General features: G+C 37.7%; 1 protein-coding gene and 1 long non-coding RNA gene across 3 annotated transcripts; both read left to right on the top strand.

Annotated features, from left to right (window-relative positions):
* The first annotated feature begins 10,717 nt into the window (after window positions 1-10,717).
* Window positions 10,718-111,802, top strand: ST8SIA4 (ST8 alpha-N-acetyl-neuraminide alpha-2,8-sialyltransferase 4). Of its 2 annotated transcripts, none has more exons than XM_002713936.5 (5): window positions 10,718-11,275; window positions 19,028-19,159; window positions 28,282-28,539; window positions 57,837-58,130; window positions 107,483-111,802. In XM_002713936.5, exons 1-5 carry the CDS (start codon window positions 11,163-11,165, stop codon window positions 107,763-107,765), a joined length of 1,080 nt encoding a protein of 359 aa, XP_002713982.3. In that variant the 5' UTR covers window positions 10,718-11,162; the 3' UTR covers window positions 107,766-111,802. The 2 variants fall into 2 exon arrangements, with proteins under 2 accessions (XP_002713982.3, XP_069912986.1); XM_070056885.1 differs by lacking the exon at window positions 107,483-111,802 and adding an exon at window positions 72,899-73,072 and having other exon boundaries at window positions 10,842-11,275.
* Window positions 111,803-113,106: 1,304 nt separating this feature from the next.
* Window positions 113,107-121,962, top strand: LOC138845227 (uncharacterized). The gene is made up of 2 exons (XR_011382120.1): window positions 113,107-118,337; window positions 119,468-121,962. It is a non-coding gene; the product is annotated as an uncharacterized lncRNA (long non-coding RNA).
* The last annotated feature ends 8,125 nt before the right edge of the window (window positions 121,963-130,087 follow it).

Here is a 130,087-nt window from a genome sequence, read left to right as displayed (position 1 = left end):
GCCAGGCCAAAGCCAGAAGCCAGCAGCTTCTTCTGGATCTCCCACATTAATGGCAGGAGCTCAAGCACTTTGGTCATCCTCCGCTGCTTTTTCCTAAGCCATTATCAGGGAGCTGGATCAGAAGTGGAACATAGGGGGGTCCATATGGGGTGCCGGAGTCTCATGGGCTGCTTTACCAGTAGGCCACAATGCCAGTCCCCAACAGCATTATTCTCAAGGCCTCATTATTTGTTTTTTTCCAATGATTTTTCAGTAAAATGTTCTTGACCTTAATTCTTTCCTTACATCTTTTAGCAGGTATACATCACTCCAACTACCGTGCTTTATATGCTGAGTATTAGTCTCCTAATAATTTATCTACTGTATCTCATGTCTGGAGGGGGTAGGTGGGTGGGGGATCGGTGCCATCTTCCAAAGGTCGGTATTTTTGTCCTTGGAAAGGACATCGTGCTGTCTCATTTACTGACATGCGTCACTCATGGCCCTAAGAGAGGTGCTGTATTCCTGTTCGGCTCATCTGGGGCTTTACCGCATTACAAGAATGTGCAGATCATAACATTCAGAATCATCTGAGAAGAAATAAAATTCGGAGGCATCAGGAGCCTGTTGCTAAATAAGAATCTCTCCTTAAGTCCAGACTGGAGTGAAAGAAAAAGGGGACAGAGTAACAGAGGCTGACAGGCAACACTGACTTCAGTCATGAATATGAAATCTCTGTATATTATTTTAAGACATTGTAATGGGGATTGTTATTAATAAAGCCAACTAATAAAAAAGATATGCTAGATTAAGAAATAATTAAAATGAAAACACTTCAACAACAAATTTGAATTGCAAATTTGAATCCATTTTAGATGATGTGTCAAGAGAGAAAATATACTGTTTAAAATAACAATGAAAAGAATAATCTTATTCAAAATACACATTAATAAAAATTAAGAAAATAATGCACCATAATCCAGACTGACTAAAAATGTGATTTCTTCACCTTTGGCATGCAATAATGTACAACTTAAGCAACTAGTCTTCTCATCAGTACTGATCACTCCTGAACATTTAAAGAGACATACCTCTTTTTGCAGAAAGCCCTAAGTCATGTCCAGTTACAGGGAAGTTGTCCATTTGGGTTGCTCATTATGTATCCAAAATATCTCTCCAGCGCCACTGAAGATAATGCTATCGATGGTATCTCCATCTTCTGGCTCCCATGCGGTCATCTGCAGATCACCCATTCACTCTCAGTAACCCGAGCGTGTGCAGCTCATGTCATCCAACTCTACTCCCATCCCCACTCTTAGTGACTTCACCTTGTCACGTGATAAGCCTTCCAAAACCATCATCTCTCCACTTCTTTACTTCCTCGCCTCTACCAACATCTGGAGAACCTCAATGTAATTCTTTGTTCCCTGAGAAACATTCTTACACCATCAGAAATCTATTTTCCTCAGAAATCCAGGTGGAAAGCATCCCATTCTTTTTATCCTAATTTCTTGTAGTTTCATCCTACTAAGCTGTAGACTTTATCTTTACGCATCAATTCCTTTCTGTTTTCACTCTCCTTTTTTGCTATCTTGGATTTGGTAGTTTATCTTTATTCTTGTGAGTATTTAAACACTTTAAACTTCTTTTCTTTACCTTTGCTGTACTTGTCTGGCCAAGTCGCAACACCGGTTGAATTCAAATGTGTATGTGTGTGCAACCATATATATATATATATATATATGATTATAAACATAATATAATATCACATGTATATATATATGTTATATATATATAAAATCTTTACCTAAAATCTGCATAAATGACTTCAATTAGAAATAGCAATATACTCATTCTGAGAGTCCTCTCTTAAATTCATGAACTCAAGTTTCTAATAGGTAAGCAACATTGCCTAAAAGTAGCACTTTGCATACTTCATAAATATATATTTTTTCTAGGATTTAACTATTTCAGAAATTTGTTGTCATCAAATCCCTTCTTATATGGTTCTTTTTTTTTAATTTATTATACTCCTTGTAGTGCTTTCCATTGTAATCTTTATTTTCTGACATTTCTGTCCATTTTCAACTTCGTCATCTTTGTACCTACGATTCTCTCAAAAATATAATGCTCAGGCCCAGTTCTATCCACAGTTGGCTCCTTCTTATTTCCTGGATCTCAGCTCAAACATTATCTCCTCAGAAGTCCTTGTCTGATAAACCTATCAAAGAGCTCTTACTGCTCTCTGTGGCTGTAGCCTGTTGATTCCTTCACGGCACCAGTCAGACATAATCACCTCCAGTTTGTCCTGTTTTCCCACTCCTCTACTTCTAGAAGTTAAATTCCTCAAATGCAAGACAATTGCTTCATTTGAATTCTGCTGAGTCCTCAGTGCCTGGTGTAAAGTCTGGGAAAGAGCATGCTCACAAAACATTTTTTTTACTAAGAAATGAATGCATATTGTATTTTAATTACTTCCTGTAAATTGAGCTGGTGACAGTACATGGTTTCCAAAATCTCCTTTTGGATTCCAATTCCCTTTTTAATCCCTCAATGACAGGTTGTGAATTGTATCATGGTATTAGGTAGCTAGTAGAATCAGGGGTCATTGGGAGTGTCTATTTGAGCCTCTTCTGCCATTTGTTAGGAAAGAATTGCAGTTACAGGGCTAGTTTTGATGCTTTCAACAGGTGACTGCATCTTTGAGTATATTTCAGTTGCTCAAACACCACTACTCACCTCAATAGAAATATCATGTACGCATAATACAGAGGATACACATCTGAAACCATTATAGCTCAAAAAAAAGTCAAAAATTTTATGAGTTGTATGTTAGTATCCACAGGAATTTCACACATAAAAAATGTTAATAATAATCCTCAAAACTTGGTGTAAATTTATATCTCGGTCAAAATATTTTAGTTGCATAAATCTACTCTATTTTCTTCTTCATCTTTCATGTAAGATATGTAGCTAAAAAGTAAATTTCACATTTAGGTCATACAAGTGTATGATATTTTCAAATATGTTTTTAATTTTTTTATGAGTATAAGCTTACAACTGCAATTCATTTAGACTACCACAATTTGCATAAAACGATATTTGTGAGTACAATGTGTTTTGCCACAATCCTTTGGTAGCCATAGATACTGACTAAATTTTCAGGTGGAATTTAGAGAACTATGATTGGGATAATATGAGGACATATCACTTGTTTATAGTTTGCTGGGTAAGAACAGCACAGATGTGAATTAGATCCATTATTTATTTCTCTCTTATTGCCAAAGGATCCTTCTAATAGAAATCAATTGATTCATTCTCCCAGAGCAACTTCCTCCTGCTGATGATTCTGGAATCTCAAACTTTTAGCCCAAAAAAGACTAAAATAGTTGTTTTCTCAACTAATTGCTTTATAAAAAAGCTATTAAAGTTTCAATTAAATAACAAAGCAAAGCATTATGTATATACCTCCTAATAAAATTATTTACCTTAGAGATTGCAAACTCAAATCTGTGCTTGGGCCAAATAAATTAAAACAATGAGGAAAAGTTCCAAAATAAGCAAAACTTTTATGGAAATCAGATGATACAGCTGCTACTCAATTTCAACTAATTGTTACTGTCACAGTAGATAACTCTGACATTAACACATCCTAAGATATTTTGTAAAAGAAAGTTGAAGTACTGCTAAGGAATTGTGTGTTTGTTTAATTTCAATACACTGTTAGATAAAATATTCTGCAAATCATACCCATCATTAGTTTGTCAGCTGATTATGATGTCAGCATCATTTGTAAGTGTCTAAATAATAAACTTTAAAAGAGCATTTAAAATTTTATCTGATTCACAAAATTAAATTTACATGGAACTGCTCCATGTAGTGATGTGCGCACTGAAGCAATATTTTGCATAGTTAGCATGCACTGTGAGAACTACAGAAGCAGTTACATAAATGTACAAGACTTAAAAGAGACAGATTTATACACATAATGTTTAGCTTTCAGTAGTTTATACTATTGTTTCCTTTTTTGCTTTTATTATGATGGATTGAAAAGAGTATAAAGGCAAGGTGGATTACATAAAGAAGAAAGAAAGGAAGTTGTTAGGTTGGGCAATATGAGAGAAAGAAAATCCTAAGGGAAAGTGGACTAATCCAGACACAAGGAAGAATTCTAGAAAGCATTGTGAGATCAAAACGCTAAATAAGAAATTTCCTAGAAACGGAGACACAGAAAATTGTCCAGTGGATGGCCACTATGTAAGAGGTGAGCAGTGTGGAAGGATATCTAGCCTGATGGTTATTCTCCACCTTCCAGAGAGTTCTCCCTATGTACTTTATCTGAGAAACATAGCCAAACAGCACACAGAGACCATCTTGCTGTGCAATAAAGAAGGACATCTGGGACTTCCCAAAACATGCGTGGGATAGTGTATCTGTTTACTTTAAACATTTCAGAAGTCTGTAAAGTAGGAAATAAAACAGGAAAAACTAGGAATATGGAACTAAAAGAGACAGGGGTTATACACAATTAAAATGTGGACTGTGAACAACTGTAGTGCCTATTACAAATTAGGGTATATTTGACCAAAAGTAGTTAAAATAGGTTTCTCAAAGGATATCCTATGGAGTGTAACTAACTGAAGGATATTTGACTAATGGTGCTTAAGGACTGTCTCTTGATAGTGTTTGAGTATGCTTGGGTTTTTGTAGATATTCGAGTAAATGCAAATAGTAATGTTGTGATGCAGGTCAAGCAATAAAGAACAACTGAAAATGGCAATGCTGGGATTTTCATATTCTTCTAGTAATTATAATAGATTTGTAATTATACAGTGTAGTATTGTTGAAAGAACAGATAAACAGACCAATGAAATAGAATAGATAGCCGAGAGAGAGACCCACACAAATATATTCAATTGATCTCTGACAAAGGAGCAAAGGCAGTATTATGGAGAAAAGATTGTCTTTTCAAAAGATGGTACTGTAATAACTGGATAGCATATGAAAATATATATTAATGTACATAGGCTGGCGCCGTGGCTCAATAGGCTAATCCTACGCCTGAGGCGCCAGCACACCAGGTTGTAGTCCCGGTCAGGCGCTGGGTTCTGTCCCAGTTGCCCCTCTTCCAGGCCAGCTCTCTGCTGTGGCCTGGGAGTGCAGTGGAGGATGGCTCAAGTCCTTGGACCCTGCACCCGCATGGGAGACCAAGAGAAGCACCTGGCCTCTGGCTTCGGATCAGCGCGGTGCTCTGGCCGCAGCAGCCATTGGAGGGTGAACCAACGACAAAGGAAGACCTTTCTCTCTGTCTCTCTCTCTCACTGTCCATTCTGCCTGTCAAAAAAAAAAAAAAAAGAAAATATATATTAATTAATGTACATTAATCTAAACATAGACTTTATTCCTTTTTTTAAAAATTAACTCAAAATAAAACATAGGTCTAAGTATAAAACACAAAACAATAAAATATCTGGAAGATAACATATAAAAAATGTAGATGACCTTGGGATTGGATTTTTGAGAGATGTTTATTTGAAAAGCAGAGAGAGAAAGAGGGAGAGGGAGAGGGAGAGGGAGAGGGAGAGGGAGAGGGAGAGGGAGAGGGAGAGAATCTTCTATCCATTAGTTCACTCCCCAGATAGCTGCAATGGCTGGGGCTGGGCCAGGCAGAAGCCATGAGCAAGGAACTTCTTTCAGGTCTCACACGTGGGTGCATGGGCCCAAGGACCTGGGCCATCTTCTGCTGCCCTCCCAGGCACATTAGTAGGGAGCTGGATCGGATTGAATTTTAAACACAACACCAAAGGGACAACCAAGTGTCAGCACTGTGGCACAACTGATTGAGGTGCTGCCTGGAATGCTGGCATCCCATCTTGGAGTGCTGGTTAGAGTCCCTGCTGCACTACTTCTGATCTACTCCTAGTTGCCCAGGAAAGCAGCAGAAGCTGGCCCAAGCAAGTACTTGGGAGGATGCCACTCATATGGGAGACTCAAATGGATGACCGGCTCCCCACTATGGCCATTTAGGGAGTAAATCATTAGATGGAAGATATCTCTTCCTCTCTCTCTGTCAATCTCCCTCTCTCTCAAATAAAATAAAATAATACATATTGTTTAAAAAGTCACAGGCAATGAAATGAATATTTGCTAGGAACTTCATTAAAATTAAAAGTTCTGTGACAGAAACTATCAAGAGAATGAGAAAATGTCCATAGAATAGAAGAGAATATTTTAAAAGCCATATACCACATAGGACTGTTATCCAAACTATACCAAGAACTCTCAATACTCCAGAGTAAGAAAATGAATTATTGACTTAAAAATCTGAGCAAGACACCTGGACAGTTACTTCATCAAAGAAAATAAGCAGGTGAAAGATGCTCAATATCCTATGTCATTAAGGAACTGCAAATTAAAACAACAGTGAGATGCTACTACACACATACTAGAATGACTGAGGTCGCAAATACTGTCACCAACAAATTCTAGAAAGGATATGGAGCGGCCGGCGCCATGGCTCACTTGGCTAATCCTCCGCCTGAGGCATCGGCACCCCAGGTTCTAGTCCCAGTTGGGGCGCCAGGTAGTAGTGCCGGTTGCTCCTCCTCCAGTCCAGCTCTTTGCTGTGGCCCGGGAGGCAGAGGAGGTTGGTCCAAGTGCTTGGGTCCCTGCACCCGCATGGGGGACCGGGAGGAAGTACCCGGCTCCTGGCTTCGGATCAGCGCAGCGCCAGCTGTGGCAGCCATTAGGGGAGTGAACCAATGGAAGGAAGACCTTTCTCTCTGTCTCTCTCTCGTTGTCCATAACTCTCTCTCTCCGTTTCTCTCTTTCACTGCCTAACTCTGCCTGGCAAAAAATAAAAAATTAAAAAAAAGAAAGGATATGGAGCAAATAAAACTTTTCATTCATTGCTGGTGGGAATGCAAAATGCACACCATTTAAAAAAAACAGTTTGGAGGTTTCCTATAAAGCTGAACATACTCTTAACATGAAATTCACAAATCTGGTTTCTTGCTATGTATCCAAAAACTGTTGAAAGTTTTAAGTCCACTCCAAATCCTGTACAAAGATGTCTATAGCAGCCTTATCTATAATTACCTAAAATTGGAATCAATGAAGCTATCCCTTCAGTTAGTCAAATGATAGATGAACTATCATATGTTCACACAATGGGGTATTATTCAATGATAAAAAGAAATGAACTTCAGATCATGAAAAAACAAAGAATCTTTTCTAAGCCATAAAATAATCATAAAACATAATACCAAGTCAAAGAAGTCAACATGAAAAGCTTGTATACTGTATTATTCAATTACATAGCATTTTGGAAAAGGTAAACTATGGAGATGGTAAAAAGAACTGGAGAAGGGGCTGTGGGAAATAGCCATGAATAGATGGGATACAGAGAATTTGGGGGGCAGTGGAATTACTTTGTGTGACACTATAATTGTGGATACATGACATTATTCATTTGTCAAAACCAGCAGAATGTATAGCACCAAGATGGAGCCATAACATAAAACCATGAACTGTAATAATTAAATGTCAATATAGGTTCATTGATTGTATAAAAAATAACTGTATCACTTGGATGAGTTGAAAGTGAGAGAGGCTATGGGTGTGCAAAGAAGACAAGGTATATGCAAATTTTATTTTATGCTCACTTTTGCTGCGAATCTAAAACTACTATAAAAATAATCCATTAAAAACATCATGGCTTGTTTAAATCTCCACTATGAGACTGCAAGATTCTATACATTTCTTGCCAAATGAATTTGAGGGGACAGCCTACAATTAAAGCCCAAATTTATATTATGTTAAATGATAAAACAGCATTTTAAAACCAGCTGCCATTACTTGCATTATTTATTCATAGAGTAATATGTAATTGCAGAGTTGTGCTGAATAAAGACAAATCACTTTCGTTTATGGAAGAGCTTGCAATCTAAAGATAGAGTGGAAATTTAGGAACAACTTTATTTGCTCAAGATCATCAAAATCAGCATTGCAGTGGAATGAGGTGATTCAAAAGATACGTTTTGTGAAAAAGACTTCTTACCCAATAGTTAGAGCTCTTACTATTAATTACATATTGAAGAGAACTGCCTGTCTTCCCTTTGACCTACGTGTTGTTTTTCATGCGAATTTTAACTGGCCAATTCTGATGGATGCATTTTTCATAAATCTAAAAATACCAAAGAAAGTACATTATAAATTACACTCCAAACATTATTTTAATATGGGCTGTGAATTCCCTTGGTTCTCATTAAACCATCATCAATCATTCAGAATTGTTCACCTTAATACAAAAGTTAGCCATACTCAAGTAATTCAACAGAAACAGCAGCACGACACAATTGGATAATTCATGCTTTCTCTTTTAGAGAATTTAAATTTGGTTTGTGTATTTCCATTAACAGTTCCTGAAGTGATTTTCTTGTGCTGTTGGGTTTGTTTTGGTCAGCTTGGCCCAGGTCAGTAGCTTCCCCTAATGTAATGGAAATAGCAATATGTGACCTAAACCAACTTTCCTCTTGAAGTTTTCTCGTGATTTCCCTTTAGAGAAGCCAGTTCCAAATTGTGGAGAGATTCAATGACCTGATCACACTGAACACTTACAGACCAACACTTTCCCTCCCACGTCCTGTTCTACCGGCACCAAACAGCTGCATGGCTCCCCAGGGCTGTCTTATTCTTCTCTGAGGTCGCCCATACTCTTTCTTTAGCTTGCCTTGTTCTATGCTCCCTGTGTCTGGCTTACTCGCCTTGACTTGGAAAACCCCAGCCTTAGTGAACCCCCTACCAGAGCGCTCACCTTTTCAGCTCTAAACACCCCTTTTGCTTCTGTCCTGGAGCCTATCCAGACTCCTGGTATATATTTAAAATGAATCTTCTAGTTCACGCTGCCATATTGCAGATTCTGTATTAGAAACGTTGTCCTCTGAGTGACTGAGCATCACGTCTGGTTAGAAGCTATTCTCTATTCATTTCTGTGTTCCCATTCTCGCCCATGTTGCCTGGCCCATACTAGTTGCTCAAACAAAATTGAACGGATTTAATTTACTGAGGCATATTGTTCCATCAGTGTCAGAGTGATATCTTAACATTCAAAGTGTATTTGTTTACTGCTTAGAAACCCAACTCTAAAGGATTTAGCGTCGTAACCACACATCAGCCCTCTTCCCCTTTCCAGTTCCCTTTTAACTTAAATAAGAAGCTTCTTCATCCTTTTGCAGTTTCTGCTGGTGGAGAAGTCAGCGTAATAGAAATGCACTAATGCAAGCGGGATTTGACTAGACATCAATAAACTCGAAAGGCTCCCAGCGGGCCACTTGCAGTGTCAATATAGGCTCATAATTACTTGCTCCTTGGAGCATTTTAGACTCAACCCCTGGGTTCGCTCTGCTGCGAAGAAAAAGCTGCAAAGCTCAGAGGGTCTTAACTTCTTAAATCCTAGGCAAAGAAGAGCAAGCAACCGGAGAGGACCTCGGATTCTATTAGGCAAAGGCGTGGGCTGTTGTTGTCATTTTAAATCGTCATTGAAAACTCAGCCCTGCTGACGGAGGACCGGTGGCGGCCTCGCCATCCGTGGAGGCGGGCCAAGAGTGAACCATCACTGGTCGAGCCTCCTTTCAACCGGAAAGAACGAGGAACCCAGTCCGAGAGAGACTCTACAGGGTCCAGGAGCCCGTGACTGGCGCATACCGATGGGGAAAATCCTGGCTTAAAGGCGTCGCGTCACACTAGGGGCCCTCCAGCCACGCAGCAAGGGGCAGAACCCGGGGGGTGCACCGTCAGAGCCTCCAGGGTCTCTCCTGGCTGGCCAAAGTGGGGGTGCGGTCGCATTCAAAGACTCTGAAAGTGCCCCCGGGCCACACAGCACAAAGTAAGGGAGAGGGCTGGGGAGAAGCGGGGGTGAAAAGCACATGGATGGGACATTCCAAGAGAGACATTCCTGCCCTCTCTCCCTCCTCCTGGCGCTGTGTTGGGTTCCGGGGGTATTCGAGCTTAAAAGAGAAACCCACCACTGACTTCTATCAGAACCCTGCTTCTCCGCAGTGAAGTTTAACCGCGAGTGGAGTTCCCTTGACTTCTGCGTGAGGAGTTTCCAAATGACAAGTAGAGGAATTCAAACACCCGCCAAGTTCCCAATGGCACCTCTGTCTTCCCTGGTTTGTCGCGGGCTGTGGGGCCCGGCTGTCAGCCACCAAGCACTCCGAGGGAGCGTTGGTCTCATCCGCCTCGGGTGGTCCTGTACTTTCCGGACCGAGGCGAGCACGGAATCACGCGCTCACTCTGTCGCCTGGTGGCTCCCTGCCCCCTTGCGCTCCACCTGAGGGGTGGGCGTGGGTTGCGGGGGGACATTTACACTCCCACGTGTTCTGCACAATCTCTCTATAGAAGCCACCCCCTGGCAACCTCCCAGGCGGACTCTCCCAGGGCTCCGTCCCAGGCATTCCTCCCGCGGGACTGGTTTCTAATCGGTCCCCAGTTGAGCCGCCCTCTCCGCGCTAATGCTCGCAGTCTAGCCCAGCGTTCCCCGGATCCAGAGCGCCAAGGCTTTGCCGTCCCAGGAGAGCGCGTGTGCCTTTGTGCGTGTGTCTGTGTGCGTGTCCGGGGCAGGGAGCTGTGTGTGTGTGCGCGCGGGTGTGTGCGTCCGTGTGTCCGGCTGTGCGCGGGTGCGCGCGCGCGCAGGGCTCCGAGCTTCCTCTCCCGGCACAGCGCACCCAGCGCCCGCGACGCTACTCTCCTAGCAGCCGCCAGCAACGCGAGGCAACAGCAGCCTCCGCCCCCTCTGCCCCGTGATTGGTCGGTTCTGCTCATCATTTCCCTGCTAGCAAGAGGGAAGGGCCAGTGACGCCCCCAGCCCAGCTGCAGAAGCGGCCGCCACCTCCGATGCACAAGGTGTCTCTTCTGAAAAGCAACCTGAGCCCCAGGGAGGCGGCGTAGAGACCCGGGCAGGGCTGGCGCGCTCAGCGCGGGAGGGCGCCGCGCAGCGCTCCAGGACCGGGGCTGCTCGGCCTCCGAGGACCCGAGCGACCTGATCCCGGGATCCCGCTCCACGCTCCTCTCGCCTTTTACGGATCTCCCCCCGCACCCCACGACTCTCCCGCAAAACGGAGCCTGAATATCAGGAGAATCTGCGGGAGCTGGTGCACCCAGGACTTTCCCGGACACCCAAAATGCGCTCCATTAGGAAGAGGTGGACGATCTGCACGATAAGTCTGCTCTTGATCTTTTATAAGACAAAAGAAATAGCAAGAACTGAGGAGCACCAGGAGACGCAACTCGTTGGGTAAATGCAAAGCTTCATTTTAGGATATGACCAAAAAGAAAAAAAAAAAGTCAAGCGGGGAGTGAAATGGGGTGTAGACCGTAGAGCGATGGCTGGGGTCGCGTGAGTGTTCCTTTGAGCTTGCGTGTGCTTGGTGCCCTGCGTTAAATAACAAAAGGCTGCTGCCTAGGGGCTGTGCGTTCCCGGCGCGTGTTCAACTTGCCCTGTGCGGGGCGATGACACTTGTGCCTGCGCGGGGCCCGCTCGCACGCGAAGGAGAAGTCGTTGCAGAAGTGTCAACAAAGACCGTGCGCCCTTGTCCTTGTAATCGGTGCTGTGTTCTCTGCACGGGCACCCGATCGCTCTGGGTTAGGTAGGAGACAAGGGCGGGTTTCCTAAAAGGCTCAAGTTAAAGCCCAGATGCAGGAAACGGGTCCTTTCTGTTTCTTTACTTTAAAAATATTAATCATAACAACAATAAGCCTGGGTGTAGGTCTGCTTCTTGTCATCTGGTTTAGAAACTCCAGTAGCAGCCAGCATACTTCCTTGTTTGTTCTTGCATAGCTAAAACGCACGGTCCCAGTGTGAGAAAGAAACTGGGTCCTGTGGCTTCGCATGGACTGGTGTATTTCTGCGATTTCTTCAGTTGGTCGAGATGAGTTTAGAATCTTCCCCCGCCCCACTGGGTTCTCTAAATATCGCACTTCCTTCCTTCCTCCCCCCGGCCTCCGCGCCTGCCTTTGAAGTGCACTCAGGAGGTGGTGCCTTTGGCGTGGCTCTGGCACAGCTTGGAAGCCTTTTCTGAGGATGGGTACCAGGATGTCAACTCTGGACAAACTCGCCTCTCGGAAGCCCTCCCGGGTCCGGGGAATGCCCGCCCGGGGCTCCTGTGTCTCTGACATGTATGAAAACAGGAGAGGAGCCACTGCCATTGTGTGTGTCGGGGCGAGTGGGTGTGCATGCGCGCGCGAGGGCGCGCGCGCGGCGCGGGACCCCCACACACGCGAACTCCTCAACTTGGCGCACCCGGTTTCTCGTCCTGCTGCTCCTGCCTCCGTCGTAAGCCTGGAAGGGAGCCCGACGTGGGTCGGTCCATCCAGGAGGGACTGCCCTTCAGTGGAAACCTAGGACTGCTGTAGTAGTCAGACAGAGAATGAGAACACGCGAATATGGAACGGGCTGAATGCTCGTTAGGCATCAGCTCTGCCTGGTGTATTCGGGGGTGGGGGGACCCCAACTCTAGGAGGAGGTTTATGCAGGAGTAGGAGCTGTGAAGACCCAGTCCGGCCCAGTTGTCAGAAGAGCGTGGTTTGGGCGTGGATGTGAGCGTCCGCGGTGGACCTGGGCTTGCCAGGCAGACAAAGGGGTCTTGGGGAAGGTACTGAACGCGCGCGTGGGAGCTCCGGTGAGAGGCGGAGGCTGGGGCGTGAGGGTCGAGGCTCTTTGTTCCCTTCCGAGCTGCTGGGTTCCGAGGATGAAGACAAAGCAGCCGAGCTTCCCCAAGACTCTGAGGGTTCGGGCCCGGGGCTCGGGACCCTGGACAGCAGGAGTGGGCGGGACGAGTGGGGAGGTGGGGGGCGCCGGTGCTGCCGCGGGGTCCCCTTCCGAGGCTCCCTGACGCGTCCTCCGCCTGGGAAAGGTCAGAGCCGGGACAGGCTGTGTTTCATGGTCAGTTCTCCATGACCCTTCCTGGAGACCGCGGGCGGGTGGGCGCGGCCCTGGGCGCCGAGGAAGAGGAGGGGCGGGCAGGGGCGCGCCGCTGCGGGGCCAGCCCCCTCGAGGCCGTCGCCAGCACCCTTTTCTAGCTGAGCTGCGAGGTCTTCCGAGAAGGCGTGGGGCAGGAGCATGAGTTCACCGAACAGGAAGAGAGGTGCGCACCGGGCCTGTCCTCGCCTCCAGGAGAGCCAGGGCCAGGCTGGGAGAATGAGGGAGGGGACAGGGAAAGCCTTCGTAGCAGGAATCAGGCCCCCGCTTCTTTTTTTTTAAAAATCACTTTCCCTGCTCAACGGGCAAGCCAGCTGCTCCTGCTTAATTAAAGCCCGTAATTGGCAGTCTTGCGGGGGCGAGGCGGCGAGCTGGCCGCGGGCGTTGCTCTGGGACCTGAGCCCCAGAGCGTCCCAGGCGCCGCGGGCGCCACTGGGCTCCCGCCGAGGTGGCGCTGCCGCGAGCGAGCCGTGCACACCCGGCGAGTGGCCTTGAGCGCTCTTTGCGTTTCCCCAGGATGAAACGTTCGTCTCGTGACCTCAGCCCACTATTTAATCGAGTCATCCCACTATTTAATCATCCCCTGGACTCCCCCACTCCCCCCAGCCGCGTGACGAGGCTAGGTCGGAGATGAATTTAAGCTGACTGGAGGCTTGGCTTTGGGGCCCAGGCCAACACGGTGTTTAAAAGTGAGGTTAACAGAGGCAGCCTCTGGCCTTTGGGGGGCACTGCGTGCCTTGCGGGTGGGCAGCAGTTCGAATGAAGATCTTTCCTAGGCTAATCTACCATGCCCCCAGATTCATATTTAACTTTCCTGCTAGTTATTGCAGTATAGACAGTGGGTTCCTTTATCAATTCGACCCATGCCCTCCCTTGTCTGGAGGTCCCTGCTAGAGTTAGTGTAGCTTTACGCTTCTTGGGGGTGGTCCTGAGCACTCTTCCCATCCACGTGGACAGTGCGCAAAGCCGGAGCCCCCGCAGGAAATTTCCCAGGGGGTATCGCGTTCCTGTTAGTCCAGAGGAATATTAACAGCACGTTTTGTTTTACAACAAGGAGTTGCTCCAGGATCAGTGAAAAAATAATTATTGAGTACCTAAAGTAGATATTCCTTCCACAAAAACTATTAATTGCCTATGATGATGACTTAATGGATAGTTATTTCAAAGGGTATTCAGATAATTAAGTGATCCATTCTTGCCTTTTTATTTTTTTAATGGATCTCACACTTGGCTTATGATTTATCTGGGTCTGTATGCTTTTTGAGGCTTAACTGGAAATGTGTTTTAAGGTTTCCATAGACAAAAATGAGTATGAATTATGCTCATTTAATGTAATGGAAGTTAAATAAAGTATAACATATATTTTAATGACATGCAAATATTTGCTTTATTATCTCTTAAAATTTGCTACATATTTTTTTCCTGGTTATCCACAAATTAGATTTCAACTTACTTTTCTTACCATCTAGAGATATCCTTTTTAATTTGACTTTATGTTGTCTTTTTAAATAATCCACAGTACAGATTCTCCACATAGGATAAAAGTGGCAGTGAAAATGAACATTCATACTTAGTGTATGACTGTTGCCAACAAAGTTAGGTCTGACTTATTCTATGGTAAAACACACCCCTGTAGATCAAGAATTCCAGAATTTGGCATTTAGGTCACATGTTACATTTGCAGTTCTTCCAGAAGTTCTGAGCAGTGAGTTAAGGTTGAATTTTAGTTATTTGTCACTTAGGTAGTGAAAAGATATGAAAGTCTCCTACTTTTGTTCAGGTTTAGATTGACAGTAGCTTCTTTCTTTCAAATAATTTGAATTCTTGTATAAAGGAGGAAGGTTGGGGCTGTCACTGTGGTTTGGTAGGCAAAGCACCTGCCTGAGCACTGTCATCCCATATGGGTGCTGATTCGTGTCATGGCTTCTCGTTTTCTGATCCAGCTCTCTGCTATGGCCTGGGAGAGCAGTAGAAGATGGCCCAGGTGGTTGGGCCCCTGCACCGGCATAGGAGACCCAAAAGAAGCTCCTGGGTCCTGGCCTTGGATCGGCCCAGATCCGGCCATTGTGGCTACTTGGGGAGTGAACCAGCAGATGGAAGACCTTTCTCTCTGTCTCTCCCTCTCTGTCTGTAACTCTACCCCTCAAATAAATAAATAAAACATCTTAAAAATGGGGGGGGGGGTAAGGTTAACATAGTCAAATTGAAACACATTTGTTTGAAAAGCAAGACCAAGGAGTTTCAGAGAAGTTCAATGTAGGACTGCGGATCAACCTTCAGGAAGTGAAATTACTAGATTCGCTATTACTACAGAGCAACTAGTATAAATTGTACCACAGCCTGGAAACTCCCATATCAAGGAGAAAAATATTTGTGGATACTAGGAGTATAATTAATATTTATTTTCTACCTCTGGTATCACATAGATGATCCACTCAGTGGATTTTTCTTACTTCCGTGTAATGAGGAATGCTTTGTAGTATATTGCTTTATGTTGAATGGTTTATTTGATAAGCTTTGTTATTTTCCCTTTAAAAACACTTAGTGAATTTCCTTGTAGCCAGCCCTGTGCAAGAAGTGTTTTTGTTGCAGCTGTTCAGAAGTCACAAGCTATCTGCAATGAGAAATCAGCAGGGGGTGGGAATATCCTTCATGCCTCGCATTCATTGGGAAGGAAAAGTATTTCTAAGTCAGAATGCCACCAAGGCCACATACAAAAAAATCTCTGGGGACTCATTGAACTCTATACAAGTAAATTTGTTCCACAGCCTCACATTACGTTAAGCCTAGCCTTTTCCCACATGAATTCATGAATTCCATTGACTATTAGAATAGTAGTATGATGAGAAGTAGGTACTTCCATTTCAAGTTCTCTTCAATGATAAAAGTCTGAAATTTGGCCCATCATTAGTTCAGTGCAACCAATTCAAAAAACAGAGTATCATGGTCATTTTTTATATATATATATATAAACTAATTTAGAGGCTAGCATTGTGACTAAGTGGGTTAAGCTGTGGGCCAAAGTGCAGGCATCTCATATGGGCACTGCTTTGAGTTCTGGCTGTTCCATTTTGATCCAGCTCCCTGCGAAGGCGCCTGGGAAAGCAGTGGAAGAAGGCTTATGTCCTTGGGCCCCTGCACATGTGTGGGACACCCACATGAAGTTCCAGGCTCTTATCTTCAGCCTGGCCCTGTTCAGGCCTTTGCAGAAATTTATGAAGTGAACCAGTAAATGAAAGTGCTCTCTCTCTCTCTCTTACTCTGCCTATCAAAATAAATAAATAAATAAATAAATAAATAAATAAATCCTACAAAAACTAATCAATTTTAAAGGACTTTTTAAAACTTCTTGGGAATTGTCAAAGGATTCCCTGCAACTGCGTGCATCATAGCAGTCACTCTGGAAGTAAAAATGTATGCACATGTCAATAAAGGGAGCTTCCACAGATTTTTTTTTTTTTTTTTTTTTTTTTGACAGGCAGAGTGGATAGTGAGAGAGAGAGACAGAGAGAAAGGTCTTCCTTTTTGCCATTGGTTCACCCTCCAATGGCTGCCACGGCTGGCGCTCTGTGGCCTGCGCACTGCGCTGATCCGATGGCAGGAGCCAGGTGCTTTTCCTGGTCTCCCATGGGGTGCAGGGCCCAAGCACTTGGGCCATCCTCCACTGCACTCCTGGGCCACAGCAGAGAGCTGGCCTGGAAGAGGGGCAACTGGGACAGAATCCGGTGCCCGACCGGGACTAGAACCAGGTGTGCCGGTGTCGCTAGGTGGAGGATTAGCCTATTGAGCTGCGGCGCCGGCCCCACAGATCTTAAAATATGCAGGCCATTGTATACTTTTACTTCTCCTCTGGAAGTTTACTGGTGGCAGAAATAGTTTGTAATCACAGCAATCTGAGGTTAGAAAGCAGTGATATCGACAAAGCAACTCCTAGTAGAGTGAAGGTTACAAAGATCCCTACATCCTTCCACAGATATAGGGATAGTCTGTGCCTGTACTCTTGAGGGCATATCTGCCATATATAACTACATGTAAATGAAAGTGTGGATAAATGCAGAAGTTAACCTTCAAGTTTTCAGTTCCACGTAGTTATTATCGTCAGATGTATAGTATCAGAATTGACCTCTGGACCACTGAGAGATCAAAAGGAATAGCCTGTGTTTCCTTGCATCCTCAATGATCTTTATGAAATGATTATTATTAGCCATGCATAAGTATTCAAATGTATAATTTTTATCAGTAGAACAGTTCAAAATATTAATTTTATGAAGTTCTAAATTTCACAGGGAGCAGTTACATGTGATCCTTTGAGCTGCTTCAAATTTAAACTGCATATTTAAGAGACTGCAAACTGAAATACCAAACTATAAACCTCCAATTGCAGAATTTATTCAACAGCTGTTACACAAACCATGTTTCCATTGATAGTAGGAGAGGATTGCCCACATAATAAACACAGATTTAGACTTCTCAGTGGAGCACATAGTCATGTTACTTTTTAACTATGCTTTTAAGAGTTTATAATTTAAAACATAAGATGTAAAGAATGAGAAGGATGTTCTGAGAGGGCTATGGCTTTTGTTGGTGTGTCCTAAGTGGCTTTTCTATTCTCCCTATCTGGGTTTATATTTATAAAATGCAAAGACAACTGTCTATTGAATCAGTTATTGGTTCAGCTATAAACTGTTTCAGCAATCAATGTCCTAATGGCATAAATGATATCACAAGTATATCTCACCATCATTGTTATCACTTGCTACACTGCTACCTGTCGCTCCCCCTCTTCGTGGAGGAGCAACACAGGACCCTGCGCTGTTCTTTCGTCTGCTCGGCCCTCCCCGGGTTTGCTGCTGGTTCTTCCCGGGTTGGCTACTATCCCTTCCACCTCCGTGGAAGGGCAGTTCCCCCTGGCCGCATTCCCCACTTCCGCAGGGGAGCGGCACACCGCCGGCCGGCTCTCTGGGGGGCTGCACGGGTTCCCTTAGATGTTCCCCATAGATGTTCCCGGTGCATGCCGTTTCTCTCCTCCTTTATAGTCCTTCTCTGCCAATCCCAACTCGGCTGCCCACACGCCGAGTACGCTGCTCTCCAATCAGGAGCAAGTCCTACAGTTAATTGGTTGAACTGGAGGCAGCTGTGCGGAAGCTGTTTACTTCTCTCCCAGCGCCATATTGTGGGAGAGCAGATGCATAGAATAAGTCTTAATTCGAGTAACTTAGTCTAGTCCGGATTGCTCCCCACAGCTACCGCCATTCCTCCTGGTACACAGTTGATTAGAGTTGGGTAGTTGATCATTTCTTATGCAGAGGAGAATACTAGTACTAATGCCTACTGAATGAATATTCTCCCTGCTACAATCTCTTTTCTCCCCACCAACAACTGTCAGGAAATTGTCTCATTGTTGAGATGTTTTGAGACCAACATTGTTTTTAAAATTAGCACTTGAATAGTGCTTTGCAGATTACTTTCCGGTGCAGACTCCTACTTCATCCTCAAGAATTCACTGGGTGGTAGTTAATGTGAATTCAGTTTTCAAGGTAGAGTAAGGCCATTGTGGACTTGAAGGAGAATATTCTTTGAGAAAAGCTAGGAAGCCATAGAATTATCAACACACATAGATCACCTGAAACCCCAAAGTGATATTACTCCAAACAAAAGCTCTTTCTTTTGTGTATGTGTATTCCTTCTAAAAATTACATTAATCTTGGGAGTCAGTTATAGAGACGCAGGATAATTGACCAGACATTCTGACCCACTTGTCTAAAGAGTTAGTGGGAGCTAATGGGGAACAGTTATTTAATTAGAAGTTCTATTTTCCTTTATGTATTACAGAGGTTATTTCTTTATATGAAAATAGCTTGATAAAAAGGAGTAGTAGAGATGTCTGCCTGATAAAGTCATACTTACTTAATCCTTGTAACACTTTTCATCATGCTTATATCTTTCCTTCTAACATGGAGAAAATTTGTCTATAATTTTCACTAGTAATCTAAATCAAATTATGTATTCTGCTACATAGAAAAAAACTCTTCTTACTTTCACAAAGCTGACATTTTTGTTTTGTTTCAGAGATGGAGAATTGTGTTTGAGCCGATCACTTGTCAATAGTTCTGATAAAATCATTCGAAAGTCTGGTTCGTCCATCTTCCAACACTCTGTAGAAGGTTGGAAAATCAATTCCTCTTTGGTTGTGGAGATAAGGTGAGTTTCTTTAATAAGTCATAATAAACTTTGCCTCATGTACCCAGATAAGTTGAGCTTGGCAACTTGATTTATAGTTTAAATAGGAATACTTTATTGAAGGAGTGAACCAGCTCTATTTAATATTGTTCACTGAGGAACGTGAAAGCTTAAAAACTGAATGTTTGAATGTACTGTCTTCAAATTAATGGAAGGCAGTATCCATTAAAGTACTAATATTTAATACATTTTATTCAATTACCCAGGATAGATATGTATTTTGTAGTTTATATTTTTTTCTATATTGCCTTCATTTGACTTCTCAAATAGATGAAAACAGAAGCTGTTCAACACTTATTTTGCTGACAGTTATAAATAATTTTGACTACACCTTTGAATGAGCTTATATAAAATATAGTGGTAAAAATAAGAAAATAAGTTTTTTATAAAATACTACATTATTTTTATAAGACTAGATACCTTAACTGAAGCAAATTCGCTTGAAATCAAATTCAATAGCTACATATATCCATGATGTCACTTTCTTCTATTATAGTCCTGATCTTAATAAGAAAAATAGGGTCATGATTCCCTAATTATAGATGAAACAAGCAAATTATTTTTCTCTATGGTGTCATTGCATTACTGTGTTGACGGCTATGCTTAAGTCAGAATGTTTTAGTAGATCAGAACTCTAAAAGTTCTAAATCAGAACTCAAGTATTTGCAAAATTCTAACTATTTCATGACTGAGTATCATTAACACATGGATTTTGTAACAGTAACTTAGTGATAAAGAGATTTTTAGGAGCTGATCAATTTGCCTGTGCATTCACTTCTTGAGTCACACCTACACATGATGCAAGTTATAAGCAACTTGAAGGAAGAGTGTAACCCTCATCTTTAGAATATGTGTAACAGATCATAATACACATTGCAGCAAAGACACTCACTGCGTATCAAAATTTACTTGAAAAAAATCTGGAAATTAGAGAGAGATGAATGTTAAAGAAATGCAAGGATGGTTAGACTACAAAGGATTGGAAGCAACTGGAGAGGGAAACAGGAATAAAACCACGGGGTATGTTTGGTAAATTTTAGATTAGGATGAGTTTTGTGTATGAGGGGCCTTGCAAAATTCATGGAAAGTGTGCATTATGAAAATACTGTGCATGGATTTTAAAACATCGTAACATCAATATAAATTTATCTTTTAATTCTACTTTCCACAAACTTTTTGCAACCCTCCGTATTCACTGGCCTAGTACAAGAATGAGTAGATGTGGAGAGTGTGATGACAGAGTTTGCAAATCGGTACTTTCTGGATGGAATACGACCTGCAAGCAAGATTTATTTAATCTGGATAGCTTTTTAAAATGTCAACATTGAAAATCAGGAGATTCATTATAAAGACACAGATTTTCAGAAACTCTTGAGAAATGGACATATTTGGCAACTCTGGACCTGTATTCTTCCTGAGAGCTGGGTGGTTGAAGCTGGAACTGCCCTGATCTCTGCAGTTTGATGTGTCCACACCTGCAGCTTCTCTTTCATGAGCAACCTCCCTAGTGAATTCCTCTCAGAATCACCCCCACATCCCCACATTTGAATTTAGGAATGCTGTGAGAGATGAGATAATCATGGGAAAGCAGTATGGGATGTGGGATGATCAGCATTATAAACATAGATATAGTTTAGTTTAGAACACAGTAAGGAATCCTATTGTTTTGGAGATGTATTTGAAAGAGAGAAATACAGGTAATTAAAATGGAAAGATCTTATCTCTGTGTAGGTCTGCAAAGAAAACTTTCAGATTAGGCGATTTGACAAGAAGGAAGCCATTAGCTTAGGCTATACAGATTAGATAATGGAAAGTAATGGAAGAAAGTAAAGTAAAATAAATTATAGTGGTTTAAATAATGTATCTAGCCATGATAAAATGTCATATAAATGAATATCTAATAAATAAATTAAGTAATTGACACTCATTTAATTATTTTATCTGGCCAAGCCTTACCAATGTCTGCATAAAAATATGAATACTATAGATGTGTATGAGGCTGCAGATACACCATTTGCCATTACTAAGATTTTAAGAATGTTAAACATAAATTTATTATTGCAATATTACAAATTAATGAGGTTTACATTCATATTTTAGAGAATGATCTGTTTTCAATTATATAACAACTGATCATACAAGTGAAATATTAGTATCATATATTTCTATATAGTTTTCCTTAACAGATAAAGATGTAAATAATAAAGAGTAAGCAAATATTGAATCATACATACAAAGTTGTCATTTCCCTGGAAGGCAAGCATAATTTATAAAACCATAACTGTAGAATATACAAATGGTTCATAAAAAATTATAATTGCCTATAGCAGCAATGACTAATGAGTGTTAATCAGTTTGACATTTTTCACTAAATAATTTAAAATAAGACAATGATTGTTGGCTAGCTTTTGCAAATATGTTTTAATGTTGTACTAGAAACTAATTATGTGGTATTTTGTATTATTACTTTTCCTTGCTTCTTTCTCACCTTTATAGCATTTAAGAAGGCTGTCACTCTGAGTCTGTGAGTGGGGATGTGTATATTTTACATATGTTCTACTTTGAAAAAATTGATTAAGACATTATAACTAATCAGTTTTGATTGTATATGATGGAAGCTTATAAATCTTTCTCATTTTAAAATTTACTTTTGACTTTTAATGCTTATGTTATATTTCTAATAAAATTTCATTTATTTACATTAAAATGTGTAATAGTCACTGAAGATTTTTTTACTTAGATTTATATACAAAATTTTCTCTTATTCCCTATGCTGCTTTCATAAGCACATCAAGAGGTGTTTCATATATATTCAACAAATAACTGTTTATCTGGGAGATTATATAAAAGAGATGATTTCATTGAAACTTGAAGGTTCATGCATTCTACAGATCACTTCATAACTGAAGTGATTAGTTTGACTGAAAGACTTAATTTTATTGGTAGTAGTTTGTTCTTTGTTACTGTATGGTAAGAAATAAAACATTTAATAAACTAGGGTGTGAATAAATCTGAGAACATTGTACAAAGAGATTATTTGGTCAAAATACTTTTTTGCATATTTAGGTCATTTTTTTTCTTTTTCTTTTACCTTATTCTTTATGTGTTGGATAGAAACCTAAAGAAGAAAAAATGCTAAATGTGGATTTATAGAAGTATGTTTGCTTAGCTGCTCCTCGGGAAAGCTTAATCACATCATAATTAATCAGAAAAAATATTTTCAACTCTTAGTATGATGCTGTATCAACATTCAGAAATATTTAAGACTTGCTGTGCAACAAAACATAATTGGAGATCTGTAAATGCTTACTAGTCAAAAAGAATTTGCTATCACATCCAGAGATTTAATTTAGGCAAAGGTCCACAACAATTATTACACCATCTTCTACTTTGATCAATAAGTGACCAATAGGACCAATATTGAGTCACAAAAAAATGACAGTAGCAGTCAAGATTCAAACCCATTTTGTCTTGCTGTGAAATCAGTCTTAATGTGAAACAGCTTTCTTGGAAATTTATATTTTAATCCTAAATGCCATGCCATTAAAATGCATCTTTATGGAGTATGTGAGATGTTTATTGCTCTAAAATAACAAAATTCATCTGATACTACCAAATTCTGAGTAATATACTAAGGGCAGTCTGAGGTGTACATCAAGCTAAAAACACCTCTCTGTAAGTATTTTGGGATGATTTTGTTTTTCTGTTCAGTTGTGATTGTTCAGGATTTTGTCTTTGATGCTAGAACAGCTTTCCTGTAATATCTGGGATCCTAAGTTCAGGAGTCCTAAACTAGACAAAGGTTGGGTTCTTTTAGAGTTTTGAGGCCAGCCGCATTGTAGAAACAATCTTTTGAAGTAAAGAATTGTGTATTCTCCCTGCTTTTTGTAGACACAGGAAACACTAAGAAGTTATTTGTGTGTGTGTGTGTGTGTGTGTGTGTGTGAACTGTGTTGGTACAAACTGAATTAATTCAGTGATTATTTTTGGGGATGGAGGGGTCTGGAGTCATTGTCTATGCTTTGCAAAATCTTATTTCTGATATGTTTCCCAACCAAATTTTCATCTCCACCTGTGATGCGTCCCAACTACAAGATTTGTCACAGCCGGCGCCACGGCTCACTAGGCTAATCCTCTGCCTATGGCACCGGCACGCCGGGTTCTAGTTCTGGTCAGCGCGCCGGATTCCATCCCGGTTGCTCCTCTTCCAGGCCAGCTCTCTGCTGTGGCCCGGGAAGGCAGTGGAGGATGGCCCAAGTGCTTGGGCCCTGCACCAGCATGGGAGACCAGGATAAGTACCTGGCTCCTGCCATCAGATCAGCGCGGTGCGCCCACGGCGGCCACTGGAGAGTGAACCAATGGCAAAGGAAGACCTTTCTCTCTGTCTCTCTCTCTCACTGTCCACTCTGCCTGTCAAAAAATTAAAAAAAAAAATTTTAGTTTCTACAGCACATGTACTATTGTTGACAGGAAACCTACAGCAAAGAGTGGCATCTGGTGATAGGTCAGCTATATTTAACATGTCACAAGTGAAAACACTACTTAGTAAATTAAATCTCCAGAACACAGCAGCTGCTATTTCAGGTGATGGGTGATGTTGAAAGGGAAGTTCTAGTTGAAAATTCAGTTGAAAAGTTTCCATATAGAATCTATTCCTGTCAGTTTAACAGTCGAAACCAACCTTTCAGTTTAAGATGGTGTTGCCTAACAAAACAAGAGTTTTATGACTAAGATTTTTAGTTTCACTGAAAGCGAAACATTTTCAGATTCTTCCAGCTATCTTCACCGTTAAGACAGTTGGTGAATTTATGTGTTTACTTATGTAACAGTTTCAAAAGTTGCATTATTGTCACAATATGACAGTTAAAGACTTATGAGGAATATTTTTCGTTGTTGTTCATTTAAGTCACACAGAAAGCACAAGCCCTGATTTGAATATCTAGTAATAACTTGAGTACATGTTAGGAACACTCATACTGTGACAAACCGCCATTGAACATGAGCTTTGACACTTCATGCTTTTTTTTATAGAGCTCAAATGTTCAATTGGATTTTCTAAAATCTTTTTTGATTTCTGAAATAATTTTGTTTAACCTATTAAAATTAAATTTGTATCAATTACTTTCTAAGCAAAGGCAGATCTATTCTCTTCATGGACTTACTGTGTTGTTAAGCGAAAAGGTTTTTAATGCTTCCAATGACATTTTGCTAATTATATTTAAGTACTAGTTTTCTGTTTCCTTTCTTTAACCCCATATTTATAGTCTGAATGACGACAAGGCTTAGCAAATCCTTAGAACTTTTTATAGTTGATTACATCTATATTATTAAAAATGTCTTCAGCTAGTTAAGGAGAGAAAAATATAAATGTACTGTTTCTAAAAGTATTAAGCACTCAAGTTGCAGTGTTATTCAATCATGGTAATTATTTCCAGTCTTTCTTACATCTTACACCAAGAATCTTATCACAGATAACTTTCCATGCAAAGATTTAAACTAAAAGTTTGGATCAATATGAGAAAAAGAACAAACATATTGGAGTCATTCAAGATTTCCTGTTTTTCCTCATTTTTTTAATCGAGGTATTTTTGATTTATTGGAAAGGTAGCAAGACAGAGAGAGAGAGAGAAAATCCTTTATCCACCGGTTCACTTTCCAAAACCTGTTGGGCTGAAGCCAAAAACCTAAAACTTATTGATCGTTCCCTTTGGATGACAGAGATCCAAGAGTCTCTGCAACACAGGCACTGCATTATGGGATGTGTCCCAAGCGACATCTTACCCAGTGCACCAAATGCCTGGTACCCCTTCTCAATGTTAAATAGAAAATTTTACACTAACAATTGCTCAGGGTTTTGTCTTAGAAACCATTTACCTTTTTATATGTAGATTAGTTTACATGTGGTATTTTTTTCTTGTTTTAAAATGCACTTCTACTACTTTGAAATTTCCTTTAAAAATAAGCTACTGCTGAGCCTAGAAGACGCATTATGACTTTTTATTCTCAATTATTTATCTTGTAAAACACTATTTTTTTCCAAGAGTTAGACAAAATATCTTTCAAAACAGCTCAAATCTTGAATTCCCTTTTTATTCCCCTATAAATGAGTGAAATAAAATTTTTCAATGTTATTCTGGAATTTGAAAGACATACATTAAAACGTTTTTTGCTGCTAAATTTTTCTAATGCAACAAAAGCATTTCTATGGAAAAGGCCCTCTTGCTGTTGATTGACAAACATATGAAGTCTTAACTACTTTGCCTTCCTGAAAGGTGTTCTTCCTTTCGAATTTCCAGGCTACAGCGTTGTTTTTCAAAGTTGAGCTGTTAATCTACTCATTGGAAGTTGCAAACATGCTACTACTTGTGAGTGTACGTCTTCAAACACATCTATAGCAACCTGTTTAAATTAGGTTCAAAGGAAAAGGATAATACCATCTAGTCTGATGATTTAACCACATCCGCCAAGTCTTTGTTTAAGAAGCCAGCTTTGTCCTTTTTCACAGGAAATGAAAATTTTTTGTTGAACTACAGGTCTCAGGTATTACTTGAGCTTCCTCCGAGAAATAAATAATAATTAATGAATTTGCACAAATATTTCTGTGCATTCTCTCTTTTGGTGTTAGTTGTTAACCTTTCTGAAGAATCACTATCTGCTTGACGTAATGAAAAGCCTTCTTAACTTCTGCTATTTATAAACCCTTTATTTGCTGAGTTTATTTTATATAATCTGTACTTTGTCAAGATAAACTCTTACTGCGTTTGATGGTATTTGTACCAATTTTTTTTTAATTTCCTTTGTAGTGTTTTTTTCTTAAATGATAATAATTTATCATTTTTAACCACCGCCTTGACAAAAATATACAACAAAGCTTGACAAACTGTATTTGTACCAATATAATACACAGAAGCATATTTTTCTTTTCTTATTTTTTCTTTTTTAATTTTAGCTCCCATATATAAGGGAGAAGATGTGGTATTTGTTTTTCTATACAAATTCCACTCTTTATTAACCTGCTATTCAGAATACACTAAAAGAAATTCAGTAAATATATCATTTTTCAGTGAACTGACAAGTGTTGCTTTGTGGATAAAATCTGCCCAAAGTTTTCAATCACTTGGTTTTCTAATTAGATCACACATTATGCTGGAGCCAATTAAAGCAAGCTCAAATAAAACAAACAAAAGGAAAGACGTGAGTTACTTTCCATCTCTCCTTCATATTTCTGTATGATAAGTGGGTTGTTAAGTCTGGTCGAGTTATGAGAGGAGAACATGGTTTGTCTTAGGTAATAAAATTTTGCAATTGTGATGTAGCTTCAATGAAAATAGCACTAGAGGAAAAATGCATCTGTCCTATCTCAAATGTTAGGATAACGAATTGTTTTAACCAGTTTGAAAATACAGGCTTACGATGAGAGCACATAAGGAAATAGTAACCGACTTCTCACTCAGGTGTAGAGCTTTCTCATGTTACTTCTCCCTGGTATACGTTTGGTAGCCCAAGGATTAAAAAAAAAAATGATTCCAGATTTTAGAAGGCTAGATTCATAATTTCTTTGGCACCTAAAATTCTGTCAAATACATACTTGGCTGCAGGGCTATTTCCTTGTAGTTAGTTTGAAGTATAAAAATAACCTCAGTTAAAGATTTCTTCTGAACAGAATTCTTAGGTCTTCTGACTTCCCTCTAATACACTTTGGCCTATCCTTCCCTCTTTACATTCAATGCCTTCTACCTTTATGTCATTTGTATCCATACCCTTATGTGGAAAATCACTATCCCTCGTGGTTTTGGACTGGCTCCGATTTATGGTTGCAACTCTTGCTAATTGGGTAGAGAAGCATTTGTGAGGTCCCAGTTGGTAGACTCTCCCCTACAGTTTTGATTGCACGTCACCCTTTCATCTCAGTTTGCAGCTTGGCTATTTCATGCTTGATTTCTCCTCTTTTAGTGCCTTGATAAAAGGAAAAACAAACATAGCCAGCATAGACTTCTTAAGCAATTCTCCAAGAGCAATAGATTTCTTAGATGTAAGTCACAATGTCCAAATTATCATAGACAACAGCTTTATCGAGTGTATTGCTATATCACACTAAGGGTCACCAGCTTCCTGGTTAGCTTTGTCTGTTTTCTTACCTTCCATCATCTAACTACTCTAAGTCTAAGTCTGTTTATATAACATCTCGCATCTATTATTAATTTATATGTTGGATGTGGGACAGGCTAAGCTTACAGAAAAGGAGAACTTACAATACTATGGCCAAACAATTGGTTGTTATTTTTTCTCTCATATAGTTGTATATATGATACACTCATATCCCATTAGATTAAACTTAGTCTTATGACCAAAGCCAACTTTGCTTGAGTTTGAAAACTTGGAAATATTCTAGTTGAGCATCTGTGTGACCAGGTAGAAGTTAGAAGTTTCAAATACTGAAACAAAGAAGGGAACAAAGTACACTGAGAAGAAAAAAAAAAATATCTGCCATACACAATTCAAGATCTATTTATGCAAATTTTCCTCTGATACACATATCTCACACCCTGGATGCTTGAGCTTGGAAGACTGTTCATATGCATTTAATGGTATAACTTTAGTTCTTTTCTTAAAAAATTCATATAACTTGTGTAAATATCTATCTATGGGACAGTTATACTCTTCCAATAGAGATAACTATGGTATAATTCAAAACAATTCCAATCATTCATCTTCCTCGTTGATGAGACAACATTTAGCAAAATAACTATAGACCATTGATTGAAGGTAGTAGAATAGATACTGATGTAGATTCAGGTCATTGAAACTGTATTTGACAAACCAATTTTTCTATAGTATAGTTTGATAAACTAGTTTTTTTCACTCCATAAACAGGTGTATGTACTATATTTATTTTCCAAGTCATTGAGAAATTCTGCAAATGACTTTTAAATCTATTCTATTTCCTGTGGTGTCTGTTTAACTGACATTTTAAGATTGTGAGTTCACCAATTGTTATTTTATCATGTGACATTGTAAATGAAATCACCAATTCCTGAATATGCTGCCATTAATATAAAACTTTGCTTGTATTTCAAATATAGGAAGAACATTCTTCGTTTCTTAGATGCAGAGCGAGATGTCTCGGTGGTCAAGAGCAGTTTTAAGCCTGGTGATGTCATACACTATGTGCTCGACAGACGCCGGACACTAAATATTTCTCATGATCTGCATAGCCTCCTGCCTGAAGTTTCACCAATGAAAAATCGCAGGTTTAAGACCTGTGCAGTTGTTGGAAATTCTGGCATTCTACTAGATAGTGAGTGTGGAAAAGAGATTGACAGTCACAATTTTGTAATAAGGTGAGTGTTCGTCTGTTCTCAGAGGTTGTAAGTTCTTCACGTATGTTTTACATAGGAATAGAAAACTGGCCAAAGTGCTTTAATTTAGTATTACAATTAGGTGTTATTGAGATCTCAAACAAACATTTATCTATGATATCCTTTTTTTTGTAGTGTCCAAATTTACATTTACTCTGAAATAAAAAATTAAAATTATTGTGTCATTGAAATGAAAGTAACTTTGTTATAGGAAAAACTCACACCAGATTTGTCCAGAGAGCAAATGACAATTGTACAAGATTTAATGCACAGGAAAAATATTTTTCTGAATATTTTATCATCACACTTATTGGTTTTGAGTGACTTCGTTGGTTATAAACATTATAAGTATTACTATGCAGTAATATAATAGATGTAAGTTAATTTTACTTTCTTATTGGTAATAGTAGATTCTTAAAATAAGTTTATATTTGAGATCCTGGAACAGATTGCCTTCATGATGCTTTCAATGTGGTATTTTTGTATGTTAGTATATGTTAATGATTGAGTTTTCCCTCATAAGAAAGTAGACCTTTTTGTTTTTAATTGTCTACCTCTCTTATTCTGAGACTAGAGACATTTGAGGAATGATGTGTTTGGCTAATACATCAGCTGAGAAAAACTCAACAGTACAAATGGGTCATTGATCACATGATAGACATTAGCAGTTTTAAATTCACAATTCTTATATCTGTGCAGTTTTTTGGCTTGCCTTAGTTCCTTAGAAAACTGCTGAATGGATGAACCATGTATATTGAAATATGAAATGGTATGTTTAAGGAGAAAAATATGTTAAGTTGACATTTTGACAAATACCAGAACTCCTTTGAAAATATAGTCTGTGAACATGTTTGAGAAAAAAATCTTTTTGAAATAAAGCCTTGGAAATAAAGATAATTCTCGATGTCATAGTGGTCCAGTGAGTCAGACACCACTTGTGACTTCAGCACCCCAAATTTGGTGCTGATTCAAGTCCCTGCTGCTCCAAGTCTGAAGCAGATTTCAGCTGATGCACCTTGAAAGTCGAAGGAAGATGGCCCAAGTACTTAGACCCTTGCCACCTAGGACCCAAACACAGTATCTGGCTCCTGGCTTCAGCGTTGCTACTTCCTGCTGTAGTGGCCATTTGAAGAGTGAATCAGTGGACAGAAAATCTCTCTCTCTCTCATGACACTGTGCCTTTCAAATAAATAGATCTTACAAAAAGATAACTATTTTATGTGTTAATCATAGATAGGCAACTGCTTTATTCATAATAAAATAATAGCCATGAAAAAAATTCCACTCTTGGGGCCAGCGCCATGGCTCACTTGGTTAATCCTCGGCCTTGTGGTGCCGGCATCCCATATGGGCGCCGGATTCTGTCCCGGTTGCTCCTTTTCCAGTCCAGCTCTCTGCTGTGGCCCGGGAGGGCAGTGGAGGGTGGCCCAGGTGCTTGGGGCCCTGCACCCGCATGGGAGACCAGGAGGAAGCACCTGACTCCTGGCTTTGAATCGGTGCAGCTCTGGCCGTGGCAGCCATTTGGGGAGTGAACCAACGGAAGGAAGACCTTTCTCTCTGTCTCTCTTACTGTCTATAACTCTACCCGTCAAATAAATAAATAAAATCTTTAAAAAAAATCCCATTCTTATAAGGTGGAAACAATACATGATAGCTAATATAACTGCAGATATTTTACCTTGCTATCTTTCCTTTTCTCTGTTGGGTGTGCAAAAATTGATCTGAAACCAGCAGATTCTTTAAAAACATGAACTCTTAGAGAAAAACACTATCAATCACATAGATCTTTTCAGAAAATTATATACAAAGAAAAAATATTTGGTGAAGGAATAGAATTGGAAGGGGAAGAAATGAGCTTCAGACATTGTGTGAAGGTTGACTGTCAAGAAAATATAGGGATTCTAGAATTTCTGAAATGACTATAAAACAAAAAAGAAATTGTTGCAATATAAAAAAATGGAATTTTTACATTTTTCTTTATTTAATTTATTTGAGAGCAGAGAAAGAGAGAGAAAGAGTCTTTCATTCTCTGCTTTACTCCCGTCTGCAACAGGCCAAAGCCATGGGCCAGAACTCCATCAGGACATTCTATATGGATAGAAGGACCCAAGCACAAGAGCTATCACAGACTGCATCCCAGGGTGCATGCACATTCCTAGTAATATGGAATCTAGAGCAAAGCTGGGACTTGAACTCAGGTACTCAGATATGCAATGCAGATATCCCATATGTCATCTTAATTGCTCTGCCAACACTCACTCACGAAAATGATTTTTCTGTGTGATTAATACTAGAGGAAAGCAAGATCCAAACATGACCAACTTCTTGTTCCTGTACTGCTTAGATAGGCATTGAAGCCCAGGTAAGCAGATAGATATGTCCCAGCCTCCAACTCTGAAACGAAGGCTACCTTTACATGTCGGTAGTGAGAGCGGCCTTATGGCAGAAGTGCCCCAGCTTGACGTCCGTTCATTGACACTACTCTCTGCTTCAGCTTTATAGCTCCAATTTCTGTTGATTTCTCCCCATTATTTCAGTTCGCAAATTGCTGCCTTATCTCACGTGACATTTTGTCTCCACAAAGTGGATTCTATATTCTTTCTAAGTCTTAATGAGTAAAGGCCATCCAAGCTTTATATGGCAGCCTTGAAAATCATGGCACACATGAAAATCATCTTCATTTTCATTTGTCCTGCCTGCAATTCCTGGAAACTATTTACCCTGTACTATAACTCATGCCCCTGAATCTGGCTTTGGGCAGTCTCTAATCCACCTTGAAGTCTTACTGTTCATGTTTCTTATTCTAAAATTAAAGACTATTTTCTCATTCACTGGCCAAGCAGGAGCAATAGGCCACCCAGTAGCATCACCCTTAAAGTTATGCTATGGACTGTTTTGCATTTAGAACACTACTAAGCTATTTTCTTGCTCCTACAGCAAAATGCAAAGGATCTAGGGACTTTCTTTCCCTTCTTTCATTGCCTTAGGCAGCTAATGGAATGCTTCCTTTCTAGACTTAAAACCCTGTAGTCTACCTTATATAAATTAAACTCACTCCAATCTTGAAATATTCTTTGATCATTGCTATAGTAACCCTATTCCTACTGGATCTTTACCTTACTGCCAGGTGTCAAGTGGATTTGAATGTCTATTGGTGGTTCCTGGGCCACTGTTGTCTACCAACTCAGGTCAGGTATTCCAGCAATTGGAGCAATGTGGCTGCTCCAATTCGTAAGTGAGAGCCTCACTGAGTCTACAATTATATTTCAGCTTCACATTTTGTATGTACAGGGAGATCTTAACCTTCTTTCAGACATCATGAATGTATACTTCATGAGTGTGTGTGTGTGTATATATATATATATATATATAGAGAGAGAGAGAGAGAGAGAGAATCTTCCATCTGCTGGTTCACTCCTCAAATGATCACAAAGGCCAGAGCTGGGCCAATCTGATGCCAAGAACCAGGAGCTTCTTCTAGGTCTCCCATGTGAGTGCACAGGACCAAGTACTTGGGCCATCATCCACTGCTTTCCCAGGCATATTAGCAGGAAGCTGGATTGGAAGTGGAGCAGGAAGGACTTGAACTGTCGCCCATATGGAATGCCAGAGTTGCAGGTGATGGCTATACTCACCACACCACAATTCCGGCTTCGAAGTTTATTTTTTTTTAAGAACTAAGTATTGGCCGATCCTAAAAGTTTACACATTGTATATGGACTTACCAAGAAGTATAAAAAAGCACAAACAGCCTAATGAAGACTTGAAAGTTATCATAATAATAATTTTTATTTTCTTTTGTACTGCTTTCCAAAATTGGAATTTGGAATGTTTTAAAATAAAATATGTGCTAGAGAGATATAAACCAGGATTTTCTGATTTTTTAAAGAAAAGAATCCAATTTTTCCAAAAAAACTTAGAGAGTACACTTTTCTTAAAATACATTTTTAATCTATTTTGAAAGTCAGAGTTACAGAAAGAGAGGGAGAGACACAAGGAGAAAGTGAGAGAGTGAGATCTGCCATCTGCTGGTTCAACAGCCAGATGGCTGCAATGGCCAAGGCTGGGCCAGACAGAAGCCGGGAGCTAGGAACTTCATCTGGGTCTCCCACATTGGTGTCAGGGGCTCACACACTTGGGCCATCCTCCACTGCTTTTCTAGGCCAATTTTAGGGAGCTGGATCTGAAGTGGAGTAGCCAGGACACAAACAGGTGCCCATAGGGGATATCAGATTTGCAGGTGCAGGCTTTACCTGCTGTATCACAACGTTGGCTCCAAAGAGCATCCACTATTTAAAAACAATCTGTACAGAACACAACCATGTTTGCTGTTTAATAGCTGGTTAGGGAATCCATTCTTTGAGTTTCACTTCACTGCTTTTAATATGGATTTGTAAGATTATCACTTAATGAAATCTGCAACATTCAATGTAAGTCATCATTGGAAGCTTTTCTAAATACATATGAACTGAAAAATCTAATCTCTTAATGTCAGTAGCAAAGAAGAAGATATAGTCCCTTGGTTACTATTCGATAGTTGATGGTTGTGATAAAGTTCAATTAGCACTTAGGAGCCATCATTCCAAATGGAAAAAATGAGTAAAAGTTATTCATGTGCATAAAAACTTTGCCACTTCCAAATAAAGACTATTATTTCTTGCCAAGGGGTATGTAGCTCCATTTCCTTCATTTTAATTAAGACACTCCTAAGAGCATAACATCCTTCAAACTAGTGAGCCAAAAAATTCACGGCTGTGTCTGGTGATATTAATGATGAACCAAATTTTCCCAGTGCCCAAACTCATTGTGAGTTATATCATTTTGAAAGGTTCATTAATAGACATGTAGATCTCTGAAATCAAGGAATTATGTCATTTATAATGAGGAGGGAGGAATAAAATAGAAACCAATGTCATCCATTTTTCCTTGAAGACAAAAGTAAGTTGATTTCACCTCAAAAATATTGAGTTGTTACTGTTGATAAGTGGGATGTTTTAAGAATGAAGCATGTGAGACAGGGATAAAATCCTGAGCTAGCAATAATTTGAATAATAGGAAATAGTTCTCCAAAGTCCCCCAAGTGTTCAATCTGCTTAAAAGTTTTTTTGTATTAACTTTCCCCATGGTGTTATATTTGTTTTATATTTTGAAGGACATATTGTGTTACCGCTTAACAATTTTATGCTAGTAAAAATTATTTTAAAAAATCAAAATTCTCATCTGATTTAGGAACATCAATGATTGTGGACATGAGGTCTTCAGTGGCATGGTCTTGGATCAGACACCCATCATTCTTCACAACTCTTGTCCTTCTCATTGATCATCATTTATGTGTCAAATACATTTTCCTTCCAAGAATGTATAGACTTTTGTTACTACACATGTGTTTCCTCCACCATGGGAAGTTCAGAAAGATACATGCCTTAAAATTCAGTCAGAAAGATTACTATCCATATCAAACTACTTAAAATTATTATATAACTTTGGTCGTATTTTTTGAATAGTTCAAATTTCTCATCTTCCTGGAGATGTAATGTGTATGTATCTACATGGCTGTGGATATGATTGATTGGTTGGTTTTGCCTACAACCAGTGTTTCCAGTTCATTGATTTGTGTTGAGGGAGAGATCAGTTATGCCTGATCTACTTGACGTGGTTACTAGTTAGTGCACTGACTCTTCAAGCACTGCACACCCAGGTCTTCTGTTAAGCTGACCTCTAACTTTATGAAGCAAAAAATTAGTTTGAAATAAAATCTTTGTTCAGCTTTAATGCTCCACCTTGACCTTTATTTTTATCTGAGAAAGCTTTGAAGAAATAAAATGTTCTTTTTTTAAAAGATGTACCAAAATTCATCCTTAAATGAGAATAGGAATCTCTTCCTCCAAACAGTTGTCCTGTTGGGGAAAGACTCAATGGCATATAAATAGCATTACTTTCCCTATAGCGTAGTTTTAGAAAATGTTATTTTTCATGTATCACATAAAATATTTTAAGATAAGGCTGGGAAACATTTTCATGCATACTTTTGCACATCCAAACACACACATTGTCATGCATTTCCTTCCCTATAGATGATACTCTGCTGTCTCCACGGCTGTTTGCTTCATTAATTAGTCTATTACTCTACACACTAGTCTCATTGATATATTGTACAAAAGGGGGCCCGAACTAATATCATTACATGATGTTTAAAGTTAAACAAGATAAATGCAATAAAACATATGAAAGTATTACTTTGGGTCTCCAGTGTCTAAATATTGAACTGATTTCCAAAATGTAGACTTCATATATATATATATATATATATATACACACCTAAATACAGTGGCAGAAAAGTAAACAAAAGACAGAATTATTTCTTATTAGAAATGTCTAAAACTATTATTTAAATAGTGTTACAGCACTGTGATCGACATTTACTATAGGTGCCCCCAGAACACCCAGTACATGGTTCCTCAATTAGTAGTTACTGTTTCTGAAAACAATGCTTGGCTCAGGTAGAAAAGCAAGGACAGCCAGTCATGACTCAAGTTGAAAAGATCTCACTTCTTGGATTGCAAATCTTTCTGGTAAGGAAGGTTCATAAAGGATGAAAATGTTTTTGTGATGTCATATGGCACGCCAAGGGAGCACAATTTTGATTAATTTAAATACCATCACCCACCTGCTTAAGAAGAAAATCGAATGAAGAGATATGGGAAGTCTTATTTCAATATGATTTCTTAGGTCTGTTTCTTCAACAATTGATAGGAATTTTCGATAATCAGTATGGGCTACCTAGAAACTGCCCAAAACCAATTTTCCTCTGTGAGTCTCCTCATCTGTGAGGGGAGGCACAGGGTATAATCTGTACAAAGGAATTTGGTTGCATGGATCATTTCATTGTCAGTATTCTCTTTTCTCTCCTGAGTATAACCTCTCCTTTTCTTCAAATGACGTCTGTGTCTCTAGTTCTGTTACTTAGAGGCAGGTGTAATTTTAATCCTATGTTTATTAAGAAATAAAAAAAAAACCTCCAAATAATTAGTTAACTACTATACACTTTTTATATCATCATCAATGATGTGTACATACAGAAAGCAGGAAAAGAATATGCTATTTTAAAATTTTAAAGTATTAAAAATATAATTTTATACCAATACTTACAGCATCAGTATATTTAGGGGAATCCAGAAATGACTGCATAAAATTTGCCTGCTACACAAGTTTCATATTAACTAAGATTCTACCTACTGAAGCACATTAGTTTCATGTTAGGCTTGTATTTATTTAAAAAGAAAATAAAAAGATAAACACAATTTTATCAAATATGCAAGTAATTTCTTACATTATTATAATCATAGAATAACCTTTATGAATTCCAACCCTTGGCCAGTCATAAGCAGTGTCTACTTACCACAAGCATTGTCTCCATTCTCCTTCTTAAAGGAGAACTGCCCTGTATGGGTCAGGGATAACCCTTGAACAAAGAACTTTTGAAAACACTTGGCGGATTTAAAATATTTGTCTACGGATAGCTCTATCATTTTAAATAATGCAGAAGGATTTATAAAATGTTTGCAAAAGAAAATAAGCTGTGCTTTCCAGAGCTGAGTGAAGCTCAGAATTGTACTTGAAGTCTTTGAGATATGCCAGGATAACTGTAGATTGCTTTCTCATCTTTAGATGTCACACACAATACCTTTGAAGACGATACCATTGATAATTTTAAAATATTAGTTTAGAAACACAAACTAACAACTTCATGTACATCAACAAGAACACAGAAACTATTTTTATAACTTATAAAATCAGACCACTAAGAGATTCATTTGCCTTAACAATATGCCACTGAGTCTAAAAGATGGAAATTTCCACTATGGCTGTGTTGTGAAGTAGTTAGAATTTTAGATTTTCTATACAATTTATGGTACATAAATTGTATGGTACATCTACATAGCACAATTTCTAACAAAATTTAACCCTTTTTACTGCCATATAAAGAATACAAATAATAACATCATGATAACATAAATAAATGAATAAAAACTAGTAGTATTGAAGAAATTGTCAGAGTGAGTTATTTTCTTGATTTTATATTGAATGCTACAAATATGCAATGATACTTCAAAAAGTTCATGGAAAATTGAATTAAAGATAAGTTTATATACTGCAACACATTTGTGAAATCCATGCAGTGTTTTTTTGTATGACACAATTTGATTACTTCCTCTCTGCTGAACAAATACCCATTTATAAGAGATAATTAGAGATAGATTAACTGATGGATTGGTAGAAAAATATATGAAAGAGAAAAAAGCAAAAAAGAAAAGAAAGGAAGAGAGGAAGGAAGGAAGGAAAGAAGGGAGAGAGCAAAGAAAGGAAGGGAGGGAGGGAGGAAGGGACAGAGGAAGGCAAAGAACAGAGATTATCAAGGCTGTGCCATACAGGAAAGCCATCACTCAGTATTGAGTCCCTGAGTCTAATCAGAGTTCATTATAAGTGACACTGGGTGAAATTTTTAGCCTTCTTTTGGCTTTCTAACTCTAGACTGAGATAATTGTATGCCCTCTTTCCTTCTACCTACACTGTTAGAATTTATCAAATCACAGAGACTGGAGTGATAGAATCACCCTTACAAAATCCTTTACAGTTTATTCCACTGTGTCTGTTTGCTTATCTAATTATGTGCTGTGAAGTTTTACCAACTTAGAGTTTAAAAGACAACTTATATCATTTATAGATCACCATAAATAGAGGAAGACATGTTTTGCAAGCTACCTTCATGCTATCTAATGAATTCTTAGGTTAGCGTCTAAGTTTGTGTAGTTATTATAAAGGTTTACATTTATATTAGAGTATAATTATTTAGCAGTGAAAATAGTTTTGAATATTTCAAAACAATCTTTAAAGTGCTTTTAAATTTTTCTGCAGTTATTTTTCAAGTTATTTGGATAATTTCTAATGCCTGTATCGTCTATATTCACAACTTTCACAAGTTTAACAATAATAGTTTTCAGATGGAAGCAAAAATAGTCATATACTTTTTAATATTGTTGCTGAGAGATAACAAGACAACAAATCCTCATTCTCTATCATCTGTTCTCTTCTTCCTTACATTGTGGGGAAAAGTAATGATGAAGTCCTCCCTTCTCTGGGCTTCTACAGTACTGTAGGAAAAGTAGCATTTCACTGATAGTTTTCCACAATAGGGAAATATTGTCTGGCCCAGAAAAAAGCAAGTCTGGTTCTTCATTGTATTATGTTTGACATTATGTCTTGAACTCTAAGGAAGGAGTAATTAATACCTATAATTGTTAGCTAATATTCTTGGGCCATCAAATGCCGCTCATTACCTTGCTTAACCAGCCTAGAAACAGGGAGTCTGTTGTGAGTGGTTCAGGAGTTCTTAACTAAATGCTACAAAATAATTTGTCAGTTCTGGATAATTAGGTGGATGTTATAATTTAATTGCTTTTATTTACTCCTTTCTTTCTGCTTCTCTTTTTTTTCCTTCTTTCTTTGTATCTTTCCTCTAGTCCAAAGTCCTTTTTTTCTCTTTACTGCTTTTTTCATTTATTAGCCAACATCTTCAGACCATGCACCTCTTACTTTTCTTCTTTACTACTACCCTCCAATTTCCTCATATAAAATATAAGACGTATATATATATATATATATATGATATACATATCTTATATATACATCTTATAATTTATATATATATATCTAATATAAAATATATCATTACAACACTAAATATGACCCTGGATTGTCATAGTTCATATCTGGAAGACGTTAGAAATCTAGAATCCCAAGAATGGACACTTGGCATAGCAAGTAAGACACCACTTGGGATGCCAGCCTCCATATGGGTGTGCATGGGTTCGAGTCCTCGCTGAAGTCCTGATTCTAGCTTCCTGGTAATGCATACTGTGGTTCAAGTGATTGGGACCCTGCCACCCATGGGGGAGATCCAGATTGAATTCCCATCTCCTACATTCATCCTGGCCCTGTCCTGGCTGCTTCAGACATTTTTGGAGTAAACAAGCAGATGGGAGAGTTTGGGAGTCTCTCTCTGTCTCTCTGTCTCTGTCTCTCTCTCTCTCTTTCTCCTTTCTTTTCAAATATACAACTACGTAAAATTAACAAGCAATACCTTGCATCAGGTCTACTGAATTAGACTGTGAATTTGAGCACAGTACCCCTGTGATTTTTTTTAAAGATTTATTCATTTATCTGAATTTCAGAGTTAGAGAGGGACACGCATGCAAACACACACACAAACACACACACATAGAATGAGAGAGAGAGAAAGAAAGAGAGAGTTCTTCCATTTGCTGCTTCACTCCCCACTCCCCAGATGGCCACAATGGCCAGGGCTGGGCCAGTCTGAAGCCAGGATCCAGGAGCTTCATCCGTGTCTCCCATGTGCGTTGCAGGGCCCGAACACTTGGGCCGTCTTCTGTTGTTTCTCCCGGGCCATTATCAGGGAGCTGGATCTTAAGTGGAGCAGCGGGGAAGCAAACCGTTGCCCACATGTGATGCCAGAGATGCAGGCAGTGGCTTTACCTGCTGCTCCACAACCCTGGCGTTCACTGTGATTCTTTTGTGCAAAAATTGTGGAGGTGTTCCTGCCTAGACAATGTGTTCAGGCAAGCGGGAGCTCTCCAACAATATGAATTATTTAGCTTGTGTCTTTAGATGGTTACATTGAGGTGTATAGCATTTATTTATTGACTAAGCTACTTAGATAATTAATGTAGAATTTTTAAAAAAAAACTGGTTCACATTCACATACTTATTATTTTAGAATTAATCAATATTGAATTCCAAAATTAATAAACCAAAGGGGTCACATATAAAGAAAATTATTTAAACTCTTAGAAGATACCACAGAAGTGTGAGGAGTAGAATGATGAAATATCCTGGAGACTGGAAATTAAAAAATGTGAGTTTCTAACAATTAGTAGTGTTATCTTACCCACTAAGGTTGATGATACCTATCCTTCCCAGAGTATTTTTCTAACTTAACAGATGGTAATTTATAATCAATAGATATATAATCAATAAAATCGTATCTGTAAAGTTAAATTTACAATGACTGATACTGGAGTACATCTTGCTCACATTAATTGCTCTAGGTAAACATTATGTTTAGCACAGTATTTCCTAAGATCCATGGGTAAAAGGGACTAAAGATGCAAATTCTCATTGTCTAGTGTAAATAAAAAGACAAACTTTTCCCAAGTTTATCAAATATGTATAATATGAACACAGATTAACTGTATCTGACACTATATTAGTCAATGTGATATGCAAACATATAAAAACACTGTTCAAACACAAGTATCTCCGAAGTCTGAGCTGTTGAAATTAGATATAAATGTAGTGAAGATACATATGTCCTTGGCAAACCAAAGTAATATGATAAAGATATATTACTTTATGATGACGATTCTTCCTAAGAGAAGGGATGATATATTTCAAAAAAGAAAAAGATGGAAGAATTGACTTCCCTTGACCGGTACAATTTGTTTTTTATAACTCAACAATTTGGGGTCTCCATTTGCAGATAATTTATGACAAACTTTACATCAGATCATACTTTTTTTTTAAAAGATTTTTTTTTCATTTACTTGAGAGGCAGAGTTACAGACAGAGAGACAAAGAGAAGGAGGGGTCCTGCATCCCCTGATTTCACTCCCAAATGTTCTCAATAGCTGGAGCTGGACTGATCTGAAGCCAAGGGACAGGAATTTCATTTTGGTCTCCCACATGGGTACAGGGGCTCAAGCACCTAGGCCATCTTCCACTGCTTTCCTAGGCCATCAGCAGGTAGCTGGATTGGAAGTGGAGCAGCTGGGACTTGAACTGGTGCCCACATGGGATGCTGCCACTGCAGGCAGATGCTGAACCAGCAGGCCACAGTAAAAGATACACTGGACTTAGATGGTGAAGGGCCATGATGTAGGACGGTGTATGTTATGCTGTATTTGTCCAAATGGGGCCTTTAGACATGGCTGATGTGCTGGTTTATTTGTTTATTCTTCTATGGATTTTGTGGTAGTTCTTGTTATAAACAAAAGAGGAAAACACTAAGAGATATAAAAACATGAGCCTATTTGCAAATGGAAGACTATGAGAATGACTAAATACAAGATACAAAAGAGCAGAAGCTCTCAATAAGGAAGATAATTATACAGGCAACAGTGATGACATTCGAGCCATAGAAGAGAGTGGAATTATATGATTCATCTTTTTTTATTTTCTTTTTCCTTTATTTATTTATTTTGAAAGATTTTTTCATTTATTTGAAAGTAAATTACAGAGAAAGAGGGAGAGACAAAGAAAGAGAGAGATCTTCCATCTGCTGGTTCACTCCCCAGGTGGCTACAATGACCAGGGTTGAGCCAGGCCAAAGTCAGGAGCCAGGAGCCTCATCCAGGTCTCCTAAGTGGACAGTAGAGGCTCCAACATATCAGCCATCATCTGCTGCTCTTCCCAGGCCATCTGCAAGGAGCTGGACTGGCAGTGGAGCAGCTGGGATGTGTACCAGCACCTGTATCCAATGCCAGAGTCAGAGGTGGAGGCCTAACCCACTTTACCACAAGGCCGGCCCCAATATGAATCATCTTAATGAAAAATACTATAGAGATCATTGTGCCCTGACATGAAATGAGCTTTATAATGCACATGGCCAATCAAGTTTCTCCACAGGTTTTCAAAATGTGGCATTGGTTATTGGTTTATAGTATTTATTATTTTTCAACGATCGAATCTTCTATAAATGGAAATAAGTCCAAAGAATGAACTCTGAGTGGAATAACTTTTCAGTACCTATTGTTTCAAGTTATACATGTTACAACTCCAACCTTTCTTGTAATGTTCTTTCATTACTTCATTTGCTAATTTACAAGAAAATGGGGAAAAATTTAAAAAGAGCAAGTCTCTACCTTTTAGGTTGTCACAGACTGGTGAAGTAGCTAAACCGAAGGGCTAGCAATGTTTTATTTTGAGGTACTCAGACCTAAACACTGGTGATGTGGCAGAGACATAATTAAGCTGGACAGTTAAGAATGATTTCCTGAGAGAGCAAGCACTTGAGTTGTGAGGACTGAGAACATAAATATAAAAATGAGAGTAAAGAAAGTTCGATCTGGAGCAGTAATGTGCAAAGGGACCCGGACAAGGGACTAAGTGATTTCTCTAGATTCATGGGAATGAGCAATTAGTTTCCACATACTGGGACAGAAGCGGGCTTAGGTCAGTGGAAACAATTAAGGCTGGAGAGAGAGAAGCCAAGAGACAGGTAATCCAAGGTATTCCGGGGTCCATTGTGCCTAACCAAGAAGGTTGAACCTAATTTTCCAAGTAGTCTGGGGAATAGTTAAGTAGAGGAATGACATGATCAAATTAGCATTTCAAGATTTTGAGGTAACACGTGAATGGGATAGGGGTGTAAAAAGGTCAAATATCCTTTATCCGAAGTGCTTGATGCCAGAAATATTTTTGATTCTGAATGATTTTGTATCTTAGAAAATGTTCATGTAAATAATGAAATATCTTGGGAATGTGGCACAAGTCTAAACATGAAATGTACACATAATTGGAGATAATCTTATATAATGTTTTAAAGGTTTTTGAGTTTTGAATTCAGATCACAACATGAGATCAGGTGTGAGGTACTTCCACTTGTGGAATCATGTTACGGCTCTAAATGTTTCACATCTTGGAGCATTTCAGTTTTAGATTGTGGCATTGGAGATACTTGATCTGTAATATTGAAAACAGTCTGAGTGTGGAGATAGTGAGCAGTAAGATAACATAGTGACAGCTAGGGTGGCAGTGGAAAGCAAGTGAACATCTAGAAGATAGCAATGATATGAATTTTATAATAAATGGAAAGTGCAAATGGTAGTTAATGTGAATATGCCACTTTCTAACATGTGTATTGTAGGAGGACAGAAAATGAATCTGGAGGAATACAAACTGATTCTCATCAGTTTCTATTAGGTTAACTGAATACATTTTTCTACAGAAAAATGTTTAATTGTCATGAGCAAGTTGTTGAAGCAACAAGACAGCATCCCTGTCTTCCACTCAAAATCCAGTATTTTCTTTGAGTTTTTCAGCTGGAAATAACATTGTTCCACATTTGGGAGGGTTTTGGGTGTACTCATGTATTTACTCTGAAAAATGAAGATCTGCTTAGTCTGAAAAATGAAAATTTCACAACTATGGTACACTTCAAATGTTGACAGCTTCATGAAACACGGAAGTGCGAATGCTGTCTGATGTTGAAAAAGGTATAAGACATTCTTCCCAGTATATGTTAGGAAAACACTTTAAAACAATTAGAGAAAGTCACAATAAGAAACCCACCAAGCTCAACTTTATCATGTTAATCTCCAATATGGTCTATGGGCCATAATGTGGAAATCCTTTATTTCACTTATTGTGCATCCAAAAATATGGCAAAATATTCTGAAGACAGATGAACTCTTCTGTCAAAGAAGGTAACAACTGAATCAGCTGACATAAACATTTAAATAAGGTTTTCAAGCCCTACTTCCCTCATTTAATATACATGCAATATGAAGTGATTTAATAGCTTCTTTAAGCCCCAGTTTCTTCACATGAAATATGAGGAAAATAATCCTTATCTTCTATTTTATTTGTTTATAGAAACAGAATGAGAATTTTATGTATAAAAGTGTTTATTACATTCACAGCACAAATTAGTTATTTAATGAATATAAATCTCCCTTGTGATGATTCAGGATGAATTTATTTGTGGTATATTCATGCTGTGACTTTTATGCAGTGAAAATGTAAATATTTACAATGAAATGGCCACTGTTGCTATGCCGGATGTACTCTCCCATGAAGTGTAGTTGAAATAATAGTCACTTGAGAATTAAGAAACCTGGATCCTACTACTGGCATTGCAGTTAAATATAGTGTGACTTTGAACGAATAATACAAGCCAGTTTGGGTTTCAGCTTCCTGATCCCCATCTGCCAAATGAGGCAGTTGAACCAGAGGACCTTGTAAATTCCTTCCTGGCTTTGAAGCACTGTGACTCTATTTTCTTAAGATTCAGTAGATGCCTTTGGAATTGTTCCTGTCAGCTTCCATTGTTGTTTGAATTTTTCTCCTTCTGGTTGCCATATTTTATGAATAAATTTCCTCTTCATGAGTAAACCCATGGAAATAATATTTTTACAGCCGCGAACCTGGCTTTTTGTTTCCTTTTGTCCACTGTTGCTTTTCCTTCTGATGAATGTAAACAACTGTTAGCACTTAAAAGCAGGATAGGAATATTGCTGCTTTGCCAAAGAAAAACAAAACCCGAATTAATGATTCACGCAATGATCGTAAATGGATTGAAAAGTCACAGGATGTACAAAGATAAAATGAAAACCCAGTAAATACAAGTACTTTTAAAAGAAAGAGAAGTTGTTTTGTATGATCATCATTTAGTATAGTTTTAGAGAAAAGACCCTGACATTTTTCTGGGAGACAGGACATTGTATTTCTCAAATCTACTTCACTGGCAGCCACCCAAATCCTTGCAACTACAGAGCACAATCTTTAAGAATTTTTGGATGTATAGCATTACGGGAAACTTTAAGAAATGTATATTAACAGTCAGTATGATATCAGATGCTAACAGTAATTTTATTATGTTGTAGAGGGAGACTCACAAGTGCTTTTTTATGTTTGAGAGTTAACCTGCCTTCTTTGATTTGGTAGAGTGTTTTTCAGTGTTACTGTGTGAATGTGCACTTGTGTGTGTATGTTGTTCCCCATCAGGTGACTACTGATACCATTTTTAAATTGGGAATAAAAAATTTAATTTAAACAGTTATTTAAAAAATCTAGAGTATACAAAGGAAGAGTGTTGCTATTCTTAGAATTGGGAGAATTAGGCTTGCATTCCAGCTCTGACATTACCAACTATGGTATATACTGATTTCAGTGTCCCTCAGAATCCATGATTAGCAGCTTGATCTCAGGATGGCATGGTTGGCAGGTGGCAAATCCAAAGTGGAACAGCCAGGACTCAAACCAGCGCCCATATGGAATGCCAGCACTGCAGACGGCGGCTTTACCAGCTACGCCACAGTGCCGGCCCCAAATTTCATTTCTAAAACAGATAACTAAGGGAGTGGAGTGGCCTTTTTTGTAAGAAACTGGTTAGAACAATTTCTTTCACTGTGTTTTAATAAAGATGCATAGTAAGAGAAACATGTTATGCCATGATCAGTAATTCTTCTACCTATTGCCTCCTGTGTTGTTACTACATACACATGCACACACATGGAAGCCTGTCCCATATATTCACAATCTTAGGAACAAGGAACACTGTCCTTGTCTGTTAGAATTCACACTCTGTTTTTTTCATCCTTTCAATTTTGCTGGTAAATAACCTTCAAAATTAATCGTGGTCCACTAATTATTGTGGCTAATTGAAAAGTAATTGAGAATTTGGTGAAATAATAATTCAGAGACATATTGATAGGGGCCTCAGATCAGAAAATATCAGTGAGAATAGGGAAGTGGGGATATATTTGGGAGAGTTTTTTTTTTAGAGTAATTTTCAAGGCTTAGTCATGAGTCTGATATGGAGGATAAGAAAGTTAGGGCATCAAGGCCTTTGAGCCAAGTCAGTGTGTGACTCTATTAAAACAGAACTTGAGAACTGTCCATTTAGAATAAATATGATGCAATGAATATGATGTTGCCATGACCTAGTTTGTGATATCAGAAATCCAAAGCATTTATTTTTATAGACTCATATGATAGTTTTCTGAGTGGCTGATTGGTATCAGAATGCTTAAATCTTGTAGGCATAATACCAACTGTCTTATAGGACTCAGTATTTAATAAATCATATGTGCTAAGTTAGAAAGCATTTTTAAACCTTGGATTGCATTTCAAAAAAAAGAGAAAAGGTATATTTTTATGAATGACAGAACAAATAGTTTTTTAAATTTTCTTGAATAAGAAAATGAAATGTCAAGGTAATGTTGCCGTGAGAAGTTTGATGGTCTGATCATTAAAAGTCAGAGAACAGAAACACATCTTTTCTAGAATCCCTGCAGTGACCCCATTGTACATAGTTTATTAACACCATGAATTGCAAAGGGAAAAATTATGATTTTTCTGCCTTAGTTTTCCAGCATGGGCTATTAAAGCATCAACCGCAATATATCATGAAAGCTCTTTGCTTCTTTATAATGCACAACATGATTTTTAGGGATATAAATACATGCTGAATCAGTTTTTCCTTCTGTAATGCAGTTGTAACTGCTGAGCAACCGCAGGGCAATAGCGTCATTTTATTCCATGAGGAGCATGACAAGAGTGCACCGTAATCCATCTGAGAATTCTGTGGCTTCTCACTTCTTCGTCTCAAACGTCTCAATCATACATTTTTACCCAAGATAATAAATAGGGAATTTCTCAACAACTGCTGGAATTTTCGCTTCCGCCCCGTTAGAAAAATAAAAATAATCCCTCCTTTTAATTACAGAGGAAAGCTTTAGAGGGTGTACTTGATTTTAATTCTATATGCTATTTTGAGAAACATGATAATGATTCAAATGAATATTATTCTTAGGATTCATTTTTCTGAAAAAAGAAAAACACATGGCAGTTCTTAATGGTCTGTGAGAAATGGTGAAATTAACAGGTTATTTTTAAATCACTTTGATAATTCATGTAGCATGTCAACAAATTTATAACTGTTCATCAAATTTATGAAATCCAGCACATGTGAATAATGGTATGTGATATATTTTTTGTATCTATTTACTGATTTATCCAGCCTGAGTGTTGAAAATGTTTGATGGTAGAATCAGGACTTGAACTGCTTGATTTTGAATCCCTTTTGTAACAAATAGAAACTAAATGACCTTGGGCCATTCACCCATCCTCTGTGTATGCGCCTGTGCTTACTTATCCACAAAGTACATATAATGAATCATAGTCCTTACTCACTGTGTTGATATGATGGTTAGATTATGATATTTATACAGGGTGTGTGTGTGTGTGTGTGAGAGAGAGAGAGAGAGAGAGAGAGAGAGAGGAGGGAGAAGAGAACACTCAGCTTTTGACATCCATGGGAGTTCCAGGACCCCTCTACTTGCAGATGGTGTAGTATTTGCATATAACCTGTGCTCCCTGTCCCACATACTTTAAAATACCCCTAGTGTACTTATAATATTGATACAATTTAAATGCTGTGAAAGGAATTGTTACGCAGCCGGCGCCGCGGCTCACTTGGCTAATCCTCCACCTGTGGTGCAGGTACCCCGGGTTCTAGCCCCGGTTGGGGCGCCAGATTCTGTCCCGGTTGCTCCTGTTCCAGTCCAGCTCTCTGCTGTGGCCCAGGAAGGCAATGGAGGATGTCCCAAGTCCCTGGGCCCTGCACCTGCATGGGAGACCAGGAGGAATCACCTGGCTCCTGGCTTCGGATGGGCATAGCTCCAGCTGTAGAAGCCATTTGGGGGCTGAACCAATGGAAGGAAGACCTTTCTTTCTGTCTCTCTCTCTCTCTCACTGTCTAACTCTGCCTGTCAAAAAAAAAAAAAAAAAAAAAAGAGTTGTTACGCTAGATTGTTGATGGAATTGTGGCAAGAAAATAGTCCAGATACAATACAGATGCAGTTTTTTCTTCAAATGTTTTCTACCTTTGATTGGTTGAATCCATAGATTGATCTTTCTCTCTCAAATAATATGTGTGTATGTGTGTTTAAATATATGTATGTACATACATATACAAGTGTGTATATATGTATGTATATGCTATATACTTAAAATTTATAAAAGTGGCTGACATTTTAAAAGTCCATTATAATTACTAGAAAATAAGAACAAAGCTATCCCTTTTGTAATATTTTGTTGAGGAAAACCTATTGTACATTCGTTTAGTTTACTTGCCTCAATACTTTTCATATACCCTTTGAAAGAAAGTTAAATAGGTAGCTGATCAAACCATAATATGGTTAACATTAATTAGTTCCATTAATTTTTGTGGCTTTTATTTATCTAATTCCTAGAAAATGTTCACCTTTAAACTGGAAGGCACTGGAGACATTAAAGAAAATTTAAATATGGTCTAAGTAACTTGTAAACTCACATCACCATGCAATCAACATATAGTGTGATACATTAAGTTAAGGCAAGCAGACATTGTGTTAGCATTATCTTAAGGAAAATGAGAAGGTATCTAATAAAACCAAAGTTAGATTGATATAATGCGGGATTTAGTACTTCGATCCTGTCTAAGGATGCTCAAGCTTAAAGGAACAAACTTGTGCTTTCTAAAGGAGACTGGGTATCTTGGAGTACCAGATTTTAAATTGCATTCATTCAAAGCCTGGTGAACCAGGGCTCTCATCAGTAGCAAATGTGGATGATTGCTTAGAGGAATATAAGATTAGAGATTGCAAAACCATTTAAATTATAATTATGGCAAAAATCTAGGCAAGATATAATTAAATTTGGACAGTAGCAATGAGAGTAAGAAGGATCATATTTGGGTGGTAAAAGGGTGTGAGGCAGAATTGTATGACCAAAATGATACAGAGAGTATCAGAGAGGGAGAGATGTTAAAAGTCTCTCAGAGTTTCTGTTTTGGAGACACAATGTTTGAAAATAAAAAGAAACAAGAAGTTTACGGAAGAGAAAAGAGAACCTACACTTTCTGCTGACATGGGGACAATGACCAAGAAATTCGGAAACTCACTGGGGCTCAGATAAGAAGGCAGAGTTGAAGTTGAGAAGCTGCTGTATCCATACTAACAGGAGGTATGGGAGAACTTGAGCTCCCCAAGAGGCAAGGTGTGGATAGGGGAGAAGATGGTTGCTACCAAGACTCTTAAAATTGTTAGCAATTACAAATTTTTCATGATGAGTGATTAGTTGAGCACCTGTTACCTTTTTGAAACCATTGAGTATCTACTGACTGTTTTTGTTATCTTAGGAGATCCCATAAACACCTAGAAAGGGGCTCTATTGTCTACTGCAAAAGCAAAATTGGAGCAATTATTCTCATTCTTCTCTTCCTGGTAGCAAGAGAATGGGATTCTGGCCCCAAGTTAGCCTAAATAGATGTTTCTCATCATGGCCTTACATAGAAAGTGGCACAATCAAGGAGATTGGGGTTAATGAGAGAATAGCAATGCCCTGATAGTGAGGAATATCTTAGGAATCAATGGCAGTTTAACAGGCTGTTTGGAGTTGTTATCTTTTTAGTGAATCACCCTTCTAAGTTGCACAATCACCCTAAGTTTCAGTGGATTTCTGACTTTAGGGTACAAACAGCCAGATGAGGTAATGGTAGAAACAGAATAAACACACATCACTGAAATTTAAGAAGAGAGTTCAAATGCCATGTAAAATCAGATTAAATAAGGATGATTTTAGTAATTGGTTGCTTAATGGAATAAAACTCTGATAATATAATATGTAACTATTATAAAATTCGCTGACATTGCTGCTTAATGATTTCAGCAAATGAAGGACATTTATTCACCCCAAATAATCACTGAACAGCTACTATAAGACTGCCAGGCAATAGGAATACTGTAGTGAACCAGAGAAATCAGCTCCCTGCATGAGGAGGACCTATATTCTATTATTGTTTCAGATTTTGCTACTGCTGTTTGTGACTGTATTGCCAAATACCCGGTAGCAAACAGTTAAAATGAGACCTGCTATACCTGCTATCTGGTTCATGCAGCCATTTTTTATAATCCCTGGCTCTTAGAACTTATTTTCATAAGATTCATTTATTTATTTGAAAGGCAGTTACAGAGAGAGAATGAGAATCTTCCATCAGCTTATTCACTGCCCCAAATGGTCATAATGACCAGGGCTGGACCAGGCAGAAGCCAGGAGTCTGGGACTTCATCCACGTCTAACATATGGGTGCACAGGCCCCAAAATTGGGCCATCTCCTACTGCTCTCCCAGCGACAATAGCAAGGAGCTGGATCAGAAGTCGAGCATCCAGGACTTGAACTAAAGTCCATATGGGATGCTGGTGTTGCCGGCAGAGTCTTAAACCACTGTGCCATAATATCAGACCCATAGATCTTATTTCTTTAAATTTAACTGACACATAAAATTGTTCACGTTTAACAGATATCATGTGATGTTTCAATATACTATATAATGCATACATTATACAATGTCTGATCTGGATAAACATATCTATCTCTTCACACATTTAACATTTTTGAAAAAGATTTATTTATTTAGTTGAAAGGCAGAGTTATATATAGAGAGAAGGATAGAGAGAGAGAGAGAGAGAGAGAGAGGTTTTTTGATCTGCTAGTTCACTCCCCAAATGGCCACAACGGCCAGGGATTGGCCAGGGCTGGGCCGTGCCAAAGCCAAGAGCCAAGAACTTCTGGGACTCCCACATGAGTGGCAGGAGCCTAAGGACTTTCCCACTCACCTTAGCAGGGATCTGGGTTAGAAGTGGCATATCTGATATTCTAGTTGGTGCCCAAATGGGATGCTAGCACTGCAGGCAGTGATTTTACCCACTATGCCACAATGCTGGTCCCTTAACATTCCTTCATGGTGAAACCATTCAAAATCCTTTCTTCATCTTAGAGAAATGAACAGTACATTAGCCTTAACACATTTTTAACAGAGAAAATTCTATAGAAATAATTGTCTGTGTGCTGTCTTATTTTTCTCCCACTGACTACTGTTCTTCCGTTCTCTTCATGATTCTCTTTCTCTTATGATTAGTCGCACCACTTAAAATAAAATAGCTCCAGGGAGAAAGCTGATAAAGACTAAGGCTGAGCTTTTTGATTATCACTACCCTTCCTGTTTTCCCTTTTAGAAAGAGTGGTCTTGGAATAGCAAGAATTCAAGATCTCACTTTAATCGATTTCTTTATATCTGAGGAGATGTTATATTTAAATTCAGTCCACTCACTATTTCTTCAGGGTATACATTTTTCCATGAAGTTTTTGAAAGACGTGCAGATTTCAAAAAATTTTGCACCAAAATGAGCTTAACGCTTCAAATCTGATTTTTCACAAATATTTGAAATACCCTAGTATTTGCTTTGAAGGTTTGTCAGGAGCACACACATATCTGGGAGTGACCCTCCTCATGCTGAGATGATCATTCCCCCCAACTTCCAAGACCCCCAGGAGGACGGGTGAGAAAAGATGCCCCTCAGCCTAAGCCTCCCAGACTTTCAGACCAGGTGGGGGAACCAATGACATGACAGCAGTCACAGCCTTATCAACTTCCCATGCAACTGAACTCGTGACCAGTTTCTCTCTATTTTTCAACATGATTCTTCCTTTCCATTCTCAGGAATTCAGTGAGAAGCAATGTCTAGCAGCATGGGCTTAAACTCTCCCTCCAGTACACATGTGCTGTGTAATCTTGGACAATTCACATGCAACTCATTTCCCTCACAGTTGATAATAATGTCTGTGCCATGACCTTATTGTGAGAATTATACATAGTGTTACATGTCAAGTAAACAGAGTGGCCCAGGCCACATAATAAGGGCTCAATAAAACTTCATTTTTCTTCTTGTAGTCATAATAAACAATTTCATAACCTTCTGTATCAGTTATTATATTATGAAGTTCTCACTAGATGATCTGTTTCCTGTATAACTAGGTCATATGAGGTTACCTCAGAAAGCTTGTGAAAAGAATATAATTAAAAGATAAGTTTATTTTGATGCAATAATATTTTAAAATCTGTGCATATTTTTTTCTTAATATGTGTGTAACATGACATTTTTGAAAGCCTTTTATTTTTTTCTTTATAAATAAAATTTACTTTGTGAACTTGCAAATTATCCACTCTGCCTGTGGAGTTAAATCCGTCTTGTGCAATAATCATGATATTTGCAATTGGCACCCACTAGTCACTCAAGCCACAGTATCTAGGAAGTAAAAACTGTATTCCAGACAAAATGGCTAGACTAGATGTGTTATAAATAAAATTTGGGCTTTCTCACCTGTAGTTCAGACAACTCTTTCTATTGAAAGTGCTGTTTAATTTGCCTGCATCCATTTTAAAAATTTGCAATCATAGTTGATTGTAAAATGAAAGAGCAACATTTCCATCAGTGTTAGCTTCATTCACAGAAAGAAAATTGAATCTCAGAAATATTTTTATTTATCAGTAACACCTCAATGAAGAAAAAGAAAAAAAATAAAATAAGGAGAAAGAATTAGAGTCTCAGAGAACTTAAGCTAATTGCCTGTGATCACACAGATTAGGATGGAAACTCCAGCACCAACCTGGCTATGCTAAAGAGATAAGTGGGGACAGAAATGGAGCTAAATTCCATTGTTCCTTAAAATTTAAATCAAAGTTAGATGCATACTTGATGTACAATTAACATTTTTACTTGATTTAAATTCAATATGTTCAGTCACTGACATACTTCTTCCTTCCTCTTTTCTTCCCTAAAATCTAAGTCATTTCATAATATCTGTGCAATGATAGCAAAATTCGACAAATAATTCCATTTTTGTTTTGAATAGAGTATAAGATTGGCATAGCATACTGTATTTCTTAATATTCAGCTCTTTCCTTTTCTACAATGAGTTTGATTATTTTTCATTCTGTGATTTTCCTAGAAATTATATGACACTCTTCTTCCCACCCTTGCTAGTAATGTAAACAAATCTGGGTTTGCGAAAAATTTCCACTTCTGTTTCATCATTATTTTCATGATATGTGTCATTTGTATTTACTTCTGTCATGTTGAGGATTTTACAAGTTGTTCTTTTAGCAGCAAATATAAATGGGATGTGCATGTATTTGTGTGTGCAATTTTTTATATACATCCACTGTACTGAAAATGCAACTTTTCAGCATGGTTTTTCATCTTTATTTTTAATAATTTACTACATAATGGCAAAGCATGGAAATCAACTTCCAAACTATATTTTTCATTTAATAGAACCTCTTCAATTAGTTATCTAATACTTTTGATAACATTTTCAGAATATTTCTTTTCAATGGATATTAGATATAGATATTAGGTTTATATTTTAGATATTTAAAACCATGTTGTTTAATAAATTCCAGGATGGAGGAATAACCTGGCTGAGTGGTCATGTATAATGTATGTGCAATAATATGCTAGTCTGAGACTAAATTCTAAGGATAAGTGATGAAGCAATCATTAGTCTGCAGGAAGAGTGGTGTGCAGGATGACTATATAGACACTTCTCTAATTCTGAAAGAAATTTTATGCATAAAGAGTGTCAGCTAAACCTCGGGTCCTAGATTCATTCTAAACCAGCTCATTTGCTTATTTTATAAACTGTGTGCCCTTTGGCATTTTACTCAATCACTTTGATGTTACTTCCTCTTCTACAAGTAGAGATAATACTACTCCCTACTTAGCCAAAAATGGTTGATTTCAAGTCTATTTGGCTCCCATTACCTTATTCTCAAGAAAGTGGGAAAAACTAACAGGATTCATATTCCAGTTTCCCTGACAGGTTTAAGAGGCTGATCACAAAGAGGTGAGCCTAAACTCATGTAAAAAAAAAAAAAAAAAAAAAAAAAAAGTGACAAAAACTTCACTCTCTTGGCTTTCCAAGCTGGGAAGGACAGGGGCAGAGAGAACCCACAAACTTCCTCTAGGGGCAGCAAAAACAAGGGTCCTTCACATCAATGAATCCTGGCTGCCTTGGTAATGATGGTCATGGCTGAGGGATTTCAGGGCTAGTACTGGGAAAGAAAGGCACAGTTGGATTGACCAAAGGAGAAAGAAAAGTTGAAAACTATGTGTCTGGATTATGTCTGAATATTAATCAAATGTAAGGTGGGGCAAAAAAAGAAATTAGTCAGTAATTCACTGAGGATTGTTTCCTTCTCATGTAATCTATGTTATAATAACCTCCAATTATCAGAACACACTCTATTTTACCTCATTTGCTACCTCCAATAACTACTTCTGTAGCCAGCACAAATGTATAATATATCATGGAATGAGTTTAAATATGACTGAATTAATAAACATTATCTTATTTATATTATAATGATTCTGTTAAGATTCTAAGTGGAGTGCGAGATTCTGTCCCGGTTGCCCCTCTTCCAGGCCAGCTCTCTGCTGTGGCCCGGGAGTGCAGTGGAGGATGGCCCAAGTGCTAGGGTCCTGCACCCCATGGGAGACCAGGATAAGCACCTGGCTCCTGCCATCGGATCAGTGAGGTGCGCCGGCTGTGCCGGCCATTGGAGGGTGAACCAACGGCAAAGGAAGACCTTTCTCTCTGTCTCTCTCTCTCTCACTGTCCACTCTGCCTGTAAAATAAATAAATAAATAAATAAATAAAAGATTCTATCTAAGGCAGATGTTATAATAAAATCACAAAAATAAGAGCTAGAGAAAGTGTTCTGAGTATATAGTATATAGTGTTTTTAGAATGAACTCTAAATGTCAGTTCAGCAAATGAAAGGAAGACTTCCTAGTTGCTTACACTGCTGAGCTATAATTTAGGGAAAATGAAGAGAATTTTGGAAAAAAAAAGAAAACCAAAAGATTTCTCTCTGGGGAATTCTGTGATCGTGAGTTGTTTGTTACATGAAATAAGCGTTACTTCCCTTATGAATTTTTAAATAAGAACTTCTATAGCCTTGGAATAAGTGAACATGCTTTCATTTCTGAGTATAAGAAATGTAAAAAGCCATCACATGTAATATGAGATCTTAAGAAAACGTAGATATATAGCATGTAGGAGGAGCTAGCTGAATTCCTGCAAGTGTTTAATCAGTAATGGAGAATCTGAACAAGTACACTGAGAACCAAATAATTTACAGTAAATAGGGAGTTTGGCTAACATGTCTGATCCTGTGTATCTGTTTTCATGTTTTTGATACACCATAAATATTTAGAGGGCAAGTATTTCATTCAGTGGCTAAGAAGCCATTTGAGACACCTACATCCCATATGTCAGAGTGCCTAGACTCAAATCTTGGTTATGGTCCCTACTCCAGCTTCTTTCTAATACGCAAGCTGAGTGACAATAGGTAACATTTCAAAGAGTTCAGTCTCTGCACCCATGTAGGAGACCTAAATGGAGTTCCCAGCTCCTGGTATCAGTCTGGCATAGGCCTGGTTATTCTAGGCATTTGAGGATCAAATAAGTGGATGGAAGATCTCTTCCACTGTCTGCCTCTGTGTGTGTGTGTGTGTGCGTGTGTGTGCATGTATGTCTCTCCCTTTCAAATAAATGAATGAATAATCAAAAACCATTTGAACAAACAAGAAATTTAATTTGGCCACAGAGAGTTTAAGTCTATTAAATGTTCATGTTCACTCAGCAGTTTTGACTCACAAATATCCATCATTTAAGAAATGGCCACTCTTATATTTTATGTGATTAAGAATAACATGAGTAATCATGTAACCCTTCATAAAGGCTTGAGACACATTCTGGCTACTTTTGAATATTATAACCCTTAAGAAGATTTTCAAAAAGAGAGATGAAAATAGTGTGATTGCAAATACATTCATAATCTTGCTCAGTCAGCAGAATCGCTGCTGGTAATACTTTGAAGTTCCCAAGCCCACTAAATTGCTGGAGCACAGCACAGCTGGTTGGTTATTTTGGCTTCTTAATGCAGCTGATTATATCATTAAATATCTGACTCAACAACACAGTAATTTACTGGCCACATGTAGACATGGTATAACTCTTTCTTTCCAATGGAGTATACATATACCCTCCCAGGAAAATGACGAAACTGCACTCTTAGATCCTGCATACGTTATATTTTATGAAGTGTCTTTCTGTCTTGTTATTTTCAGTAGCCCATCATTTGCCATCCTTTGCAAAGGTCCCTTCTATCTATCTTAGATCTTAATTCTGTATATCCTTAGATCTTCCAAACTCTGCATGTGGACTCACTACTCTTTGTTTACAGCATGCTCACTTAGCATCCATTCATTGCATCAGATATCTAGGTTTGTCTTCTAAATCAACACCAATCTCCCAAAATATTGTTAGCTTGTTTTTCCTGCTTCCAAATTGGAATGTACCTGTCTTTCTAGCCTCAGCTTTAATGAATGGATATCTTACAACCTCTTAATAAGATATGTAGAAAGTCATGTTTCAGAATCACATTTATTCAATTATAACAGTGACTTGGGCCATCTTCCACTGCATTCCCAGACTATAGCAGATAATGGATTGGAAGTGGAGCTGCCAGGACTCAAACTGGCACCCATATGGAATGCCAGCACTGCAGGTGGCAGCTTTAACTGCTACACCACAGCACGGGCCCCTGGTTTTATTCTTAATCACCTTACCATAATGGAAAAGAATAAAATCTAACTTCAATTAGTGGCACATCACTGGTAGCTTATTGGTGGAAATAATAACATACTCTATCATAAAATATAGTGAAATAATTCAATATACATAAATTGAAAATATAATAATTTTAATCTATAATTTCTAAGTAATATCATGTGTCAATATTTGTGATTTTTTCTGTCCAGTAGCTCATCCTATAGAATTTGCTTAACTATGTGCAAAGAAAGATTGTTGTTGTAGTTAAATGCTATCAGAGAGCTAATAAACAATAAGATTAGTAAGTAGGAATAAAAAAACAATGAACAACCCAGTATTTCTAATAGGAAAATTTATCTTTACTTTTTAATTAAAACTTAAATTTAACTTGTTTAAGAATTAATGTAGTAAAAAGCATAAAGAAAGGAAATGTTAGAAACTTTTATAAGGCAACTACAGTGCAATAATGTGGGAACAAAAAATCTTTATTTTTTTTTCTTCTCTTGGAAATCTGGAAGAAAAGGGGAAAAGTTCTGTGTGTATTTATGTTATTCTCATGAATGTGTAGATGAAATTTTTTCCAGTTAACAATTGTTTATTAAAATGCTTGCTTATTAAAAACAGTCTTGGAAGGTGAGCATTGTGGTGCAGCAGGTTAAGTCAAGACCTGGGATGCCCAAGTTCCATCTCAGAGTGTCTGGTTTGATTCTCTTCTCCACTTCCAATTCAGTTTCCTGCTAATGCATTCTGGGAGGCAGTAGTTGAAGGCTCACGTACTGGGGTCCCCACCACCCAAGTGGGAGATCTGACTGGAATCCCTGGCTTTATACTGGCCCAGATCTGGCTGTTGTAGGCAGTTAGGGAGTCAAATAGCAGATGGAAGATTTTTTACTCCCTCTCACTCTCTCGTTCTTCTCTTGCTCTGCCTTTCAAACTAATAACAATAAGCAAATATTTTTAAAAGTACAACTTTTCATTTTTCAACTAAATTGCTTGTTTTAAAACATAAAATAAATGTGCTTTTTAAGCAAAATAAAGCAAAGCAATTTTTAAGCCAACTATCCAAAAATTTATGTGACAGAATCAAAGAAGCATCACAGATTGGTTAAAGAGAAATTCAAGGTCCAAAGCTTTCTTAAAATACAAAAATGGAATCAGGGCACATGAATAAAATCAGATGCAGGCTCTTCTCAAGGTCTAGTGGCTCAAGGGGAGAGAACAGGCCACAGAATTCTGTCCTTTCCCTACAGACTTTCCTTGGTGATGCATATACTCTAGCATTTTAGCGTTTACCTAGCAAATACTACAGCATTTTAGCGTTAGGTATTTTGGGATATTTTGGTTCTGCAAAGAGCCTAAAGGACTTTCTGCATTACTTAAAATCTCCAAATGCATAATAAATGTTATCTCTTTCTTACTTTTTTTATTATTAAGATCTTTCTAAGGCAACTTCGAATTAATTCAAGGAAAATACTATACGAAATTGTACTTTCCTTCTTGTGTTAGATAACAGATAAGTCAACTTCATGGACTTATGTTATTGAAATGTTTGACAAATGGTGCAGATCTGTGTGTTACTTACTCATACAGCTACACATGGTTTATATTGCTTGGCTTCAGCATCTGGGTGAAGTTACTATGATGAATTCATTTGTTCATATTATTATTCACATTATTAAGTCATATCATGGTTTTGCAAATATCAAAGCAAAGTGTATCCTTAGACAAAAATTGAACTAAAGTTAAGTGGCAACTGGAATCCTATGCTGCAAGTGTACAATCTAATCTAAAGCAATATTATTGGCTGTGTGGTGACCTATTGGAAAATGTACTTTTACCAAGATTATCTTTCTTTTTCAACTGCTGGAAAAAAAATGTAGTAAAACATAGCAGTTCCTCATTCTTCTTTTCATGCATACCATTTTATGAGTGAATGTTTCATATTTATTTTTCATTTGTCCATTAATTTTTTCCTCTTCAGGTGTAATCTAGCTCCTGTGGTGGAGTTTGCTGCAGATGTGGGAACTAAATCAGATTTTATTACCATGAATCCATCAGTTGTACAAAGAGCATTTGGAGGCTTTCGGAATGAGAGTGACAGAGAAAAATTTGTGCATAGACTTTCCATGCTGAATGACAGTGTCCTTTGGATTCCTGCTTTCATGGTCAAAGGAGGAGAGAAGCACGTGGAGTGGGTTAATGCATTAATCCTTAAGAATAAACTGAAAGTGCGGACTGCCTATCCATCATTGAGACTTATTCATGCTGTCAGAGGGTAAGTGACTGGAAAAGACCAGTCTGTCTTTGGCACAATAGAATAAATAACTAAACATTTTCCTTAGCCTGGAAGGAGCCTCCATTAAAATCTCCAAATGGTTACATGCTTCCATTATTTTGTTATTGCTACTCCATTCACAAGGTTGGGTTTTGTTTATGTACCATATTATTTTAACTCATGCTCTCCACAGGAAAAAGCAAGTTGTTGAACTTAGCAATTACTTGCATCTGATCATGAAAAAAAACTACTGATTTTTATAATATTCTGTGCTAAAGAAAATTAGAATTCATAGTAAAATTGATGAGTTTTGGTTAAGAAAACTCCAACAGAAGTGCTAAATGGCTAGTGGGCAATATTGTGGAAGCATAAATGTTAGATGTATTTAAGGAGCAATTAAGTCCCATCTGTAGCTAAGAAACTTACAAGTAAGAGAGAGGGCTGGCTGAGATAATATGCCTTAATGCTACCTCCCTCAAAGTCACAGATGCTGTTTTTATGAATTAACATTTCTCTTTTATTACTACAAGCTCAGGGGGAAAAATGTTAAGAAGTAAACTCTCAAAAGTGGCAAATGACCAAATGGCAACATTCAGTCATGTACAAAAGAAGATGTGTAGATTAGTTAACCAACAGATAAGCAGTTATGTGTGTATATTGAATGCAGACTGAGTGACAAATACTGTAGTATGAAAACGAGGAAGAGTTCACTGCTGCTACCTTTAGGCTACGTGTAAGCTCTGTAGTGGAGACAGAGGCATACACAATTCGCTAGTGGCATACAAGAGCATATTGTCAGGAGTATATAATTTGTCCCTCAGACTCACAAATAGGGCAAATGGATTTAACATTTAAACTGGATTTTAGAGGCAGCACAGCAATTACCAAGAAAGAAAAGAAAGAGGAGAGAGAGAAATGAAAGGTTGGGTGGAGGAAGGGAACCCAATACAAGGAAATGTTATTGTATCACTACAGGGAGTTCAGGCAGGAAATGTTTAAGGAAACAGTAAATGTAAGGGATAATGGAGTCCATGTGGAGCTTTGGAATTAAGTTGAAAATGTACTTTGAGATATGGTAGAGAAGGGAAATGACTTTATCTTGTATGAAGCATAATCAGATGTCCAGATTTTGAAGGGTGAATCTTGTGATGGAAGACTTTTTTGACCGACAAAGTGGTAGAAGCACAGAGGTCAATTCATATTTTGATTAATTTACCCAGAAGATGATAAAGATGTAGGACAGAAGCAGTGGACTTAGTGAAGAAGGGCAAGTTCAGGACACACATTAAATATATTGGGTACAAGTTCTAAAAGGAAAAGGTTTCAAGTCCAGGGCTAAGATCAGCTTGTTTCATAAACTGGGTCCGGGCTGAGATTTCGTTGTCGAGATACTTTTTTTTAAAGGAGTTATCATTTCCTGTTTAAATCTCTGGAGAGTTTCTTGTATTATTTTATTCTGCAGCAGTTAAATTGTATTCTTTCAACGCTCATTCTCCAGGTGTCTGACAGAAAGCTTTGATAAAATAAGATAAAACACATGCATTTGGAGGATGAGTAAATAACCTACTTTTTTTTTAAGTTAAAAGTATTCCTGATAATTGTAATTTGATTCTGAGGAAGTGACACATACTTAACAAAGGTGACTTTACAAGCCACTGTATTAAGTTACACCATTTCTTTCACAAAGCAATGCTCAGTAGCATCTGATTCCTATACAAACTTAAATGATACCACTTTCTTTATCTTAAACACACATTACAACACACACACATGCTACAGTGAAAACTGAGTAAGATTCACAAACTGAAGTAAGGACTCTCCAACTATGGCAAACTACTGAGAATTTTTAAGATTTCTCTGAATTAGGAATTTTGTTCCCTAGATTCTAGTTTGTATTTCTCAAGTCAATGTCAAAATCAAATCATGAATTAAGAGATATAGTTGAAATAGCACATTTCCCATAAGTTAGAATCTAGGTAGAATTATATGTGATTATGAACAGGAACTTCATATAGGCTTTTATGTATTTTTAAACAAAAGAATTGAAGATGCTTAGTCACTTATCAATACTTCTTTTTATGTCTTAATCACATTTCTTCCATAACTATCACAGATATAAACTACTTCTCTCATTCCTAAGAATTTTCTGAAGCCTAACAAGGCCAACCTGCTGACCACTGGTGAATGCTGATGTGCTTTCTTGTGCTTCCTGAACTGTAGCTGTTTTTGACCAAACTCATTTTGAGTTCTCCAGAAATAACCCACTTGACCGCTTTCCTGTTCACACATCTATTTATCCCCCTTTAAAATGTCAACGGATTGAGTTCAAAACTATAGCCAAGGAAGAAAGAGTAGCTCCAGAATGACTGGTCACCATTCCACTCAGATGGGAGTATTTACATGTGATGTGTTTGGAAAGTTATTTCATTTATGGAGTTATTGAAACTAGTACATTAATGCATGCAGCATAGCATTTCAACGTGATGTGTGTCCTCTACAAAGCTCCTGGAACTCTGAAAGAAAATCAGGAAGTGTAAACACTAATGAAACAAAGATTTATGTGAAATGAAAGCAAGGGCAAACTCCCCAAAGACATGTTCTTTAAATGTATGCTTTACGTCTGCTTTGATTTACCTCTCTGAAACGCTGTGGTTATAGAGTTCAGCAAAATTGTTTAGAGAATTTCCCATCCTCTATTGATTACTGGAGCTTGTGGACTTTCATGAAAGGTTAGAGGGCCCAGGACACACATTTTAAGGTGGACATAATCACAATGTTAAAATTTAAAGATGCTTCCAAGTACTGTAACTACAAATAGAAAATTTAAGTGATTTATAAATCAAGGTTTCAGAATACAAGGAGGATAAGGTCATTTAGAAAGTTTTCATTTGGTCAGACTTCATCATTTAGGATCTTTCAAGTCTGAAAATTATGAAGCCTTACTAACTTTAAACAACCAGTTAATTTTATAGTTTCTTAGTGCTCCAAAAATTAAATCATCAGTTAGAAAATTCAAAGACACTTCTTACATTATGTTTTAATGGATGATCTTTCTTCAGTAGCCATATTAAGCCAAGCAGGAGGGGAAAATGCATAGCTAGATTTATAATTTAAAAACAACCTTGCAAAATACTTAAAGAGTAATAGAAGGGGGCAAATAAAATATACAAGTTTAAGAGAATGCATTCAACTGAGGTGGGATTCCATCCTTTTTATTGGTATTTCTTCAGAAGCTTCTCAAGGTCAACATTTTAAAATCATTTTTGCTATTTTTTTTTGTCAAAAGTGAAACATATGTGATTTTGTGAATGAAGAGAGGATTTTGAAACTTTGGAATTACTTAAAATATGACTGTATGATACAAAATAATAGTTATTATATTATAATAAAATTGTCAGTGTACACTTAAATACACTTAGGAAAAAAATCTGTTTTATATAAAATATAGTTTTATGAAATATTTTAAATTATTATCCAAAAATATATCAAAATATTCTTATACTTAGAATTAGGGTAGATGATATTTTTAGAAGTATTTTGATTTATAATTAACCACATGATTTTTTTTCTTTTTTTGTGGGATAATCTTAACATGATTAGAAAGAAAAATCATGCATTGCACATAATGGATCCTCCATTTCACTACCAAAATTCCATTGGTGATTTCTTCTAGGAAATAGATTACATAGAGCAATATAGATAATTATATTTTAAAATTATGTTTCTATTGATACACTTAAATATGAAATTATATTAATACTGTACTAGTAGACTCAAATATTCTATTCTATACTTGTTATTTTTTCATCAACATTTATTATAAGTCATTCTTTTTTTTTTAATTTTTATTTGACAGGTAGAGTTAGACAGTGAGAGAGAAAGAGACAGAGAGAAAGGTCTTCCTTTTTTCCGTTGGTTCACCCCCCAATGGCCGTTGCGGCCGGCACACTGTGCTGATCCAAAGCCAGGAGCCAGGTGCTTCTCGTGGTCTCCCATGGCAGGTGCAGGGCCCAAGGACTTGGGCTATCCTCCACAGCACTCCTGGGCCATAGCAGAGAGCTGGACTGGAAGAGGAGCAACCGGGACAGAATCCGGCGCCCTGACCAGGACTAGAACCCGGTGTGCCGGTGCCACAGGCAGAGGATTAGCCTATTGAGCTGCGGCGCCAGCCGAGTCATTCATTTTTAATCAGAAAGTATACCCACTGTATACTTTTCTATCATTTATTTAATCAATTTTGTCTGATGGATATTTTTTAATTTTTTCACTGTAGTATGATTTTATTTTGTAGTTAACATATTTTAAATGGCAAATAAAATGATAATTGGAGGAGAGGAAGTAAATGTACAATTCTGGTTTATTAAATTTATTTTATATACTAATAGTATTGTTCTATGACTTGAATAAGAATATGGATTCTGATTTAATGCAGATGATAAATTTCCATAGTCATGGATTTTTGGTTTTGACAGGGTGAAAGCTTGACCTAATAATTATAGTGTTTAGGAATTATTCCTAGTGGAAGGTCCTTGGGTTGCTGAGGATGTGTCATCAAAAGGTAGTTTTTGTGAAAGGATTGGTTGTAAAACCCTGAGTTGGGCACTGTTGCTCTCTCTGCTACTTGGCTGATTATGAGATCTTCCTGTCTACATTGGGCCTGCCTGATCTTGAACTATGAACTTGGAAAACCTTGATCAAAAATAAACCTCCTCTCTCCCTAGGTAGCTTGTCTTATGTACTTAGTTATATTGATTTGTATAGTTTAAAATATAAAACTAGTATATTCTTACTATAGTAATTCTAAATAAATAAGGATAGTCAACATCCTCAAGAATATCTTCTAAGAATATCCTCCTAAATAAGCTCATTTAACTTTTGATCATCAGAGTTGAAATAGAGTACTAAAATAATTATTCTTTAAAGTTATTTCTCTTGAAATTTGAATATTCTTCATATGGTTCAAGATTATAATTAAGTTAACCTACTTCCAGGTAAATATTTCTTTTTGATGGTGAAATATATATATATATATATATATATACATATATACAAAAAATGAACATACTCATCCACTCCTATATATATAGGTAAATATTATATAATTAGTATATGGATTCATATGTGTGTTATTGAGTTTGTTCTTTTTTATACTTCTGCAGTTGTGAAGCTTTTAAAATATATACTTCTCTTTCATTAAAAGTAAATTTGGGAAGCCTATTACTTGAGTAGAGTTTAATTGTTTTGTGTATATACATAAAATGATATACATACGTACATAAACACATATATGAGACTTCAAAAGATTTGTGGAAAATGGAATTAAAAGGTAAAAATTTTAAAACTTAACTTTATTCCTTAACATCAGCTCCATTAAGGTAAAGACACTTTTGTAAACAATGATACCAGACATTTAATCCATCCTTAAAAATCAGGGCTCTTGGAGATTTAACCATGTTGATGTAGGTTTTTTAATACTGCTAACTGAAGAAAATGAGTGCCACTTAAACAGTTTTTAAGATTCTGAAGTAGACACATCAGGACTTTAAGGTTGCTGCCTAATGATTTCTCATCAAAAATCTGACAGAATTGTCCTTTGTGTGATGAAAGGAGTGAGCATTGTTAGGGCGTAGAAGGACTCTCTGGGCAAGCTTTCCTGGGCATTGTTCTTCCTACAGATCTAACTTTCTCAAATACTCTAGATATACCAATATTGTCAGTCTTTGGCCTTCCAAAAAGTCCTTGAACTTTCCAAAACACTGTTGACTTGATCTTTACTCTTGATGCATGCATGCCCTTTATCTTTGAGTGGATCATTTCTACCACGAGCTCGTTACAGCTTTACTTGTGCTTGGTCTTCAGGATCCTACTGTGAAACATGTATTTCATCTCCTGTCAATGATTCTTTGAAGATATGGTTTAGGATCTTGCCCTAACTTGTTAAAAATGTCCATTGAGATCTCTGCTCTTGTCTACAGTTGATCCAGGCATAACATTTCTGACACCTATCATGCAACACATTTGGTCAGCTTTGCTTTTTTAGCCAAAGTCTTTTAAAATTAATTAAATGACTTTATGTATTTGAGATACAGAAGACAGAGAAACAGAGAGATTGACAGAGATAGAGAGAACTCCCATTGGCTGGTTCATTCTTCTGATGCCTACAACAGGTAGGACTGGGCTGGACCTAATGCAAGAGATAGAAAATCAGTCCAGGTCTCCCATGTAGGAGGCAATGACCCAACTACTTGACCCATCACTTCTTGCCTCCCAAGGTGTGCATTGACAGAAAGCTGTAATTCAAACACAGGCACTTTTTCATTTGGGACCTGGGCATATTAACCAGAATCCTAACCTCCAATGCCTAAAACTGCCCCTCAGAATGCTATTAAATTGAGCCAGTTAAGACATCTTTGGTGGTGGCTATTATTTCTGCTATTTATTCAATTAGAACAAAACAAGGGTAAGTTTGTTTTTCACCAACTGATGCCAGGCTTCATCTTCAAAACTGTCCCATACCTTCTTTTTTTAAAAAATATTTATTCACTTATTTGAAAGGCAGAGTTACACAAATGTTCTCAATGGGCCCAGCTGGGCTGATTAGCAGACAAGAGCCAGGAGCTTCCTCTGGGTCGCCCATGTGGGTGCAAAGGCCCAGCACTTGGTCCATCCTCCGCTGCTTTCCAGGAGCATTACCTGGAAGTGGAATTGGAAGTGGAACAGCGGAGAATCGAATCAGTGCCCATATGGGATGCTGGCATTATAGGTGGTAGCTTTATCCACCATGCCACAGTGCTGTCCAGAATTTTGCAATGTCATTGATATTTTGTTTAGACATGGAATTCTTAAACTACATGTTAATTATTGTAATGGTCAATGCCACAATCGCTTATAAAATGTAGGAGGCAGAAGTCAAACAAAGTGACATGTCTAACTAACCTCTCATCTGGGTAGTTATCACTCTGCTGCAGACTAATTGATCGGGTAAATTCTGTTATTAAGAGAAATAAAGCACACATCAGTTACTTTGTTAGTATGTATGGTTTTCAACGATTCATGTAAATAAGCAGATCATAATTTCTCACATCTTCTGGCACCAACTTTTTGTAGTATTAACATAAAAATACAATTTCTCAGATTCCAGTTCCTGTACTTATCTTTCTTATGTGAAAATCTGCTTTAAATCTGCAGGAAGATAAAGGTCTATATGATATTAATGTGATCCTTTGAAGGAAAACTTCATGTGAATGTCGGAGCAGTTTCCTAATAGAGTTCCTAGTAAAAGTATGGGCTGAAATACCTCATCAATAAGCCTCAGGAAATTGAGTTTGTCACAGTATTTCAGTGGATTGTTTTAGATTATTGAATCAACTCAAAGTCACATTTTGGAAAAGTAATTTTAAAAAACAAGTTTGAAAATGGAAATATTCAATCCAAGTGCTTTCTGAAGATTACTGACTTGTTTTAAATTTAGTCTTATGCTAACAACATTTCCATATGGCTTCTATTTTGACCTATGAGCAACACAGCTGTAATTTTTTTTTTTATAAAGTATGTGTCCTAGTTAATGATCTGGAAAACTAGACACTGCCTAGTAGGTATTTTAAATCAAAGGAGATTTTCATCATAGAATATGACTGAGGGACTCTGACATGCACACTTCGTGCATTGCACATGGAACTTACATGTTATCGTGTTAACTCTTCAATCACTACTATTTTCCAGCAGTTTGCATTGTTCATAATGCATTGTGGATATAAATGGCTCATATCTGAGAACACATTTTCAAGTGTATGTTGAAAACAGCTTCCAGGCTTCCTTGGGCCAGTTTTCCAATTCTTGGTTATCTCCCATTGAGACTAAAAAGCTTTGCAAAATATCTAGACTTTCTTTTGGATGAGTAGTGAAGGCTTCATAGCACCTCTGTGACATCAGCACACCCTGGTTTTCCTCCTGGGCATGCATTTTCCTCTCTCCTACATATAGATCATTTGTACTCTTCTTTCAAGTCCCAATTTAAAGGTGAATTCCAATTGGACAAAATTCCTCTTCTTTGTCTCTCGCTGAGATCCACCTGGATTCTCTTCATTTTATCTCCACAAGGGATATATGTCTCTGTTAGAACAGTTATAAAAATCCCTCATCTGTGAATTTAGACTGTAAATTTCATGAGAACAAAGATTGGTTTCCCCATATCTCTAATTTCTGCACAAGAAGCATGCATTACCTGTAAGTATTAAGAAACATATGTATATGTTTAGACATATATATATATTTGTTTTTGTTTTTGACAGGCAGAGTTAGACAGTGAGAGAGAGAGAGAGAGAGAGAGAAAGGTCTTCCTTCCGTTGGTTCATCCCACAGATGGCCACTATAGCCAGCGCACTGTGCCGATCCAAAGCCAGGAGCCAGGTGATTCCTCCTGGTCTCCCAAGTGGGTGCAGGGCCCAAGCACTTGGGCCATCCTCCACTGTCTTCCTGGGCCACAGTAGAGAGCTGGACTGGAAGAGGAGCAACGGGGACAGAATCCGGCACCCTGACTGAGACTAGAACCCGGGGTGCCGGCGCCACAGGCGGAGGATTAGCCTAGTGAGCCGTGGCACCAGCCTAGACATATATTTTTAAAATATTAATTTATCATTTTTCTGAAGGAAAAGTGGTTATTAAACACTTTACCCAGGTAAATAAATTGATTTTTATCATTTTCAAATTCTAAGATTGAAATACAATAAGAGCAATGGTTTATACTATTGTATTAAAAATTTATAGGGAAAACTCATGAATGTTTTTCAGAGGTTAAATTCATTACTTGCTTATGTTTGTTCTATTTCCTTTCTACTTTCAAGCTCTAATTTTCCAATAAGTGGTAGTAAGCACGAAAGTCTCAGAAATTCCCACGTTTCACTGACCTTTCAGGAAGAAAGAGGAACATCGATCAGTATGAAAACCAGTTTGCAAAAACTATTACAAGCTAAGTCCAGCTTACTGTATAATTAGTGCATTTGGAAATTTCTTATATATATTAATTAGTTATGAACTTAGAGACAAATTTATTGAATACATTTTTATGTTGCCTAGTTTACTGAGAAAGGTTATTTAATTAAGTATCTCATAAATCTTCAAAGTTTCTTATATCCTTGGAATATAATTTAGATGGAATTTAGCTAGCCAGTAATCCTCTAGATTAGATGTCTCCATGCAGCTGAACATAGTCAATCAGATAACACTAACTCCTAAGGTGGTTGATAACATGGTAACAGACTCACCCATTTCCAGGTCATGGATATAAATACATGTAATGCCAGCTCAATATACCAGCCATAAATAAGGGAACAAGATGAAAGACTTGGTGATCTACTACTAGAGTTGCCATTTGACCAACTAGTTATAATAGGATCCATTATCAATTTCAAAGGGCTGGGTGCTGCATATCAGGACTCCTGTTGACAAGAGATCAACAGAAGAACCATCTCTCCTCATTTTCTTCTCTTTTCTAAAACCTTACCCTCAGATCACTTGAAAATACAGCTATGGAAGGCTGCTTTTTCAACTATTTTTAATTTCTTAAAATTATCTTTAGTTCTGTAGTTACATAAAGCCCAGAGTTACAAAACAGGTTGGCTAGTCCTACGATGGATGCTCAGTTTCTTGCAGGTTTCACTTTGAGTTACACACCTGTGTTTGACTTCTCAGAAATCAGCCACTTACATTTTCATATTTCAGGGAAGAAATAAGTCAAGAAAATGATTCAAAGAGACAAAGAAGAAACACAATGCTAGAGTCCCATTCAAGACCAGTATTAGTGGCAGGAAAGGAAACCACATTACAGTGGTTTGGGTCTGAAGCTTCTGCCTGCCTGTCCTAATCAGTATGCACCCCAAAAGCCAAGGCCATTCTCTGTTCCCCACTGATATGCTGCATGGAGTTTCATGTTTATGTATTAATAAGAGAATGTACTTTCCCATCAAGATAGGGCATTTGTGGTTCATTACAGTTTTCTGAAGGCCATATTTAAACATAACTCATGATTGTTGATAATATGTGGGATATTGGTTCGATAGTTTTTTTGAGACCCAAACAAATCACATTATATGAGGCACAAATTCTTTTTTTTTTTTTTTTTTTTTTTTTTGCAGATCAGTGTTCATTGTCACAATCGTGTCCTCTAATTATCTTATGCTGGGGTTGTTCCTTAAGGGACAAAAGGGAACATAAAATCCTAAAATATTTCCTTGATTCTTAAGAAAGGATATTTGCCATCATATCTTTGGATCCCTGACCTTCTACTATACCACTGTTGTTATATGTAGGCAAATTAAGGATTCACTCACATGGTAGAATTTTGTACTTGTGTGAAGGATTCCCTATCCCTGAAAAGATCTTACATCAATATAGCTTGAAAGACTTTTAGTCTCAATGAGAGATCACCACATAAACCACAAATATCTGGGAGAAATAACAAAATAACATATATTCAGTGAGGGGCAAATAACTGATAGTTAATTTTTACCTTAGGGCAAATAAATAGTTGAGATGAAAGGAGATTAATCATAAAGTCTCGAAATACAGTTTGGGGATCTGGAGAGAAAGAAGTGAAAAGTATTTAGAGGAGCAACCACACCAATGACTTCTATTGCTCATGTTAATCCATACTTTATCCAGTTGGGTGGTGGTTACCACCAGAGCTAAGCTCAGGACCAAAAACTTGTAGGTGACAAATCACTGTTCTTCATTGGATAAATGGTTGCTGCTTTTGGTTTTCATGAGTTTTCATCACAAGACCTCTTTCTTTCAGCAAAGATTCTGTTTAGCTTCTTCCCCTGAATAAGTTTTTCTTCTGAATATAACAACAGCCATCACCTTAGGAACTCAACTGCAAGCTTCAATTCTACTCTGGTTCCACCTTTGTTGTACAGTCCATTGTCCAGTGATCAAGTAGATGGCCAAGTGGAGTAGGATGCAGACAGGAATTGGACTGGGAACTGTTGCCTTTTCAGTAATTCCTTACCAAGGATAAATTGGTTTGTTTCAGATGGTATAAATTTTCAACACTGAATTGTTTTCAGGATGAAGTATGGTTTACATTGTTTATTTTATTAAATAATTACTCATTCACAGCATACTCCTACAGAAAAGATGGCTTGCTTTTTTATATCACTTCAGAGATAGTGAAATCAATAAAATAACTCTTTTGTGTTCTATAAAAATAAAAAAAGATACTGTAGTAATTAAAAATTCTGAGGTTCATGGCTTGGATGGAGTCTGTTGGCCTTTACTAAAATTGCAGCGCAATTTTTCAAAATTAATTAAGCTGTAACAGAAAGAAATTGGCTTCAGAAATAGGGCTTTCTTGTTTCATATACTCAATGATACTTGCACCAGTTACCAACTTGGATGAAATTATATAGTTAAAACAATAATGTGACAGCTAGATACATCTTAGCATAATCTAAAATTTCACTAATTCTGTTACTCTCACTATTTTTGATAATTTGGTCTAATAGAAACTAACTTCTTTTCCTTTTCTCTGGAAGATCTTTGAGTGAACTTGTTACATGCAGCTAAAATTCTGATTTACATTTTATTTTATTGATGATCTCAATTCTCTCAGTAGAGTTCAGTAAGCTTTCTTTGGAAACTATTTTATAGTCATAAATGTAACATTCACATTATCATAACTTGAACTTACACCAAAATATCTCTCTTGAATTGCCTAAGAAGGTGCTACTGTCTTTATACATGCTTGGCAGCACTTATTTTTAAATACTAAGAGTTAGTGAAACAGTGTTGGTGACTACTGAAATTCTCATTTTTCTTTCATTTCAAAACGGTCAACAATTTGACAAAAACATAAAAGAACCTAATACTTTGTGGAAACCCTGTGTACTGTAGTCAAATAACCCATCAGAAGGTCTCCATTAATAAAAGTCACTACTTGGAGGAATCAATTCTGCCAACACTTTGCATTTTACTCAGCTGGAAGAGATTTTCTCTTTTTTCATTTTTCCCAGGAACAGATGCCTACTGCAGAATTGCTGTCAGTTTCAAAATTAGCAAACTGATAATTTTACGGGAAATAACTAATATGTTCATATAAATATTTTGGTAATGCACAAACTATGGCATTTTTATCAGACTGGTTAAAAAATGATTTGTTTCATTTAAAAAGTTTTTCTTGCAGCAGCAAAATACTTGAAATCACTTAATTCCACACACTTGGAAAAAATGACTGATTATGTTCCTCCTATATTGCATTAATTCTCTCAACAAATATTTATAGAGTGCTATCATATGCCAGGTGCTGGGCTAGGCCTGAAACTGAAATGAAATTAACAAAAGCATGGCTTTCTCAATTGACAGAATTCCAAGTTTTACAGCCCAGACATTTCCATAAGGAGGGGATAAGGTAATTTGGGAATGCTAGACCTGAGGTTTGGCAAGCGCTTGGAATACATGCAAGTGGAACATGAGCTGTCACTGATTAGAAATTCACAGAAGAGTTTTGTTTCTGAGTTAAAGATCAGCTACAGAGCAACAATGTGCAGGAATACAGGTCCACAAGTAGTGTCAGAACTGTCCACTGTATAGTGCTCTATATAGCCAACAATTCTAATATTTTATAGGTTGAATTTACAAGATAGTATTACTTAAAATCCCAATTTACAAAAGCTCCAGGACCTAAACCATAATTGCACTAAAATTTATTCTGGAAAGGAATGGAAAGTGATTAGAATAAGAGATGATGCAAGTATTGAAATAATAGTGTGTAGAAATAATTCAAGGTGACAAACGAAATCATGTCCCAAGTAGATTCATCCTTCTTTCTCTCTGTACCATGATATTTAGGAAATTTAAAATTTCTCTCTCTTTTTTCATTTAACTATTTGGGAGAAGGAAATGGGTTCTTACTGTGTTGAGTGTGATAAGGGGGAGGCAACTTGTGATTGAAAATAGATTAGGTGGGGATCAGGGGAAAGGGTACTTACTGGAGAATGGAACCAACAAAAATTATTTAAAAAAGAGACAAACTAGACAATCTCTCTTTAATTGTCTCATTCTTTAGGGTCTGTATAATAAGGAAACATGAGATAAATATATACAGTTTTAATTACCCAAGGGAGAAGCATGGGTAAAGAGCAAACAGACCAAGTGGAAAAGAAACTCTAAACAGAGAGATATGTAATTAATAAATAAATAATGATTCTGCCTGGTAGCCAGCAGGTGATGGTGGCACCCAGCTTCCTCTCCAGCAGCCCTGCGTGAGGAATGACTTCACACGGTCCAGTCACTGTGACTCATGATGAAATGAACTGCTTGGGGGGATTTTTCAGCCTGAAGGCTCTGAACCTTTTAATACTTAGATTTGATTGGGGGATTTTCTAATGATGATGATATGAGGGAACATTATCATAGCTTGTTCTTTATTCCACTCTAGCATCACATAGGGAACTATTTTCATGGTCTCTTCCAAAATCCCCAATCTATTACCCTAAAGGAAACTCTAGAATCACCACGAAGCACATATTTCATGATTTCTTTGCAATAACACTATAATTCTTCATAAAATTAGTTGAAAATATTTTAAAAGGTTGAAAAAAGATGAGGGGAAATTGGTAACTGCTTGGAGACATCCAAGCACATTTGAAAAGCATAAGAGATTCTCATTTCAGGCATTGGAAAATTTTGCTTGGCTTTGTTAGTAACACAAGATAGGAAATGATATGATATGTGATACAATATGACCAAAAGTTAGATCAGGACTACTTTTTAGTATATTATAGGTATATTCAAAATACTGAAATGATATGTTTATAAGACATTATAGTGGTCCTTTGACATAGTCTAGTACAATTCCTTTTTTATACAGGAATCTGTTGATGACAGGGTTAGAGTATTCAAGGTTAGACAATCAGTGATGTAATCAGAATGGCTGATTGTAGGAACATCTGTCTTTCCCCAAGTCTCTCTATGGAACAGTATAGCAGTATTTCTGCCACTTTATTAATCCTTTTGAAGTATTTTTAAATAATATAATAAAACCTATTCATTATATACCTTTGTATTATTTACAAAGCAATATTGAGAGAGTGAATGTATTCCTATTTAAATAAATTAGAAATCTGAGCTGTTTCTGTCTTGTATTTCCCAAATAGAGATAAAAAGATTATTTTTTAGACAGCAAAAAAAAAAAAAAAAGAAACATCCAAATAAATTAGCTGCCCATCAAGCTAAGGATTTATAGTCCAAAATTCAGACCCAAGTTTAAAAATAATCTCAAATAGAATTCCAGAGGCAATTTTTTTCCCACATTGAAAGAGCTCAATTTCTATAGCTGGGTTCTGAAGCATTTCATTAAATGTAAGTTCATTTATCTACTTAGATTTCAGCTGACATCTGCAGAGCGAAATCAAGATCTTTTCTGGAAAAGTGATTGATGATGCACCATATTATTTGTTAAGCTCAAACCATTTACATTTGGAATATTTTATTTGAAATAAAATAAGGAAACTGAAAATAGGTATTTGGTGAGAGGAAAAGTGAGAGTCCTACCATAAGTAATCATCAATTCTTGTACATTTCTAAGTTGGTGAAAGAGTGTAGGAATTTTAAAGTCTTGTTTTCAGAACTAGCTTTGGTAATATGACCTAATTAATATTTCCCGGAAGTGTAATGCAGATGGCATAAGCTTAGAAACAGAATTCCACCATTTTATAATTGGGGGACTATTGAAACTTTTGTTTTCTATTGTACATATTTAATGTTCTATTCAGAACAGATATGCTTGAGGACATACCTAAGGACACTGCCAGAAAATGTATTCTAAATATCTACAATGGTGATTGCTTACAGCTGAGTTTGAAGTTCTAAAAGGTATGCATTCATTTTAATTGTGGATGAAATGTAGTTGTGTTCCTTAAAAAGAGAGAGAAGGGTCGGCAGTGTGGTCTAGTGGGTAAAGCTGCCACCTGCAGTGTCAGTATCCCATATAGGCACCAGTTCGAGTCCTGGCTGTTCCACTTCTGATCCAGCTCCCTGCTAATGGCCTGGAAAAGGCAGCAAAGATATCCCCAGGGCCTGGGCCCTTGCACCCATGTAGGAGACCTGGAAGAAGCTCTTGGCTTCTGGCTTCAGCATGGCCCAGTCCCAGAAGATAGAAGATCTCTCTCTCTTTGTCTCTCCTTCTCTCTCCGTAGCTCTGACTTTGAAATCAATCAATCAATCAATCTCTTTTTCAAAAAGGTCAGAGAATGAAATTGGTTTATTTGAGAGAAAGAGACAGAGACAGAGAGACAGAGAGACAGAGAGAGAGAGAAATTTCTTTCATCTACTGGTTCACTCCCCAGTTGCCCACAACAGCCAGAGCTAGCCAAGACCATGATCCAGGAACTCCAACTGGGTCTCCCACGTAAGTGGCAGAAATCCAGATACCTGCCATCATCTACTGCCTCCCAAGCACACTATCAGGAAGTTGGATCAGAAGCATGGAATAGCCAGAACTGGAACCAGTAGCTCCAATATGGGAATTTGGCACTGCAAACAGCAGTTTAACTCTTTATGCCCCAACAGGAGCCTCTAGAATTTAATAGGCAAACACTTGTAGTACTATGACTATTAATTTAATACTAATATTGACATATCTTTTCAAGTTTTAATCTAGTTTACAAATATAACCAGTTGCTAGTGTTTGGACTACAATGACAAAGTATAATTTATATATTATTTCCAGTCAAGACAGTTTTTTAATGTTATCAGTCAGCATCTGTTTGGCACCTACCTATCTGGAAATGTGTGTGTAACAAAATGTTGATCTTCATTAAGATCCTGGAGTTCTTTCATTTCTCTTTCAGAAATCCCCTTCTGCCACTGCTGTTCCTGTTTCTGACTGCAGAATGAGCATAGCAAGCTACTGACTGCGAGTATGCTTCCAGTCTACTGACCTATTTAAAATAAAAAAAAGAGATCTTCCATCTGCTAGCTCACTCCCCAAATGGCTACAATGGCCAGGGCTGGGCCAGACCAAAGTCAGGAGACAGGAGCTTCTTTCTGGATCTCCCATGTGGGTGCAGGGCTTAAACACTTGGGCTGTCTTCCACTGCTTCCCCAGCTCAGGTGCCTCACACTGCAGCTTAACTAACCACGCCATGGCATCAGCCCCCATCTCTTCCATTTTTACAACCAGCCTGATGTACTCATCCTGGTCTTGGGCTTGATCAAGTTCTTTAACAATTAGTTTCATTGCTGTGCTTTGGGGAATGGAATAAGTTAGAATAGTATATGTTAATTGATTATGTTACGCTTAGAAGTGAAGACTGCATAGTATCTAGGCAATTCCTCATTTAAAAATGATAGCAGTAAGACATTATTGAGCAGGTTAAGTGACTTACTAAGACTACATACACCAGGTAGGCATTGTGGCATAATAGGTCAAGCTACCTCCTGCAACACCGGCATGCCATATGGGCTCTGGTTTGAGTCCTAGTTGCTCCTCTTCTGATCCAGCTCCCTGATAATGCACCTGGGAAAGCAGTGGAAGTTGGCACAGGTGTTTGTGCCTGCCACCCACATGGGGGACCTGGAAGAAGCTCCTGGCTCTTGGCTTCAGATCATCAACCCATCGCTGGCCTTTATGATCCTTTGGAAAGTGAACTAACAGGTGGAAGATCTCTCTCTCTCTCTCTCTCTCTCTCTATATATATATATATATATAATATATATATAATATATAATATATATATTCCTCTCTCTCTAATTATGCCATTCAAATAAATAAAATAAATCTTCAAAAAAACCATGTATACTATAACTTGATTTCAACCATATATCATATAAACCAGTTTGAGAAATCAAGTGTGAAATAGTCTCAGAAAATTAGGGAGCAGTTTTATAATGGAGGTTTCTTTCAGACTGTGTGGGCTAGTAACAGCTCAACAGCTAGTTCTTTGGGAAAACAAACCTTGAATTACAGCATTTGCTAATTTTCATACTGGAAATACCCCCACATATGCAATTTCAAGGTAACGATGAGATATGGACCAGCTTGCAAAATTCCTGAGAATTCAATGCGATTCTGGTATTAAAGGCCAACTCCTGCAGAACAAAATAGCTATATGAGTCAAGGAATTTTGTGCATAGTAGGTGAAGAAAAATTGAGCCCATTATCACACAGCCTTATTTAAAAAATCCTTTATGTCACACTAGCAACTCCACCAGAAATATCTATCTTATTTCTCAGAGTATTTCTTTTTATTATCTCTGTCATTATAGTTTAGACTGTCCTATGCAAATACACTGGCAACAGTTATACCTATAAAAGCAATATCAATGTCTTTTATATAATGCATCTCTTCTTGTTTATTATTCTAATCAAATATAAGCATGCATAATGGTTATTTTATATAATTATGTCTAAAGTGGAGTCTATAAATGTTATTGACTAAAGAAAAAGTGCTTAAATTTTTCACCCTATTACTGAGTCTGGCCTGACTCAATGCTTTTCAAATCTTACGGGTATTTACCAAATGGACGTTTACTCTGAGCCTATTATCTACTGAGATTTTCACATATTTTCTAAAATGTAAAAACTTCTAATCTTAATAATAGTTTGATGTGACACAATTCATATATTCTAATTTATCTTTTATAAATGTTTGAAAGCATTTTGACAAGATTTTGCTTTTCTCTTTTGTTCTGGAAAGTCTGTAGTTATAACATTGACTCCAACAAGTAAAATATATGTTTATTTACATAATTGGAATTCTTAAGTACTTAACTGGAATTTCTTAAGTACTTAATCTGAAAACAAGGTGATGTTAGTAAAAATGCACCTCATCTTAGAAAGTTAAATTATATTATGATTTCGTCAGTTATATCTAAGTATTTAGGTAGAAACTAATTTGTTGAAAAAGATTTATATGAAAACAGAACTGTTTTAGTTCTTCATAAAGATAGTAACATATTGGAACAAATATTATATACACATATTTATATGTATACATTTGTGTATGTATGTTTGTTTATATGTGTGCTTGTACTAAAGAGGACTTCAAAAAGTCTGTGGAAAATGAAATTAAAAGATGTTTATTTCAGGGCAAAAAAAATTTTTTAAAAATTTCTCCATTCAAAGGTTTTCTAAAAATTCATGGAGGAGTGAGCGTTTGATCTAACAGTTAATATGCCAGTTAACATTGCCTGAGTTTGACACTGCAATTGGAGTGCTTGGATTTGATGCCCATCTCTGGCGAGGTAGTGGTGATGGCTGAAGTAGTTACTTCCCTGCCACCTAAGTGGAAGACCAGGCTGAAGCCAGGAGCTTGTAGCTTCATGGGAGTCTTGCAACATCTCTCGATGCTTTTCCCAGGCCATTAGCAGGGAGCTGGAACAGAAATGGAGCGACCGGCACCCATATGGGTTGCCAGTGTTGCAGACGGTGGCTTTACCCATTATGCCATAATGCTGGCTCCTATTCAGAGATCTTGTAGGCTAAGAATTGAAATTTCACTCCTTATTCATTCAATAATAAAAAGAAACTCACTACCAAAGACAATAAGAACCTAATCAGTTGCAGCAGTACTTAAGATCATACATAGCTGGATGTTAGTCTAGCAGTTTAAATCTTACAGTTGAAGAGAATGCTTTTGTCAAGGAAGTGAATTTTGTAGTGCTCTACCGGCAGTATAAAATAGTGGATGTTTCACCTAAATGCTTTTAAATTAATTCTCTGGTTGAATGTGGCCCCATGGAAACCATTGAGTCTAAAATATTTCACCCCTCTGGAAGGAGGAAGACTTGCCCAAGGCCACCGAATTATTAAATGTTATAGATAAAGAATTTGCATCATCCAATAACTGTTCCATCTGGATGAAAGGAGCCATACACAATAAAACAGGCAAACGTAACGTTTGAATTCCACAAAGCAAAGAAAGATAGCATTTACTGATGAATGGTCAGTAAAATGTTGCTTGTGTTTATTTAATTTACTTTATATGAAAAGATTGGTAAAACAGGAAAAATGTGTGTGTGTGTGTGTGTGTGTGTGTCTGTGTTTGTGTCTGTTGGGAGAATTGCTTGAAGCAGTTGTTAAACCAATCCCCTGTTGTTTATAGTTCTTCACCTGTAATATAAAATAAACTGTCCTTTTTCCCAATGGCTTAGAGAGGGTTATGACTTTGGAGTGAGCAGTATATGAAAAAAAGAAAAGGACATGAGCGAAAAGTAAAACAGTCTGTGCTCTCCTATTCTAGAATTGGGCTGAAGACAGAATTTGCAGTAGAAATTATTGCAAGATATTGAAACATAAATTGGTTTTATTATTTTGTTGCATATTTTTCCACAAGTTTGAATAGATAGGGAGTGTGGCATGGAAAATAAAACTGCAGCAACCTATCATCTATCCATCCATCCATCCATCCATCCAACTCTCGTCAATTGCCTAACTATAGATCATCTACCTACATAGCTCAATTTTTCTTTCTTTGTAACTCAAATCAACACTGAAGCATCTATGTCCTTATTGATAATTCAGATTCACCAAGTGAAAGTCAGAAGTAAGAATAAGATTGGTTTATTCTCTCAGGTATCAGTGTGTGTATGTGTGTGTGTGTGCACTTTAGCAAATAATGAGAAAATTCCCTAAACTCCCTTTAGAACTCCTGTGGGTAAAGTCAATAGTGATAATAGGTGACATGGGAGTATTTGTAACTGGAAATTGGAAAAGAAGTCTCCATGGTATCCCTTTTTAATGCCAGCACAAAACATAATAATTACCTATGATTGATTTCATTCTTTTCTAAGTTTCAGTGTTTTAGGTCAAATCTAAGTAAAATTTGAATCTGGAAAAGATTAAATGAATGACTTCTATTTTTTCTAGTTATGTATAGTTCAAATCAGTTGCTAAATTATTATTTTTTATTTCTAAAAATCATTTGTCCATCTTGGAGTTAAGGATTGATGAGTTCAATTTGACAATTTGCAAAAGTCAACACGGATTTTAACATTTGCTGTAGATAATTTGGTTAGTTAATTCCAGGTTATACTTAGCAAGGAGTACCACATTATTTGAGAAAGCATTTACTTACTCTTTTCTTCATTAGCTTTGAGAAGGTGTCTATTTGCATGTTTTCATTAGTTAGTGCAACATACCCTATGACTAATTTCAAAATAGTGCCTTTCAGAAAGCTATAAAATGCAATATTGAGAACTCAATCACATATTATTTTTTACTTTAAATTTTAAATTAATGTAATTCATGTTACAATGGCAGAAGTCTTGGGCAGCCTTTGTGGCACACCAGAATAAGCTGCCACCTGCAAAACAGTCATCTCATATGAACTCCCATTTGAATCTCCACTTCTGATCCAGCTCCCAGCTTAAGTGCCAGGGAAGGCAGCAGAGGGCGGTCCAAGTACTTGGACTCCTGACACCCATGTGAGAGACTCAGGTGTGGCCATTTAAGGAGTGACCCAGTGGATGGAAGATCACTCTCTCTGTCTCTCCTGCTCTCTGTAACTCTGCCTTTCAAATAAATAAATAAATTTTTATAAAACAAAACACAAGTGACAGAAAACCAGCTCAACCAGGTTTGAGGGGCACAGAATCCACAGCCAGGTTGCTTATTAAATTCTCTCATCCAGAGTTTACCAGCTTCTTGCTTTTGTCCAGTTACTCTCTTCTCCCTTTAGTTTCCTCATATGTAAGTAGGGTTATGAGAAGCACCTGCATCACAGAGCTGCTGAGATCATCTGAATTAAATGTGAAGCACTTAGAACAATATCTGAAATATTGCCAATTTTAAACTCAGCTTAGCTCTAATTAATGCATCATTGAAACATAGATTGTCCTTTGGGTAATAAAAGTCCATTTTTCTCTCAAGGCATTCTCCTTTTTCCAGGCAAGCTGCCCCAACCATGCTTCTGCTGTTTTACTCAAATTCATGGCAGCTAAGGAAGTATCTTGAAATAAGAGTGGTCGTTAAAAAGTTAGGAGAGCCAGTGATCACACCTACCTCTAACTTTGATTTCAGAAGGTACTATACTCCAGATATCTGAGTTGATCTTTTTCCCCACTTCGATTTCTCTCTCATTTTGAGTCTAACTCTACTGATATTTATATTTCCATTCTGCTGAATATTAATAATGGATGAACATATCTAATGCAAACCCTCATGGAGAAATACATTCATTCCAAACTTGACAGCTGAAGTGGCTCTTCATTAGTTATTGCTAAAGCCCTATTATCCTTTACCACATTGCTTCTGAAATACTAATTGACAACCATAGTGCCTGTGACTTTTTAAAATTCATCTGAAGCTTTTTACGGTAGTGACATGTATTACATTTGATGATAAATTTATTATGAATGAATGGGAATTAGTAGAGAAGATTATTTCAGTTGCAGGTAGCATCAATATTGTGTGAAGTTAATTGTCCAATGTTTATCCTTACAGCATTGTACACTTTTCAGTTTCAAGTGGTCACATTCGTTTTGCTTCAAAGAAAGAAATTAAAGCAGTAAAATTTTTTCATACAGTTTTCTACTTTTTTACCTACATTTCTATGAGCACAGCATAATGTAGCTGCCTTTTAAAAAATGGTTACTTCTTTCAAAATAAATAGAGAACTATGCTTGACCGTCACTAAGTGTGTACATCACCCAGGCATTAACAGTTCTAACTCCCTGTATGGCAACACAAGGAGAAAAGTTTCTTTTTATGATTAATGAAATACCATTTGCTAACAGGTGTGAAGCCATAATCCCTTTAGAATTTGTGTACTTTGTACGCTATAGAAAAGGCTGAATGACTTTCACGCCTGGGACATAAAGATGCTGCAGCTGCAAAAGCTAGAATAGAAATTGATAAACTTCTCAGCCCCAGTTTCTTCTTTTTTGTCGTTTCACCTTTGTTTTATGTAAAGTCCAAGAAGGATTGGTCAATTTGATCAGAAGTAAGGATTTGTGAATGAGGGAAAACAATAAAGAGAAGAAAGTGCATTAAAGCAGTCAGAAACTCAAAACTATCAAATGGAGTCCCAGAATGAGACTTTCTTTTCTTTTTTTAATAGTGTTTTAGATTTATTTATTTATTTGAAATACAGAGTTACAGAGAGGCAGAAGCAGAGAGAGAGAGAGAGAGAGAGAGGACGAGAATCTTCCATCTGTTGGTTCACTTTCCAAATGGCCACAATGGCTGGAGCTGAAACTATTGGAAGCCAGGAGCCAGGAGCTGTCACTTCTTCCCAGTCTCCCATTGGATGTCCAAGTTCTTGGACTAGCTTCTGCTGCTTTCCCAGGCTCATTAGTAGGGAGCTGGATGGAAAATGAAGCAGCTGGAACTGGAACCAGTGCCCATATGGGATACTGGCAAGCAGACAGCAGATTTAGCTAATATGTCAAAGCGTTGGCCCCCAGAATAAGACTTTCTAACAATTAGGTTTTAATGTCCCCATTAAATACCAAATTACAAGCATTGTCACAAATAGGAACATTTGCATTAATGTGACATGGGTAACTATGAGGTCACTGTATTTAATATTAAAATGACATTTTAAAAAACATTAATTCCTGATAATTGTACACTCTCTTTATGTCCCACAAAGTAAAAACTAGTGCTTTTGTCACTAAAATCTTACATGTTTTATCATTCTTCCATTTTCCTTTAATTATATTAAAAATAGACTTTAGTATTATATAAACATATAATAGGTATATGTGCATGTGTGTGTGTGTGTGTGTATTTAGATTGGATTTTATAGCAGAACAACTTTGATCCTTATTATCTTAGTTCTTAAGCTTTCTTGATATCTTTCATGTTCTTTTGCTTTCATCTATTCACTCGACCAGTGTTTGTCGAGCATATTCTATGTGCCAGGTACTCTGTCATACCTGGCTTTTATAGATGCAGTTCTTACTGCACTTGGAGAATTATCAGTGCCAAAAAATGACAGTACAGTAAGAAAGGGCAAGGTGGGGGAGACGTACGTGCTTGGGGAGGATTCCTTCTTGTAGAACTGAATTAGGGCACTGATTAGAAGAAAAAGGCCTGTTGGAGAAATTGACATGTCCAGGCAGAGGAAATGACGTGTAAAACCAGATGCTTTTTTTGCTATCGTCGTGTTGTGTAGCATTAGCTGACACCCATACAACACTTAATTCGTGGCACTCATTATGAGAAGTGATGTTCACACTGTATTAACAACTCTGTGAGCTAGGTCTGGTATTACTCCTACTTTCCACATGAAGAAACTGAGGAATGAATTAGTAAGTTGCCCAAGTTTACATAGCTTGTGAAATGCAAAGCCAAGATCCACCACAGTCATCTGTACCCTTCCTCTCAATTCCATTGTGCCTTTTGCAATAGCAAGCCACTAAAGGAAAAAAAAAAAAAGAAAAAAAGAAAACTATACTAGATATTCATTTTACATCCCACTAAAATCAGTGTAATTATTTTGGGGGGGCACTTTATAATAGGTGAAATAATACAAATTGCCAAGAAGTCTGTATTTCATTTATCAGGAATTAGATGTCAGCAACAAGATGAGGAATTCACTTTACTTCAACAAAATGTCACTGTCTTTCTCTATAGACGACATTCTGTGCTAGGTACCAAGGACTGTAGGGCCAGACATTTTAATCTTTGCCTTTATGGAGTTTGCAGTTATACGTGCGAAGGGGATACATTAACCTATGAAAACACAAAACTTCTGGCAAATACAACCAAGCAGACACCTGCATGTGATAAGAGAGACTGATTTACCTTGAATTCAAAACATGGTGTGTAACACCTGATTAAAGATGGAATGAATGGATTTGTGCTCTGAAGGGAAGCATAACTATCAGGATCAATCATTAGATATTGTGTAAAGGGAGGCATTGGGGGCTCTGAGTAATGGATTGCAATGAAGTAGAGTAGTAGGATAGATGCAATTTGACACATAGAGGGAAAGATGGGTAAAAAGTACTACAGTAGGAAAGTTAGAGAATTGAGTGTTAACAGTAGAAAATCTACTAGTGTGGTGTAGGTCTTGAAAACCTTAAATGATATAATAAAAGCTTTATTGTTTTGAAAGCAGAGAATCAGTAGAGGTTTTTGAGCAAGAAGTGACAATACCTTGTTGTGCTTATATAAAATTGGTGTTTTGTTAGGTAACTGAACTGCAGCCTATAACAATATTTTAGAGGACAGTTTGTTGATCTTTGTACAAACTAATTGTGGTCTAAGGCAGAGCAATAAAAGCAAGAAGAGAAGGAAGAGAGAAGATGTGGACGTTAGGTAGCGGTGTATGACACTTTTAGACTGTTGCAATATATTTTAGTGCACTAACCTACATTACCTGAAAGAGAGTCAAACTCTGAAAATAAGAACAATTTCCTTCTTTTCATTGCTGGGATCTCGAATCATTTTTCTTATTATTACAGTTTCTGTTGTCCAAAGCACGTTTGAAAATGAAACATCTGTGATACTGAAATATCTTCAATATTTTTAAGGAGCAGAAAGCTCCCCTCAGCCTTATGTCCCAGATATACTGTGTCACATTTTAGTTACAATTGCAACAACTGTGATGCCCCAGCAGAGTTGCAAAAGAAAAACTAGTCTACGTGGAGTAAATTAGAAACCAAAACCAAAATAAACAAACAAGAAAACAAATCTAAAGTGTGAATTGATTTGTGTTAAAGCTTCTACTTTAAGTCTAAATGAATATAACACATTTAACTTATCCAAATGTGAAGTCTCTGTTACGGATAGCAGCATATTCAGACAGATTTTTTTTAAAGATTTATTTCATGTATTTGAAAGACAGACTTGCAGAGAGAGGTAGAGCCCGAGGGAGAAATAGAGGTCTTCAATCCACTGGTTCACTTCCCAAATGACTGCGACGACCAGAGCTATGCCTATCCAAAGCCAGGAAAAAGGAGCTTCTTCCAGATCTCCCATGCAGATGCAGGGGCCAAGGAATTGGACCATCTTCTACTGCTTTCCCAGGCCATAGCAGACAGCTGGATTGGAAGCAGAGCAGTGGAACTCAAACCAGTGCCTGTATGGGATGCCAGCACTGCAGGCCAGGGCTTTACCCCACAGAGTCACAGTGCTGGCCCCAGACAGGTTTTTAAAAATTGTGTTTAATTACAGTAGATTCTCTTTAGAATTTATTTATAAATTCCAAGTATTTTCAAGAGACAATGTTTACTATAAAGTATGATTTTAGGTTCTGGGAATGATCTCAAATATTTTTCATTTTGTATATATTCCCATCATGAACTAACCCCTATGTCACGCACCTATCTGTTCCCCATACCCAAGCTCCCAATTATCTAAAAGTTAGAACAAAAGTCACAAAATGAATTTTCTTTAAATAGAATGAATTTGGGGGACTCACCTCACATATGATTGCTACTGGCCCATCTAGGAATACGTTAGCTAAGAAGTAGCTTCCAACTCCAGTGGAATTTAAAGTGTAGAGCATGGATGGCAGAGAGTGAAGGAAGAATGTATATGATGAAGCAGGATGGAGGTAGCGAGACCTGCTGGAGAAGAACTGTGTGTCTACACAGGAAGGACAATGACAAAAATATCTCAGTGTATTGAACACTTGTCTTGTCACTTAGTCATCACACCAAACAGGTTTTAGAAGTTTCTATTTTAGGATGAGAAGAATAAATTCAAAAAATAGTAAACATTTATACAAAACTCTAGGAAGGAAGTTGTAGAATTGAAAAATGGTTTATTTCTTGAGGTATAATGCTATGTTTTAAAAAATTATTTATTTGAAAGGCAGAATTATGGAGAGAGAGAGAGAGAGAGAGAGAGAAGGAGCAACAGAGAGAGATCTTCCATCTGCAACAGCAAAGGCTGGGCCAGGCTGAAACCAAGAGCCAAGAACTCCTTCCAGGTATCCCACGTGGGTGCAGGAACCAAAGCACTTGGGCCACCTTCTGCTGGATTCCCAGGCACATTAGCAGAGAGCTGGATTAGAAGTAGAGCTGCCTGGGGCCAGCACCATGGCTCACTTGGCTAATCCTCCTCTTGTGGCACCAGCATCCCATATGGGCTCTGGGTTCTAGTCCCAGTTGCTCCTCTTCCAGTCCAGCTCTCTGCTGTGGCCCTCAAGTGCTTGGGCCCTGCAAGTGCACGGGAAACCAGGAAAAAGCACCTAGCTCCTGGCTTCGGATCGGTGTAGTGCCGGCCATAGCAGCCATTTTTGGGGGGTGAACCAACGGAAGGAAGACCTTTCTCTCTGTCTGTCTCACTGTCTATAACTCTACCTGTCAAATAATAAATAAATAAATACATTTTTAAAACAAAAAGAAGTGGAGCAGCCTAACTGGTGTCCCAATAGGATGCTGGTATTGTTGTGCTGCAGAGTCGGTCCCTATAAAGCCATTTGTACTGTTAAATTTTGGACCTTTCTTGATCTAGGACCTCCAAAGCAGTCTATACCATCCATTCCTGACCTTATAAACAGCTCATGGAACCCTTGGTTATGGGGTAGATAGTGTCCATTGCACTGGTGTAGGGACTCTGTCTTTGTATAAGATTATTCACTACCAACAGGGTCTGGTGAATAGAAGACTCTCAAAGTTAAGTGACTGTTGGAAAGGAGCAATAAATGAAAGAAGAAATCATTACAAAATCGATCTATGTAGACAAATGTATGGTATAATTAATAACCATGGTAAACCACCAATTTGAATTTCAAGTAATTCTATTAAAGAAAGTTGTCACTGGACACTTAATACAAGTCCTACATGTATGCACAGTGGGATTTAGTTTGAGAAACAACATATGCAAATGTTATGAATGAATGCAAGGTTCATACTCCATTCTGGTAAATTTTATTAGAGCATTATATATAGCTATAACCAAGCAAATATATAAGATATAATGTTTATATTTGAAATGACCTACAACTGTAGTTATATAGACATAATTGTTTAATCCTCTGTAGACATGATTTGTTTGTATCTTTTAAAATTATTTTAGTTACACTTACAGATATATTTCATGCATGCCAATACACTTAAATTCACACAGATACAAATATACACAAATAAATTTCAGCTATTCAAATGGATATCTTTGACTAAATAATACTAACAGTTTCTCTGTCAGTCTTGATATCATGTCCTTGGATGCTTGCCTAAACTCACAGGCCTGTTACAATATATTACCTATAGAGATTTTATAAGACATAAAACAGTAATTGTGAGGGTTTGAATGAATACCCAGAATTTAGAAGAATAAAATACTTGTTTTCATAATTATTTGCTGCATATACATTTATTACTTAGAAATGGATTGATCTTCCAAAATGTGAAGCCAAATAAGAAATTATTGGCTGTCTGTTTCAATAATAAATAGTACAGTGCTAAGTATGTACCAGACATTTTTGAAGCATTTTTCAGACTTTGTTTAGATTCCATAACAATCCTATAATTCAATATCATCCCCATTATACTGAAGATGCAATGTAATGCAATAAAGTTCAGTATCCTGTATAAGGATAACCTCACACAGTGTTGGTAGCACTGAGCTTTGAACTGCAATAGTCAGACTCCATAGAGTGTGTACATAATTACTGCACAAGAGTATGTCTTGTTAAGTGCTACTGCTTTTCATTTGTTTGTCTCTTGGAACAAGTCTTCCTAAATACTAATAATTTTATAAATGATAGCTAAACTTTGAGACTGGACTACAGAAACACTTTCTCTGCAGCATTCACATTTGTGGCCAAAGATCGAAAAAATGGAGTGATTGCATGCTTACAAATGCAGCATAAATAATACAGAGTTTATATTTTTTATGGTATTTAATTGTGCTTCAGAAAGAACAGTTTTCCCAGAGGAGAATATGTTGCTAAGTAGAAATGTGGTAATCATAAAGAATATCCTGGGTAGCCAAATGTTTTAGTGGTTAGATACAAGTAATTTATTGTGTCTTTCTGTTCAACTTACAACTCTCTTTTCTGCTAATATACATGTATCACTGCCAGTACCATTTGCTCTTCTACTTTTTCTTTGTTCTTCTAAAATACAGTAAAGGGAAAGGAAGAAAAGTTCCATTAAGTGGAAAAGATTCATCAAAGCAAAATGAATCAGAGAGCATATGCGTGTGCTTGTGCTTATATTTGAAAAATGTGTGTGCGTGCTTATATTTGAAAAAATAATTGAGTTTACATTTGTAACCCATGAGAGGGGGAAAAAGAAGAGAGATGAAGATGAAGCCTAAAGATAATTTTTTGAAAGGAAAGAGAACTTGGAAGGGAAGAAGGCTTGTCTCATAGAGCTCTGCAGGGACCCCCTCCCCACCCCAATTTCACATGTTCCCTGGGCTTTCTTAGGCAGTGATCCCAAAAAGTCAGAACATGCCCATGGGGTGAGAGAGGGCATGGGCACACACTGGTGCTTCCACATGAAGAATACTCACAGTTCAAAAGCACAGATGTGGTGGCTTGGGATACTCCTATAGCCACAAATGCCTAGGTCCATACTCTATTGATAGGTCCCTGGTGTTGGGCTCAAAAATGAGAGGTCATAAAAAATTAATGGAAAACAAATAAAATGAAAAAAGGTATGCATGAAATTCTTTTGTGCTAACGCCAACTTATTTTTTTAATTCCATTTTTCTACAAACCTTTTGAAGTGCTCTTGTGTTGTCTGCCTCAGAATTCCCAGTCATTTCCAATTTGGTTGTTTTCCAGATTGGCTGTCTGTAAAATAATTAACCTAGTGAAAATTTTCCATCTCCTAACTGTTAAGAACATTTGATAGGAAACTGGACCTTTGAAAGAACTGAATACTTGCTCAAATAGGGAGCAGTATTTTACCTCTTTTGACTTGATCCAATGATTGTAGTCCAACAATTTTCCACATCCTCTGCAACCTGTGCAAATCAGTTCTCTTCTAGAATTTTGAGCCTTTCTGCCTGGAGTTTCAACAAAGAAAGTTCAGTTTTCATCAGGGAAAGTGGCCCTAGGTGTCTCTGGAGTCTTATAAGTGAGAAAATTGAGGGTACAATCTAGGCTTTTGGTACAAGAGTTCTTTTCGTGAAGATGTGCTTAGAAATCTTAAACTCTACCTATGTTTCCACCTCACATAAAAATGATGGATTTCATTGAGAGCTGCTTTTGGAGAGGTTTTCAAAGGACCCTTGCTTCTTGAGGCCACAGTGAGGGAAGAGTGGAGGTTGGAGCCTGCAAAAGTGCACTGAAGACTGCTCTCAGGTGCTCTGGGCGAATGTGCTGAAAAGCTGCCTGGCACAAAGGAGCTCTGGGAAAAGCTGAGGGCAATCCTCCTCCTGTTAGCGTGAATCACCCACAGATCTGCAGGATGTTGCAAGGTAGTCCGTTTGTGCTGGTCCTGTCCAGGAATAAACCCCAGAGGTGAAAACTAACTCTCCTCATCCCCACTCCTTGCCACTGGAGAAGCAAGGGCTCTTCTAGGACAGGTAATTTGCTTTCGTGTGAAAAGGAGTGCACTTACATTTACATAGTTGCAACCACAAGACTGCTTTGGTGAGATGTCTCAAGTGTTTCATTCTGGCTTAGGTATATACATCTGTATGTGTATAGATAAATCAGTGTGGATACAGATTTCAAGATGAATCTTGAATGACTTAACCAGAGTTCTTATTTTTTGTCCACTGTGTACATGGTGCCGATGCTGCTCAGGTCATCAGGGCAACGTGCTACAGGAAAGTTCAGAACATCTGTGATGTTAAATGGCACTCTGCACTGTGCTGGTGGAGCTGCAGCGTCTGCCACCATGAATGTCACTGCTATTTAGGGAGGCACTACAGTAACAAAGGTGCAACCTGGACTTCCTAGAGTTGCCTGTGGCCACACGTGCAGCTTGTCACTGAAGCTAGAGAAGGCTGATTAAATACAGGGCCAACCCACTGTGAGAAAACTCTCTGGCATCCCAGCTGCCACTCAGAATTGAAATCCAGGATATGACCTGTCAAGATGAGCCACTTCAGCATATTGTGGCAATGCAGCTGTCACTGAGATACACAAGTCTCCAGAGAAAACCATGCCAACTGTTTCCATGGTGGAATGAATACAAATGTACAGCTCCAGTCACATAGAAATGTGATTTTTTTTTTCCGGCAGGATGGTATATGTTAAATATGCAGATGAGTAGAAGTGACTCCAGGACCTCTTCTTATCTTCTGATTGTTGAGCATTTTCTGGAGGCAACTGTCTCCTTGTCTATATTTGAGAAACACAGAGAACATTTGAAAGCCATACAGACTTAACAGAGGGATTTGCTATCTGCTTTTCTCAATGAAAAAAAAAAAGCATTATTATAGATCCTCCAAGGTATTTCAATAAATTATATGAAAAAGAGAGGTTTTCAAAACCTGAATTTAAAAGAATTATTCTATGTTTCTACCTTTGACATTGATTTTTTTCAGCATTATTGTTAATTATCAATACTGACACAAATTCCATAATAGAACTTAAAAACTGTTAACTTGTAAAACTAACTTTAAGAGAAGCCCAGTGATTAAGATTTGTGACTGTATAATCATTTTCTTAATAAGAAATTAAATAACACATTCCTCATATGTGCCCAAATGAGTGGCAATGAAGCAGTATGGTAGCAAATTTATTTTTATTTTAACTTTATAATATAAAGTTTTGCAAAGTAGAAAGGAGGTTCATATACCAAATTCACTATTTAATTTAGTATTTAAAAAAAAAACAGATTTATTTAATTGAAATAGAGAGAGGGAGAGACAGAGAGAGATCTTCCATCCACTGGTTCACTCCCTAAATGACCACAATAGTCTGGAACCAGGAGCTAGGAACTCCATTTGGTCTCCAACACGGGTGGCAGGAAACCAAATAGTTGGGCCATCTTTCACTGCCTTTCCAGGCACATGAACAGAAAGCTGGATGAGAAGCAGAGCAACAGGAATAGGCGCACCAATAAGGGATGCTGGCACCACAAGTTGCTTCTTGAACCACTGCACCATAATATTCTACTCTGAGTTTAGCATATTGTTGATAAAACTGGGGTTCCAATAAATCTCAGATCAAAGATGACTACTCTTACAGTTTTATCTGGAATGTTATATACCTACAATGACAACAAACAGATTTCCTCTAGAAACATAAATGAAAATGAGAGAAACACCTGATTTAACTAGCACTAAAATGAAAGAGCAAGTTGATATCACAAATTACTATTTTTTTAAGTAAATATCACCAACTGTGTATTCTGCCATTTATTTATGTATTCATACATTCATTCATTTACTTGGAAGGGAAGTACAAAGAGAGGGAGGGATGGAGGGAAGAAGAGAGAAAGAGAGAGGGAGAGAGAAAGAGAGAGACAGAGAGAGATCTTCTGTTTATTGATTCACTCCCAAAATGCTCACATAAGGCAAAGATGGAGCAGGCTAGTGCCAAAAACCAGGATCTCAATCTGGACTTCCCATGTGAGCAACTGGGATTCAACTACATGGACCATCACCACTGATTTCCAGGATATGCCTTAGCAGGAAGTTGGAATTAAAATGGATCTGCGACCTGAACCCAGGTTCTCCAATATGGGATGTGGCTGTCTTAACTACTATAGCAAATGCCTACCTCTTCTGACATTTATATAACTATGATATATATCTATGGAACATGTGTTTCTATATATATCTGCATAGCAAGCTAGAGATACATATTTATATATATTATTGGAGCTGATTTACATATTATTTTATGTATTGCATATGTAAATGCAATTTACAACATATAATTATATATGGAATTAAAACATAAGTTTATTTCAATGCAAAAAATTTTGAAATGCATAATTTATTCATAATGCATTTCCTGCAAACTCCACAAAGACCCTTAGTATATGAATTTCAAATATTTTCACATAAAATAAGCTATCTTTTAATTTACTTTTCTACAAATGTTTTTTATTTATTTATTTATTTTATTTTTTTTATTTTTTGACAGGCAGTGTGGACAGTGAGAGAGAGAGACAGAGAGAAAGGTCTTCCTTTGCCATTGGTTCACCCTCTAATGGCCGCCGCGGCCAGCGCACTGCAGCCGGCGCACCGCGCTGATCCGATGGCAGGAGCCAGGTGCTTCTCCTGGTCTCCCATGGGGTGCAGGGCCCAAGGACCTGGGCCATCCTCCACTTCACTCCCTGGCCACAGCAGAGAGCTGGCCTGGAAGAGGGGCAACCGGGACAGAATCTGGCACCCCGACCGGGACTAGAACCTGGTGTGCCGGCGCCATAAGGCGGAGGATTAGCCTAGTGAGCCATGGCACCGGCCTCTACAAATGTTTTGATGCATTCTCATATACTACCTAACATATTTAACAGAAGTTTATTTTATTAATAAGAATGAAATATCTTGTCACCTAATGACAACTATATTTTTTTCACTTGCTTATCTCACAAACTCTTGATTCCAATTACTCATTAATTTATTTATCAAGTAATTTCATGGTTGCTGTATTAAACTACTCAGTGGATAAAAGATTATAGTTTTCATGCATATAAATTTAGATTTTGTATGTCCAAAATACTTGAAAGTTATCCCTGAACTATGAAATAACCTTGAGACTGCCCCACACATCTCATTTCTTTATTGCACTGTGACAGATTTTTTTTCCCCCTCTATACCTATCATATTCCCCAGATGGCTTAGCCATCATTAGCAGAAGATTATGAATAATGTTTTAGGTTGAACAGATGTAAGCAATTTGTAATTTTTCCCCTTTCTGAACCAGCTTTGTTTTGATGAATCAACTGGAAATTGAAACTTACATAGAACTTCTGTTTGCAAAGGAATAATGTTTTCCCACAGTGGAATATGTAGTTAGTTCTTAAATACAGACAAGACACAAGGAATAGGGACAATGTTTGGGGTGGGCAACAATAAAAAAATAGAATATTGTCGCTTAGCATTCTGATGTATTTTAATTTCTTTAGTCTATAGAACCCTATTGAAAGAGGGATGTTGTTCCAAACCAATCATGAGGTCGTGTGTGTTTGTGTGTGGTAGGAACACGATTCAAAAGAACCAGAACTCTGGAAATAGATAGTGAACCACTCTCCTGGCAAGGAAGTGTTTAATAGTTGATTCATATTTCATACAATTATATAAAATACAGTTGTATTTTTCACACAGATACAGTTGACTCCAACTGATTCTTACTGGCAAGACAGTTTTAAGGAAAGCTCTATAAATCACAATTTTATTAAATAGTCTTTTTTAAAAACATGATAAGAAATATCTACCTATGATGCTTGTTAATTCTATAGCTAGAAAATGTATGTTTATTTATACATTGCTATACCATTTTAATCAATATATTTTCTTTGCAAAGAGGTCATTTATTGTCAAATCCACTCACTGTCCTTCAGTCTATGTCTGATCTGATAATTTTCCAATAAAGAGAGTAACCCTATTGAGTAACCTCATATTTCTTAAAATTAATATGTGTGACTCCTGTCTGACTGGCAATTGGTCTGGAATAGATCACTCCAAATTCTTGAGTACTTGAGATACTGAGAACTTCATATGTTACAGAAAGAATCCAATAACCAAAATGTGAACTGTCAAAAACAGCTGTTAGTGCACTTATTTTTGTGCTCATTGCATCATTTTAATATCACTGATTTAGAAAGTTTAACGTTACCATTACAAAATATAATTAGGTAGAAATCATAGACCAGCCTCTTATTTTAACAGTTCCCTAATTTGCAAACTATAAAATCACATGCTCTTAAACAATATGATTTGAACCTAATAAAAAACAGCTATATTTATTATGCTTCTTTTACTTTTACTTCTCCAGAATCTATTTCTCCTTCCTTATGAATAATCATTGATTCTAATAACTGATTAAAGGTCTTATTTGCCTGTAGGCACCCACTTGATGAACACAATAGGTGTATATTCTCATTTAAGTGAGCAACTAACTGGAATATCTTATATTGGTTCCTTATTTCCCCCTTAGATTCTATAATTTAATTTTGCTTAGAAATAGAAAATAGTCCCTGAATTCTTCAATATGCTTTGATACACAGTTGTTAGCCCTAAAGTGCAAAGGAATTTTCGTGCCTTTTACAACATGAAAGACTGCTCACAAAGTCCCCATCAGTTTTAAGGATGGGCAGCCTTTAGTGCTGAATTTCCCTTACCTGCCTCATTTCAAAGGTTGACCACTAAAATAGCAATGTAGACATTCTGGAGGTGTTTTGTTATGTAAGCCACATCATTAGAGATTCAGTGTGAGATTCTTCAATATTTTGAAATTCTCTTTTTCCAATATGTCAATATAATATATTCTTCAGTAGTCTATAGTCTTTGCCAGAAGCTTTCTAGGGAATCTTTTCCCTAGATCCATCTCTTGCCTTCTGCACTGTACACATAACTCATGCATTATGGAATTCATACATGCAGCTTGAGTCAGCATACAAAGCAATGTTACATTAATGTACTAACAGAGAGAAACAGATGGTCAAGGACACTGTACATAAGCTTTGTAAACCAGCTCCCACAGATTGTCTTCAGATTTTTTTTCCCCCAATAGAACCAATCATCAAACAACTGATTGGAGATGTTTTATATGGAAATATTCTTCTTGAACAATACAACAACAAAAAATCCATTTAAATCTCATTTTCATTTTAAAGAAAGTTATGTTTCATCCTCTTTAAATTTATTGTTAGGAAGTCTGGGCTAATTATCTCTATCAACTTATATTCTTATTCAAAGAGTTTGAAAAAAAAAAAATTCGTGACTCTGATTCCTGAATTCCTATTATATCACTGTAGCTAAGGGAACACAAATTCTAGGAAATAAATGATCTTCTTAGTGTTTCCAAATTTATGTGAATTTCACGATTGCTATGTTAAGTTGAATGTATGGTTCACATTCTAGACAGATGTGTCATAATCGTTTTCACCTTGCCTTTTAAAATTTATCAAGTGCAGAAGAAGCAAGTGTTGGATTTTTTGCTTCTTTTTTGTTGTGTTTTGTTTTGCCAGCTGATCTTCCAACCCTAGTTGTATAAAGCAGATAATAATTCATTAAATTCTTTATGCAAAAAGAAGAGATAAACTAAACTGACCTTGAATTCAGTAGTCAAGCTGAGTGTTCATGTACAAATGTGCAGTGACTGAAATTCTTATTTTATGTTGCATCTATATGCTATATTGAATTTCATCTGGACACAGATTCATAAGTGACAGTGAACTGTTACTTGTATGACATCATTGAATTCTTTCAGCATTCCAGAAAGATATTTTAGCCCAGATTTAGAGATCAGAAACCTGAAACACAGACATGAGAAGAACCACTTTTCAAAGCAGAGGCGGAGCTCACACTGAGAGCTGGCTCAATTCTGTGGCCTAAAGGTTTTCATTGTATCAAAGCTGTTCAGTTGCTCAACAAATCAGGAATAGTTTCATTCTTACTTCTGAGTTATTTGTTTCCAATTCTTACTTTTAAGGAATGCTATAAAATGACATGGTTCACATAACTAATGTATATAACATATTTATAAAAATGCATAATATATAGATATATGTAGATACATTACATACACATACACATACACATACGTGTAATTTTCATTTTAGAATTTATTGTTTACTTTATTTAGGGCTATGATTCCCTATTTTTGATTTTCAAATTTGGGGAACCATTTAATAACATTAAAATAAAGTAATGTTTAACACAGAAGTTGATCTCCCTACCAATGTTACATATAAATGCCTGTACACTTAAAGTGTACAAATAAATTGTTTTCAGTTCATTGACCTAGTTGTGTAACTCTCCTACAAGTTTTTGGACATTTTCTTCATCCAAAGTGAAACCCCATATCCATTTGCATTCATTCATTCTCAATTTCCCCTGGGTTCTTTCCTATAGCTGTTGGCCAACAGTAATTAACTTTCTGTAGCTTCCATGATTGTTTACAACCTTGAACAGGTTTTTTTTTTTTTCCTCTCTTCTTACTAATTGTTGAACTCATTGTTTAGTGTGGGGTTCATCTTATTAGGAGAGGAAGGAGGAAGACGGGTGGGAGTGTGGGCTGGAGGGAGAGTAACGTTGGACGTATCCTAAATCTGTATACATGAAATACATGAAATTTGTATACCTTAAATAAAATTATTTTTTTAAAAAGATTAGCCTATTCCAAATTTCACATAAATGGAATTAGGTAATCTGTGCTTTTCTTGATAATTGCTTTCTTCCACTTACCATAATCTTTTCAAGGTTTATCTTGTACTAGTGTGAATTAGTATACATTTTAGTTATCATTTGCTAACTCATTGTATGGAGAATCACATTTTATTTATCCATTTATCAGTTGATGAAACCATGGGTTGTTTTCTCTGTTTGGCTATGGACAGTAATGTTGCTATAATATTTGTGTAAAGGTTTTGTGCAGATATATAAATATATTTCTCCATTCTCTTCAGTGTTATGGAAGGGAAATAAGCAGTGACTTGGACTTCACAGTGGGAGATGGGGAACTTGATGGCATACCAGGGGTGGTCAGATGTGCAATAGGCTGATTTAGCCATATTTCTGCTAAAACTAGACTCAGTAAGTATGGATATGGAAGGTCATTATGAAAGCCTAGTTCTGATAGATGCCCCACTCAAGTTTGGTATTCCTAGTGTATTCCTAGAAGTACAATTGCTGTATAGTATGGTATCTCTGTGTTTAACTTTTTGCAGAACAGCCAGATTGGTTTCCATTTTACTTTCTCACCACAATATATATGAGTTCTAATCCCATGGTACTTTTATCAACACTCGTTACTTGATTTTCTTTATTATAACCAATCTAGTTTATGTGAAATAATATCTCATCATGGTTTTTGACCAGCATTTTCCTGACTGCTAATGATGTTGAGCATCTCTTCATGTAAAAATTATCCATTTTTATGTCTTGTCTGAAAATATATCCAAGAAGTCTGCCTAAGGTCACAATTTTTTTTTTTTTTTTTTTTTTTTTTTTTTTTTTTTTTTTTTTTTTTTTTTTTTTTTTTTTTTTTTTTTGCCAGGCAGAGTTAGTGAGAGAGAGAGAGAGACAGAGAATGGTCTTCCTTCTGTTGGTTCACTCCCCAAATGGCCCCTACAGCCAGCGCTGTGCTAATCCGAAGCCAGGAGCCGGGTATTTCCTCCTGGTCTTCCGTGCGGGTGCAAGGACCCAAGCACTTGGGCCATCCTCCGCTGCCCTTCGGGGCCATAGCAGAGAACTGGACTGGAAGAGGAACAACCGGGACTAGTACCCAGCACCTCAACTGGGTCTAGAATCCAGGGTGCCGGCGCCACTGGCGGAGGATTAACCAAGTGAGCCACGGCACCGGCCTAAGGTCACAAATTTTTTGCTACTGTATTTTCTTCTAATAGTTTTAGAGCTTTAGCTCTTAAATTTAGACATATGCTACATTTCAATTTCAATTATATATATGCTGTAATGAAATAGTTCTATTTTGTTCTTTAATACATTTTAAATAAGTTTAGAAGTATCATAATAAGGGAAACTTTCAAGCTGTTTGGTTCCACCATGGCCTAATATTATAGTAATATTTTCAGTTGATTATTGCAGAGAATAGTATATTTGATAATGTAATTGGCTTTTTAATTATATTGCTGGTGGTCTTATTTCTTGGAAAGAATAAGAATTTTATTTTTTTTAAATTTTTCTCTGTAATAATAATCTCCCATTGAGCAACCATTTTATAAATGTGGCTTATTGATCAACTGATTCTACCCAGACATATGTTGAAAGTATTCATAATGAGACTAAAAAGAAAGAAAAATTCATATTGATTCTATTGAGTGTCATCTCACCAAATACAGATGGAGATACAGAGGAGGCAGGAAACCAGGCTTGTTAATATCTAACACTATGAAAAATATTGTATCTGACCTTGTAGTCCTTCAAAGTTTCAAGGTAAAAGTTAAAATTATTCCCTTAAAAAAATCATGAGAAGTGGAATTGTAGCAGTAGTGTTTCTAGTGAAAGCTCAGCTTGGGAATTCAGATCCCACAGCCTGTTTTCCACTGCAATGCTCTTTCTTCTTCTTCTTCTTCTTCTTCTTTTTTTAAAATATATTTATTTTATTCATTTGAAAGACAGAAAGGCAGAGTTACAGAGAGATGTAGAGACAGAGAGAGAGAGGTCTTCCATCCACTGGTTCACTCCCCAGATGGCCTCAATAACGCCTATTCAAAGCTGGGAGCCAGGAGCCAGGAGTGTCCTCTGGGGCTCCCACGTGGGTGCAGGGGCCCAAGGACTTGGCCATCTTCCACTGCTTTCCGAGGCCATAGCAGAGAGTTGAATCAGAAGAGGAGCAGCCAGGGCTAGAACCAGCGCCCATATTGGATGCAGGTGCTTCAGGCCAGGGCTTTAACCCACTGCGCCACAGCTCCAGCCTAGCTCTTTCTTAATTTATATGTGTTGGAAAGCCCTTTACTGAGTGATAAAGTTATGTCCAGAACAAGGCAATTGTCTAGATGAGCAGTCCATTTAGCATCTGACCCTGTATGGCAGGAATAAAAATGGAGAGTAATGATCTAAATTTGACTCACCTCCCCAAATGCTGTTAGTTTGGAAAAGCTTTAATGTGTCACTTAGAACATGCCTATGGGTCTCTTAATTTTGTTCTTTTTCTGGGCTTAGAGGAAAACTCTGGTCTCTGATGTTTAGTTTGTAAAATTTGCTAGCAAAAATTTACATTATGGAATTCAATATAGATCACCCTAGCTGGCCCTTATGCTTTTTGAAATAGGTTTTAGCACAATTCCTATGGGGGACCTTGATGAAATCTGACTTATTGATGTAAACTGAGCATTTCCGTTTGCTAATGCTCCAAATCAAGCTAAAATGAGATCACCAGACCACTAAAAGAGTTGTTTTTACTTGGTTGTCATAGTAAACTATACTTTTGCTGGGATTATTTGCTTAGGGAGGGTGGAGATCATAGAAGTGCTAAGGTACCTCAAAAATTCATGGAGAATATGCATTATGAAGAAAGAATGCCTTGTTTTCAGGATTTTTTATACCAAAAGAAACTTACCTTTTATTCTGTTTTCAATGGTCTTTTCAAAGTACACATTTAGTCTTTCAGTGTGTGCTTGGACTACATGTTAGGAAGTTTAGATTATGAATTCCAGTTTTTTTCTTTTAGAACTCAATTGAGTTAAAAGAGAAAGTCACTAAAACTTGTGTTATGACATCAATTTCATTTTTTGCTGGACATTTCCATTTATCAATTAAAGTTTTTAGGCATTATCTTTGAGAACTTAAATAAACTTAAATAAAATTAAAATCCATTTCTTTATGATGAATTTTTAAAAATTCTCCTTCAATAAAGTCTACCAGTGTATGATGATTTGAATAATTTTTGCAGTTTTGTAGAGATCCTTTTAATTTTATTTGGGATTCTTGCATGTTAAAGTCTAGAGAATAACATTTGGTTATATTTGTTTAATTTTTCTCTTTTCAAGAAGATCCCATTTTCCTGTAACATTATTCTCTTGCTTCTGAATAAGATTAAATAACAAGTCTTTCTTAATTTTTTAATTTTTTTTTTTACTTTTTATTTATTTGAAAGAAAGAGAGGTTGGGGTGGGGTGTTCCATTTGCAGGTTCTGCCCCCAAATGCTCTCAATAGCTGGAATAAGCCAGGCAAAAGCCAGGACCTGAAAACCCAATTCAGGTGTTCTACATGGGTAGCAGGTGCTGCCTCCTGGGATGTGAAAAGCAGAAAACTGGACTTGGACCTGGAACCAGGACTCCATCTGTCATTCCAATACCAATGTATGTAGGTGTCCAGAGCTGGTGTACCAAAAGCCCACCCAGAAGCCATCTTATTTTATTAGTTTTGCTTTTCAGGTTTTAAGTCACTGTATAATTTATGGATAACCAAAAATAAATTTATTATGAATTTGAAAGTGTAGGTTTTGAGACCTTTAGTTGTAGGTGTTGTAGGAATTGAAAAAGAAGCTCTGTGTTTTTCAGTGGCTCTAGAAGGTGATTTATGAGAAATGCTGCATATTACATCAACTAAGGTAGAATAAAACAAGCAAAACAGAGGTGATTAAATTAGGCTGGATGAACTATCATGCTTCTTAACTAGAATTCAGATTATTGGTTACCATTTACAAATACTGCATTAAGAATCTCATTTTATTGGTGACTCAAGTGAGCCTGTGCTTAAATGGTTTGTTCAGCAACACATAGCCAAAAGTAAGGCAACACCAGCTTTTCCAATGCTTCCCCACCACTAAATATTGTCACTCGGGATTTCAAGGCATGAATATGTTCCCTACTATTAACACCACTACTCTCTAAAATACCAGCAAGAGTAAATTAAATAAGCTGCATAAAATGACAACTGGGTCTCCAGCGTTGTATGGAGAACGATAAGATAAAATCAAAGCATCATTGCTCTTTATATTTTCATTAGGTATCAATGATGAACCTTTATATTAATACGTGGTGAGGCTCCTTTTTTCAAAAATAGAGTAGCATTTGCCACCCTATTTTCAAAAACTTATACCTGTTAATTTTCTCAGGAAAAAAAGTGTCTTTAATATTGACCTTCCTTGTTCAAAGACTGTGGGCCTATAGGTTAGGAGGAATAATATTTTGTCTCTTTTCTACAGGGAGTAGTGTACTGAAGCTAGCTGTACTGAATTACTAGAACTGATTGTACCATCTCTTCCCAACTCTGTGTTCACTAATGTTAGGTTGGTAGATTAAAATCAGTAATAACTGAAATATTTACATAACAGAAATTGACAAATGCTACAAATAGTGGCTTTTAGCCTTTGTACCCAGTATTTGCTGCTGAACTTTTACCAGCATGGGAGTGTATAGCACATTGTTTGAATAAAATTGGACTAATTACAATATCTGCTGTTTTAAAAAGATTTATTTATTTATTTATTTGAAAGGTAGAGATAGAGAGAGAGAGATATCTTCCATCTCCTGGTTCACTCCCCAAATGGCAGCAATGGCCAAGACTGGGCCAGGCCCAAGCCAGGAGCCTAAAACGCCATCTGAGTCTCCCATGGGAGTGCGGGGGACCAAGCACGTGTGGCTTCTTCCAATGCTTTCCCAGAAGCATTAGCGGTGAGCCGGATTGAGAGTGGAGCAGCAAGAACTCAGATTGGTGCTCACATGAGATGCTGGTATTGCAGGCAGTGGCTTAACTATTTCTGCCACAACTCCAGCCCCTAGTTATATTTATTCAGTCACAACTACACCTTTTATGAAGTAAGGATGTAAATATTTATTATGTCATATATCCTAAGAGTTTTTGAGAACTGTATAAAAGTACTGTGAAGCCATGATGTACAATATAATTACTAATATTACAATAATAAGTTTTGTGATCTCTAATGAAATATGATACATTTGATCAAACCAATATAAGTGGATATAGAACTTCTTAACAGTGTTTCTAAACTCAACCTAACAATGTACATGGCCACATAAAAAAGCAATAGGGTGAAGTAAGAGCTTAGAGCAAAGGCTAACTCCTATGACAGACATCAAATATTATACATATGTATCAAGTACAGTATAGAGATAACTGAGCCTCAAATAATATTGCCATTCTTCTTCTATGCTTCTGATGAATTAAGCTTATACATTTTGAAAAAAAAACATTGTTTATTTGTATATATATGTGTGTGTGTATATATATACACAAATGGCTTTTGTAGAAAAAAAATTCTTATTTTCTTATCACCAACTCAACACTGAGCTCTGTGTACAAATGACACATAAGAGGAAAACATTTACAGCTGGCCTCTTGAGGTCACAAATTTCTGCTTGCACTGTAATGACATGGCAAAATACTTTCAGAAGCATTATTCAAATCTGCAGGGAAATTCTTGTCCCTTGATACCAGGTCACAGACTTTGGCATTTGCTATGTGGTTAAGTAAGCTACGTATTGAAACTACAACATCATCTTCTGACTTCAAATGCTTTTGAGAGTTTGCATGCCAAAAGTGGATCCCTTAGGGGGAAAAAAGTCAAAAATACCTTCATGTATAAAATACATCATTATTGATATCAGCTTCTTAATCACCAATATACCATGCAGATCTGTGTTTCCCCTATACCGCACTGAACTCTGTTGAAAATGGTCCCAAGGGGATTTTCTGTTCCAAGCTGAGTGAGAAGCTAAAGTTTGCAACTCCTTGTAAATTCAAATTGAAATCATTTACTGCCAGATAGTAATGAACTAAAATTCTAGTGATGTCATCCACAATCCCAGTTTAACACCCCCTGCCCCCTGCTGCCCTATCAGCTTTCATAGGTTTATAGTGAGAGTTAAATGAAAAATGAAATGTAGACCCCTTACCACCCCATCTAATCTACTGTAATTTCTCAATGAATTATCACTTTTATTACTCTCTCAACAAATTGGCTTTTTACTTATTGATTTGTTCTTAATTTGCCAAATTCATAAATATGTCTCTCACCACTGTGTTTTTTCACATCAGAAGTAGATTTAAGATCTGTCCCTCCTTTCCTGTCTATCATAAGGAAGAATTCATGTTGGATTTAATGATACCACAGTGCAGGAAGTTTTTTTTTTCCCTTAAAGAGTTTATCAACCATTTTTTTTTAATCACAACAGAGATCTCATAATCTGAAAATATGAATTTTATTAAAATAATTTCAAACAAAATTAAACTTTATGCAGTTAATCAATTTTATATAGTATATACTTAGAACAGAAGGAAAGCACTAATTTTTAAAAAATGTATTTATTTTATATGAAAATCAGACTTACAACAAGAAAGAGGGAGAGTGAGTGAACCATCTGTGGCCAATCATCAACACAACAGCCGGAGCTGGGCTAGTCCAAAGCCAGAAGCCAGGAGTTTCTTCCAGGTCTCCCATGTTGGTGCAGGGGTCCAAGCACTTGGGCCAGCTTCTGCTGCTTTCCCAGGTGCATTAGCAGGGAGCTGGATCAGGAATGGAGCTGCTAGCACTTGAACTGGTGGCAGCTTCACCCACTACATTGCAGTGCCCTCCCCAAGAAAGCACACTTTTAACAATGGATGGAAAACAGCGGAGATGCTCCAAATTAGTGTGTCCCAAGTTGCACCAAGTAATGTTTTTTGATGAAAAGTATAACATTTTGGATGGTCTCTTGTAGATTTCTGGAGGCAGAGAGTAGAGGTGAGAAAATGAAGATATCCCCCACAAAGATGAATTGTAGAAAGCTAATTCTTTTATAACATCTCAAACTATGTCAACCTGTTATATCTAGGAATCATATTATTTATCCTTGACAGAGTCTTCTTATAGAACCAAAGACAAAATTCAGTTGTGAGGAGATATATAAGAGAAGATTCCTCTGAACAATGATGCAAAGGTGCATTGTTTATATGCTTCATTCCACATTCCAGATTTTGCTTGCAACTGAGCATTATAATTAGAAATGTTGACTCAGTGAGATTCCATCTTCTATGTTCACCTTCTGAAAAGTATCATGTTTGTTTTTTGTGAGAAGAGTAGTACTTCAAGAAGGAAGAATTCTTATATCACTCTTAACTCAGACTTTTCATTTAAACATAAATACAAATTAATATTTCTCACTTGCCAATATGTTCAATGGAAAGTCTCATCAGCTGTTAAATATAACATTTTTGGCTTTTCTTTCTAAAAATGTAGTTGCTTGAAATATCAGTTATTTTGGTTTATCAGGTGATTATTGTCTGATTTTATTAGGAAATCAAATTTTAAAGATTTTCTCTATTTGAAGTTAAGAAGTAATAATTAATACTTTCTCTGCTTTGCAATGCACTACAACCTGATAGAAGGTAAAGGAATAAGAATGGTGGGGAGGAAGCAGAGTAGGAGTAAAAGGGTTTCACACCCTGTTGTGAGGAGAGATGATTTAAAACCACAATAGAATTTTATAGAGAGAGGAAACCCCAAAGTCATCAAATCAAATATTTCTCTTTCTCAACTAAGGAAGCATATCCATTAAATTTAATGACATAACCACAACTGTCCAGCCAATATTTATTTACAGTCGTTTCCAAAAGGGAATTGAAATTTGTGATTGGGGTTGAAGAATAGGTTATTTGAGGGCGTGTTAAAGGAAAACTCAAATTGTGCTACTGTGTGGCAAGATTCATGTCATGTGTTCCATATTTACTATCTCTTAAATCATCGCAACAATCCTCTGTGTTAATACCAACTGCAGTTCAAGGAACTGAAGCAACTTTCCCGAGAACTGCTAAGCGTTATGTCACAGATTCAAATCCAAGACTTCTGACCATAAATGCGGATTTCTACAGCACATGGATTTGGTGGTGAAAGGCATTCCAAGTTTTGAGATAACAAATTGGAGGAAGACTATGTAAGACATCTTGCTTAACCAGAGCTTGCATGCTGGGAGTAGTAACATCTATGGGGACTATCATATTAATAAAAAGTTGTCAGTGTTCAATTTACACATAAAATTTTGAGTGAATCTGCTTGCTACAGCAGGATAGAGCATTATAATATTAAACAAAAGAGAAACAAAAAAAGGAGGAAGAGATAAAGGGATATCAGTAAAAAATTTGGCCTAATTGATGAAAAAAAATGTTCTATATATGTCGGTGAATGTGATATATATTAAGACCAAATGAGTCAGAAAAGCAAAGAATGCTGCATGTGTTAAAGTAATTATCACTGGAGCCGGTGCTGTTGAGCCCTAAATGAAGCCTGGCATCCTATATTGGCACTGGGTTGAGACCCCGCTGCTCTACTTCCAATTCAGCTCTCTGCTGTGGCCTGGGAAAGCAGTGGCAGATGGCCCAAGTCCTTGGACCGGAGACCCGGAGGAAGCTCCTGGCTCCTGGCTTCTTCTCAGCGCAACTCTGGCTGTTGTGGCCAATTGGGGAATGAACCATCAGATTGAAGACCTCTCTCTCTCTCTCTGCCTCTACTCTCTGTGTGTAACTCTGACTTTCAAATAAATAAATAAATCTTTAATAAAAAATAAAGTAATTATCACTCTACAGCCAGATTATAGATAATATTTTTCTTTCTGATACATTTTTTCTTTTGATTTTTTATAGGAAGCCTGTATTGCTTTTACAATTCAAAAAATGATTTACTTGAAAGAAACTACATACGTAACAACCAAGATTATTTGATGAATTGAAAACATTACCAAATTTTAAATTTATATTTATAACAGATATGAATTTAAGATAAAAATTAGAACACATTGTACTGAATTAGTGTGAATTTTTCCTTATTTATTAATATACTGCTTTCATTTCAGTGTTACCTAATAGGGATATAAAACTAATATTCTCTCTATTTTGATAAGCTTCATAAAAATTTATAGTTTTAAAATGTCAGGTAGATACTTTCAGGCCTGGATTTTAAAATTGCACTGTCAGATTTGACTTCTAAAATTGATAAATATCATCTAACTGATTATGCTAACAGAAGTAAAAAAGAATATCCAATCTTGTTCTTTTCACATATGGGATTTGTTTGTGATCAGACATTGAATTTCAGTAGTTTAGATTGGCCTGCATAATTTCAAGGACAGCATTAGAGTTGTAAGAAGAACTCATATTGATTGTAGTTGGTCAACTTCTATGATTTTTAATTTCACAGAGTTTTGTGTGGCTTTAATTATTCTATAAGGTTTCCTCAGCTTATTTGTTGCATGTTGATGTCATTGATTAAAGGCCATTTTCTTATGATACTCTTAAGAAATCAGCAGCATAAGTGGCATTAATTTTGTGTTGTTTCTCTAAAAATATTACAGATTTCCAAAGTCTCTCCATTATTTTCATAGGATACTTTCTAATTTTCCTATTTGCATTTTCAAAACACTCCCCCAACTTTAACATGATTTTTCTATTTGTGGTTTCTCATGAGATTCGGTGTTCAAAAAAAGTTAATTTCTTGGATATCTCTCACAATGTTTTGAACCACTTCAGGCAATAATTTTGCCTTCAGCATTTCTTTCTTACATTACAGTTTCCAATTTGTACTGCATCCAAATGTTTTCCTATTTGTCTATAATTATATAGATTCCAGGAAATCTCTCCAGAAGTAGGAAATAGGGAATACTTATTGATTATAGAATCTTGGAGTTGCATACAGATATTATAGCATTATACTATTGCCTGCTAGATTTTTCCCTCTTAGAAAAAAAATCAGCATAATTTGCAGCCTAACTTTCATGTTGCAAAATTATTCCCAATCATTGGCATTGGGGTTTTTTTTTTTTTTTTTGGAAATAATCATTTTTTACAGAGTTGAATTTACTTCCTCTACTTCAAAAAATTTATTTTTAAAAAATATTTATTTATTTATTTGAAAATCGGAACAACAAAGAGAGAAAAAGACATACATACACACACACACACACACAGAGAGATAGAGAGAGAGAGAATCTTCCATTCACTGGTTTACTTGTCAGACGACAGCAATGGCCAGGGCTGGGTCAGGCTGAAGCCAGGATCCAGGAACTTCCGTCAGGTCTCCCATGTGGGTTCTGTGGACCCAAGCATTTGGGCCATCTTCCCCTACTTTTCCCAGGGCATTGTCAGGGATCTGGATTGGAAGTAGAGCAGCTGAACACAAACTGGCATCCATATGGGATGCCAGAGTCTCAAGATGGTGGCTTTACTTGCAACACCACAATGCTGCCCCCAAAATTTCTAAATAAATATAGTAAAAATATTTTTGAATTGTTTTCACTTATGGGGAAGACAGAGACTGAAGGGGGAGAGAGAGTGAGAAAGAGAATCTCCTGTCCCCAAATGTCTAAAATAACCAGGACTGGGCCAGGAGCTCAGAACTCAGTCTTAGTCTTGTGTGTGGATTTCTGGAGCCAGGTACTACAGGCATCATCTGCTGCATTCCAAGGTTAGCACCAGAAAGAAGCTGGAATAGGAAGTAGAACCCAGGTCTCCGGATCCCAGGTGACAGTGTCCCAAGCGGTGTCTTAACTACAGAGCCAAACATGTACCTCTAAGCACAAGTTTTAACTAACCAACTTCATCACTTTACATTTGTAATCACACACAGATCACACTCAGAAAACTTTGGTATAATAACCCTTTCGTGTTCTAAGAACACCTGCTTTCTCAGGCCACATTACAGTCTCGGAGCTTGCAGACTGCAGTACAGCCCTAGGCCTTGCAAGGAATTACTGCCTGCAGTTTCTTCATGATGTAAACCATTTACAGGTGGTGATTTTGCTCATCCAGCTACTCTTTGGGTTATGAGAAAATTATTAGATTTTCCTCTCTGAAAACTTGTAAGTCTTTCCTATGGAGAGCATAACCATCAAAGCCATTTTGGTAAGGAGAGATTTATTACTCATTTTACATAAACACAAAATGTGTAGCCTGTGGCCTTCCTGAATGAGAAGAGAAAAATGTAAATGTGTAAATGATTGTTGATAAGGGCAGGAAAGAAGGATAAAACTGAGAATGCTAATGGCCAAGTGTACCTTCTCTGTTTCTGATGTGTCTAGTGATGTTTGAGAGTATAACATTTCTATAAGCAAATGAAGGAAAATCACATGTAACTGTTCTTTTTGATTTATATTCTTCCCATGTATTTGTAAGGCAGAGAGACAAGGACAGAAACAGACATCTTCCATCTTGCTGCTTTACTCCCCAAATGCCTGCAATAGCAGGAGCTGGGCCAGGCTCAAAGAAGGAACTCAGAAATCAATCCACATCGCCAACATGGTTGGCAGGGACTTGAGTATTGGAGCCATCACTACTGCCCCCTGAGGTGGGCATTCGCAGGAAGCCTGGGTCCGAAGCAGGGCTGAGTCTCACACTGTAGCACATTGATATGGGGCATGAATGTCCCAACTGTCTTTAACTGCCAGGCCAGCCATCAACTCTCTAAGTTTTACTTTGCATATTCAATACATAAGATATATTTGGTGTCCCTTGAAAGGCATTGTAAAATATGTCAGAAAAAAAGAAAACTAGGAAATATGTAAAATCAAAGCAACTGTATTGACTAGAGCAATCAATGCCCAGAATCTTAACAAAATATTCCTCTTGACTTAGGAAAGCAGGGTGTACATTTCTATAAACAGCAGATAATACTAAAAACAAAAATCAAGTCCAATAACTTACTAAATGCATTTTTTATAATTGAGCAAGGAAAGAACCATACTCTTCCTCTTTTAGTTATTTTCAGATGACGTTGATGTCTTAAGGACATGAATTTGCCAAGAAGTGGTGGAAAAGCCCTTGGCTACAGATGATGATTGACTTGTGGTTTTGCATGCTTTCAGGCCAAAGTTAGTCAACAGTGATGGATGTGAACATTTTGAAGCGTTGTATTGCCTTTGTAAATGAATAGTATAAAATACTGATCAGCATTCAAATAATTTTACCTATTTAATTAAAAGTTAAACTGCACTATGGTGAACCATTGGTCAATATTCTAGAATTACAATTTGTGTTTTGTTGTGGTTATCCTGCTTTTTTATGAAAGATTTATTTACTTATTTATTTAAAAGGTAGAGTGACAGAGAAAGAGGAAGGGACAGAGAAAGAGAGTTTCTACCCACTGATTCACAATCCCAAATGTTCACCATCTCCAGGGCTGGGCCAGCCTGAAGACAGGATACAGGAACTCCATCCAGGTCTCCCACTTGGTGGTAGGAACTCACATTTGGGCCATCATCTGCTGCCCCCCAGGCACATTAGCTTAGAAGTACAGAATAGTCAAGTGTAGAATCAGGCACTCTGACAGGGAATGCAGTTGTCCAGGTGACAGCTTAACACTGTCACAATGCTTGCCCCAGTTGTGGTTATTTTTATGTGGGTTGAGGCAATATTTTCATTTGGTTTAATAAAATGTGACTTGGACATTTAGAATTGGACGTGTCAGTTGACATTATGCAGATAAAGTATTTCTTGAGATTTTTAGTCGAAACATCCAATATTTAAAAATTCTATAGTTGTAGTTTAAAATATTTCATAGGAGGATTTCTTAATATTAACTCACTCATCATGCCTTTTGCAGTTATATTTAACCCTTTCTGAGAAATACAACTCTGGACATTGTATATAAATGTTTTCTACTAATTCATTTTCATTGTGAGATTCCAGAATATTTACCTATGTTCCAGGTTCTCTATATAACTTCATGAACAAGCAAGTAAATAAAGGATAATGAAAGATACAGTAAAATCTTCAAAATGTCTAAATGCTTAAAACATTATTTCTCCAGTAATCCTTTTAAAGTATTATTCATAAAGATACCTTTTAAGTATTCTGCACAGTGTCCTTGTTTTAGGTGCATTGAGATGCCTCTCTAAATTCTTCTAATTTTCATTGTGTTTCTTCCAGTTACTGGCTGACAAACAAAGTGCCCATCAAACGACCCAGCACAGGTCTCCTCATGTATACTCTTGCTACAAGATTCTGTGATGAAATTCACCTGTATGGATTCTGGCCATTCCCTAAGGATTTGAATGGAAAGCCTGTCAAATATCATTACTATGATGACTTAAAATATAGGTACTTTTCCAATGCAAGTCCTCACAGAATGCCATTAGAATTCAAAACATTGAATGTGCTACATAATAGAGGAGCTCTCAAACTGACGACAGGAAAGTGTGTAAAGCAATAAAGCACATTTTAAAACAGAAACAGACTGAGTATGCACTTCGTTTCTGAAGATGCTTTTGAAGATTTGAAAATAGGATCCAAAACAGGCTGGGTTTCAGCATTCACCAGTAAACTGAACGGTTGATCAAGGACATTCACTGGAGAATTCCACTACCAGCTGATGAAATACCTGCAAAGTGCTCTAAAATTACATATTTTGACTTCAAGGGTCCTAGTAAGTGCCACTTCCACTAAGAATACAGTTTGAATGTATAATCAGTAGTGTTTACAAGATCCAACAATGCACTTGTCATTAGTTAACGACGCAAATACGTCATCACTGTTGGGCTGCAAATGCAACACCAAGCACATCAGAAGAGGAACCTAGGAACACAACTCAGCCTTGGGCAATGTCCCATCCTTGTCAGCAGAAACGAACACATAGACTGTTCGAGCCGTCAATTCCACAAGAGGAAACAAGTAAATGCCTTCAGCCAGGACTCAGTCTGATCATGAATGTTGTGTTTTTATGTTTATGTTTTTGTTCGTCCTCCTCTGGAATCTCTTTTAGTTGGGGTATTGGGGTGCTTAGAAATCCTTTCTGCGATACAGAAATGAGATACATATGAACAGGAAAAGCAAACTTCAAGTCATTGTTTCTAAAGTTGTATTTTTAAAGAGTGATCACATAGACTTTTTTGTTTATTTATTTTGCACAACTCAAAACCGCCAGATTATTTTCCAGTGGGTAGAAGGTACCAGTTAAACTGCACAACTCAGTAGTAGTGAGCCACTATCAAGGAAAGATGTTCCATGTCATCTGAGATGGTAAAATTAACAGGAAAAAAATGAACTTTGGGTACCAAAGATTACGCTCATGTTTCTACACAACAAACCATTCCCTTTCATGAAAATAGTCTATCAACATGAATATGTGAATAATGTGAAAGTTGTCTCCAAATATTTTAAAATATCTAAGCTCAAATTTTATTTTTATTAAAAGGAAGACTTCCACACCTTTCACATCTCATAATAATTTTGGCAGCATTTTACCCATTAGAATAAATGATGGATGTAGATGAAATGGCTCTTCCAGTTCTTTGATAATCCTTTTTTTATTCTGAGAGAAAGATTGCCATACTCTTGATATTATTGTTAAATTTCTTAGTGTGGAAATAACATGATTAATAGACTATTGTTTTCATAGCAGAAGTGATTACTTTTAAGAGGTTTAACATGAAACTGTGTCAAGATTTTGCACTTAAATTCAAGTGACCAGTATTTTTCTGTAGTTGAAATTAGCCACATTATCATGAGTGTGTTTTTAAACACATGAAATCTCTAGTAAAAGTGGCTTTAAAACAGTTTAATATGTTATAGAACTGGCCAATAAGCCAGTGTTCTCCTAAGTAATATTTTGCTGGTGGGTGATTCTGAAGGTAGCTTTTTCTGCAGAAAGCAGAAGCATTGTGCTCTCACTTCTACTTTGGCCTGGAACAACTTACATGACTTCTTGTTTCTTGGGGAAGGCGACGTGAGGAAACAAGAAGTAGCGTGGGGAATATGTATGCTCTGTTTCATAGGGAAGGTACTCTGAGAAATGAATAAATACATGAAGAAAAATATATGTAATTATGAAAAAGATGTTTCACAAATATATAGTTCTCAATACTTAAATACCATAGGGTATTATTTAAAGAGTATGGTGGAACCTTGGGATACAGAAGATTATATTTTCTGAGTCCATGTGTCTCTAAAACAGAAAAGTTGAATGCATATAGGGCATTGATAGTTAAAAATGAATAGAACATCAATATAATTTTATCAGTTGAAAACTCTTATCTATTGCAAACTTTTAAAGAATTAGATACATTTTTAATCTAAATTTAAAAGTCTGATTTGCTTAACAAATCAAAAGCAAGTATTTTGTAGAATCATAGTTTGGACTATTTGCAGAGGTAAGTTGTCATAGTTACCTAGAATTTGAATTTAATGGAAATATCTAGAAGTCACAAGTCAGTTCTCACAGGTATGCCACCTCTTGGCACTCCTTTGCAGTATGTCTTAAAAACAGCAGCAAGGTCCCCTGTCAATTTCACTGCGCTTTCAACAAACACATTTAAGGCAATGTAAGGCCACAGCAAACACACCTCAGCCATTCACTGTTGTGTGTGTTGTTGTTTATCTCATAGAAACAATGAGTAGTGCCTTTTTAGCTTCTTTGTATGGCTTTTTTTCTCTATGCTTTGTGTTCTCTAAATACATTGCCCAGTTCTGAAAATGGTCCGCTAGCAAAAGGGCTTCAGTATCGGCTGAGACTACTTTTTTCATCTCAGGGAACTTTCAATACTCAAGAATGAATTCAATGAGAGGTATTTAGTATTCAAAGAAGACAAACTGTACAAGATCATTTCATTCCCTGTTGTCTAACTGTCCATCTGCCCTCCCCCTTGGCTATCTGCTATGGCCTTCTCTTAGAGCAAAACATCATCAAAGGCCAACAACAAGATTAAGAAAAAGAGCTGAGACTTATCTAATAAGGGGGCATAAGGAATCATAGCAAAATCTATCTATAAGTACATACTTGAAATATCTGGGTTTGTTTTGTTTTGTTTGGGAAATGTCATCAATACACAGCTTTAAGTTTTTATTTCTCCTTCACAGTTTATACCTGCATCTGACAATGCTGAGGCAGCAGATTGTGAACTCTCCTTTCCCTTTAGACACCATGGTTCTTACTGTGCTGTGGACTTGAATAGGCCATGGAAACATTTCATCATTAGTATTCAGCCTGTTCTGTAGTTAATATTAAGTTGCTGAAATAAACAGTAAATCAGTAACAAATTTTCTGGGCAAATCTAATGATTCAGCCCACAGGACTGATGAAACTACTGTGGAAGTTTTTCTATCTGAACGAAGGTGCTGGGCATTCAACGGTCTTCATGTATTGTATATCATATGAATTGTACATCCATTGCTAATGGGAATTTCTATATATATATATATGCTTACAGTAGCAATTTATTTAAATACTGCTAGGGGTAGTGTACATACCAACTAGTTAACAAGCTACTACACAGGGAAAGGGTAAACAAAGTAATTTATTTCTAATTGAGCCAGTTAGTCATAATGCACATAACGTGGTATTTGGTTCATAAAAGAGTTGTTTTCATGTGGTTATTGTAAGGAGTATCTACAATTGTGGAAGGATGTGGGGAGAGTTATATATAGTTAGTTGTTATCTCCATGAGTTTGTAAGCTTCCCCCATCAAACATTATCAATATACCAATGTTTAAAAGAACTAAGGGTTATTGTTCATATCTGATGAAAGAAAATCCAAATAAAGCCCACCTAGAAATAGATACTTTATTATATATGTGCTATAGGTATAACTATATAGTACAAATAGACGTGTGTGATGCATATATACAATGTTATATATGTTTATCTGTGTGCATACACACTGAGCTGTAACATGTACACACTAGATTTGTGTTATGCTGATACCTTCAGGGTCTGCCCTGTGAACAGCCCTGGAAATAAATAAGACCACTTTAGAATAAAGTTCTTTTGAGACTTCAGTTGCTAACCTGTTTTAAGAAGGATCTACTTTATAACTGAATTCTATGTTGTTCATACCTAGAGTTATAATAAGGGTTAGTATGTCCGAATCTTAAAAATAAAAGAAAAAGGAAAAAAAAATTCTTCAAGCTGGCAATGTGTTGGAATTACAGTTTTCAGATTGTGGCCCCAGGCCTTGTGTTCCTCATTTAAGTAGCACTTTTTAAATAAATACTGTTTTATTGTGTAGGCAAAAGCACAAGTGTTTCAAATGTATATAGATAGCAGGAGAAATGAGTTTACAGAGAGAGAGCATTGCTGCACAGGATAATTGCTACTGAGTATTTCTTACGCCATTTGTGGAATTGAAAGATAAGGTTTATTCTGTCAGGTTCATTTTGTTCAACACTGTTACCCTATTGTTTGTGTATAGCAATCTGGTATTATTGCTTTATCATTTGTAAAATTGTAAAATAAATTAAGTCCTTTTTTTTTCATTTTTTTTCCCTCCTCTCTTTTATTCAACCCAGCAGCTTCACTTTATTTGTCAATATTAGGTAGTCATTTGTTTTGTGTTTGAAAGACACAAAGAGAAGAGACAGCTCCTTCCACTGGTTCACTCTCCAAATGCCTACAACAGCTGGGGTGGGCCTGGGCCAGGTCAAAGCTGGGAGCCTGAAACTCAGTCTGAATCTCTTGTAAGAATAACAGGGATCCAACTGCTTGAGTCATCGCCTACTGCTTCACAGGGTGTGGTTAACAGGAAGCTGCAATAGAGAGTGAAGTTAGGACTGGAACTCATACTGGATGCCTGTCCCGTCTTAACCACTTAGGTCAGCCATGCGCACCAGGTGATGGTTTCTAGCAAGGATTTTTAAGCACTTTTTGTCTTCTCTGTAGCCCCTGCCATATTGTGGTCAGGCAAACTATTTTAAAGTGTATACATGGGAATATGAACAGTATCTGTTGCCCTGTGAACATTAGGAAATTCTCAACGGTTTTGTGTGTTACATTCTGTTGTGGTTGAGGGAATGCCCTGTTGCACCCGTCTCAATCATTTACATTCAGTTCATACCCCACTGACCTCAGCTTCATGGCTAATGAGACCAATGTCTCCTTACCCGTGGCAAATTCTACGGCTGCCCTTCAGCTTGCACTTGCTGCTGTTTGCAGTTTGCCTTCCAGGAGACAATCTTGGAAAACTGCACGCTCAGATCTTCCTAGGCTTTCTAATCTTACAAGTATCTATACTGTTTGCAGAATCTGTACTGTTTTCTTCAGAAATTTTAAACTGTAGTTTCAAGAGGTCACCCTTAGCATTCTGCTGTTTTGAAACATTTGCTAGAAACCAACAATGGACTGTTAACAATGGTTGCTGAATATAAGCTTTATTTAAATTTGCATAATTACCATTTTTATTTTAAAACATCTATTTACAGTAAGTTGCTCCTTTCTAGTCTTGGAATACAATCAGATCTCACCACACAAAACTCCACTTTTTGAGGTTATAGGAAAGTTTTCAGGATTTTGGTAGGAGTTTTGGTGATTTTGACTCTGCTTTCTCAAAAGCAATGTTAAAAGAATCATTTATTTTTACTGTCAAATGTTACTTTAAAATGCTTATTCTTTTCATATGTATTCAGCTGTGTTCTTGCTTGAAATTGTGGGTGGATTTGCTATCATCATCCCCTTTAGACTTACTATCTTATAATACAGGCCAGTCCTTCCCAAATTATATTCTGAGAAAAATTGTTCAACAGGTTTTAGAAGGAGTGACAAATTCTTTTTTTTTTGGTTTTTTTTTTTTTTTTTTTTTTTTTTTTTTTTTGACAGGCAGAGTGGACAGTGAGAGAGAGACAGAGAGAAAGGTCTTCCTTTGCCGTTGGTTCACCCTCCAATGGCCGCCGCGGCCAGCGCGCTGCGGCTGGCGCACCACGCTGATCCGATGGCAGGAGCCAGGTACTTATCCTGGTCTCCCATGCGGGTGCAGGGCCCAAGCACTTGGGCCATCCTCCACTGCACTCCCTGGCCACAGCAGAGAGCTGGCCTGGAAGAGGGGCAACCGGGACAGAATCCGGTGCCCCGACCGGGTCTAGAACCCGGTGTGCCGGCGCCGCAAGGTGGAGGATTAGCCTAGTGAGCCGGGGCGCTGGCTGAAGAGTGACAAATTCTTACATAAAACTCTTAGGGATCAACAAGGCACTCTACTATATTGCAAATTGCTGAAGACTGAAAATTAATTTTTCTGACAAAGAAAATCCAAAAGTATTGTCTTATATTTTTAATAAATGTCATGATATGATTATTTTTTTACAAACCATTTCCAGAATTTTTTTCTTTTTAAAGATTTATTTATTTATTTGAGAGGTAAAGTGCCAGAGAAAGAAGGAGAAACAGAGAAAACTATCTTTCAACCGCTGGTTCACTCACCAAATGACTGCAACTGTCTGAGCTGGGTCTGGCTGAAGCTAGGAGACCAGAACTCCATATGGGTCTCCACGTGGGTGGCAGGGTCCTAAGTACTTGGGCCATCTTCTGCTGCTATCCCAGATGCATTAGCAAAATCTGGGTTGAAAGTAGAGCGATCAGGACTAAAACAGTCACTCCGATATGGGATGCCAGTGTCACAGGCAGTTTCTTATCCCAGTGCTCTATGTCACTGGCTCCATTTTCCCAGAATTTAAAACTGGAAATCATTTCTAATTTTCTTTATAAAATAAATATCTATGACATGCTACACATCTAATTGAACTTTTAATATAAGTAAATGTAAATTGCTTTATTTCCACCTTTCTTTATATTCGACACTTCAATTTAAAGAACAGCAATCCAAATTCATTAATTTTGATTTGATTCAGTGGGGTCTCTCCAAATTATACTGATTGAAATTCATGTTTCCCTAAGTTTATGAAGAAGCTTTATCAGCTCTGAGTGACTGAATAAAACTAATGCAATTCACAAAAGCTTAAAGTGTAAAATACATTAAATATACATTCACAGTAACTGAAAAATTTAAATCTCACCCTTATTATTTAGCAAGATTCAATATTGCCCTAACTCTAAACTAAACCCTGTTCTGAGAACTTGACACATATCAACTACTTTAATCTTACAAATAAGCCTCAGAGATAGAGAATATACATATCCCACTTTTACAGGTGAGATGAAGGGAAAGATTATGTGATGTACTTAGGGTCCCATAGCCCAGAAATGAAAGAACCAAGTCAAAGAAGCACACAAACCCATTGTCTTCAAGGCCTACCCACTTAACCATCATATTTGGATGTTGCTTTTTCCTAACTGACAAGAAGTTCCCTGCAAAGTAAGCCTGCAAATAGATTACTATTTAGAAAGCACAGATCAAAAGTAGAGTTAGGTAAATAGAAAAGAAAGAAAATAAAGACTTTGGTAAGTCTAATAGCTGATTCCTCCTCCCAAACTGAAAGGTCAATTCTTTTTTTTTTAAGATTTTATTTATTTATTTGAAAGTCAGAGTTACACAGAGAGAGGAGAGGCAGAGAGAGAGAAAGAAAGAGAGAAGTCTTCCATCCAATGGTTCACTCCCCAATTGGCTGCAATGGGTGGAGCTGCGTCGAACCGAAGCCAGGAGCTTCCCCAGGCAGGTGCAGGGGCCCAGGGACTTGAGCCATCCTCTACTGCTTTCCCAGGCCATAGCAGAGAGCTGGATCCGAAGTGGAGCAGCCGGGTCTTGAACCCGCGGCCATATGGGATGCCAGGGCTTCAAGCCAGGACGTTAACAATGTCGCCCCCACAAGGTCATTTCTGATAACTGAAACATTCATGTCTTCCAGATCAGAGGCTCTCCCCTGCATGGCGTTGGATAAAAACTGCCAATTCTTGTTCCAAACTCTGCTTGTTATATTGTATTCTTGCAAACTCTATTCTCCTTATGTTAGACTCTTATTTTACATATCATAAGATTCTTACAGCTATTTTAAAGTTTAATTATGAGGTGCCTGCCTATCAAAATATTTTGATTGAATTTGGATATTTCATTCATCTCCATTAGCAACTGCTTACAGAAATCTTTACAGAAAATTTCTACAAATGGCTATGCTGCTTCATTTGACACTGATTTTTTTTTATTTTCTCTTTTCTTTTCTTTTTTATTTTTTCACTAATTTCTGTCTCTTCCTGGGAAAGAGAGTAACCTGATTTCAAATTAAGGGGCATCTTGACGATTTCCCCTCTTATATACTTGCTTCATTGTGCATAGGCTTATTACAGAAAAAAATAAGAATAATAATCTCAGATATAAAAATTGAATTGTTATTGGACTCATTCTCAAAAATCAAAATATTTCTGTGACTTAGTTGCTTAATCTTGGTAATGTCAATAAGCAAATTACATGAAATAGTTTATTATCAGTATCTATTTTTTTATTTAGTTGTTTTGTTTATTGTGGGGAGCAACTGGGAGCAACTCGGACTAGACTAAGTTACTGGAATTAAGACTTATTCTATGCATCTGCTCTCCCACAATATGGCGCTGGGAGAGGAGAAAACAGTTTCTACACAGCTGCCTCCAGTTCAGCCAATAAACTGTAGGACTTGCTCCTGATTGGAGGAGAGCAGCGTACTCGGCGTGTGGGCAGCCGAGTTGGGATTGGCAGAGGAGGACTATAAAGGAGGAGAGAGACGGCATGCACCAGGAACATCTAAGGGGAACATCTAAGGGGAACACCTGTGCAGCCCCCGAGAGAGCCGGCCGGCGGTGTGCCACTCCCCTGCGGAAGTGGGGAAAGTGGCCAGGGGGAACCGCCCTTCCACGGAGGTGGAAGGGTCAGTAGCCAACCCGGGAAGAACCAGCAGCAAACCCGGGGAGGGCCGAGCAGACGAAAGAACAGCGCAGGGTCTTGTGTCGTTCCTCCACGAAGAGGGGGAACGACATAATGGTGCCGTGACTCGGATATGAAGCCTAGGCAGGGTTTAGTGTCGTTCCTCCATGAAGAGGGGGAGCGACATAATGGTGCCGTGACTCGGATATGAAGCCTAGGCAGGACTTAGTGTCGTTCCTCCACGAAGAGGGGGAGTGACATAATGGTGCCGTGACTCGGATAGGAAACTTAGGAGGGAAGAAACAGGAAGAAGCAGGAAAATACCGGAGAGAGAGACTAGCAAAGAGCCTAGGGGAAAGCTGGACGGAAAAGGTGCCGGAAGAAGCTATTGAAAGCCTAGGCATAGACTCGGATATGGACTGTGGGAAAGAAGTTAGGATTTAAAGCGAAAGTGAAAGCTTTCATAGACTCGGATGCGGACTATGGCAGGGAAGCTAGGAGATTGAAAGCGAAAGTGAAACCTGGAGGAGGCTTGGACTCGGATACGGACTGTGGGAAAGAAGTTAGGATTTAAAGTGAAAGCAAGAAGAAACTTAGACTCAGATACGGACTGCAGGTTGAAAGTGAAAGTGAAACCTCTAAGAAACTTAGACTTGGATACGGACTGTGGGGAGAGGCCAGGAGAAATGAGGGAGGAATATTGTTGGAAGAAAACTTAGGGAAACATACCGGGTAGAGAAAAATGTTAGGGAGGATGAAGCCGCGAGTGCAGGCCGAGGCGGAGACGTAAGCCATCTTGGAATTCTTCAAGTCACCCCGGGGAGCAAGAGGCGAAGATCTGGAACCAGAGGCAGAGACGTGGGCCGCCAGGTTGGAATTCTCCAGGTTAGTCCGGGGAACTTGGACTGAATGCCGGTGGTGGCGGAAACGTGAGCTGGGGCTGTGTGACTCGCGGAAGCCGCCGCGTGCAGAGAGAGCACGGGGCGTGAATAGATAGGGAACGCGGGGCTGGCGCGAGGCAGTGGTACAGACGCGAAGGGCGTGGAGACCGCGGAGCGTGCGAAGCCAAGCTGCGCAAAGCCGGGAAGCCGCGCAGATGAGAGAGGCGCGGGCTGAAGCGGCTCACAGCCGTGAAGCCGCCGAGAAGCAGCCTCGGGGCGGGCGCCGGGAAGCCACAGGGATAAGAGAAACAGAAGTTTAGAAGTAAAATGAGAGAAATAGGAATGCTGGAAGATAGAAGTAAAATGGGAGAAATAGGAATGCCCGGAGATAGAGAAATAGAGAAATAGAAAGGCCTCCCCACAACATGGCAATGAGAGAGCTTGGATTCGGTCTGCCTGATTAGTGAGGTGGTAAGCACCAGCAGGCGGCTCGACCAGAGTATGAGCCGCAGGTCACCGAAGATAGGCACGAATCAACACCAATAAGCCTCCCCACAATATGGCAATGAGAAGGCTTGGATTCGGTTTGCCTGATAGGGCTTGGAAGCACCTGCAGGCAGAGCAGAGCATGCGCTGCAGGGCACCGAACACAGGCACGCATCAGCGCCTAAAAACCTCCTCACAACATGGCAAAGAGAGGACCCGGATTCGGTTTGCCTGATTGATAGGACTTGTAAGAACCTGTGGGCAACTCTAGCAAGCAGAGCAGAGTGTGTGCCGCGGGGCACCGAAGACAGGCACGTATCAACGCCAAAAATAAAAAGAAAGGGGGATCTGTGGGGAGCAACTGGGAGCAACTCGGACTAGACTAAGTTACTGGAATTAAGACTTATTCTATGCATCTGCTCTCCCACAATATGGCACTGGGAGAGGAGAAAACAGCTTCTACACAGCTGCCTCCAGTTCAGCCAATAAACTGTAGGACTTGCTCCTGATTGGAGGAGAGCAGCGTACTCGGCGTGTGGGCAGCCGAGTTGGGATTGGCAGAGGAGGACTATAAAGGAGGAGAGAGACGGCATGCACCAGGAACATCTAAGGGGAACATCTAAGGGGAACACCTGTGCAGCCCCCGAGAGAGCCGGCCGGCGGTGTGCCACTCCCCTGCGGAAGTGGGGAAAGTGGCCAAGGGGAACCGCCCTTCCACGGAGGTGGAAGGGTCAGTAGCCAACCCGGGAAGAACCAGCAGCAAACCCGGGGAGGGCCGAGCAGACGAAAGAACAGCGCAGGGTCCTGTGTCGTTCCTCCACGAAGACGGGGAGCGACAGTTTATAAGTTTCTGACTCAATCACTAAGGTAGAATTTCTCAAGTAAACATGAAATTGTAAGAGTCCATGCTGTGTTCTACCAAAACATACACAGTAAATGACAGTTTATATCTCTCCCTCTTGGGGATTTAGAAAACACGTTAACATAGTGAGAGAGAAAGAATCTTACTATAAAGGAAAAACAATTTCTATGTTTAGAAAGCCATAGCTAATTTTATAAATGACTTCTATTAGATATGATATTATTTGCTTAGAGAACATACCTCATATTCCACTTCCGAATATAACAAGCAGCACAAGAGAAAACAAATGAGTATCACTTGTAAAAGCTCATATTTGCTTTATTCAGTACTTTTACATAAACCAAATATTTTCTTAATAATATTTACAAATATGAAAAATACTTAAGCTGATATCTTTATACATTCTCTAAACTTTTTGAAAAATCATTTTTAAACTATCAAGAGTGCCATGACTACATTTTTAGGAGCAATGCCACAGTTTTGTTCCTTCTGGGCAACACACAAATAACCAGCTAGCTTTGAGAAGTTAGCTGCACAGGAAAATAAAGTGATGAGGTGCTAATCTGAACTTTCTGGAACAACCGGGACTATTACAGTAAGTTCATTCTCTGCTGTCAGTCCAGCTCAGCTTCCTTAGCCGCAGCCTCCACACAACACACAGATGGGCTAACTATAAGCACATCTGGCATTGCTGCCAAAATGTAAACACTCTCAGCTGGTAGCAGATGTTTTCCAGGAAAGATCGCTACCACTGGAGTTGCTCTGCTATGGATTCTTTTAGTTGATCTCTGTGGTGGGGCCAAAGGTGATTCCGTTCAAATAGATCATTCGTCTCTCAGGTACAGAACAGCAGCAGGGCAGGTGTAGCCTCATCTGTTTGAGATTCACCATGCCTATGTAAGTAGAAACACTAAAGACCCTCCTAATAGGCTAAGATTTTTCATTTATTAAAAATGAGACTTTAATTTTCTTTAGAATTTTCTTCTTTATGGAATTTTTCGAAAGTCAAGTGTAAGGTTTAGTAGAAAAGAGATCAATATCCTTTCTGTATTTCAAGTTCATGTTCTTATGTGATATTCTAATTATTGTCTGCTTTCGTAGTTCTCTGTCCTACTTTTTTTTTTTTTTTTGACAGGCAGAGTGGACAGTGAGAGAGAGAGACAGAGAGAAAGGTCTTCCTTTTTCCGTTGGTTCACCCCCCAAATGGCTGTTATGGCCGGCGTGCTGCACCGATCCGAAGCCAGGAACCAGGTGCTTCTCCTGTCTGCCATGGGGTGCAGGGCTCAAGCACTTGGGCCATCCTCCACTGCACTCCCTGGCCACAGCAGAGAGCTGGACTGGAAGAGGAGCAACCGGGACAGAATCCGGCACTCCAACCGGGACTAGAAGCTGGGGTGCCAACGCCACAGGCGGAGGATTAGCTGCTGCACAGGCTCTGTCCTACTTTCTATCAAAGTACTAGTTATACATTTGTAGAATAATTTTATTTACTTCCAGACCCCATGATAGCATACTTTTGCTATGTGAGTGCACAAACTCCTTTAACATATATATTAAATATCTATGTTAAAATATAAATGTTAAATGTATTTATACATTTGCAAAGCTTGATGGCATAAAAATATAATACTTCATCTTATGAAATTGTTACATTGATTCAACATTTATAAAATAATGCTTCTTCTTATTCACTCTATTACAATGAAGAATACCTTTGATAATGCTTATGAAAATTTGTATAGAAGAAATATATATGAAAATAAGTATAATTGGTAACAAGTTGTTTTTTTTTTTTTTTTTTGAGGGGCAGAGTGGACAGTGAGAGAGAGAGAGAGAGACAAAGAGAAAGGTCTTCCTTTTGCCATTGGTTCACCCTCCAACGGCCGCTGCAGCCAGCATGCTGTGGCTGGCACACCGCGCTGATCCGAAGCCAGGAGCCAGGTGCTTCTCCTGGTCTCCCATGCGGGTGCAGGGCCCAAGGACTTGGGCCATCCTCCACTGCACTCCTGGGCCACAGCAGAGAGCTGGCCTGGAAGAGGGGCAACCGGGACAGAATCCAGTGTGCCAGTGCAGCAGGTGGAGGATTAGCCTATTGAGTCGCGGCACCGGCCGATTGGTGACAAGTTTTACACTTACTGTGGGCCCAGAGAGCATGGACAGCAGCATCAATCTTAGCTTATAAAAACAGATTGTCAAGAAAATGTATTTTGACCACTGGCTATTGAACTGAATGCTAAAGTGCATAATGAATTCAATTCATCAAGCATTTATCGACTGTTGATAATGTGCTCCTACCAGGAGCTAGCAATTTTTACATCTGTGCAGATTTATTTCTGTTGTTGGAATGACATGCAAGTGGGAACCCCGATTATCTATGAGTGTGCCAGTTGATTAGGCAGGACATGGAGCAGAAAAATTTCAAGCAAGATCTGAGACTGGTAAACAAGCAAGACACGTTTTGGGTAAACTCTCCTGGTACATTCTGTGTAGCCTTGCAGTATTCTGAGTAGAGGACGTGGGCCAAGTTGGGCTCGATTTATATCTAGGTTGCAAAATTGAGTGAAGCAATACTCCATTGTCAAGACAAATGGTTATCTATGAACACAGAAGAACTAAATAATGCAAACCCTGCTGTGCTTGTATTCATTTTTTAGTATCCTAGACAGTGGCTTGAAATAAATTAGGTATTAGGTATTGAAATACCTAATAATCCTTGCTTTAGAAATTATATAATCCTCCATTCTGATTATACTCCCTAAGATTTATTTTTTCAAAGATATATATGAAAACCAGAGAGAGAGATGGGGGGAGAGAGAGGGAGGGAGAGAATGAAAATGAGAGAGAAATCTTTCATCTACTGGTTCACTCTTCAAGTGACCTCAACAGCCAGGGCTGGGCCACATTAAAGTTAGGAACCTGGAAATCCACCCTGATCTGCCACATGGCTAGCAGGGGCCTAAGCACTTGGAGAATCTTCCACTGCAGAGAACTGGATGAGAAGTGGACCACTGACTCAAACCATATGGGATTCCAGTGTCTCAGAAACAACTTAATACACTGTGTCACAACAGCACCCCTGCCCACATATTGATTTTTAAATTACTAGCTTAAATAAAACCAAAGCCTACCCTAAACCAAGTACTTACCACAAAAACCGCATAACTATAGACCTTTTGATGTTACACATTATGCAATATCCTCCACTTTCAGATAGCACTGTCTTAATATTTACTTTGTGTTTTCTGATGGAAGAAATGCCACATAAAAGAAAATCTTGTGTTTCCTTATAAGTAATGAATTTTTAATGATTCAGTTTAGTCACATCAATAGATGTTTTCAAATGACCGTGATTTTCACATTTGATTTTGCAACTCACCTGCCAAAAATGTTCAAGTAGTCAAATGTGAAACTTGTAATATTACTTCTAATTCAATAATCACTCCTCCTTTCTCTTTTGTAGTCTCCTTTTATGTCCTTCTCAACTATGCTGTGTTTCTGGAAGATTTTTCACCAGTACTTTTATGCCCTCGCCTGTAGAAATCTTATGTATTCCAACGCTCCATAAACTTTGGCAGATGTATGGACACCCTGAGGATGATAATAAAATCAATGAATCTATTCATAGAAAAATGTACATACTTATGTCTTAGTCAAGGTTCCCCTTAAAATAGAACTCAAGGGGGTTTTAATGCAAATAGCTTATTTGGTAAATGTGTCTATGAAGAAGTGAGGAACTAGAGAAAGTATTACAGGAAAAGAATGGAAGTCTATGGAAAGATGTCTTCAAATTGACTGTTTCTGTGAACAGTGAGTGTTCGATTCCACTTGGGCTATCTGAATAACCTTATGAGAAGGGCCTCAGGATTCAAAGGATGAATGAAACAAGGAATTAGCAATCAGGCTCAAACTGCCCACCACTACCCCACACTGAGAATTTATGCTGGACTCATTAACTTTTTCAACTTCAGAGTCACACTTGTTAATTCTAAACTGGTTTTCACAGGTGTCCCATACCGTATGCTGGGAAAAGCAACCACATGACATCAGCAGAGGCAGTACAAACTTGACATCGTGCACTATCTGCACAATATGGTTTTCTCAGTCAGTGATGGGAGTCACAGTAGAGGCAGAGAAATGAGGTACTGTGTAAGGTGCTTGATGCAGCACTTCCTCTACATCACCCACATAAACTTTTGCCATCCATTAATTCCAAGCCTTATCCAACTTCCCAAATTATTAGGAGGTTGTCAACTTCACATAAAACTATGTAACAGGACGATTTTGTCAACTCTACTCCCACCGTGCAATTTATTGGTATGCATCATCTCCTTTTCTCACCCATTTGGAGTCTTCTCACTTTAGCTGAAGTGGTTTTCTTAAGTAAAAGTGGCCCAACTGTTCATTCCAAAGAGTCTGAGAACTTATTTAACTTGTAAGGATTCTGATTGCTGCAAGTGTCCCCATAAACTTATTTCTGGACACTGAAATACCAAGAGAAGCTCAATGAATTTTCTGGATCCCAGACATATGTACTCTTCCCTCCCTGGTTTTTATAGCATAAACTCCAATTCATTGTAATGGTCAGTGTCAATTACACAATAAAATAACCCTTTCCTTGTCTTTTGACTCATTGTCAGGAGGGGCCTAGCTAATGAGGTAGTAACTTTAACTTCAGATTCAGAGAGGTCTTTATTATAATCTTCAGAAGCTTTCTCCATTATGAACCAAAGTTTCTAATCCAGCAGACTCTGCATTAACAATACAGGTAACACAAACTTCTGAAATGGTTGAACAAGAGCAATAGGAAGATGGACCAGCACGTCTTTCAGTACAATACCAGTTATGAGACTGGTATTGTATGTATCAGGGACATAACATGATATTGTACGTCATTTTAATGCATATAGCACATCTTAAATGACAGTATCCAAAACCTTTAAGGCTTTGATGAATAGTAAAGAAGACATTCTATTATCTTCAGCTAGCACTTTATGGTAATAAGGTATGTGATGAGATATGTGTATTCCATGGTAATAATAATGCATCCATTGCTTCACCTTATTTGCTATGTAATTGCCCATTAGTCTGAGGAAATATTATGCAGGATCCCATTGCAATGAATTAGGGATTTTATAAGACCCTGGATGGTAAGGTTGGGAGAAGTACTGCATCTAGGAAAGCAAATCTATATTCAGAATTACATTCATTCTGATAAATTTAAATTTCTGTCCCCTCCGGAATTAATGGAGTCCAGTATGTTTCTCCTTGTCTCATTTCTTTTTTTTTTTATCTTTTATTTAATGAATATACATTTCCAAAGTACGACTCATGGGTTACAATGGCTTCCCCCCCCCATACCGTCCCTCCCACCCACAACCCTCCCCTTTCCCACTCCCTTTCCCCTTCCATTCACATCAAGATTCATTTTCGATTATCTTAATATACAGAAGATCAGCTTAGTATACCTTAAGTAAGGATTTCAACAGTTTGCTCCCACACAGAAACATAAAGTGAAAAATAATAGATGATTTTTTTTAAATGATGATGAAATCAGATCAGACCTATTGTCATGTTTAATCCCAGTGAGAGTCAAGTTGGGAATTGATAATTTCTTTCTTTCTTTCTTTCTTTCTTTCTTTCTTTCTTTCTTTCTTTCTTTCTTTTTTTTTTTTTACAGAAGATCAGTTTAGTGTACATTAAGTAAAGATTTCAATCGTTTGCACCCCCATAGAAACACAAAGTGAAATATACTGTTTGAGTACTCGTTATAGCATTAAGCCTCAGTGTACAGCACATTAAGGACAGAGATCCTACATGAGGAGTAAGTGCACAGTGACTCCTGTTGTTGACTTTACAAATTGACACTCCTGTTTATGGCATCAGTAATCTCCCTATGCACCAGTCATGAGTTTCCAAGGCTATGGAAGCCCCTTGAGTTCTCCGACTCTTATCTTGTTTAGACACGGTCATAGTCAAAGTGGAGGTTCTCTCCTCCCTTCAGAGAAAGGCACCTCCCTCTTTGAAGACCTGTTCTTTCCACTGGGATCTCACTCACTGAGATCTTTTTGCCAGAGTGTCTTGGCTTTCCATGCCTGAAATACTCTCATGGGCTTTTCAGCCAGATCCGAGTGCCTTTAGGGCTGATTCTGAGGCCAGAGTGCTATTTAGGACATCCGCCATTCTATGAGTCTGCTGAGTATCTCACTTCCCATGTTGGATCACTCTCCCCTTTATTTATTCTATCGGTTAGTGTTAGCAGATACTAGACTTGTTTATGTGCTCCCTTTGACTCTTAGTCCTTTCATTATGATCAATTGTGCACTGAAATTGATCACTTGGAATAGTGAGATGGCATTGGTACATGCCACCTTGATGGGATTGAACTGGAATCCCCTGGTATGTTTCCAACTCTACCAATTGGGGCAAGTCAGCCCGAGCATGCCCCAAATTATACATCTCTTCCCTCTCTTATTCCCACTCTTATGTTTAACAGGGATCACATTTCAGTTAATTTTCAAAACTTAACTGTGTGATAATTACAGAATTAAACCAGTCATGTTAAGTAGAACAGACAAAAAAAAATACTATGAGGGATAATGTATTAAGTTGTCCATTAGCAGTCAGGGCTATGCTGATCAAGTCACCATTTCTCATAGTGTCCATTTCACTTCAGGAGGTTTCCTTTTTGGTGTTCAGTCAGTTGTCACCGATCAGGGAGAACATATGGTATTTGTCCCTTTGGGACTGGCTTACTTCACTCAGCATGATGTGTTCCAGATTCCTCCATTTTGTTGCAAATGACTGGATTTCGTTGTTTCTTACTGCGGTATAGTATTCTAAAGAATACATATCCCATAATTTCTTTATCCAGTCTACTATTGATGGGCATTTAGGTTGGTTCCAGGTCTTGGCTATTGTGAATTGTGCTGCAATAAACATTAGGGTGCAGACCGCTTTTTTCTTTATCAATTTAAACTCCTTTGGGTAAATTCCAAGGAGTGGGATGGCTGGGTCGAACGGTAGGGTTATATTCAGGTTTCTGAGGAATCTCCAGACTGATTTCCATAGTGGCTTGACCAGTTTGCATTCCCACCAACAGTGGGTTAGTGTCCCTTTTTCCCCACATCCTCGCCAGCATCTGTTGTTGGTAGATTTCTGTATGTGAGCCATTCTAACCGGGGTGAGGTGAAACCTCATTGTGCTTTTGATTTGCATTTCCCTGATTGCTAGTGACCTTGAACATTTTTTCATGTGCCTGTTGGCCATTTGGATTTCCTCTTTTGAAAAATGTCTATTGAAGTCCTTGGCCCATCTCTTAAGTGGGTTGTTGGTTTTGTTTTTGTGGAGTTTCTTGATCTCTTTGTAGATTCTGGTTATTAACCCTTTATCTGTTGCATAGTTTGCAAATATTTTTTCCCATTCTGTTGGTTGTCTCTTCACTCTCCTGACTGTTTCTTTTGCAGTACAGAAACTTCTCAATTTGATGCAATCCCAATAGTTGATTTTGGCTTTGACTGTCTGTGCCTCCCGGGTCTTTTCCAGAAATTCTTTGCCTGTGCCAATATCTTGAAGGGTTTCTCCAATGTTCTCTAATAACTTCATGGTGTCAGGACGTAGATTTAGGTCTTTAATCCACGTTGAGTGGATTTTTGTGTAAGGTGTAAGGTAGGGGTCTTGCTTCATGCTTCTGCACGTGGAAATCCAGTTTTCCCAGCACCATTTATTGAATAGACTGTCCTTGCTCCAGGAATTAGTTTTAGATCCTTGATCAAATATAAGTTGGCTGTAGATGTTTGGATTGATTTCTGGTGTTTCAATTCTGTTCCATTGGTCTATCCATCTGTTTCTGTACCAGTACTATGCTGTTTTGATTACAACTGCCCTGTAGTATGTCCTGAAGTCTGGTATTGTGATGCCTCCGGCTTTGTTTTTGTTGTACAAGATTGCTTTAGCTATTCGAGGTCTCTTGTGCCTCCATATGAATTTCAGCATCATTTTTTCTAGATCTGCGAAGAATGTCTTTGGTATCTTGATTGGGATTGCATTGAATCTATAAATTGCTTTTGGGAGAATGGACATTTTGATGATGTTGATTCTTCCAATCCATGAGCATGGAAGATTTTTCCATTTCTTGGTATCCTCTTCTATTTCTTTCTTTAAGGTTTTGTAATTTTCATCGTAGAGATCTTTAACGTCCTTGGTTAAGTTTATTCCAAGGTATCTGATTGTTTTTGTAGCTATTGTGAATGGGATTGATCTTAGCAGTTCTTTCTCAGTCATGGCATTGCTTGTGTATACAAAGGCTGTTGATTTTTGTGCATTGATTTTATATCCTGCCACTTTGCCAAACTCCTCTATGAGTTCCAATAGTCTCTTAGTAGAGTTCTTTGGATCCTCTAAGTACAGAATCATATCGTTTGCAAAGAGGGATAGTTTGACTTCTTCCTTCTTGATTTGTATTCCTTTGATTTCTTTTTCTTGTCTGATGGCTCTGGCTAAAACTTCCAGAACTATGTTAAATAGCAGTGGTGAGAGTGGGCATCCCTGCCTGGTGCCAGATTTCAGTGGAAATGCTTCCAACTTTTCCCCATTCAATAGGATGCTGGCTGTGGGTTTTTTATAAATTGCTTTGATTATATTGAGGAATGTTCCTTCTATACCCAATTTGCTTAGAGTTTTCATCATGAAAGGGTGTTGAATTTTATCAAATGCTTTCTCTGCATCAATTGAGATAACCATATGGTTTTTCTTCTGCAGTCTGTTAATGTGGTGAATCACATTGATTGATTTGCGAATGTTGAACCATCCCTGCATACCAGGGATGAATCCCACTTGGTCTTGGTGGATGATTTTCCTGATGTGTTGTTGTATTCTATTGGCCAGTATTTTATTGAGGATTTTTGCGTCTATGTTCATCAGGGATATTGGTCTGTAATTTTCTTTCAGTGCTGCATCTTTCTCTGGCTTAGGGATTAAGGTGATGCTGGCTTCATAGAAAGAATTTGGGAGGATTCCCTCTTTTTCGATTGTTCTGAATAGTTTGAGAAGAAATGGGATTAGTTCTTCTTTAAACGTCTGGTAGAATTCAGCAGTGAATCCATCTGGTCCTGGGCTTTTCTTTGTTGGGAGGGCCTTTATTACTGTTTCAATTTCTGTTTCAGTTATGGGTCTATTTAGGTTTTCGATGTCTTCATGGTTCAATTTTGGTAGATTGCATGTGTCCAGGAATCTATCCATTTCTGATAGGTTTTCCTGTTTGCTGGCATACAGGTCCTTGTAGTAATTTCTGATGATTCTTTTTATTTCTGTGGTGTCTGTTGTTACGTTTCCTTTTTCATCTCTGATTTTATTGATTTGGGTCTTTTCTCTTTTTTTAGTTAGTTGGGCCAATGGGGTGTCAATTTTGTTTATTTTTTCAAAAAAACAGCTTCTCGCTTGGCTGATTTTTTGTTATGTTTTTTTGGATTCAATCCTGTTAATTTCTTCTCTGGTTTTAATTATTTCTCTTCTCCTACTAGATTTGGGTTTGGTTTGCTGCAGTTTTTCTAGGTCCTTGAGGTGCGCTGAAAGCTCATTTATTTGGTACCTTTCCAATTTCTTGATATAGGCACCTATTGCTATAAATTTGCCTCTCAATACTGCTTTTGCTGTATCCCATAAGTTTTGATATGTTGTGTTATTGTCTTCATTTACTTCCAGAAAGTTTTTGATTTCTCTTTTGATTTCTTGAATGACCCAGTGTTCATTCAGGAGCATGTTGTTCAGTCTCCATGTGTTTGCATACTTTCTAGGGTTTCCTGAGTTGCTAATTTCCAGCTTCATCCCGCTGTGGTCTGAGAAGCTGCATGGTATGATTCTAATTCTTTTAAATTTGCTGAGACTTGCTTTATGGCCTAGTATGTGATCAATCCTAGAGAAGGTTCCATGCACTGCTGAGAAGAATGTGAAGTCTGTAGATGTAGGGTTGAAAGTTCTGTAGATATCTGTTAGATCCATTTGGGCAATAGTGTCGATTAAATCTGCTGTTTCCTTGTTGATCTTTTGTCCGGATGATCTGTCTATTTCTGAGAGTGGAGTATTGAAGTCCCCCAGTACTATTGTATTGGAATCTAAATCTCCCTTTAAGTCCCTTAACATATCTTTTAAATAGACCAGTGCCCTGTAATTAGGTGCATATGCATTTATAATAGTTACATCTTCCTGATGAATTGAACCCTTAATCATTATATAGTGTCCCTCTTTGTCTCTCTTAACAGTTTTTGTATTAAAGTTTATTTTGTCTGATATTAATATGGCTACACCTGCTTTTTTTTGGTTTCTGTTGGCATGGAATATCTTTTTCCAACCTTTCACTTTCAGTCTGCATGCCTCTTTGTTAGAGAGATGTGTTTTTTGTAGGCAACAAATAGTTGGGTTGTGTTCTGTGAGCCAGTCAGCCAAACGGTGTCTTTTAACTGAAGAATTCAGACCATTAATGTTCAATGTGACTATTGATACGTAGTGACTTTGCTCTGCCATTTTCCCGGCAATATTTTCTAGTATATGCTTTGAGCTTCCCATGCTCTTTTACTGGTAGGTGTTCTTCCTTTCCCTTCTTTCATATTGATGGCCGTGTTTCTGTGTTTCTGAGTGTAGAACATCTTTAAGTATCTTTTGCAGGGCCGGACGAGTGGCCACAAAGTCTTTCAATTTCTGTTTGCTATGAAAGGTCTTTATTTCACCTTCATTCACAAATGAGAGCTTGGCAGGATATAATATTCTGGGCTGGCAATTTTTCTCTCTTAGCACCTGTGCTATGTCTCGCCATTCCCTCCTAGCTTGTAGGGTTTCTGATGAGAAGTCAGCTGTGAGTCTGATTGGAGATCCTCTGAGAGTAATCTGACGTTTCTCTCTTGCACATTTTAGGATCTTTTCTTTATGTTTCACTGTGGTAAGTTTAATTACCACGTGTCGTGGTGAGGATCTCTTTTGGTCATGTTTATTGGGGGTTCTATGAGCTTCCTGTACTAGGATATCTCTGTCCTTCTCCAAACCTGGAAAGTTCTCTGCTAGTATCTCACTAAAAAGGCCTTCCAATCCTTTCTCTCTCTCCATGCCTTCAGGAACTCCTAGAACTCGAATGTTGGTTTTTTTAATAGTATCCTGTAGATTCCCAACAATAGTTTTTAGATTTCTAATTTCCTCTTCTTTTCTTTGGTTTGACTGTATGTTTTCCTGTGCTCTATCTTCTAAGTCCGATATTCTCTCTTCTGCTTCACCCATTCTGTTTTTAAGGCTTTCTAATGTGTTTGTCATTTGATCTATTGAGCTCTTCATTTCATTTTGATTTCTCTTCACTATAACACTTTCCTGTTCTACTAGCTTCTGAGTTTCATTTTGACTCTTCCTTAAAATTTCATTTTCACGAGAGAGATTTTCAATCTTGTCCATTAAGGATTTCTGTAGTTCAAGGATTTGCTTTTGAAAACTTCTAAATGTTCTTATCATAAATTTTTTGAAATCCGTATCTTGCATTTCTTCTATCTCATCATCTTCATACTCTTGGCTTGGGGTGTTTTGCTTATTTGGAGGCATCATAGTGTCATCGTTGATCTTGCTCCCTCTATTTCTGTGTTTGTTACTCAGCATGGTTAATTCTTCTTGAGTCACTGTGTGTTTTTTTTTTTTTTTATACTGTGTTCGTGTTAAGTGGACTGCCTGCTGTTGGAGGAGCCTTGGAGGCTTGAGATGGGTGTGGCCTGAGAGCTCTGCCTGG

Source organism: Oryctolagus cuniculus, chromosome 14 (assembly GCF_964237555.1).
Source record: "Oryctolagus cuniculus chromosome 14, mOryCun1.1, whole genome shotgun sequence".
NCBI lineage: Eukaryota > Metazoa > Chordata > Mammalia > Lagomorpha > Leporidae > Oryctolagus > Oryctolagus cuniculus.
This window is presented reverse-complemented; position numbering and strand designations above follow the sequence as displayed.

Bases quoted from the DNA above. Each gene is read 5' to 3' on its own strand.
- ST8SIA4 (XM_002713936.5), top strand. From the start codon at position 11,163: ATGCGCTCCATTAGGAAGAGGTGGACGATCTGCACGATAAGTCTGCTC. The intron at 28,540-57,836 runs GTGAGTGTTCGT...TTTCCTCTTCAG, and splicing joins AGTCACAATTTTGTAATAAG to GTGTAATCTAGCTCCTGTGG. The intron at 58,131-107,482 runs GTAAGTGACTGG...TGTTTCTTCCAG, and splicing joins CTTATTCATGCTGTCAGAGG to TTACTGGCTGACAAACAAAG.